Here is a 113,640-nt window from a genome sequence, read left to right as displayed (position 1 = left end):
GCCACTTTTATAGAGATGATCAACCTCAGCAATGATCAGTTAATCAGATGCATTTGATTAGCAGCACCTGGCTGCTAATGACACTCGTAGTTCCCCTGGAAGCAGTGAGGGTGGACTGCATACATCCTGTGAAAACATTATTGTTAACAATGGCTGCGTGTCCTTACAAGAAATTTTATTCGGTGAAGGTTGTCACAGCAAACGCCTGAGACCCCAGGACGCGACGCAGTAGGTCGTTTGTGCAAGTTCCCGTTATGATTTACACTCATGTTTTTAAAGTCAAGAGAGTTTATGATCGTGTGAATACGTTGAGAAAAATGTGCACAAAGCTTTGAGACGTGTTGTAACCAAACAGTGAGTGAAAATCATATGGCGAACGAACCATGAAAAATCCTGGTCGAATACTGGTCAAGCTTTCTGCAGAGTGTTGGGCGCGCTGTCGGGCATGTGGACCGTGTGGATTGGTGACCAGCATTCCTTACAAACAATATATCAACAGTTATGCTTTCACTCAGCGAGCTCATACTCCCTGCAGGAGATTTCCAACCATCCCACAGGCCACTGGTTGGTTTTCCAGCCTGCATCCAATTCCAGCTCATGACTGGCTTCTCAAAAATAATCATAGAAGTAGACATATACACCAATCATACATGACAATATGAGCACTGACAGTGAATAACACCGATCATCATCATGGCACCTGTTAGTGGGTGGAATATATCAGGGAACAGGTAAAGATAGAAGCAGGAAAAATGTGCAGTTTCCGTGTGCATGTGCGTGTTTGTATGTGTGTGTGTGTGTGTGTGTGTGTGTGTGTGTGTGCATACAGCTAAACCTGGGTCTGTGGCTCACTGAGCCTTGGCGCCTGTAGGACCTTGTTCTTGGGGGCGGGGTATGCAGTATGGAAGAAGGCAACCAGTATGAAGGTTTGGACAATGTTCTGTTGGGAACACTTGGGTACTGCCATCCATAAAGATGCTACTTGCATGCATGAGCTGCAGATCAAGTAGCTCCTTACTCCCCGATGGTTCAGGAATGGTTTGAGGAGAACTTCCGGTTTATGTGACTATGGCGTAGGTCGCACCGAGTGCAGCTCCTGCAGAGTCTAGTTATTATCTAGCATGTCCAGGCACATTTTGACGGGTGTTTTTAAACTGTTTTGTATAGTTCCGAGACAAGACTGTTTTTGCTTTTTGCGTTTAGAATGTCGCGTAAGGTTAATAAGAGCGCAAGCACCTCTCAGCCGAACTTGCGGCCTGCTGCTAACACTGCATCCCCGCCTCGTGGTAAAACTTCGCCACTGCCTGGGTCACCCGACACGCTGCTTGTCGATACGGAAAAGTTCACGAAGGCTGACCTCCTCTCTGAACTTCGTGAAGAAATTTCAGCACTGTTTAAAAAGGAACTGACGGCTCCTTTGCGGAGAATCTCACATCAATCAGGTCCGACATACAGCAACTAAAAACGGACCTTTCCTCAGATATATCTACCATGCGGCAGGAATTCGCTGACCTCAGAAGCACAGTTACGGGGATGGAGCAGTCTCTCTCTACATGCACGGATGATATTGTCCACCTCCAAGCCAAAGTGGATGCGATGTCAAAGGAGTTGGCCAAATTGGAGAATAAATGCGAGGATTTGGAGTCCAGGTCTCGCCGCAATAATATAGCCTACGCATTGTTGGTGTGCCAGAGGAGAACATCCTATCTGCTACAGATGTGTCCGTGCTGTTGATGGAGGCATTTCAGCTTGGGAAGGAGCCGCTTGTAGAAGGAGCCCACCGAACTTTGGCCCCCAAACCTAACACCGGTGAACGTCCCCGCGCTATGGTTGTGAAGCTGCACTAATACGCGGACTGTGCTAGGATTCTCCAGAAGGCCAGGGAGCTGCAGAGGGTGCAGATAAATAATATGACCATTTCTGTGTTCCCCGACCACACCGCTAAGACAGCGCGGGCCCGTGCGGCTTTCAATGAGGTCCGTCGCCAGCATCGCGGCATCCAGGGAGTCCCATTTGGGATCCTCTATCCGGCAAGGCTACGGATCACTTATCAAGGAATGCAGCGCGACTTCGTCTCGCCAGAAGAGGCCAAGGAATATATTAAGACAATAACCACGCGATAAAAAATATAGCGGGACAATGTTTGTTTGTTTGAAATAGCGAATGATCCTAATCCAAACATCATTGTGGTGAGTTAAGTTTGTTACTCTGCCAAACACTTGTTTTGTTTTACCTGTCTAATAGTAAAATATAATTGTGTTATTTTTTATTTTATTTGTGCCTTTTAATTTATTCAGAAGTCGGGAGCATTTTTGTTCAGATTGCTCCGGGTGGGAGCGTGCACTGCCATCTCCATCGTTTGGGGATGGGGGCTTTTGCCGCGCAGGGGGGAGGCGGGAGGGTGTGTTTGACGAGTTAGTATTATTATTATTATTATTATTATTTTTATTCTGAAGCTGTACTTCTGTTGTTGTGGGTTTGCTTTGTGTGTTTGCGTGAGTGTGTTTTTCCCACTTGTTCTTTCTTTGGGGGTGAAGAAATAAGTATTTTCTCTTTTGTCTTTCTGCAATGATCAGCACTTCAGGTCAGTCTTTAGGCAATAGTGGTATTAGATTTTTAACTTGGAATGTCAAAGGTATGAATAGCCCAATTAAACGATATTCTCGCATCTTAAATGTCTAAAGAGTGATGTAATGTTTTTACAAGAGACCCATTTGCGAAATAGGGATCATCTTAGGCTCAGGTGCCCATAGGTGGGTCATACTTTCCATTCAATGTTTAATTCAAAAGCCAGGGGGGTGGCGATCTTAATAAACAGAAGGGTACAGTTTACAGCCTCTGAGATTAAAGCTGACAAAAATGGGAGGTATTTGGTTGTTGTAGGCACCATGTACAATGTACCCGTCCTCTTAGTCAATGTGTATGATCTGAATTTTGATAATCCAGGTTTTACAGATGCACTTTTGAGTAGTCTCCCTTCCCTTGATACTCATCTCTTAATATTGGGTGGTGACTTAAACTGTGTTATTGATCCTGCCTTAGATCGCTCGAATCCTCGGACCCTGACCCAATCCTCTATGTCCAAGTCTATTTCAGAGTTTATGTTTCAGAATGGTTTTGTAGATCCCTGGAGGTTTTCTAACCCTACCACCAGAGCGTACTCTTTCTTTTCTCAGGTACATCAGTCCTTTTCGCGGATTGATAATTTTTTTTGTGGACGGTTCCCTTATTCCAAAAGTACTGTCATCTACATATCATCCAATTGTCATTTCCGATCACGCACCACTTAGCGTTGACATCAAGCTCATAGCCCAGTCCTCTTTTTCCTCACCCTGGAGATTTGACTCTCTGTTGCTTTCGGATTTGTTACCTTTATCAAATCCGCAATTGATGAATTTATGGTGTTTAACGACAGCAATACTGTTACGAGGTCATTGCTTTGGGAATCTCTTAAAGCATATGTGCGTGGGCAAATAATTTCTTTCTCTGCCCATTCCACTAAAAGCCACAAAGCCAAACTTCAAACTTTGACTACACAAATTTGTGACATAGATAGACAGGTTGTTGACAGTCCCACTCCTGATTTGCATAAAAGACGACTTGACTTGCAGACCGAATTTGATTTACTTTCTACGGCAGATGCTGAATGTCTTTTACTTCGTGCGCGTGCGACTTATTATGAACATGGTGATAAGCCCAGTAGGCTTTTGGCCCATCAGTTAAAACGTCAGGCCTCGTCTCGATTAATTTCTCAAATTAAAGATGCGGCAGGCAACTTGGTCTCTGATTCAAAGGAAGTAAACGAGGTGTTTAAGACGTATTATTCCTCCCTATATGAATCTGAATCTGCTGCTGACGCCTCTGAGATGGATTCCTTTTTTAACGGTTTTATAATGCCCACTGTCGATCATGTTATAGCTGAATAATTAGATGCCCCTTTTAGGTTGGATGAAATTGTGCATGCAATCAAGACCATGCACAATAGTAAGGCACCAGGACCTGACGGGTTTTCAGTTGAATTTTTAAAAACTTTTATAGACAAGTTAGCCCCACTACTTCTTTCAGTGTATAATGAATCTTTTGAACGTGGTCTATTGCCCCCTACATTGTCTCAAGCACTAATTACTGTTCTCTTAAAGAAGGGTAAGGATCCTACGCCTTGCACCTCGTATAGGCCTATTTCACTGCTGAATGTGGATGTTAAAGTCTTGGTTAAAATTTTAGCAATTTGCCTTGAAAAGGTTCTTCCTACTATTATTTCAGATGAACAGAATGGCTTTATTAAAGGCCGCCAGCTGTTCTTTAATGTCCGCACGCTTTTGAATGTCATTCTTTCCCAACACTCGACCACTAATCCAGAAGTAGTTATCTCACTTGACGCTGAGAAAGCTTTCGATCGTGTAGAGTGGAGCTTTCTCTTTGCAGTCTTACAAAGATTTGGTTTCAAGGACAGATTCATTTCATGGATTCGACTGTTGTACAAGGCACCACAAGCCAGTGTCTATACAAATGGTGTTTCCTCTGGCTACTTCTCATTGTCACACGGCACGAGACAGGGTTGCCCCCTGTCCCACCTACTTTTTGCTATTGTAATTGAACCCCTATCTATAGCTTTGAAGGCCCTTCCTCATTTTCGTGGTATTTCCCGGTCAGGCCTTGACTTAAAATTGTCTTTGTATGCAGATGACCTGCTTCTATATGTTTCTGATCCCTTATCTAGCATACCATCGATTGTGTCTCTATTAAAGAAGTTCGGCTCTCTGTCAGGTTACAAAATAAATCTTCTTAAAAGTGAATGTTTCCCCATAAATTCTTTAAGTCTTACATTTAAACAAACTGACATTCCTTTTAGACTTAGCCCTGCTGGCTTTAAATATTTGGGAGTTAACATGACTCGTACTTTGTCTTCTCTATACTCTTCCAATTTCTCCCCTTTAATGACTCAAATTCAATCAGATTTTCAGAGATGGAAATCGCTACCTTTGTCCCTAATTGGTCGGATCAATGCTGTAAAGATGAACATTTTGCCTCGATTGTTATTTCGGTTTCAGAGTATTCCTATATTTTTACCTAAAGCTTTTTTCAAAAAGTTAGACCAGCTAGTTACATCGTTTTTGTGGGGAGGGAAACACCCCAGGGTGAGGAAATCATTATTACAGAGACTGACATTTGATGGTGGTCTTGCCTTGCCTAACTTTTTATTTTACTATTGGTCCTCTCATATTCACAAATTGACCCATTGGCTTGAATCTCAAGAACTGCTGTGGTGCAAACTGGAGCACCTGTCGTGCACTTCCTCATCCTTAGAAGCTTTATTGTTCTCTCCACTACCACTTAAGCCTTCTCATTTCACCAAAAACCCCGTGGTACAGTCTATTCTAAGGATCTGGTCACAATTCAGGAGTCATTTTAAGTACATCTCTGCGTCAGTACACATGCCCATCACACAGAACCATCTGTTTACTCCTGGCCTCATTGATGGTACCTATGTACAGTGGAAGCGTCATGGTATTAATACGTTTAAGGATCTCTATAAAGATGGCACTTAAGTTTTTTAGACCTGTGTTCAGAAACAAATCTTCCGGCTACCAATCTATTCCGTTATTTTCAGGCACGGCATTGCACTTCTGCTCTCTTCCCCTCCTACCGTCTTCTTCCAAATGTCCAACCGTGGGAGGAATTCTTATCCCTTAAACCCAATAAGAAGTCAATTATATCTTTAATATATAAACAACTTATGGATTTAAATGTCCATTCAGTTGTTAAAATTAGGAGGGCTTGGGAGCAGGAGTTAGGAATAATTTTTTCGGATCAGCAATGGGAGAAAGCAGTATCCAATGTCCGTTATAGTACGTCCTGTGCCAGGTTACAACTTATCCAGTTCAAGGTGTTGTACAGGGTTTACTATTCAAAGTCTCGTCTGTCTGAGATTTACCCACAAGTGATGGATCAGTGTGAGAGATGTCATGCCACCCCATGTGACCTAGGTCATATGTTCTTTCTGTGCCCAAGACTCCATGGCTTCTGGAGTCAGTATTCAGTTATTCTTTCCAAGGCTCTTGGGACCCAAATCTGCATGGACCCTTTTCTAGCTGTTTTTGGGCTTCCAGTCAACACTGGTCTAACCGACCCTACACACTTCAAAATATTAGCCTTTACATCACTTTTGGCTAGACGTTGCATCTTACTCCTTTGGAAATCTTCAAAGCCACCTTCAGTTTCTTTTTGGTTTAGAGATGTGATGTCATTTCTTAAATTGCAAAAGATAGGCCTTGTGGCGAAGGGCAAATACAGAGACTTTTATCGTATCTGGGGCCCCTTCGTAGACTATTGCAAGTCATTAAACGCTCTACCAGCTGATTAATATCATGTCCCCCCCCCCCCCCCCTTTTTTTTGTGTGTGTGTTTTGGGGTTTGTTGTTTGTGTTTGTTTTGGGTTTCCTCTTAGGTTTTGTTTGTTTGTTTTTTCAATTTTATTTAAGTGTGTGTGTGGGTGTATTATTGTATCTGTTCATGTAAGCAAAACTAACAAATATGTGAGGGGCACAGATTGTATTGTCATTGTAAACTAATGTACACTTGTCTCAATAAAAATATGAAAAAAAAGAAAGAAAAAGGAATGGTTTGAGGAACACAACAATGACTCAATTGTATCGACCTCCAAAATCCCAGATCTTAATCCAGAGCATCTGTGGGACCTGCTGGATAAACAAGTGCGATCCATGGAGGCCCCACCTCGCACCTTGGAGGACCAAAAGGATCTGTTGCTGACGTCTCGGTGGCAGGTACAACTGCACAGCTTCAGGCTCTAGTGGCATCCATGGCTGGAAGGGTCGGGGCAGCAAAAGGGGGACCAACACAACATTAGGCAGCAGGAGGTGATGTTCTGGCTGATCGGTGTACTCTAAGCTGAAGAATGCATTTTTTTTTTTCAAGGCATTGTGTTGCTGTTTTTCCACATGGGCACCGAGAGCTATTAAGAGCAGCATGTGGCTTGTTTGGTTTCTGTACATAACTCCTGATGCAGATGTTCTTACAGGATTCAAGTAGCCCAGTAAACTGAGTAAATGGTGTTTTACCCATGGCTTCAAGTGGCTTTCTGTGCATGTTATTTCTCCCTTATGTGAACACGGTATTGTAAATTACATGACGGCTGCATGTAATAGCTCGTATTCTAACAAGCTGGTTGATGAACAAGCTCGACTGTGCGCTCGGTGTCTGCACTGCTACACACTCTCTTTTCCTGCCAGCATTAAATCAAAGTGGCTGATCCCTCTGCTCTGTTTATGAACTTTACTAAGCCCCTGCATCAAAACCTCACCGCCTCAGAGAGTGTCTGCCACAGGGCCACATATAAAACATGTCACAACACCACATCACATGTATGTGCCGGTGTGTTGCCCAGGTGACCGGTGACAGATCGAGATGAAAGCAGGACGTTCCTGCACACTCTTTAAGTGTTATTCTACCTCCACTTGAATTCAAATCCCACCCATGCTGACATGCTGACATCACGCTGACATGCTGAGGCTTCTCGTCGTCTGTTTCAAGCCTATGAAGTCTTTTATGAATAAAGTGATTTTGGTCATTCTCCTTAAAAGAGTCTCTTTATTTGATTATAGAGGCACCCCTCTCATGTTGTCACAAATATGATACTTTTAGTTTCTTTCCCCAAACACCTGCCTGTGGCCATCATGCCTGCATGTTGTCCTGTGGAAGGGACACTGGGTGAACCTACAAAGAACACGTGCATCTGTCACTGCCAGTGAGGCCTTCTCCAAACCACAGCCTCAATTCATGCTCAACCATATATTATCTGCTAGAAACACTGTCAAACCTTAATGAGGATGTGATCCCAGTGAGTGAAAACACTCATTTGAACCACTGAAGTCAGCAGTGAGGGGTGCATCACTTCTGTTATGGTGTTTGTGGTATTTTGCTGCCATAGTTTGAGTCTGAACACAGCAAAGCAAAACATTTATAAAAACAGACCTGCAGTTAAATTAAAACCTACCCACTGCTCTGGCTGTCTGGGGGCTTGTGTGGTGCATTCCACAGATGCTGATCAGGTCACTGTGTGGAGTGTTTTTTAGGCAGGTCAGTAAATTGTGACACAAGTTTCCTGAGCGACATTTTCTGTGGGGCAGCAGAGAGGCTGCCAGTGGGTGTTGTTGCCATGTGTGAGTGTGCTTTGACTGATTAGGTGAATGAATGAGAGTGACACAAGTTTCACGTGTCACAGCAAAGTAGTAATGAGGTCATCAGTGCATTTATAAAGGCATGTTATAAAGCAGAATTCCAGTGTGAAATAGCTCAATAGCAGTTTCCGATTGCTCCATATGAATAAGAGATTATATATTTTTTATTTCCCCGCTCGCCCCTGTGGGCGGTCTATCCACCAAGCTCAGGTCCTCTACCAGAGGCCTGGGAGCTTGAGGGTCCTGTGCAGTATCTTAGCTGTTCCCAGGACTGCGCTCTTCTGGACAGAGATCTCCGATGTTGTTCCTGGGATCTGCTGGAGCCACTCGCCTAGCTTGGGAGTCACTGCACCGAGTGCTCCGATTCATAAAAATGCAAAAGAAGACCCCAAAATGATGCTATCCACTTTGAGAGTTGCTGTCCGTGCTAGGCTGTGAAGTCTGAGTTCTGCTTTGGCATCCTTTGAGAACCAGCCAACATTTCAACAGTTTGGGTTTTTCTGTGCCAACCATGTGTGTAACCCTCGTACAGCCAGTGGTCCTCTGTGCTGGTGGATGCTGTTTCCTCTTTCTTTCTATGTTGAAGAACATGCTTAGAACCGGTTCTAGCTTAGACGCCGGCACCGCGTTGGAGGAACGGGGATATCATTTGTTTGGCCTGCCCCCTGCCCCAGTTCAGCTGTTGATGTCCAGGTATTCACCAGTATTTGTTAATGGTGCTGTATCTGTCACAAATATGGATTTTCTCTAGACAGCAATAAAACTGTTAAAGAAGGCCGACACACCTGAAGAGCTTCCTAGCAGCAGCTGTGCCAAGGCTGCATGTACTGTGTATGATTCCTCACAGCACCATCCACAATCTTTCATCAGCGCTGCTGCGTGAAACCCAGTCCTACCATCAGCTTCTCATCGTGGCCGCCTGCCAAGCTCAGTAAAAACCTGAAAGAGGGGCAGGGCTGGTAGGTGTAAGTGCAGCCCTCCATATCCCCCTCCTAACCCCCAACCCTCCTCCTCACTAATATCTCTGAGGAGCGGGAAAGTGCCTCCTCATCTCAGAAAGCTCTTATTAGAGGGAAGAACATAGTAAGCTGCCAAAAGCACGCACAGAGAAAGAGAGAGCGTGCACGTGTGCGTGAATGTGATGATTACTGTAAACACTCGGCTATCTGCCTCTCGGTAAACACACAGAGTACTAAAGTGTGCTCTGTAATGATGGGGAACTATAGGAGGGCGTAGGAAAATCTCTCTACAAGCCGGGACAAGCATCCAGACCTCGGAGCGCTTAACTAATCATTATATACACGAGTGCTGAGGAGCTGCTTACTGCCCACGGAAACATTTCTATCACATATGACTGATAGGCAGCTTGAAGCTGTTTAGAGCTATTTAAATACTTTTGGAACCAAGATGAAGACGTTAAATATTTATGCTTTTTGTCTAACTGCATGGAGCCCTTTGACTTATTAAACAGAAAGTTTCACTGTAAATGTATCTGAAAGACTGTTTAGTTTAATAACGCCGTGCTGTGAAAAGATTACACTCTGTGATGGTGAAGCTAGATGAAGGAGCAGGAGATCAGAGAACTGTTTAAGGCTCAGCTCCTGATGGTGGTGAATGTACAGATGTGATGTCTGGCTGGATCAGATCCACTTTGGTGGTGCACACAGGCAAAATTACAAAAGGTCATTGTCCAAAAAACTAAGTGCATATTGGTGTTTGCCTAAGGATCCAGTTGTTGTATTTTCAGGGTAGCTGTTATGCACTCAAATGATGTCTGTTGCCCCGTTTTCTACTGTCATGGTTCCAGGGCCCAACTGAGAACCGGTTCCATGCACTGAAACCCAGAAAAGGACCAGTTCAAAGCACTTCATACCAGTACTAGCTTTTTTATGTGAAAATGGCCTGTATTTATATAGCGCTTTACTAGTCCCTAAGGACCCCAAAGCGCTTTACATATCCAGTCATCCACCCATTCACACACACACATTCACACACTGGTGATGGCAGCTACATTGTAGCCACAGCCACCCTGGGGCGCACTGACAGAGGCGAGGCTGCCGGACACTGGCGCCACCGGGCCCTCTGACCACCACCAGTAGGCAACGGGTGAAGTGTCTTGCCCAAGGACACAACGACCGAGACTGTCCAAGCCGGGGCTCGAACCGGCAACCTTCCGATTACAAGGCGAACGCCCAACTCTTAAGCCACGATTGCCCTCCGTACGTTATGTGAACGGAGGGAAGAATCATGTGTAATAATTTGTTCTTGTACTTGTGGTATGAGTTTTCAGGGACTGGCACCAGCACAGCCCTCTTGGAAAAAAGCAGCTGTGAGCAGTGCTTGTATGTAGTTACAGCACGGTCCAGCTTCCAGCATCTGTTTAGCACGCCAACAGCAAAAACTTGCCTTAATGCTTCGCTTCAGGCTAACAAAGTGTGGACTGAGAGGATTGATGATGTCGGCATGGTTTTGACCACGAGTCCGTTTTGTGTTAGCTGAGGTTTAATAGATTCAGACCCACACAAAACTTAATGCTGTGTTGTGGCTTTGGGCTTTTGCCACTTTGTCCCATCCTGCTGTGTACAGATTGGCCGCCTTTTATCTTCTTAAGCCATGCTGTGGTCCACTTGAGTCTGCGATGGTTAAACCAAACATGCCTTATTTAGTCTACTCTCACAGTTTAACGTACACTCTGTTTGGCTGCTGACGGCTTCCACCCCTCTGATGATTTATGACTCATTTTGTCTACAAGTCAACATTTGTAGTTTCTCGTGTTTTTTGGCATCTGTAATGTTTATGGGCATCATGTATGACCCTGTATGGTCAAAAACACGCTCACGGGCAGTAGCAGAGCTGAGAGCGCTGTCCTGTTTCCTCTGTTATGTCTGCATGGCTCCAGATGATAGCTCAAGGTCGCGCGTGGAACCTGAAGCACAGCTTAACTGTAGCTGTCTTGGCTGAGCATAAAGGGAGTGTGCTCCGAGTTCACAGAAAGCCCGTGTGGTTGCTCCACTATCACTAAGTTATGCTAGTTGTACCGCTGGACAAGCGGTGCAGGAAACTGGAGATGACCTGGGTGTTACTGTCTCATTGCAGAAAACATTCCCACTGTAACATCAAACCTGCTAAATACGAGCTTTGGCACGTCAGACATAACGCACAGTGGGAGACAAAAAGAGAAGCCTGAGGGATACAGTTACACACAGGTCCAGAGGAAGAGGGGGTTTTAAATGTGCCTGTAAAATAAAAAGAAGAAACTAAGACTGGTATGATAAACGTGTCCTGACATGTCGATGCAGAGGTCTACTTTTCTTAAGGAGTCACCCTCTGAAACAAGGAGTCACAGAGGATGACGTGATGTGGAGGGATTAATGGAAGATGCAGGCAATGAGAACGGGGCCAGATGAAAGAGGCAGTGATGATAAACGGACTGAGACGAGGATATTCGAGATACTGATTTGTTATTTTTGTGGCTGTGCGGGCTCTGAAACACAGTTTCATTTTTCAAGTTGTTTTAATGACATTTAATTGAACTGAAACAAACACCAATCAATAAACTGGTTTATGAGACATACAAGTTAAATCCAGTTCTTTGCCTCTTTTTGTATTTTAATACCAAATAAACTGTATAAATGTTACATCAATATAACACGATGAAGTCATAAACTCGTTTGTAGGAATACTGTAAAATAGTAGTGTCTGATTATTTTGTACAAGAAGTTAAAGATTTACGCCCTTTTTATTATTCCTAAAATTGCATAAAGGTGGAGGATCCACAACTAATGAGACGTCAAAGTAAAGTCACGTTTCTTCAGCAAATGTATATTTGTTACTTGAGAGTCTTTCCCTTCTGAGCTGGAGCAGGTAATCGTGGATTACCAGGGTAACTAAACAAACAGACAGTCTGCAGACTCACTGTGTTGATTCTTCTTTGTTTTTTTAAAGAAATCTTTGCCTTTGCAGTCGTTGCTATTTTTGTAGGGAAATGTAAGGCAAAAGAAGATTCCCAGACCTAACTGTGGTCCCCATGTTTCATGTGTCGGCCCTCTGAGGTGCACACGATCTTGTGAAAAAGAAAGGTTTTATTAGTTTTATTAGTACTTGAAGTACTTGTTTCTGTGTGCCTTCATTGTGGGGGAATTCTGGACGTTTTTCTACTCAACGTTACTTCAGTTCACAAAATATTTGGGGGCATTTGTTCCTGAACAGCTCACATAAGGCCCCACCACAGCATTTCAACCTGCTCGAAGCCTGGTCTTTAACTGGGACAACACCTTATTCTCCAGCTGGTGTGCTTGCTTTCATTGTCATAACCTAGTTTCAAGCAAACGTGAGATGGACTCGGGTTTGACTTTGGTGCACAGAAGAGCTCATGGTCAGCGCAGTGACTGAAAGGTTCATCTGAGGTGCTCGAGCTTTCTCTTGGCAACCTTTACAAACCTGTTCAGTCTTTTGTTGTAACGTCAGAAGTTTTCACATTTAACATGCTAAATAAGGCCTCCCAAGAATGAGATCGCTTACTCCCCCCCCCCCCCCCCCTTTTTTTTTTAAACATTACACAAGCTGGCCCTGGGGTGAATTTTCTGAGACATCCACACCAAGAAAGGAGTGGCAGCTGTCTTGTTTTCCACCTGTGAATAATCCCCTTCACTGTACATTGATGAACTTCAGACTGTTTGGAAATGACCTTTTAGCTTTTCACAGATAGACGAGCAGCAACAATTACTTCTTTAACATCACCGCTGATGTCTTTCCTCCCTGGCATTGTGGTAACACACGGCTGATCGCTCAGCAAAACTTCTGCTTTAACAGAAGTGCTCACACCTCCCAGTGCTGCATTTTATTAGCTGCATTTATCTCTGGCTGGCTGGAGCAGCATCTATTAAACAACTCGCAAAATAAAACAAAATAAAAACAAACCATCAGACACGAAAACACCAGACATCATGATACAGACTTATAATTTGCACCAATGTTTTTCAAAATTCTGTACGTGAAAAGTGAGCGCGAGAGCCCTCGGTGCGCCTGCGCGCTGCTGAAGTCAAAGTAAACTTTATTGTCATCTCCGCTACATACAGTCCAGTCGTACAGGGAGATGGCCACAGGCAGGAATGATTTCCTGTGTCGGTCAGTGGTGCATTGTGGGTAATCTCAGTCTCTCACTGAGCGCGCTCCTCTGACTAGCCGGCGTGTCATGGAGTGGGTGGGAGGTGTTATCCATGATTGTCTTTATCTTGAACAACATCGCCTCTCAGATACCACCCTAACAGAGTCCAGCTCCATCCCCACAGCATAACTGGCCTTATGGATCAGTTAATTTAGCCTTTTGGCATCTGTGACCCTCAACCTGCTGCCCCAGCATGCAACAGCAGAGAGGATCGCACTGACCACAACAGAAATACAACAAATAACATTAATTAGTAGGGACAGTGAAAACGTCTGTTTACCTTTGTTAGCCACTTGGCTATGATAGTAAACAGTAAACAGACACTGATGTAGCTTACTGACTCTTTGGACTGTGTTCAGCACAATATTAATTAGTCATTGTCAATTCTTGATTTGTCTTGTTTCATTGTATGACCAATTATGATGGCTGTTTGTAATCCATTTGCATACTATGCATACTCTGTGTGTGTGTGTGTGTGTGTGTGTTTCTCTGGTGAAATTCAGTATGGTTTCGACAACAGTTTTATGTTAATGTAAAACTGTATTTGTTTTATGTGTGTGTGTGTGTGTGTGTGTGTGTGTGTGTGTGTGTGTGTGTGTGTGTGTGTGTGTGTGTCTGTGTCAGAGGGAGTGTTCGCCCAGGGCGCCAAACAGGCTAGGACCGCCACTGATGAGGAGGATGACTTGAAGGAAGAAGATATTTTCATCAAATACAGTTAAAAATATTTTAACTTTATAAAAATGTAACAAAAGTGCTTTTGAACTACAATAGTAAAAGCTCTCAGTGTTACATTTGCCCCCAAGCGCTACTTTCTACTTGATTGATATAAATTGTGTTTTTACTGAAGGTATTAAATGGTACTGTTACAGTGCAGACATATATGTTCCTTCAAAGATGTCTGTTGTGAGTTGCTCCATTTCCAAAGTTGAACTGATCGTAGTGAGGTGAAGGGATGGTAAGTTTTACCGCCTCTGAGTTCCGACGCGCTGCTGTGCTGTGACGGGGGAGAGAGGCGTGTTCACGGCAGGAATGCAGCGCTCAGGTGGAGAAAGAGAGAGGGCAGCAAAGAGAGAGAGGGAGACACACGGACACAACAGCAGCAGCCGAGCTGTGGACAAGTGGGATCGGCCCGTGGCCCCCGTGCTCCTGAGAAGTCGTCCCCGCTCCTCTGTGCGCACTTTGGCCGGACTGAGAGGAAGGTCACGAGGAAAATAGAGGGGAAAGTGCCACCGGCGCTACCTGCTGCGACCACAGTCAACCGGGAGTCACCTGCCGGGAGGCAAAAGTGCATTTTAAGCGTAGTTGTAGGAACACGTTGGAGTCGTGGAAGATGGTTTATAAGAAGCTCTTTTTTTAAAGGACAAAGGGCCCTTCGTGTCACTTTTTGCACTTGCGCGTCCAGCAAAGGAGGTCTTACAAAAATTAACGTATTTATTATTTTCAGGCTTTACTTGTAACTGATGTCATGTGTTTTGGGAAGTGGGACGCAGCTGTTTGGATGGACAGGCACTTCAGCTGAGAGAGAGTGAAAGACAGAGACTTCCTTCAGAGTGTCTGCTAAAAAAACAGCGAAGGCAGAAGGAAGAAGCCTCCAGCAGACGCAGGGACATGGATGGTATCGCTGTCTTTGAAATCCGTGTGTCGGCGCAGTCTGCAGATTGGGTGCACAGCGCGTCCGAGCCGTGACAGTTCATCATGACAGAGAATCCAAACTGCACCTGAGCGCGAATGTAACGTTACCGGAGCCCACTCCACTACAGGATCCACGATGTCCTCAGTCCAGACGAGGTAAGAACGAGGGGCTGTAAACGATCTCTCTGATCAAGTTTATCTTCCACCCGCAGGTGGGATTAATATACTGTGATTTCTAATACGAGTCCAGCTTTGATAAGAGGCGACAAATTCCAGAGAAGCAACATGGAGCCGTCTGTCCTCTGGAAGGAGGAAATATTTGGTGGCTTTAAATATTTACCTTGAGTTATTTTTTTTTCTTGCAAGGAGCTGCAAAGCCTTGAACATTTCTTGCACTGCATTGAAGGATGGGAGGTGATAAATTCCAGGGACAGTTGAGTTTTTCTCTTCCCCAGTGGGTTGGACGGTGTTTGTTTTGTGGTTTGATCCATTCCAAGAAGTTCAAGGAAAACTTGTGCTGTGGGGCATCTTTTCTCAGTTGTTTTGGAGCATATTTGAAAAAGCTCGTTGCTCGGGTGCTTCTGTATTTCGCTTTATTTGGTTTGTGCATTTGGTTTGACTTGGAGCAGCTTAGTTGATCCTGCAGTCGCCTGTGAAGCCAGGGGCAGAAGTCATATCCAGTCTGCTGTAGGCTACTTCCTACCAGAGGGTGAGGTAATCCCCCTGCCATATCAGTGATATTACAAGTCCCGACTCCACATTCCACACGCCCTGATACTCTACCTTTATCTCCTAAATGTCACTGCCTATAAATACCCTGGTAATATTTTATCTAATCCTTACCCTGCAACAGAGAACACAAACACAGAGGACTGCAGAGAGACTCAAACTTTGCAAAGCTTTTTTCATATCTGCCTCTCAAATGGACCTGGTGTGCATTTGATGCCGTGCATCAGGGCACATTTGTAGGACCGCTGTCAGCCAGGCTGGTGTGCAGCAGGAGAAAGAGGAGAGAAAGAATTGGCTCAGGGCACATTTTCTGTGTCGGGTAACTCTTCAGAGGAATGTTTGTTTGGGAAGGAGCTGTCAGACTCATGAACAGATTTAATCTTCTTACCATGGAACACTGAGCATATAGCTTCAAAACGAGGACACTAATTTGGTGTAACACGCAACGATGTCACTCTCTCCTCCAGCAAGGAATTTCAATCCTTTTCTCTCGCCTGGGATTTGCGCTTTAAGCACTAGAGAAAGACATTAGTGTTTTTTTTTAAGTGGCTCTTTGTAATTGATGGATTATCCTTGATGTGTAACGAAAGACAAAAAGTTATGCAAGCCTCAGTTTTCTTCTAATAAATACAATGTTCTTAATTTAACAGATACAAAGCTGAGGTACATGATTTTGCACTCCAGTTTTCATTTTTACAGACATTTTCTGCAATGGCCTCTACGTGCATATAAAGCATCTGGTCCATGATGAAGATTGAAGGTAGTTTTTGAAATTATGAAAATATCTCCTGTATTTTGGCTGTAACTGCTATCACACCTGAAAGCCTGAGACTCCATTAGAGAAGCAGGTGATAGTACCATGAAAACCACTGGAACCGAGGGAACAACATTGATCATCAGGCAACAAGTGAACGGGCAGTGCTTGAAATGCTGGAAACAGGAAAAAATGGGGATAATGATCATAGAGACTTTGATGATGGCTATATTAGAAAATCATAGCAGTGCCAAGAGGGCAGGTCTTGTGGAGGGTACCCTGTATGTTGTGGTTACTAGCTTCAGAAAGCTGTGAATAGTAATGGCCATGGGGAGATTCTTGCTCTTCTAAAAGACTTGCTAAAATGTAAAGGCTGCTAAAAGTTTATGGAGCAAGTGCAAACCTCCAGAAAAATGTGGAAGTACCAACAACAAGCAGTTTCTCTAATGGCCATGTGAGGCTGGCTCCAAACTGAATCAGTCCCCAAAGGCTGCCATGTTCAAATCTGGCATTTGAACATGGCAGCCTGGGACAAAAAACATTTCAGTCTCTTTCTATTGATAGTCTCCCTCCATAATAACTGTACAGGAGCTGGATTTTTTTAAACTCACCTGTTCAGATATTTAAAATGCTGAAAGTTGGTTAATGGACACAAATAAATGTAGTCCAGGCCGAGTGCCCAATGAGGCCTGGGTTTGCTAGGCCTTCACTCCATTTTTAATGGAAACATCTCACAAATGAAGTGACCTGTTTTGTAGTACTGACCATCCAAGAAATCTGTGCCTTAAATTTGATGAGTAAAATTCGAGTATAGGGATGGGTACCGGTATCCGGTGCCACGATGGCACCGGTTCTGACATAAACGGTAGTAACCAGACCGAAAAGCAGCGCACATTTCGGTGCTTTATTTCGGTGCTTTTTTTCCTGAGCTGTGATACACTTCTAGCCAATCATTTTACGTTTCCGAGGATAGTAGGCGGGGCCAGGTACGTACGTTCTGTTAGAGCAGAGCTACAGATTAAAATGTCCAAGGCGAAGCGGTCAAAAGTCTGGCTGTACTTCACAGCAAAATATGCAAACTCAGCAGCAACAAGTGCTTTAAGCTGATACTGTGATACTGTCAAAGGAGGTAACACCTCGAATCCGATGAAACACCTGGTGACGCATAGCGTTTTTTTTAAAAGCCGAGGAATGCGCCGTATTTGATAGCTTGCTGCAAGACCTCACACTGTGCACGTCGGGTGGGTTGCCAGTTATCGGACCCGGAGCAACATCCCCCAAAAACCCGAAGAGGAGAGTCCTGGCCCCTAGCCCTGCCAGTGTAGCAGAAATGATGAGGATGATGATGCAGCAGCAGCCGTTCTTCTCTGCGTGAGTAGCTTAATGTTGTTCGTGTGTAATTTACGTTGAGTAGGCTAACCACGTTATTACATTAATGCATGTAAGGTGAACTAGCAAACACCGTCGTAGCTACATGCGGCTGTCTTCTTGTTTGATGGCAGATGCTCCCTTCACCCTGGCCAAAAAGGCTAAAATGACCAAAGAAAAAGTGGAAAACAGCTGAACATGAGAGGTTTTTGGACAAAGTTTGTGTTTTTTCCATTGTTTAAGCATTGCTTCCAGCCAAGAGTGATGCCATATATGCCCCATAGCTGCAGAAAAGGCTAACATTGTTATCTTTTTACAAAAAAACCCAGCTGAACATGAGAGGTTTTTGGACAAAGTTTGTGTTCTCCATTCTTTAAGCACCGGTTCGAGCACCGTTTAAGCACCGTCACCATTTCAAAAATACCGATTTGGCACCGGTATCGGATAAAACCTAAACGATACCCATCCCTATTCGAGTATCTTTTTAGCTTGATACTAATTAGCAGATCTGTGCACCTACACGTTTGCCTATGAATACAGCTTGCTAGCATTAGCTGATAACTGATACCTTCACTTCTGGCTCCAAAGATACATCCAAATCACCAATGGTGAGGCTTGGAAATGCATAGTCCAGGGTGATGTTGCATTACAGTCTTATACAGTCTTTGGTTTGGAACTTTGTTTATGCTGTCCATAATCAAATGTGCCTACATGTGAGAGTTAGGGCCCTTTCATATAGAAACTGCAACATGCTAGCTGCGACAGTATAGCTGTGTGACCAATAGAAGTTCAGAGCCTGTAGTACGAATGAAGATCATGAGTGGAAGCAAGAAAGTGATGTAGTACAGCCAGAGCCCAGCGCAGTGCACGCCGCTTCCTGTGTGAAAAGGGTGGATGTGAACCATGGAGCAATGGAAGAAGGTGGTTCAGGTTGCAAAGACAGGATTATTTGGACCTGTTACAAACTTCTTTGTTGTGGATGCAACAGGACATCTTCTGGGTTGTTGTGGAGTCCACGCCTTAATGGGTCAGAGCTGTTTGATGGGAGACCTACATGAGCGAGCAGATGGTTTTAATGTTGGAGCTGATTGGAGTAATGTTGCCGCAAGGAAAAAAGTACTGCATCACAATTTGCCAGTTACATCTGTGAATTATCCAGTCTTCATTTTAAACTCTGGGGCTGGCTGGTTTAAATCTCAGTGCTCCCTGGGAGCTGTAATTAAGAACACATCAGTCAAACAGTCAGATTCAGATTCTTCAACTTAGGTCCTCATACATTTTTAAGAGTAAAAAGGCCCATACATGGAAGGAAGGCAACTGTACCATTATTATAACTGTATTATTACATTTATTTAAGCTTCTTATTATACAGATAAAGATACTGAATTCTTTATAACATTTTAATTATTTATTAATCGAAGAACCACATTTGTAAAGTAAGTAAAATTGTATTTATATATCACTCTTCAAGTCAAATATCATAAGGTGCTTAGAGTTAAAGTTTAAAGAGATTTAGTGAAAGAGACCAGCGAGTCCACAGATCTCAGGCTCAGAAGAAAAGAGATCAAGAGTCTGGGGGCCACTGTTGCTAAAGCTCCTTTAGTTTTGTATCCATACATCCACAGCAGGTCCTTATCACATGACCTCAGGGACCTGCTGTGGATGTATGGAGCTAAAGCTCTCTGATGTGCACTGCTGCTTGCCCATGCAGAGCTCTAACATTTTAAAACCAAAATCTTCAAGTGGACTCTGATGTTGATGGGGAGTACTTGGACTCTTAGTCTGAACAACCTGCACACGCTCCAGGGAGGACTTGTTAAGACAAGCGAACACAGGCGCCATCATACCGGAAACTCTCGTGATGATTCAACGTGGAGAGTTTGATGTCCGTCCAAGTCATGAAGTACTTCAGTTCTCAGTCACAGCTTCTCCCAGTTTAAAACTCTATGCAAAAAAACCTTTGTTTTTAGATACACCCAAATGACCTAAGACAAGAATAAAGGACAGGGCAAAAATAGTACTTTAATTCACAAAACAGATTATCTGCTCAAATAGGTCAGATCACAGCCACAGCTACAAAAATACCCACATTAAAGATGTTTTCTTGAATGAAATCAAGGCATGAGAGTGATAATCAGGATGGGAGATGGTTCAGATGTGTCCTCGTCAGTGGAAATAACATTTTTGGTTTAGGTAAGGAACAGAGTATGCTGGAGGACGCAGGATGTCAACGTTGCAGTAGGAAGCTGGCAGGATGTCCAATCATTGCACTCTCACTTACTTTGTTGGTCAACGTCCAGAACAGAGCAAACTAAAATGAAACACTTATTGGTCATTTCATCTTTTTCACTGTTGTCACTTTGTGTTCCTCTGTCGGTACAAACAGAACAATCACTGACTTCAGGCAAACAACTGGAATGCTGTTATCGATCCAGCAGCAAAGTAAACTCTCGCTGTCTCTTGTGCCGATTTCTTGGAAAGATTCAGCCAATAATCAAAGACTTTTTAAAGTAAACCTCAGAAACTCCTATAATGTAAAACTAGTCTTTCCACAGGTGAGAGTAACAGAAGGTTAACAAATGGTAGAAGGTGGAATCCACTTTGAATGATTTCCTGTTGTGGATATTCACATTTATACACTTTCCATGTTACTTTGAAGCAGGTACTGGCTTATCTGCAGCGGCCCACGGGCTCTGTCGGAGACAAAGATGAAGCCATGCAGTCATTCCACAGACGGACGCTTTCTAGTGTCATGGACCAGGTAGATAAGGCTTTACTGCTCTTTGTGTCTATCTGAACTCAAGCTTTTACTCTTTAGTCTCTTTGTGTCCAAGGCGGACATGTGACGTTTTTGTCTGTTAGCAGGATGAACCTTTGTGGTACAATGTGAAAACTGATTGGTAACAAGGAATAACTGAACTGGATGTGATCTAAATCATAGCTTCTGCCACTGGATCATTAATGTTTTTAATCCATGATGTAGAAAATCTGACAGAGACTTGAAACTTGACTCCCAACCCTCAGGATACATTTATGTCTACTTAGTGTTTATGTTTTTTTAATCTAAGACAGGCTTCACTCTTTATGTGGATAGAAGACATTTTGAAAAGCCCATTAAAACATGGTGGGTTTAGCCCACATGTCATCACAACATCAGTTGCGTGCATCTCTCCACATTCTCATGTTGTGAGACCGTGACTGTCGGTGACCTGAGAGGCTCTGCTTCAATCAAAGTGGCTGTGAAAAGATAATCTCATAATCCCCGAAGTATGGTGGTGTACCAAGGTTGTTCTCCCTGTGGTGGAAGGAGCAAAGTGAAATCAAGTGAAGCAAAGCAAGCCAAACAAAGGGAAGGCACCATAGTTGAGTCTAGACATTTTGGCAGTGGCCATCTATAATTATTTTACAATTAACCACAATCCTCTCTGAGCGTTTAACCCTTTAAAGCCGGTGGGAGCGGGCACGCTCCGTTTTGCATAGCTATTTTTAAATCCCGGTAGAACTGCAACCACGTAAGCTAGCGCAATAATTTTTTTTTGCATATGAAACTGGAGGAGTTGTACTTACATCTTATGCCATCAACTTGTCCTTGGTCACAGTTTCCTTCCACATATTTGCAAAAATTGCATAAAAACCACTTGCAGCAACAAAAACATAATATTCCAGAAACACGGTTTACCGATCCGATCAGCTGTTCGTAACACTTTGGAATAGATCATCAGCGCAAACGATCGCATGTCTGCCATTACCTGCCCGGAACCGGAAGTGACGTCATTTTCATGGAAATGTAGTTTTTTACCTTCAGGGCCTCATCAGCCTATACTGGTGTTTTTAAAAGTTATGTTTGACTTTATGACTTTCTGTATTGTTTTTGGGATGCTTAGAAGTCAAATTGTACTGCTGGAAATAGTTTATTTTGATGCATATGCTGTTTTTTTGCAAATTTGCATTATAATATTTATTTTCGTTTTTCCTGCAGTATATAAAAATTGGTGTATTTCAAAAATAAAACTATGAAGACACTCAAAATAAATTTCCTGTGGTGGGAAACTATTTTGTGCAACTTTTTTGTATTTACAGTTCTGAGGCATAAGCCTCTTAAATTTCTCTAGCTAGAAATATATGTTAAAAAAACAAAAACGATTGTCAGTTTTTTTTGTAGTTTATTGCACTTTTTTGCAATTTATGTAGTTACTATGCACTTAATGCATACATATTATTAAAATTTGGGCTATAATGGTTGTATTGATGTATAGCAACTTGAAATGCTCCCTAAAATGGCACTACAGCATGTAAAAATATAATATAAGCTCTGGCGGACTTGGTTCTATGGTAGGTCTTAAAGGGTTAACAAACAGTGATACTGGATTTCTTTTTTTCTTTTTTTACTACGTCTTCAAGTGAAACAGCTGCTGAGCCACAGAGACTTTTGCCTCGTCTTCAGAGAGGCTCACAGTCCCGAACCCTAACCCAGACCAAGGCCACTGACTACTTAGTAAGCACAGATCCAGGGATCAGAGCCGGAATCCGGCGCTTCAGACTGAACATCTGGTTCTTTCATTTTATTCAAACGCGTGCTCCACGTAAGCATCAGACCCTCCACCAGTCAGTCTTGGGTCATTAAATCTCAGGGTGGGTCAAAGGTCAAGTCTTGCCTCTGGTTGGAAGACATGTTGCTTTTCCAAACTTGGTGGGTGTGCAGATATTTGTAGGGCGCCATACAGAAACACTTACACCGAGATCCCACACAAAGAATTTAAATGAGCAGAGATCTTGAATTGAGGTGTCTCCGGTGTTGACGTGACTCTCGGCTTCCAGGAGGTCAGAGGTCACATTCTCACCTGCAGCATAATCAAGCCAAAGCGGTATAATAGAATCCGTGTAATTGCATGATAGCTGTGTGGAGCTGTTGTTTATTTGTGCAGGGTGGGAATGTGAGAGCTACCTGTCTGTTAGGGCGTGTTTAAGGCAAGGTTCGTGAGTTCACTCACATTACAATGTAAGGGTGGGGAGAGTGCAGAGAACTTTACCTTTCTTAAGACCTGCTGACGTTAGACACAGGTGAGGTACCTGTCTACATATGGGTTTGTTGCCAAGTCACAGTCACTGCTCATGGCAACCCACTTTGTGAGTCATCATAAGGAGACCAGACCAAACCAGTGTTTCAAGTCAAAATTTTATGATCTGTCGATGGCATATGTGCAATATTCCAGATCTACAGCCCAGTGAAGCCGGTGCATGTGATTCATCTGTGGTTATAGGTGATGTTGCTCCACAGACACTCTTAAAAAGGTCAACAGAGAGATGTGTAGGTGTGCGTACTGTGTAAGAGCTGTTGTTATGCATTGTTAAATATGACACAAAACACAAAAGCATAGATTATAATTATAGACTGTATATAAAAGATGGTGACTGCCTGTCAGAAGGACTGCATGAGGATCAGGTGCTGAACAACCAAAACTGGCACACATGTACACCCTCGCTTACTTAACTATATCAAGGGTCTTACCTGTTGGCATGTGGTTGCTAGGCAACACATGATGCTACCTAGCAACCACCTTCAACCGCCGTTTTAGTTTACTAACAGGTTAAATTAGGCCATCTACATCTTTGCACCTATAATACCTCAGTATCATAACCTCTCATTTATATCCACAAAGCTTGAATTGTGCAGGATATATTATGACACCATCATGTTCTCCAGGCAACAACAGACTAAACTCACAGAACAAATAATACTACAGCATAATAGCAAGTACTGCTAAATAAAACTGAAGCACTTTAACCCTGTATTCTTTCTAATGGTAAGTAGAGGGTGAAGTGTATGAGGAAACTGCCCTAATATTCACTTCATGTATAACCTGTTGGAGGTTCCATTTTTTTAGGGCAGAAATACCGGGGTAACTCGCATATCTCACGGAGGAATAAACCATACACACATTTTTTAGAGTTTTACATCAGAGGGACACACCTTCCTCTGCGCCACCATTTATTACACACACACTTCCGTATTTATACCTTTCAGGTTAAGAGCACATACATATATGACAGGGCAACACCCCCACTTGCTCTTAACACTATACATTACACATTTACATGATATACATATTTACATGATATTCACATATCAACATTTTATGTTCCAACCAAAATATGCGTAAATTCATCTATTTTCACTTTACTTACAGCCTTAGTCATGATGTCTGCTACCATGTCTTCTGTTGCACAATATTTAACTTGTACTTCCTTCTCAGTTATAGCAGACCTAATAAAGTGATACTTGATATCGATGTGTTTACATCTTTGACGGTTTATAGGATTTTTGGACAATGCAATTGCACCTTGATTGTCTGCAAGAATGGTAACTGGTGAATATTGCCTTTTAATGTCCATGCCATTAAGTAGCTGTGAGAGGTATAAGCTTTCTTGTACTGTGGCGGCCATCGCCATGTACTCTGCCTCGCACGTTGACAAAGCTACTGTAGCTTGCTTCCTGGTTTTCCAGCAGATCACTGGCCCATTTTTGGATAGTACAAAACAATAACCCGTTGTACTTCTCCTGTCACTCAAGTCTGTGGCCCAATCTGCATCGCTGTATGCTATAAGATTTAGGTTTCCTTCTATCCTTTTATAGCACAGCTCTTTGTTTAGTGTCCCCTTAAGGTAACGTAATACATGTTTTGCTGCTGTCCAATGATGCTCTTTTGGCTCAGACAGGGATTGTGACAGTTTGCTCACTATCCAACTCAAATCTGGTCTTGTACATGTCATTAAGTAAATCAAACTGCCCACTAATTCTCTATATTTTCCTGAATCAACTGATTCACCATGTGCACCAAAATCATTTTTGAGTTCACAAGGAGTAGAACGTGGCTTACAGTCAGACATTTTGAACTTTTCCAGGATTTTTGTGATGTACCGTGTCTGATTTAGTCTTATCTCATGGTTCTCTTGTATACAGTCAATACCCAAGAAATGTTTGAGCTCACCAAGATCCTTCATTTTAAATTTCTCATCCAACATTTGTTTCACGTTTCTGATAGCGTCCTCACCGTTGGCAGCTATGATTACATCATCAACCCAGATGATAAGAATCACTGTCTCACTCGCTGTCTGTCTGGAATATACACAATGGTCTACAGGATTTTGTTTGTAACCTTTTTCACATAAATGGTCATGTAACATCTTATTCCAGTTCCTGCCAGATTGTTTCAAACCATATAGTGATTTGTTTAGTTTACAGACCAGTTTTTCACCTGTGTCTGATTTTACTTCAAAACCTTCTGGTTGCTGCATATACACCTCACAATCAATTGGGGCATGCAAATAAGCAGTCTTCACGTCCATTTGATGGAGTTTAAAGTTGTGCTGTACTGCTAATTGCATCAGCGTACGCACTGACGTCATATCTGCAGTCGGCGAAAAGGTTTCTTTGTAATCAATGCCTTGGACTTGGCTATAGCCTTTAGCAACATATCTTGCTTTAAATGTTTTAGTCTGATTTGGGTTCTCTTTTATCACATACACCCATCTCCCCCCCACTGCATTTTTACCTTCTGGCAGCGTGGTTAAAGTAAACGTATTATTGTCTTTCAAGGATCTCATTTCATCTTCCATAGCATCTGACCAACACTTAGAGTTCGATGACTGCATAGCTTCTTCAAAAGTCTTTGGTATGTCGTACATCACCCTGTAACAGTAATCTACAGTCAGTGATGTTTGGTCGTCTTCTGCAGTTTGGACATAGTCTTTCAGGTAATCTGGCCTTCTCCTGTTTCGTTTGGGATATCGTTCAGACTCTGTTCTATCACTCTGTTTGTCTGAGTTTTGTGCATCATTTATGCCATTGTCCTGAATGTCACTTTCAGGTTCCAGGATCATACTTTCATCTGATCTCTGGTCATTCCCTGTTTTGTCCTTTCTAGCGGGGTACTTCAAGATGTCCCCTGGAGTCAAATCATCATCTCCATTGTCATCAACCTGAGTGGTCTGGGTTTGGTGCTCAACCACACTTTTAGTGAGGAACTTGACCAACCTATGTCTAAGAACTCGTCCTGTTTTAGGGTAGTAGATTAGATACGACGGACTGTTTTTATCGTAACCCACAAAAACTCCTTCGTCACATCTCGCGTCTAACTTTTTTTTGTTGTGCCCGTAACCGTAGCAAACTGATCCAAAAATCCCCATCCTCGACATGTCTGGCTTCTTTCCTGTCAGCATGTAATAAGGGGTTTGCTTTGTGCGTCTGTTGTAACACCTATTACGAATTACTGCGGCAGTCATAACAGCATAAGTCCATAATCTTTTTGGCAGGTTACTTTCGATCAACATACACCGTGCCATTTCAAAAAGTGTTCGCCATTGTCTCTCGGCAGTCCCATTCTGATGAGGTGAATACGGCGCTGATGTCTCATGCCTTATCGTGTTTTTATTTAACAATGTCTGAAACTCTTTAGATGTAAATTCAGTTCCATTGTCTGATCTGATTCTCTTTACTTGCCCATAGGGGGCGACGTCTGCCAAAAACTTTTCAGTTGCTTTTACGGTGTCACTTTTAGCCTTTAGAAAGTACACAAACATTGTGCCTGAGTAATCATCAGTAAATGCTAACGTGTACCTGAACCCGTCTTTAGCTTCTGGTTCTATCGGTCCAGCTAAGTCAGTGTGCACTAGCTCTAATGCTTCTTCTGCTCTTTCATCAGGCTCTCTATTCCTGGTTTGGATAAATTTGCCTTTTGTACACACTTCACAGTCTTGGTAATGTTTAGCTTTACCTTTTATTTTCATACCCTCGGTAATGTTCTCTAGTTTAACCAAGTCTTCATAGTTGCAATGGCCGAGGATTTTGTGCCAAGTTTCTACATCATGACAGCCATTGCATTCGTCGTTGTCAACATAATGATCAGATGTAACACTGTTTAATTAGTATAGGCGTTCATATTCACTTATCTTAAACCTTGTCCCGTTCTTATGGATAAGCTGGTTGCAGCCCTTCTTGAAGGTTACTGAGGCTCCTTTGGCCGTCGCCGCCTGAACCGAGAAGATATCTTGCGGGTAAGAGGGAATGTAAAGTGCTCCCTCCAGTGTCGCCTTCACCTTTCGTCCCTCGCTGTCTTGTAGATAGACCTCCACATCTCCCCTCTTCAGTGCGACCCCACTCGTCCTGGTCCCGTTAGCTAATTCCATGAAGTGTCTTCCAGGTGTGAATGTCTCATCAAAACTCTTAAATCTCTGAATGTCCGTAATAATGTGAGAAGTGGCCCCTGTATCAACCATTAGGCCTCTCTGTTTCAGCCCTTGATTTCCACAGTCTTTAGCTTTGAACGCGAAACTATGATCTTCTGCATCGGTTACGTGTTTAGCAGTAATCTTCTTTCGTCGGCGACAGTCGCTGTCCTTATGCGTTGAGCTTTTACAGTAACCGCACCACTGCTTCACTTTTTGTTCTTTCCTTTCGGTCTTTGTGTAACACTCACGTGCTATATGACCCTCTTTTCCACAATTGTAACATGTGATTTCTGCATTGTCTCTCTCTTTCTTCCAGTTATTTGCCTTCATCACATTGTCTTCAGAACATGTGGCCTTTTCGGTGCTCTCGTAGCTTCTTAATTTAGCTTTGAATTCACTAAATGTCATTGCTTTGTCACTGTGGGTTACATGTATGGCAAACGGCTTGAAAGATTCAGGCAACCCTTTTAGCACCATTGCAATAAGTAGTCCATCACTTAATGTCTCTTCTGCATTCCTCAGAGCTGTAATGGCAGTCTCAGCCCTTATCATATAGTCTGTGACGCTCTCACTGGGCGTTTTCTGTAGCGACGTTAGCTCCGTGTACAGGCTAATCACGCGTGGTGTCCCCTTACCGGCGTAGTGCTCTCTCAGAATTTCCAACGCTTTCCGTCCGTCATCCTTGGCATCTCTCATCACGAGTGAAAGACTTCTATCATCCAATACTTGGATTAGCTCTGCATAAGCTACTTCATTCTTTTCATCCAAGTCCTTGTCTTCTTCCTCCGACTCGCCGGGCTCGTTCAGAATGGCAGCCTTTAGCCCAAGTAGCCGCAGGTATCCCAGGAACTTTGTTTCCCACAATTCGTAGTTTCTCTCGTCTCCGTCGAAGCATAGACGGTTCCACCGGCTTCCCACATCCCTTCTGGGCCCATAACCTGTTGGAGGTTCCATTTTTTAGGGCAGAAATACCGGGGTAACTCGCATATCTCACGGAGGAATAAACCATACACACGTTGTTTAGAGTTTTACATCAGAGGGACACACCTTCCTCTGCGCCACCATTTATTACACACACACTTCCGTATTTATACCTTTCAGGTTAAGAGCACATACATATATGACAGGGCAACATAACCTCAGTGCGTTCTTATTGGATTTGTGGTTTGTTAGTTTCATGTCCAAGAGCAACATAGATGATAAATAACTGTATTCTTTTGGATGTGGCTTCCTACCAATTAATAAGTCAGTACCATATAAACATGCAGTGTTCCTCAGTTTCTCAGTTTGAGCTGCTCTTCACTCATCATGTCTTGTTTTAAACATCTGTATGGCAACAGCCAAACGCTCCACATGAAGCTTCTCAAAAGGCCTTAAAAACCAGTGGGTAATGTCATGGTGACTAGCATCTTTTATATATGGTTCATGGTTGTAATTGATCGGACTGAGCTGACTGTGACAGGAAGATGGCGCCTTTGCTCGGCTTGCCGTCTACCTGCCTATGCTGTATTGTATTTTATGCTTTTATATCAGCCCTGACGTTTAATATATGGCGCTATGCTGCTGTGATTTACGACCGTTCTTCCTTGCTCCACATCAAAGACTCTATGGAACGTCTTTATGATGACTGGGACAGTTATAGAAAAACTTTCCCCCCACCATTTGTGCACTCTTCCACCTCACCGGATTACTTCTTGCTACCAGCGAAACATGCCCTAAGCAATTCCAAGAAGAAATCGAGGAAAAGAGGCTGTAGGGCCGGCATCCAGGTACACATCAGACGAGCCTACAGATCAGAGATTTCCCGACTCGTCTGGAGGCGTCCCCGGTTTCTGCTGCCAGTTACCCTTCCGGATTTGATTGGAAATACGTACTTGCAGCCACTACAGCGTGGATCCTGCCCATCTGATGCTCTGGATTTTGCCAATTATCTCCCCACCGCTGCGCCTTCACAGCCCGCATCGCACAACCGGTGGTTGGCCCCGCCGGTTCCGTGGCGCTGCTGGAGACCTCGCGCGCGGACACGGTGTTTGCTGTCAATTCCACTCCGACAAGCTGATGGGAAACCTGCACTGCCAGCTTTTAATCGGATCGCGCTCTTGAACGCCCGCTCCATCGCAAACAAATGCCATGGCCTCTCTGTGTGAGGATCTAAACGTATTCTACGCTAGATTCGACACAGCGAACACCATGAGACCGGACAGTGTGCGCACCGCGGATGACGTCAGTGCGCACACTGTGTCTGAGGAGGATGTGCGGAGGTGCTTCAGGAAGGTGAACGCACGCAAAGCTACTGGTCCGGACGGGATTCCCGGCCGCGTCCTCAAGTCATGCGCGGCTCAGCTGGCTGGAGTGTTCACGCACATCTTCAACCTTTCCCTCTCTCTGTCTGTAGTCCCAGCCTGCTTCAAAATGTCCACCATCGTCCCTGAACCCAAATCCTCCACCATCTCCTCATTGAACGACTGGCGACCTGTAGCCCTGACCCCCATCGTAAGCAAATGCTTCGAGAAGCTGGTCAGGGACTTCATCTGCTCTGCACTACCCGACTCACTGGACCCTCTACAGTTCGCATACCGCCACAACAGGTCCACTGATGATGCCATAGCCCTGACACTACACACTGCCCTGTCACACCTAGAGAAGAGAGACACGTATGTGAGGATGCTGTTTGTAGATTACAGCTCAGCATTCAATACCATCGTTCCCTCGAAGCTGGACAGGAAACTGCAGGATCTAGGACTGAGCAGCTCCCTCTGCAGCTGGATCCTTAGCTTCCTGTCTGACAGACGCCAAGTGGTCAGACTGGGCAGCATCACCTCATCCCCCATCACACTGAACACTGGTGCTCCACAGGGGTGTGTACTGAGCCCTCTCCTGTACTCACTCTACACCTACGACTGCACAGCCACTAACAGCTCCAACATCATTGTGAAGTTTGCGGACGACACTACAGTGGTGGGTCTTATCACCAACAGTGATGAGACAGCTTACAGGGAGGAGGTCAGCGCCCTGACCCACTGGTGTCAAGACAACCATCTCACCCTCAACGTCGCAAAGACAAAGGAGTTGATAGTGGACTTCCGGAGGTGCAGAGAAGTACACACCCCCATCACCATCAACGGCGCTGCTGTGGAGAGAGTGAGCAGCTTCCGGTTCCTTGGTGTACATCTGGCTGAGGATCTTACGTGGTCAGTACACACAAACAAAACAGTGAAGAAGGCGCAGCAGCGCCATTGTGCCATTGAGAGCATCCTCACTGGATGCATCACCACCTGGTATGGCAACAGCACCGCCTACAACTGCAAAGCTCTCCAGCGAGTAGTGCGGTGCTCTGAACGGATAATTGGAGGTGAGCTTCCCTCCCTCCAAGACATCTACAGGAAGCGGTGCCTGAGGAAAGCGGGGAGGATCATCAAGGACTCCAGTCACCCCAGCCATAAACTGTTCAGACTACTTCCATCAGGAAGGAGGTTCTGCAGCATCCGGTCCCGTACCAGCAGACTGAGAGACAGCTTCTTCCACCAGGCCATCAGACTGCTGAACACGTCATAGACACCTCAGCTTCACTACTGGAACTTTAACATTATGCACTCCATACTGTACAATAACGCCACTGTTTTGCACGTCTCACTCTGTATATTTTATTTTATATATTTTATTTATTGTTTACTCTATTTAATTTGTAAAATATGTGTACACACACACACACACACACACACACACACACACACACACACACACACACACACACACACACACACACACACGTAGAAAAATATTTAGTATACACATCCAGAAATGCATATACTATTATATATTGTACATATATTTATTAGTTTCAGATGTAGCCATTCTTGTATTTTGCTTGTTTACATTATTGTATTTTGCACAACTCTGTTGCTTGTGAAGCTCGCACACAAGAATTTCACTCAAATGTGCTGTACCAATGTACCTGCACATGTGATGTGACAATAAAAGTGATTTGATTTGATTTGATTTGAAACAAATCCTTCTCTCTGAATGAGCTCTTCACAAGGAAAAGCCTGGACTTTCTGTTTCTCACCGAAACATGGCAGAGGGATGGCGAATTTATTCACCTAAACGAACTGCGTCCTGAGGACTGCTCTTACTTGGGCGCCCCCCGTTTAGGTCGCCGTGGTGGAGGTCTTGCTGTTGTCTTTAAGGACAGTTTCACCTGCAGAGGTATGCAAACTGAAAACTATTCTTTCTTTGAGTCGCAAACAATTAAGGTGGGCTCTACGAACATCTTTCATTGTGTTTTAGTCTATCGCCCTCCTGGCCCTGCTACTGAGTTCTTAAAGGATTTTATGGACTTCTTATCTTCTATTATCAAGCTGGAGAAAGTTTTAATTCTTGGGGATTTTAACATTCATATTGATGATGCCTCATCTAATTCTGCAGCTGAACTTCTATCTATATCCGAGTCTTTTAACTTTGTCCAACATGTCTCCGGTCCAACCCATGTAAAAGGCCATACCTTGGACCTTGTTTTTTCCTTTGGCCTCAACATTGGCAATGTGTTTGCTGAGGATGTACATTTGAGTGATCATAACTGTATCTTTGTTGAACTTAATTTTAGCTCTAAACAGACGCCTGTGAAGTTAAAAACTCATAGACGCATAATAACTGAGACTACTGCTGAGAGGTTCTCCATTATGTTTGACAGGTCTCCACTTTTTACCGGAAACGATGTAAATGTTCTTATTCAGTCTTTTAATAGGGAATGCACATCCATTTTGGATCAACTGGCACCTATTAAAACAAGCTCGGCTTTACAAAAGAAGACATGCCCTTGGATAAATGAGTCTATCTTAAACTTAAGGAGAATATGCCGCAAAATAGAACGACTATGGAAGAAAACCAAACTTGACGTACACAGGCTCCATCTTCGAGATCTCATGCTCTCCTTAAATGACACAGTGAGAACTGTTAGATCAGAATATTTTTCTAGACTCATAACAAAAAACAAGAGAAATCCCAAGTTTCTTTTTGACAAAGTTAGTGCTATTGTCTCCCCAGATGTGGTACCTTTAGATGTACACTCTAAAGTAGATAGTAATAAACTCCTCCGATTTTTTGTTGATAAGATTAATGACATCAATGCTAAAATCTCCCCAAAGCTTTCTTGTTCTCCGAGTCAGGCACTCCCTTTGTACTCCTGGTCGACTTTTACAACAGTAACATATGATGAAATAGCAGCCCTGGTTGACAAAATGAAGCCGTCCGAGAGCCCCTCAGACATTATCCCCACTAAGCTTTTTATTAATGCCTTTGACACCATTGGTCCTTGGGTTGTGAACCTTTTTAATGTTTCTCTTCAGACTGGGGTGTTCCCCAGCTTTTTTTAAACATGCCATTGTGGAACCAAGGCTCAAAAAACCCAACCTGGACCCAACACTACTTCAAAATTTAAGACCTATCTCCAAACTCCCATTTATGTCAAAACTCCTTGAGAAGGCAGTAGCTGTCCACTTTACGGCATACTTGGAGAAATATAACATCCATGACCGTTTTCAATCTGGGTTCCGTAAATTGCATTCCACTGAGACAGCACTACTGAAAGTTACTGATGATATTATGATGTCAGCAGACTCCGGAGAATACACAGTCCTAGTCTTGTTAGACCTCACCTCAGCCTTTGATACAGTCAACCATACCATAAATGGTAAATGGCCTGCATTTGTATAGCGCTTTATTCAGTCCCTAAGGACCCCAAAGCGCTTCACACTACATTCAGTCATTCACCCATTCACATACTGGTGATGGCAAGCTACATTGTAGCCACAGCTGCCCTGGGGCGCACTGACAGAGGCGAGGCTGCCGGACACTGGTGCCACCGGGCCCTCTGACCACCACCAGTAGGCAAACATGGGGTTAGTATCTTGCCCAAGGATATTTGGCATGCAGCCAGGACGCAGCCTGGGATCAAACCACCGACCTTCTGATTAGTGGCTGACCTGCTCTGCCACCTGAGCTACAGCCACCCATCCTGATAAACAGACTGAGAGACCTGGTTGGGATGTCTGGCTCTGTTCTAGACTGGTTTTCATCTTATATATCTGAAAGGAGTTTTAGTGTGTCTGCAGACCAGATCATGTCGGAATCTACAGAGTTGTTGTGTGGAGTTCCTCAGGGCTCTGTGCTGGGACCTATTCTGTTTTTAATATACATTCTTCCTTTAAGTCAGATAATACAGCAGTTTCCTGAAGTATTTTATCATCTTTTTGCTGACGATATTCAGCTACATTATTCGTTTAAGCCTGCTGAAGCTCATAAGCTCTCCAATCTGATTGACTGTTTAACCAACATTAAACAATGGTTGAACAATAACTGCTTACAGCTAAACCCGGCCAAAACAGAAACTCTGATTATTGCACCAGGCAGTGCAATACCTGATATTAAACGGCGACTGGGTGACTTAGGTTCCTCACAGAAACATAACCTTAGAAACTTGGGTGTCATTTTTGATGAAGCTTTTTCTTTGGAGGGGCATTTAAATCAGACAGTAAGAACCTGCTTTTTTCACCTGAGGAACATTTCTAAACTTAGATCCATCGTGTCAACAAGTGAACTCAAGATGATAATACATGCTTTTATCTCTACAAGACTTGACTACTGTAACAGCCTGTTTACTTGTCTAAACATGAAAGGGCTAGCCCACCTACAGGTTGTTCAAAACTCTGCAGTGAGGCTACTGACCCGCTCGAACAAGGGTGCTCATATGACCCCTGTTTTAAAGTCGCTGCACTGGCTACCAATCAGATTCAGGTTCCATTTTAAAATTCTAGTTTTAACTTTTAGAGCATTACAGAGACAGCCCCCCCCCCCCCCCCCCCCCCCCCCCCCACATTGCTGATCTGATTCATACACATACCTCCACTCGTAACCTGAGGTCAGCAAACCAAAACCTTTTAGTGGTCCCCCACACTCGTTTTAAAACCCGAGGGGACCGATCTTTCCAAGCTGTTGCACCCAGATTGCGGAATGCACTTCCCCTATTTCTACGGGGTTTGGACTCAGTGGAGACCTTCAAAAAGCAGCTAAAGACATTTTTATTTCAAAAAGCTTTTAATTAGACCAGGGTTTTCATGGTGTATTTTATGACTGTATTATGTTTTTACCTTGTAAAGCACTTTGTGACATATGTCTGTGAAGGGTGCTATATAAATAAACTTTACTTACTTACTTACTACTTACTGTACCAACTGTAGCAAATGTTCACATTTGACATGGTCAATAAATGGTCGGACATTTAATTGATTGTTGAAATGTTTTTCTTTTTAGTTAATAGTGAAAGTTGGGTTCAATTTCACCAAAACATAGATAGTAATCTGACAAGTAAACTAGTTATAAAGTAAATTACACCATGTGTTATATTGTTGTAATGTTGGAAAATATGATGCTTAAATATATTCAAGCAGCAGCTGATCTAATTTACCCACCGTTTTTAGATTAAATGAGTCGTAACTTCTAATGTAAAGTTCAACGTAATAAATGATATACCGTGTTTATCTCTAGCCTGGTTTATTAGCTTTACTCTTTTTGAATAAAAGCACAGCTGCTTGATGATTTTAGCCATATCCTGTTCGTCATTTGTTTAAAAATTGTTTGTGCTTTTTGGTCTTTTTCTAAAGTCATGAGCTCCACTAATGTCAGTCCAAATAAAAAACTAGTCTCACGTTGATTAGAGCCATTGCCCTCCCCCTGCCCTGCAGCTATTCGCTAATGTGCTGCTATAGTCTTAATAATGAGAGCAGGAGGAGGCGGGCTGACTCCTGCTCACCTCTGTGCAGGCCCCTGCAGTGAGGGGGCCAACCAGTCAGTCGCTGCTGCTGATCTTTTCATGTTCAACAACAGCAGCCAAAGATCAAGTGAAACTTGAGAAATGACTCAGTTTTGTGGGTTCCTTCATCGATCTACATTCACATAATGTTGTTTTTGTGAAACCATGCTCATTCATAAATGAGTAAGTGTTGCTTATCTCTGGAAAACTGATGATTCTTTTTAATGAACATAATAAAAAAGCAGTTCTCTTAACAAATATTGTCACTGAGAAAATGTGTTTATTATTGTAAATTGGCTGTAAGTGTGAATGGGTGTGTCTGTGTGTCAGCCTTCTGATAACGGGCAGCATATTCAGCATATATACTTTGCCTCTCACCCTTGACAGCTGGGAGAAGCTTCAGCCTCCTTGTGAGCCTGGATTTGAAAGGCAGTGAAGAAAGGGGAGGGTTGGATCATAACAAACCATTTAGCAAACAACATTCTGTTTTCTTTCTTGCATGTATATTATACTTCATTCCCCAACAAATGGTTTGCATATAGTGCATGATATGAAGGATTACATTTTTATTCTCTTTTTGTTGTGCAATCCCTCATTTCTCATGCAGCTCCATTCAAACTGGAACTAACTGAGTTAAAAAGAAGAAGATTAATGCAAGCTCAAAGTGGATTACATGTCTAAAACAAGCCTGCTAATTGATTTATTATAGGAAAAACACACCCATAAAAACATCTGTCCCGCCCAGGACACAGCACAGAACTGCAGCACAGGCCTGTTTGTTTTCACTCTCAAATACTCAAAGATATGGGAATGAATTACAAACACGTTTTGGGCTCTCGTGATCCTTGTACAGAGATTCAAATCTTAAAAACAGTGCAGTCGCATTTAGAGCTCCACTTTGATGATGATTACATGTATCTGGTGGAGAATCTGTCCTGTTCTACCAGAATAAAACCTACAGTGCAAAGACATGTACGCATTTTCATGGATGACTGCCATTTTGGAAAGAAATCAATTATATATGCTGTGCGAAATTCTTGAGCCAACCATCCATCTTCTTCCGCTTAGCTGGGATCAGGTCGCAGGGACAGCAGCTGAGGCAGGGTGGAGGGAGACCTCCCTCTCCCCTGCCACCTCCTCCAGCTTGTCCGGGGAAACACCAAGGCGTTCCCAGGCCAGCCGAGAGATATAATCTCTCCAGCGTGTCCTGGCTCTTCCCCGAAGCCTCCTCCCAGTGGGACATGCCCGGAACACCTCACCCAGGAGGCATCCTTGTCCGATGCCCGAACCACCTCAACTGGCTCCATTCGATGTGGAGGAACAACAGCTCTACTCTGAGCCCCTCCCGATGGCTGAACTTCTCACCCCATCTCTAAGGGAGAGGCCAGCAACCATTCCGCTAATTTCCTTTGGCTAATTTCTGCCGCTTTTATTCGCGATCTCGTTCTTTCTGTCACTACCCACAGCTCGTGACCATAGGTGAGGGTAGGGGCGTAGGTTAACTGGTACTTTCACCCTCAGCTCTCTCTTCACCACGACAGTACAGCGTCCACATCACTGCACATCTCTGTCAATCTTCTGCTCCCCTCAGTTGTGAACAAGACCCCGAGATGCTTAAACTCCTCACTTGTCCCTGACCCAGAGTGGGCACTCCACCCTTTTCCGGCTGAGGACCATAGCCTCAGACTGGGAGGTGCTGATTCTCATTCCCGCCACTTCCCACTCGGCTGTGAACTGCTCCATTGTGACCTGGAGCCCACCACCTGATAAAGCCAACAGAACCACATCATCTACGAAAAGCAGAAACGAGATTCTGACACCACCCAAGTTGTTACGCCTAGAAATTCAGACCATAAAACTTACGAGTCCAGCGCTTGTTGAGACCAAGCTCTTCCAGCGGGTGTATAAGGATCAAATGGCCCGTAGTAACCCGCCAACCCTCATTATTTTATACTTAGCTAGGAAAAAGAGAAATATTTACATAATACAAAATTAGGCAAAAACAGAGTTTATACAATTATAACAAGCCTGAAAGTCAATATTTGGTATGACCATCTTTATTCAACACAGCTTGAACTCTTGTAGGCAAATCTACTTGTAATTTCTTTAAAAGTGGTCTTTAGGAATAGTTCTCCAAGCCACCCGAAGAACACCCAAAATGTATCTTTGGATGTTGGCTGCATTTTTTTGTTTTGCTTTTTTTTGTTGTTGTTCTTTGTCAAGGTGATCCCACTTTACAATAAAGTTGAGTTCCAGGCTCTGGGGAGGCCAATCCATGATTGATATTGTTTACTGGCACATCTTCTTTTGTCCCTGAAAGACACACTCACACCATGTTGAGACACGCCAAGTTTCTGGCTAATAGCTCTTTGGGGCTTATCGTGCTGGTGCAAAAGTACTAACTAAAGTACTAAGCATTGAAAAGAGCTTATCAGTTAATGTTAGATAGCTACCTAAAATCAATACATGCTCATTACATGTCACTGGCATAAGCATGCAGGGGTAGTAGTGACAAAACGAATCAAAATTTATTTCCAGTGTCCTCACTGACCACACAGGTTGTTGTGGTAAAGAAGTATTGGTGACTGTGCTTTATTGGCACGGTTAGAGGAAGTGTGTTTCCATGCAGTATCTGGTCTTTAAATCTAAAATCATTAGCCGTTTCCAGGTCCAAACTTTCAGGTCAGGGACAAATGTAAATCATGGCAGGATGCTGTAAACGGACCAAACTTGAGTCAGGAGAACAACTGAGATAATCCATCCACAATTTGGCTTAACAGAGCAGTTAAAAAACAAACAAAAGAAAGCCTTGTTTTGCTTTCCATGTGGATGTTTCTGTGTGATGTGGCGTGTCACATACAAACAATGACTAATTGTGTGGATGCTTTAAGCATCCACACTATTGAGTTCCTCTTGGGACTTCCGTACACTTTTTGGCACTTAACTACTTCCGCAATTTTCAGCCGATTTTCACCGTTCAAATTTTAAACTATTCTGCTATTTCTGCTAATGTGTGCTATGTCTTTTGGTATTTTTCACTATTATACTTTTTAAAATATTAAGCTTAATTTGTCCCATTGAAATGAATGGGAAACTTCTGCAATTCTGCTAAAATTTGCTTGTTTCTGAAACTTAACTACTTCCTCATATTTTCACGTAGAACAAGCATTCAAACTTTAAAATGTTCACAAATTATTGGGCTATTCATGTGTGATTCAGCTTTTTCAAATCTTTTACCGTTTTACTTTTATGCCTCTTAAAGTTTTGAGTTGCACAATTGTGATTTTTCACAAAATACATGCGTTGTTATGGTTGCTATGCTCTTGGCTTCCAGTGTGCCACTGAAGCTTTTGCAGTCTTCTCTTCATGTCCGAACAACTGTTTGCTACTTGCTCAATTTTCACTCAACTTCCACAAATTATACATCAAAACGTAGGTATTTTTGCTGGCTTTCAGGAAATGTCACTATCATTGTTGTGGGATTTATAGAATTTTGGCAAATCTCCTCAGACCAACACAAACTCTCAAAACTCTGCATAGAAAGTCAATGGAGAGCTTGTTCAAAATCATCGCTGGATTTCTGTAATGAGAGGCATATTTGAATCGTCATATCTCCTTAACGAAGCGACTTTAAGACATGAGGCTTGTCCCGGTATATCTTCAGACACTCCTGACGCTCACAATTCAAGAATTTCTTTCTCACCTATTACCGTTCTGAAATGAGTTGGACTTGTTTGAGGGTAGGAAATTCGTCCGTCGCACAGATTTCTTCAGATTTCAAACTCTGGAAATGAACCACTTTTTTCTCTCGTCATAACTTTTTGTTGGATTTCCACAGAGACCTGAAAATTTCCATGACTGTTCACCAAAGCCTGCTGTCTCTTACGGTGAAAGAATGATATCAATGCTCCAAATAGATTTCGAGTTACAAAGCGTTGTTTGAGGGCAAGTCAAGGCAGTTTTTGCTTCACTCTACTCAGTTATGGTGCATTACAAGTCAAATATCTTTAATAATTCATATTTTAATGATAAATTGTTAACACTGGAAGATTCCCCCATCTCTTCTGAACAAAACGGTGTAAGAATGACCGCTCTAGCCCCTACGGTTAGGAAATTATGGTCATTTGTTTGAGGGGAGTCGTCACTATGAGAAATAGACTGCAATAATCCTGTGCCTCTCTGTGCTGCCTGTGTAAACAGATGCACCTGTTTTGGCGGGAAAACGTAAACAGCCACTCTGATTGGTGGATTCAAATTCAGCAGCTCCCAGGCTGACCTAGAAACTTACTTACTTACTCTCTCCGTGTGTGTGTGTGTGTGTGTGTGTGTGTGTGTGTGTGTGTGTGTGCGCGCGCGCGTGTGAAAGAGAGAGAGAGAAAGGCTTTTAATGGGATGATCTCATTCTAAGATTCAAATTCAATATATTTAGACTGGTTGACTGAATTGGATCTTGTGTGTGTGTCTCTCTGTGCATATGTGTTTCCTTCTGTGTACATATTTCTGATTGTGTGGCTGTTATATATTTTTTTTGCTGATTTTTTTCATTTAACAAGTATATTTGAGGGACTCTCAGCATGTTCAGCATTTTTTCAGCTGTCCATTTTGCTTTTCCAATTTTTCTGTTTAACTTATTACTATTGTGCTAAATCAAACTATTTCTGCTATTTTATAAGATTTGTGCTTAATATACTATTTCTGCTTTTAATAGGATTTGTGCTTAATATAGTATTTCTGCTTTTTATAGGATTTGTGCTTAATATACTATTTCTGCTAAATGTAGTATTTATGCTTAATCATACTATTTCTATATATTTCTGCCAGGCAGCCAATCCTCTGTGCGAACTCAGACACATATCACATATCAGGGCCTGCACGGCTTCCCAGCCAGCCAATCATGTCTGAGGTCTTCCGTTTCCTCTCTCGTCATATCTCAGCGACGGTTGTACAAAGAGCAATGAAAATCGCAGTCAAAGTACACCAAAGTCCGCTGATTCACCCAGCACAAGAAATATGCCTCTAGTCCACCTAGTTTTTGAGTTACACAACGTTTTGTAACTCCAAAAAACGGTGTTTTTCGCCTCTCACCGCGATCTAATTCTGACTCCTCATCACCCTGTTTTTCAAGACGGCTCCTCTCTTTCCCAGTGGCGCAGTTGGTAATGACATGGGTCTGCAAGCCAAAGATCGTGGGTTCGATTCCACCTTGGTCAACATAAGATAAGATAACCTTTATTAGTCCCACACGTGGGAAATTTGTTTTGTCACAGCAGGAAGTGGACAGTGCAAAAGTTATGAGGCAAAAATTAGAATACAATAAGAATAAATACAGTACACAGCTGTACAGAATAGAATAAAATAATATACTATATACAGTAGAATAAAATAGAATAAAAATATACAATAAGATAAAAATAGAATACGAATGCTATATACAACTGAGTAAAAATACAACGATGCCAGAAAAGATTATTGCACTTAGTGTTATTGCACATGTGTGGATGTGTGTGTTTGTTCAGTTAAAGTCTTTATTATGGAGTCTGACAGCAGTGGGGAGGAAAGACCTGCGAAATCTCTCCGTCCCACACCGTGGGTGCCGCAGTCTCCCACTGAAGGAGCTGCTCAGTGCTGTCACAGTCTGTTTTTTTCCCTACAAATTAATACACTGTCACAGACCAGTAATTCATATTCATCATTTATTACAATTCTGCAAACTGTTATGATTTTACCAGCTTTTCTAATATGGACCTCACATTCTTAACACTCCATGGCACAAATACTCTTCCCTTTAGGCTCTGTGTATGTGTGTGTGTATCAATATTTCTCCCATTTTAAAGTATTACTCCTCTATAATTGTATTTCTGTTAAATCAAAGTACTTTTACTACATCTTAGTACTTCTGCTCAATCATAGTATTTCTGCTAAATCATAGTATTTCTGCTACTTTTTGGTACTTGTGCTAAATACAGTATTTCTGCTAAATCATACTATTTCTACTATATTATATTTTTCTTTCTAAATATAGCATTTCTGCTATATAATTGTATTTATGCTATGTTATAATATTTGTGCTAAACCAGAGTATTTGTGCTGAAACATAGTATTTCTGCCAAATGATAGTATTTCTGTCAAATTATAGTATTTGTGCTAAAACATAGTATTAATTTAAAATTACAATATTCATAGTTCATCACAGTGTCTCTGGTAAATCACAATATTTCTGCTAAGTTCTGCTATGCTATTGTATTTCTGCCAAGTATTATGTTTCCTCTAAGATATTGCAGTTCTGCTAAGTTATTACATTTTAGCAAACTTCTTTTGCTTCTGCAAAGTTTTTACAATTTCTGCAACTTTTCAGCTTTTTCAGCTAGTTTTTGCAGACAGATAAGATAAGATAAGATAAGATAGAACTTTATTAATCCCTCGGGTGGGTTCCTCTGGGAAATTCGACTTCCAAAAAAAGCACAGCAACGACCAAAGTTACAGTTACAGAACTGTTATATATATATACACACACACACACACACACACACACACACACACACACACACACACATATAAATACAGAGACAAATATAAATAAAGTATACAAAGGGGATAAATAGAATAAATAGGAATAAAAAATAAAAATACAAGTGAATTGCACATTTCAAGTATTGAGTCTATTGCACTGTTGACTATTTACAAAAAGTATTGCACAAGGTATTGTACAGTGAGGTGCAGAGGCACTACAGCTTAGTTGTTCCCCCCTCCTTTGTCCTCCTGTTTCCCCTCCCTCTCCCCTCCAGAGAGGAGTTAAACAGTCTGATGGCGTGTGGGACAAAGGAGTTTTTAAGTCTGTTAGTTCTTGTCTTGGGGAGAAGCAACCTGTCACTGAACAGACTCTTCTGGTTGTTTATGGCCGTGTGCAGAGGATGCCCAGCATTGTCCATAATGTCCATCAGTTTCTTTAATGTCCTTTTCTCTGCCACTGTCACCAGAGTGTCCAGCTTCATGCCGACCACAGAGCTAGCCCTCCTGATCAGTTTCTCCAGCCTGGATGAGTCCCTCTTTGCTGTGCTGCTCCCCCAGCACACCACAGCATAGAAAAGTACTCCAGCAACCACTGACTGGTAAAACATCCTCAGGAGCTTCCTGCAGATGTTAAAAGACCTCAGCCTCCTGAGGAAGTACAGTCGGCTTTGGGCTTTTTTATACAGGTGCTCTGTGTTGCATGACCAGTCCAGTTTATTGTCCACCCACAGCCTGAGGTACTTGTACTTGTTGACCACCTCCACCTCCTCCCCCTCTATCTGAACTGCTTCAGCTTAAAGCATCCACACTGCATTTTCGCAGGAAATGCAAATTTTTCTAGTATGGATTTAATATTGTTCAGTACCAGTGTACAAGGCAGCACGGTGGCACGGTGGTTAGCACTGTTGCCGCACAGCAAGAAGGTCCTGAGTTCAATTCCACCATCAGGCCGGGGTCTTTCTGTGTGGAGTTTGCATGTTCTCCCCGTGTTTGCGTGGGTTCTCTCCAGGTACTCCGGCTTCCTCCCACCGTCCAAAGACATGCAGCTTGTGGGGATAGGTTAATTGGATAATCCAAATTGCCACTAGGTGTGAATGTGCGAGTGAGTGTGAATGGTTGTCTGTCCTTGTGTGTTGGCCCTGCGACAGACTGGCGACCTGTCTAGGGTGTACCCTGCCTCTCGCCCTATGACAGCTGGGATAGGCTCCAGCGCCCCCCGCGACCCTGAAAAGGATAAGCGGAAGCGAATAGATGGACGAATGGATAGTACAAGTGTATGATTTGATGTTAAAAACACCAAACTTGCAAATCTAGTGGCTCTTAAGCTGTGCACACAGTGGAAATGTATATAAAATTGTGACGGCCTCTTCCTTTAATTGTGATTAATGTTCTCCTCTTTCGGTCACTGCGACCTTCTCTTTTCCTCTGATAAGAATTCTCCCATGTAAGGCCAGGACAGCAGCCGAGTCTCCGAAGGGAAGGGCTGCCCAGCCAAGTGTGAGGGAGATGTAGCGAGATGTGTATCGTTTAATTGGACAGGGCAACCTACTGACCTGGGACTGAGCCAACAGCCAACTCCAAAAGCTTTAGAGCAGCTCAGTGTTTATGATCAGGGGAGAGAGCTAGATGAGCTGAGATGTGGGGGGAGAGGGCACAAGTAAAGAAATGGAGGATATTGAGTTGCCGTTCACAAATGAAATCTGTCTGGCATTTTTATTTTGTCGACTTGTCTTAATGAAAATAAAAATGTTCCATCACAAAACACTCAAAAGTATGACACACTGTGACTGTCTACAAAGCAGCGCAAGGAAGCAATCAAAGAGCTTTTCCCAGAATCACTGAGACTTCTCAGAAGAAAGCAGTCATCCTTTGGTGAATCAGAGGATGGATGTGTCATTGTTGAGTTTAACCTGGAGGTAAGGAAAGAGATGAGGCAGAAAACACAGTCACCGTGAAGCTCAACAGAGACTTTATCTGGTAGAATCTCACCGCCTCACAGTGGTGTTACTGCAGTTACCTAGAATTGCTTTTGAATTAAAAATATATTCATTTATTCAGTGGTTAAACCTGTCATTTTCAGATTTGTAAGGTCAGCGTCATTTACTAAATGTAAGTCTGATCAAGCTTTGCACATCTGGTCACTACATTTCACATCTGTGGGTTGTTCATTACAAAATCATTCAGAAGATTAAAATAATCTCTAGTGGAAATCAAATATTACATTTCACGTTAATATTACATTACAATTTAGAAACAATCTGAAATAAATTCCAATTTACTTATTTTCACCCTAAAAGGATGTCACTGTTGCTCTTGTTTATGTCGAATTAAGTTCAAGATGTAATTCTTAGAAGTCCTAAAAGTGCTTAAAGTGGATGAAGACAGGCTGGGGGATATGGTTGAATAATCCAGAAAAGTACATAAGTCGACTTTGAGTCAGTACAGTTTTGTCAAACAGTGTACCTTCATGCTTGAGCAGGTTGCTGTACTGACGACTGAGTCAGACAAAGTCAGACAGTGTGAGATAAAAGGGTTTAAAAAACAAAATGTTTGTATCTGTGCCAAATAAAATGATCAAAGACTGCAAAAAAAGAAACTACAAAAAACAAGCATCAATGTCAGTTCTGTCACCATCTTTGTCTGAATTCTAACTTGGTCAGCTCCAATTCTTGAATTACGACTTGCCACCTTCAGAAAGACTTGATCTATTCAAGCAAACAGGTCATCTGAACATATTTAGTTCAGCCTTATTAGTACCTGATATATTCAAGAAATCCATCATCAACAAAATTATCTGTTAAGGCTAAAATTGAATGTACAGTGAGTTGATGCCAGCAGAGAAAAGAAAAGGTTTCATGTGGATTATTTGATGCTAAAGGTCAGCAGCTGAGTGGGAGGTAAGGCGAGGGGAGTGGTGGGACAGCAAGGCGGGCAGTCACCACCTCTCAGAATCTGTGGGAGTTAATATGATACTGTGGGGGTGAGTTGGGGGAGTAGGGTGGGGGGAACGAATGATACTTACTGAATCGGGGGACATTCCTGACCTTGGCTGCTGCCCTCAGGGGTTCAGGGTAGTATGGCAGCTTATTTGTGTATATTATCACTGACCTAAAGACCTCGTCTGTTTGAAGTGTCAGCAGTGCCTTTTCTTCCTCTATCCTCTTTTGTCTTCTCTGTCTCCTGCTCAAACATGTTTGCAACAACATGTACATCTTTACTTCTGCAGCTCTTCATTCATGTGTATCTGATGTGTGAAACAGCAAAGGGCGACGTCACCAAGCGACTGACGGGGTTTGTTTCTCTCTTTGTCTCTAGGAAGCTGACTCTTTGCCAGGCCCTGACCTTTGTCCTGCTGCTGGTCCTTCCCGTGTCCCTGTCCTCCCCGCAGAGTGTAAGCCCAACCCACCCACATCAGCACAAGCTCGTCAGCCAAGGCTCCTTTTTAAATGACGTGACTCTGTGGAAGCTTCCTAAGCTGTACTGAGTTGTCATGAGTTTGGTTCTTAAGCTTAACCAAACTGAGGCTGGGATTAACCATCGTTTTCATTTTCATACTTTTATGATGTAGTGGCAAACAGCAGATACACTGAAACATTAGCTTTTCAGTCAAATCATCAGTCTTAAGGGCAGAGGCGGAGGCAGACATTTGATACACCTGGGGCTTAGCCCTAAAGGGTAGTATGCATGTGGGATGGGGGGGGGGATTAATAGGCTCTGTTTTGAGTTTTGTTCAAAAGAAAGAATGACTTCATATAAGAAAAAATATATATATTTCACATATGCAGGACACCTTAAACTATTTTTATAATTAAGCAGCGAGGCAGAACAAAGTCGGGGCTGTATCAAGACACACAGACTAAACCCCAATTCAACCAGACCCAGAACTGATCCGGAATTAAAACAGGACTACAACAGTTCAAAATCAGGACTACTTAGGATTTAACCAAAACAGAATCGTAATCAGAACTAGATGATAGTAGCACTAAAAATCATCATAGACCTGCACTACACTTATTTTTTAATTCTACCAAAGTCCACTATTTAGATTCAGAAACGTTTATATAATTATTTAGCCGTGTTGTGCAAACAAGCCTGCAAAACTCAATAAATATAGAATCTGAAAAATAACAAACCTAACGGTGATACTTTTGGTAAACAACCATTTGACTAACATGTGTGTCTCACCTGCTCTTGTTCTCTCTCTCTCTCTCTCTCTCTCTCTCTCTCTCTCTCTCTCTCTCTCTCTCTCTCTCTCTCTCCCTCTCTGTTCCTCTCTCTCTCTCCCTCCCTCTCTGTTCCTCTCTCTCTCTCTCTCTCTCTCTCTCTCTCTCTCTCTCTCAAACACCAACACCATCAAATATACAGTTGAAACCAGATGTTTAAATACTCTTCGGATAAAAACACTTTTTTAATTGTAACATCAAATCAGACTAAATGTTTATTTTTTTTAGATTGATAAATATAAAAACATATTTGTTAAATTTAAGAGTAAAGAGAGAAACTGTCTGTATTTCTTAATTGTAAACGGCACCAAATTGTATTCAAACTGAGCCACACTTATGGAGCTCCACAGTTCTGTTCCTGGTGTTTTGGTTGACATCTCTTGATTTTCCCATGTCACAGAAACAGGCTCTGTGTTTTGCCTTATATGCATCCACAGCTGTGCCACCAGTTTACTCACATGGACTCTACTAACCAATCAGAAGCTTCTTCAGCTCAGAATGGAATCGTCTGCAGTTTTCTTATTAATGAACAATAAACTTAGTGTACATGTACTCCTAAATTTGACGAAAGTGATAAAAAATAGAAGCTCTGTCTCTCTTTATTCTGACATTTAACTAATTCAAAAGATATTTCAATATTTATTTATCCAAAACAAAACAAGTTTACTCTAAATTGATATTGTACAGTAAAAACATGTTCTTGTGTTTTCCATAAAGTGTATGTAAATATCTGGTTTCAACTGTGAATGTACTGCTGTGTGTTGAAATTCCTCTTGTTTTGCATAGAAATATACTGAACAACATACAAAGCATAATATATAAAATAACATCTACCTGAGTTTTTTCTTTGAAAGAAGCTCCTTATGTCCATTCTTGTATATCAGTGCATTACTGAAACCGATTTATTTAGCCGTGGAGGGAAACAACTGAAAATATGAAATAAACACACATGTAAGCTAAGACTCTCTAAAGAAACAGCATTGTTGTTGTTCCGCTTTTCATTTCGCCGTTTGTTGATTCACGTGAAGAGAAAGTAACGTAATATGGGTCAAGTGATCAGTTTGATATCAATCTTTTGTGATTCACCGTCATATTTACATTATTTGTACAGTACGAATGATTTGCTTTGGTACCTGGTCAAACGTCAGTTCTCCTCTGTCTGCCTCCCTGCGCTTCTCCAACAGCGCACTCGCAGGCAGCAGCTCCCCCCGCCCCCTCGCTCAGTGCCTGAGCTCGGATCATACCAATATTAGGGGGGATTTACGCACAGTCATAAATTCCCAAAGTGTGCACTATGTGCTTCGAATACTGTGTGTAGTTTTTGTTTTATACAGTTGTCAGCCAGGCATCTAACTATAAAAAAATTACACTCCAAAAGACCCCGGGCTTCTGAAAAAACCACCCGGGCTTAAGCCCAGCAAGCCACCCCACCCCACCGCTCCGCCACTGCTTAAGGGGTGTTCAAATTCATAGGCTGTATCCTCCTGAGGACCCGGCCTTAGCGGTCCACGTGGGCCGGGTAGGCCAGAAGTGAGCGGCTGTGAAATTGGACGGTCCAGCCTTCAGATTTGCGTCACCAGCTGTCTCGGTGGAGTTTAGCTGTCTGCTCCTTTCTATCTAAAATATAACAGGACACAGGAGTAAACTCTCGACCATCTCACACTTCTGTTTAATCAGTTTTCTGTTTGATGTTTATTTAGCTGTGTGAAAACTAGAACTTTAATCTCAGCCAAACCGATTTACTCAGGAACAAATAAAACATTGAAATAAAAACAAACAATAACATTTTTAAGTTATTAAGTGACTTATATATCACGTTTAACCTGAGTAGCGAAAGACTGTGGGGGTCTGAAAACCATGTGTCGGGAGTTTGCCATTCTCAGCGGCTCTAGTGACCCTCGAGCTCCCGGCGAGCTATCGAGCTGGTGGGTAACAGACGTCTCCTAAAATGTCGGAGCACTTTTGCAAATATGTGACATTGTGATAAACCGAGCAGATATTTGAACTTTACACAGCTACATTCTCGCCTGAAAATATCTTAAAAGTGAAAGAGTAATAAGAGTAACAACTAAGTAGCGTCCGCCATTATTGGAAACTGGAATTGGCTGGGCCGTACAATGAATTCTGGGATATTCTGGGGAAAATGAGGACGCATTTGTCGACCATATTTGGCGGAGTCTACGAATTTGGACACCTCCATAGTTTAGCTAAGAATTCACTTTTTTTGTATAGCTGCTAACAGCTAACAAAAATCGCTCGCTCTCAAGCCAACAAATGTTCTGGTGCTAATTATAGACTGTATATAAAAGATAAACATAGCGGCCTTGATGAAAAGGTCACACATTAGTTTTAAACTCTTCATAGCTTTGGACAGATTGTGTTTTGGAGTGGCCAGAGGCTGGAGGGCTAACATATTAGCTCAGCTCAAGGTAGCAAGCTTGGTTAGTACGCTAACCAACAACTCTACCTTGCAGCAGGATGGATTATTTGTAATAATATCTTCCAGAAAGCACCAACACCGATCAGCTGTAGCTGCCTAGTTTGAGACACCTGTCATTAAAAGCAGCTACAACCCCGACTTCAGTTTCAAGATGGCTGTTAAAAAAATAACAACTCGCTCATGCTCTAGTAGAAACTGAAGGAGTTTTTGTACCAATTCTACATTGACCTAATGTTTAAGCCCCAGAGGAGACAGCTTGATGGTAATGAGACACATGAATCAAGAATGGAGACATTGATCAGTAAATCAATGGTTAATAAGTGTGCTGTAAAAAATGAAAGAGTGACCTAGGAGAGGCTAAAAGTTAAACAAAATGGCACTACTGGTGATTTATTTTCTCTGTTACTTGTTATTGAATCACCCACATTTAAATATAAACTTATTTTACCAGAAACACCAGAATCTCAGGTTAAAGCTCATAAAACTATTTCAACAACCACCAAACAGTAAATGAGAGCAGGTACACGACCAAAATTCACTGAACCAGCAGCAAACCACGCTTCACATTTGATAAACATCACCATTAATTCCCTCTTACTTTTGCTGTTTTGCTTCCACCACGATAAAAATCACACTTCATGCACAGCTCTCTCTCTCTTTCTCTCTCTGTGTGTACTTCAAGAACAGTTTCCCATCTCAAATCTGTTTTCTGCATTATTCATTCGCTTATTACCCATCAGTCTACCGTTGTTTACGGCGCTGTCGACCGCTGTTTTTTTTTTTTTGTTTTGTTTACTTAACCACGTCGGACAAGAAAGACTGATTTCTGCTGTTCAATACTGAAGACATTTAAACTTTTTAAAATTATGCAAAATGCAGAATATTTTTAAGTTTATCTGCTATAAAAAGCCAGGCCAGGAAAATCTGCTTCATGTTTTTCTGAGTTTTATCCTCCGTTACTTTGACACAAAGGCCTCTGCTATGATGTTCACATCTCTGATAAAGTCTCACAAGTGTCAGTGCTGATCAATGATCAGAATTATAATATTTCTGACTCTCTGAGGCAAAATTGAATCGAATTGGGACTTTGTGAATCGAATCGAATGGATTATAGAAATCAGTGATGATACCCAGCCCTGGTGAGCAGCCTAGGCCTGAGAGGTGGATGTAGCTGTGGGTAATGAGAAAAGATGAAAAGAACGATTGATAACTTTTTTGTTAAGGCCTGATCCGTCTGACATTCATAGCCAGCTCTGACATGAACCCATTAACCTCTGAGCACTGAAAAAGCACAGTGTGTCCAGAGAACACATTATATGTCGTCATAAATGCACTGCCCAAGTGTCCCCACTGCCTTTCAGCGGCAGGCAGCAGCAAACAGGTCGTCAGAGGAGACCGATGTGATGATTACGTTTAACATTGGCACTCTTTGGCAATATTGTAGACAAAGCACTTTGTACAAGCACAAGATTGTTAGTTAATCATTTACAAATCAATATTGTCTGTATAGACAGAAATTTCCCCCCCCAAAAAGTGCACAGGTAAAACTACAGTGTTAAGCGATGCGGTTGAAAAATTTGGGTGCGCCTAACTTTTGTGCTGGTGCGCCTAAGAAAAAAAATTTAGGTGCACCAGTGCAACTGTGGCAAAAAGTCAGTCTAGAGCCCTGTATTCCCACAGATTTTAAGGAATTCACTGAAAGTTGGATGACGTATGTGTTGAGTTTTGCAAGAATGGAAGAGAGTGTTTTAACAAATGGCATCGTGTTTTATTTGCATGTGAAACCTGCCAGCGCCTAAAGCCATATCCCAAAGCCGCCCCCACGTTATCCTGTCTTCACGCCTTCTTTTTCTTACAGTTCAGAGTTAAATATTGTGATTAAGGCCATTTGTGAGGAAGAAAAATCCCAACTTTCAGGTCCCAAAGAGGAAAATCCAGCTCATTTAGATAATAAACCAATCACAGACCATAGACTAGTCACAGCGATTGAGCCGATTGGCTTTTTCTTGCAGGGTGTTTGTCCTCTGATGGGATTTTGTCTTGAGCAGAGGAGCGCTGCTCCAAGCCAGCATCCTCATTGTCTCCTATTCTGTTGTGTTTGTCGCTGCTATGCCACCTTTTCCCATCTTACCGCATCTTTCATCGCTATTTGTCTTGAGGTCAAGCAGACAACCATCCAACCTTCCCCGAGGGCTGACTGGAATAACCACACTCAGACACTGCCCCCCCCTCCCAGCTGCTGTGACACCTCAAACAGACCAATGGATCCATTCTTCATTCTTCATTTTCGTGTTACAGTTGTGTCATTTCAAAAAGACTAGTAACACATTATTTTCAATCCTTGTTTCAGAGTTGTTTACACTGCTGAAACATCTTTTGCTCTCGGTCATTGTTGCAGCTGTGCTGGCAGCGTCTCGGGTGGCCACGGCAAAAACAGAACATGAAATACACCAGACTTGGACATGGTGTAACCCCGCCACAGGCTTGGTGTATTTCCCCTTGGATTCAGAGAACAGCATGTACAGATGTTATTGCTTCACTTTTATAGGGCTGTGATGCTTCTGCGTTTCTTTGTTCTCACTGGGAACTTTGGTTTATGGCTGCAAAGAAACAGCCATTTCAGTTACTGTGTAAGCCTTACTGCAGCGCCCCCAGCTGTGTGGACGCCAGTATCTGCAGGTTGTTTACGTGTCTTTAAGTGTTTCTAGATACTGCAGCTCTCATAATTATCAAAAACATCTATGCTACGTGAAATCATATGCTTACAACTGCTACCGATATTTAGTGATTAATAAAAAAAAAAATTGCATTCATCACCACAAAAAACAATCATTCGTCTCTTAACACCGAAACTGTTAAATGAATTCATGACTGATAAAAAAAATTACAAAGTGCAAATGAAATAAAAGGAGGAAAACTGTGAGGAGGGGGAGTTGGCCGTCCGACTGCGGTCTGGAGTGTGGGGCCTTCCTGCTGCTGCGGAGTCGGGGCGGTCTGCCTCCCCCCACCGCAGGGAAAAGGGTAACACCACCTGGGTCTGGGTGCAGTTCCCCCCTCCAGGGGCAAGGGTACCTAGACCCGGTTCGTAGAGTACGCTTGGGGAGTGTGATCGTGTGTACAGCGTCTCTTTATGTCTGTCTCCACGTTGGTTGAGTGTGGAGTAAGTGCATATGAGAGCATGAGGGTGGGAATGGATGTTTGTATCTGTGTGTGCCTGTATTTCTGTGTCTATATGCCAGGTTGGGTGTCAGGCGCCACCTCTCTGGGGACATCTCAGGCCCTCCAAGGTTTGGAGGCCTATCTCCCCCTACCACCACTTCCCCTGCCAGTGGCGGACTCCCTCAGACATCGGTGCGTTGGTGGTTCTTTGTGTCCGGGGATGGGCGTCCAGGTACACACCGGCTCACTCCTTGGCGGCCGCTTATCGGGGCCTGGAGCCTGGGGCTCGCTCGGGCCACTTCGGAGGTGGGGTGCCCCCGGCCTCTCGGCCTGGGGCTCGGTCACTCAGGCACAGCTGGCTGCCGGCGGAGCTCACGGGCGCGTCACTGCAACTCCCCCTGGCTTCTGCTCCGCGGCTGCTGAGTGAGCCCTCATCTGGGACTCTCCTCAGCTCTTTCTGGGACAGTGGCGCGGCTGCCCCTCTGTTGGTCTTCCTTGGTCTCTTGTGTTCTGGGGGCCTCTGGATGTCTGGAGTTTTGATCTCCTCCATACCTGCTTCATGCCCTGGAGGACGGGGCTGTGGCCCCCCCACACCCTCTAGCAGATTATTACATGAAGGAACCTTTTAAAAAACAAAAAACAAGCGCGTCCATGCTCACAGGTGTACACACGGGTGATCACACACACAAACTACACCCTTTTTGGCTCCTACCTCAAAGCACACTGTGTGCTGTTGATCTTATGTGCTGCACAATAATGTTTAACATTTAGTATTTACTGTCATATTCCCATATATCATTGTGATGTTGTTTATTCTATTACTCTTGTTCTCTTCTGCTTGCTTTCTTTTTTCTTTCTCAGCAGGTGACCCAGGTGATCCATATATGCATTTTTTTTTCTCTGCCCGTTCTGTTGGTTTGTTTTTTGCCCTTCTCCCCCGTCCCTCTTCTCAGCTGTTTCTCTTTCCCTCTTTCTTTCTCCCCTTCTTTCCCCCAGTCAAGTCTGTCCCGTATTCAGTAAGTGAAAATAAAATAAACAATAAAAGGTGAATCAAATGGACCATTATGGCAAGGCTGGGATGGTCAATTTGGTAAAGTAAATCCGTTGGGCATCTTTCTTTGCCTTTAGACAACAATTCTGATGGCAAAAGAGCCAAACGGGACAGGCAAAAAAAAAACAAAAAAAAGAAAAGGAGGAAAACTGTGGACAAATATACTAACATAACAACATCAACTCTATAATCACACAGATCAGATGCTTGAAATATTTACCTGAGACTTGAACAACAGAATAGTTCAAATCTTCACCCCTGACTCCCAAAGCTGCATGTTAAATTTGCAGATTAGGATTTGTTTCTCGGGCACAAAACTCACATTTTTAACTAGAGAGCTTCAACTTTTACACAACTTTACACAGATTAAAACACTGAATCAGGAATAATGTCTTCCTTTTGATCTGACCACAAACTACAGTAATTATCTTAATTACATTAATGCTTTCCTGCTTTATTTGGAGCACAAGTGTCATTCTTTGCAGGTATATTTTATACAAATGACACATCAGACTCCCCTCTATATGAGTGTGTATCGACCCTGGAGAAAAGACCCTTTGTCCATCCAGCTTACAGAATGGAAACAGTTATGCCAGGTCAGACAGGCGAACAGTCGAACAACGTTACACTGTGGCAGTTTACCTGCACGCTGGCTAGAGAGACGTAGACTCTTTACTCCGTCTCTCTTTCTTTATGCAGTTTGCTTTGTGCAAAGAAGACACTTTTTTCTCTGTTTGGTGTGAATGGTGGAGGAGAGATGGGGACATTGTAAAGGTCATAGGTCAACTTAGTTAATTAGAAAGCTAGTCCGACCCATTGACAGCTGTTATCAAGGCTAATTTGGCTGGCGCTGATGCTAATGACAGTGACCTCAGGTGACCCTGCCATAGTAATGCTGGACAGTTATAGCAAAGGTCACTCTCAGCTTTGTGTGTAACGTTGTATGAGGGTGTGTTTGCATCTAACCATTTTTTTTTTTTTTATTATGAGACACTTTGTCGCTTTTTCTCCACACACGTAAATGCCAGACGTTCAAAGTACAGAGGATTTGTTTTGAAGTTTTAGATGTGGGAGTTTTAACATGTTGATTTATGGATACCAAAAGCCATTTAATGTTGAGCTCGGGGGATTCAGACGGCTTTTAATAACAGTTCTTACATGATGAATTTTATCTTTTGTAAAGTGGCTGTCACACTTTGAAAAACAGGATTGATGTAACCCCAAGGTGAAACTGTTTGTCATGTACTGCAGTCAGGAAACATGAAATGGCTAAATCACAGTTTATCTCCTGACTGTGCAGCTACATGAAGCAGTTTTCACAGTCACTGCTGATCTGTTGTTCATTTTGAAGGGTTGCATTGTTTTCAGCTCATTATATCCTCTAACTTTGTTTTTATATTTCTGTCAACATATTTACAGTGCAGACCTAACCTGCTACTGGCTCCCTGTTAAACCCAGAATTAAGTTTAAAATCCTCTCATACAAGGTCCTGAATAATCCGTCCCTATCGAGTCTTAAAGACCTCACAGTACCGTATCACCCCAACAGAGCACTTTGCTCTCATAATGCAGGCCATCCTGCGTCATTTAAAGGTAGAATGGGAGTTCGGATAAACCTTTTTGATAGAGGTGGATCAGGTGACCCTGAATCCACCTTTTGACATGCTGAAATAGGCTTAGGCTGCTTCCCATGATTCACTGACTGCTTCTTATTTTATTTTTATCTATTTTATTTAGAAAGCGGGGCAACATATTAATGAACATTTAAACAGATGTAAATATGCCAGATTATAGCCTTTGGCTAATTTCCATCTGTAGACCCTCTGGCAGGTTGGTGTTACACACATGTTAGTAAAAACATACAGAGACACTATTTACAGATCATGTGACAAGGACAAAAACAGTGATCACATTATATTAGAACAGACAATGACAAGAAGAGTGGACACAGAGGACAATATAGAGAACAATAACGGAAACACATCAATTATATTGCACAAACCCCAGTATTGCACATGCCCTGACTGTCCTGATATTGCACTGACCCATTACACTAATAGTTGTTTCCCTTTTTGTAATACACTAACTCTTTTTCACGTCCAATATAAAGCATGATTATTAAACATGGTCACATGTTTGTGTCCCTCAGCTGCCCTTTTAAGTGACTCTTAAACATGGGGAGACTTTCCCTCACCGACAGTGGAAGACTATTCCAGAAGCTCACTCCCTGATATGACAGAGCATCTGTGAACAGGTGCTCCGTCTAAATGTCAGTTCACAATCACCTCTCACAGTGGCTCGAGTCAGTCGAGACCCGGCAACACTGCTAGACTTTTGTTTAATAAAAATCACTCATTGGTGGAGGCGTCAGACCATGTACAACTTTGTATACTAGACAGGCAGATTTGAATAATTTGAAATTAGTAAAATTTAGAAACTTGTATTTATCTAAAATTTAACAATGGTGATATGAAAAAGGTTTTTTTTATCTAATATTTTCAATGCTCTTTTGTAGCACACTTCGATTGGCCCAATAGCAGCAAAGCTCATATAGTAATACAGTATTCAATATGAGCCAGTATCATAGAGTGCAGGAATGTAATCGCTGCCGTGTCTGTAAATGATGTGTGGATATGTCTAAAGTTCTGTATATTAACATTTACAGTTTTCACTATTTTTTTAACGTGTTTTTAAAGGATAATTTAAAAGTCTAGTAGCACTCCCAAATACTTAAATTCCTCAACATTAATTAGTTCTTGTGCACCCAGGCAAACTTTTACTGCAGCCACGGTTGTTATAGGTTTACTAAAAAACATCGATATGGTCTTTTTAACATTAAGGCACAGGCATGAGTCATTCTGCCATTTTTGTAGATCATGTAATGCCAATGAAAGCATCATCAGCAGTTTTGGCTTGTGTAAAAATTACCGTATCATCAACATACATAATCATTTTTGCACACATTGGGCAGGTCATTTACATAAAGTGAAAATAACAGGGGGCCTAGAATTGAACACTGAGGGACGCCTTCCGTACAGTAAAGCTAGGGTGACTTGTAAATTGAATTGTAAGCCCAGGGAGCTGCTGTAGCCAAGGAAGCAGTGATGGTGTTAGCCCAGGGAGCTACTGTAGTCAAGGAAGCAGTGATGGTGTAAGCCCAGGAAGCTACTGTAGTCAAGGAAGCAGTGATGGTGTTAGCCCAGAGAGCTGGGGTTTTTCTCTGTATGTATTATTGTAGGGTTGACCTTACAGTATAAAGCACCTTGAGGCGACTGTTGTTGTGATTTGGCGCTATATAAATAAAATTGGATCGAATTGAACCTTTCTTGCTAATATTAATTACAACTCAGCTTGTAGATGTTATGATCCTGAGTCTGACAACTCAGTGTTTTGTGTTTCCTTATATTGTTCTATGTTCTTGTTTATTCTGGTTATGTCTTTCGGTAAGGTTTGTCATTTGTTAGGTTTCTGTTCTGAGCCTACTTGCTCCCACTTCTCTGTGTTCCTTCTGTCTGTCCATGGTGTCACACTGTCTGCTCGTGAATCTGTCTGTTAAGTTCAATGCCTTGTCTGGTTCTGTGTCTGTGAGTTTCCTGTTTTATTCTGAAGGTCTCTGTCACATGTGAGTGTTCTCAGCTTTATGTCTGTGTCTCGTTAGCCCTGATTTCTCCCAGGTGTGTTCCCCTCCTCTCTCCCATCCCATAATTAGTCCTGTGAGTATTAAAGCCCTGTGTGTTCTCCTGCCTGTTGCTGGTTCCTCTTTGTTGCTTCCCCGAGTCTCCCTGCGGTTGTTCTGGTTTCAGGTTAGTTGTGTTAGTTTTCCCAGTTTAGGTTTCTCTTAGGTTTTGTTTTGTGCCTGCTACATTCCGGTTTGTGTGTCCATCCTTATTAATAAAGCTCACTTGCATCTGAAGCTGCTTGCATCTTGGGTCCTCTATTAAAACTCACACGGCTTGCCCTGCTAGCCGTGACAGTAGATGATTTATTTTTTCATTTAGTTACATAACTAAAACTAGGAAATAATGTCAGTATTATTTTAAACAAACATTATAGACTATAATTGAATTAACATCAGTGATCTTGGTTTACACACGTATCAGCCTTTGTTTAGTAGCCTGGCTCCTTTTTCCACTAAAGTTTATCTTAATAACAGCCAAACCAGAGTTTGACATTTTCTCATGAGCAGGAAAGCTTTGTTCTTCAACACAGCCTGCACTGGTGTAGGCAGGCTTTCTTCTTGTTTCTTCACCAGGCTTCTTGAAGGACAGTCGAAAGATCTTCTTTGCTTGAGGTTCAAGCTCTGGGGAGGTCAATCCATTATTGTTTTCTTTTTGTCACGTAAACCAAATGTCCGCAGTATTTAAAACCTAGTTCAGATTAATCATGAGCCTCATCACATTGCCACTCTTTGGTTTTAGAAGTGAAGAAGACTCCCTTTTGGATGAGAGGTGAAACGTCTTCACGGAACCTAAAGAAGTCTGTTGGATTTCTTGCTCCTTAAACTTAAACCAGGACCTGGATGAACCGACACAGACGTGGTGCAACATCAGCTGCATACAAAGAGTTTTCTGTTTCATTTGTGAACATCCATTTTTGTTGTTGTTGCAGTAAAACTCAGTAAATGTGTTGTTTTGTTGCAATACTGACACCATTTAAAATGTTATGACAGTGAAGAGTAGCACGCTGAGGTTGTAATAATCATCTTGTTTGCCACATAACCTGGTGCAACTGTTAAATTAGAGCCAGATCATTAAATTAATATTTGATTTAAATCTATATGATGCTTTTACTAAGAAACATACTCATGCATAAGCAACACGTTCTCACTCCAAACGCGTAACATCTGATGCCATGTGACAAATCGTCGGTATGTTACGCTTTCAGCCCCCCAACACGTTCCTATGTTATGCGTTTGAAACAGAAGGAAACATGAGAACCATTTGGACTGAATCTACAATGTACATTTATTTTACTTTCTCATCATGAATTGCTTTGGAAAACACACAAGGTTAGGCATGAGGTTAGGGTTAGGGCTGGAATACATGGCTGGAACGTGAGCTACTGCCGGCAGCATCCTTCTATTGGATTCCATCCACAATCGGGCACGTGTCATGGGGACGCGGAAGGTTACCTTTAGCTTTCCCATGGAACGCCTCAGGACGTGACAAATCGTCGGCATGCTGGCATAAAGTCTTTATTAGATAACTGTTTGAAATCATTTTTCTTCAGCTTGTCTCTCTCAGTGCACATGCTGCCTCTTTTGGATTTATTTCAAATGTAATCTTCAGTGTTGTTTAAATATTGTAGATATGAATCAGTTTAAATACATGTAACCAACTTTCCGTCTGACATGTTTTGTGTACTTGCTGTCTGTGGCTTCAGCCATCCATGACAGCGAGTCTGCTGCAGCTGTTGCATGTGTGTAAAGAGTTAAACGTGTGTGTGCAGTATGAGCAACCAGTGGGAATGCTGCCAGTTTCAGTCGTCCTCCAGGGCAGAAACTGTGGAATGTGTTTGAGGAGCAGCACTGAGGTTTCTCTAATCACTTTTATTGTTCCGCTGATCCTGATCCACCAGGCTCACAAGGTTGACTGTTGTTCTTCATACGTCTGCTCTTTAAATAGATTTATCTGGCTCCAGGATTTTCCCTCCCACAAACGATATTTCATCATTCTCTGCTTTCTCCCTTATGCATGACACAAATGACTCGGAGTTGCTGACAGTGGCCAGTTGCCACCTAACAGCTTTGAACATGCAGGACATGAGTGCAGAGTGATTGCAGAGCAGAGCACAGTAACAACAGAGCAGGGAGTCGTGTTGTTTCTGCACTTTCAATCTCTCAGTAAGAACTTAAACATTGTTCAAAGAAAGATCATATTAAAAAAACATAACACAGTAGCACATGGATCAAGATGATTGTGAGCCAGTCACAGAGGAATAAAAATAGGATGGAAACGTGTTTGTGGCTAGGAAAGTCAGTGTTCAACCTCTGGGCACCAACAGTTTCTGATAATAAATATTCATTGACATTGACGTTTGCATAAACGCTCAGACTAAGACTACATGTGTAAATGGAGCATTTTTAGAATGAAAGAAGCATGTCATGGAAGAAAATAGCACACAAAGCTCTAAACAGCCAATGCATAGATAAAGAATGCCTGTGCCTGTAGATTAGTGCCACAACTATAGTTAAACTTCTTTGCAGATACTGTGAACTAAAGAAAAATCTCTGGTTATAACCACAGAATAGGGCTGTGCGATATGACCAAAATCTCATATCCCTATATAAGATTTCTATCGTCCCGATAACGATATAAATCACAAAAATGTAACATTTTCTGTAAATTCTGTGAATCTCGGGCAGCTCGTATTGCGGGAAGTGTTTCCAGCTGGGCGTCGTGTACCTGGAGTAGAGTGTTTTAACCAATGCATGAAACGATACATTTTTAGACATAAGTTGTAACGGCCGCTGTTTTCTTTGTGAATATTTATTACACGGCGTGCTGCGGGGAAAAGCCTGTTCTAACGTTTGAGTCTAAGGACTATTTTTTAGCACCTGGCGGCTCCTTTTTACTTCTCATCCGTAAATAATCTGCTCTTTCACGTGATTCAGTTTATTTTGAAAAGTCTCAACAGGATCTTGAGCTTTATTGTGAAAGGTTTATGTGGAACATAAACAAGCGGACACGCGATGCTGTTACCATGGTTGTTGTTAACCACGACGCATAAAAACAGGCGCCTGTAGTGTGGTTATATTAAATATAAGAGAAAGAGAGAACTTTAATACACCACGAAACAAACAATAGCGTAAAATGAAACGATAGATGTTTTTATATCATCATCCGATATATATCGTTATATCGAACAGCCCTACCACAGAATATATACATAGGTTGCAACATGTGTTACTGCAACACTAGCATCTGTTACTGTGACTCTTGTGACCTAAATAACTGCAGAGAGATATGATAGAAACCTAATGCTTCCAATACAAATACTCCATCTACATTTGATAAAAGGTTTCAGCGTGTACACTCATTTGGTGTCTACCTGATCTTCTCCCAGTGTCCTGCTCTCATGCTCCCATGTTTGTGTTACCTGTTCTTAAAGTTGTCTTTGTAATTGTCTCTCTGTTTTATGCTTTTTTTCCAGCCCTCTTGGATTTCGGCGTGGGGTCCTAACAGCAACGATTTGTCGGTGCGTCCAGCTCGCACACGGAGGCAGCTGCACTTCAGAAATGAGTGGGCAACATGGAGCGGCTGGTCTGTGTGCTCACGCACCTGTGGGGGCGGAGCATCTGTGAGGTCACGCACCTGCATCACAAGGTTAGCACGGGAGAAAATACGGACAGTTTTCAAAATTTTATGCGACGTTTCAGTCAGACTTTTTTTTTCAGAAAAACCTTCATAGATATTTTTGAAGGGATATGAAATTTATATTTTAACATTTTTAAGCCACAGTGTTTCCTACTGTTCTCTTACCTAATCCTATACATCTCTTTTATTTCTGTGTCCCAGGAATCCAGTGGGTGGACCATGTGCAGGAGATCCCAGACAGTACAAGATCTGCAACACCAAGGTCCTTTCAACAAAAAGGCTTTTGGTCTTTATTTAAAAAAAATACGCACACATTTTATGCAAACACTGTAGAGCAATGGCTAATGTTTGCTCGTGAAGGAATGTCCAGGGTATAACGATCAGCGACTTTCAGGGTGTGATCTGGAATTTCACTGACAGTTTAACCTGCGTCTGCACCGCGGCGGCGGTCCTGCCACTGTTTGCGCTTCATGATAAAGCAATAATGTGTCTCTGTATGCAGAGTAATTGTTACAGTGTAGCAATCAAAACGGTTTCACTGAGAGAGTTCAAAATCAGGTAGACGGTTCCTTCGATGTGAAGCCTATATTGTATGGCATGGTCGTAACAAAGGTTCATCCTCCAGGACGTCAGGGTGTTGATGCTGTGTGTCTGTGTGTGTGCAGGACTGTCCCCCTGGCTCGGAGGATTTCCGAGAGATGCAGTGTGCTGCCTTTAATGACAGGCCGCTGGTGGCTGGCAACTCCTTCAGATGGACCACCTTTCATGGAGGTCAGTGAGATGATTCACCCTCTTTCTACTTAAGACTTCTTCAGTATATGTTGTTGTTTTTGTTGTGCAGTGAAGAGATCAGTTTTGGATGTAACTAGTCCCACGTGGCTTGTTATAGAGTCACCATATGAATGCTGAGACAGATGGCTCATTTATGCAATGTGTGGTTTTTATATATGTATGAAAATTTTCTAAGCCCACAGTTTACTCTCTGCAGGCATCATTTAATCACCAGATCGAAGGAAAAATGGTTTTCTTTCAAAAGATGCTTCCTTGAAAGCCAGCGAACGTTCCTATTCGATCTACAGGCCTCTGAGGAGAAGAGTGATATCTAACATGGATTGAAAGAGAGACTTTTTTCTATGTTGTCTTCAGAAGCACGTTTTAAAACTAGAAAACACAAAAAACCCTGCACACCAATAAAGCAATTCCTGGGCACTCGTGGCTTTTAGACCAGATATATTTGAAATACAGTTTTTCTACTACTTGTGGGCATCGTGATGGGACAGATGGCACCACACTAACACCATAAGCAGCCTGCTCGGTCCTAACACTGAATTTAAACCACGACTGTAAAATGTGTCTTTTGGGCTTAATCTGTGTAGAATATAACAAACTACAGCAAAATGTCTGGAGATGAATTTAAAAAGTGTTCCCCAATAACATTCAGAGCCTCGATGAGCATATAAAACAGCGCTTTTTTCTGTTTTCCAGGGACTCAGATGTATAGCTCGTGGATGTGCAGAGACTGTGTTTTTTAAGGCCCATACAGACTGTAGCTAAACAATAAAAAAGCTCAGCAGCTGTACGCAGGTGTAGTTTGTGTGTTTGTGGCAGCCGTGTAGCTCGCACATCCTGCTGTGGCCTACTGGAAGTTAAATCCCAGGACTTTGTTGCTGTTCGTTCAGTTTGCTCTCTTTCTCCATGTTCTGGTTGTTTTTGCTGTTCAGTCACCTCCCCCGCTGCCTCTTTGCTTCACCTATTTTCCCATAATATTATAATGAGCCACTGACTGAATATCTTCTCTGCCAGGCTCTAACCCCTGTGAACTCAGCTGCTTGGCCTTGGGTCACAACTTCTACTTCAACTTTGGCCGAGTGCTTGATGGCACAGCCTGCGACAAGGACTCAGGAGCAGTGTGTGTGAACGGACGCTGCCTGGTGAGTGGTACCCGGTCTGTGTGTGTGTCAGTGTTTCCTATGTTTACCGCATAGAAGATTTAAAGCAGACCTATTATGGATTTCCTTGTTTTCTGTCATAAGCAATGCCAGATGCTTATGTTGAACATGGCCGAGGATTCAGATACGAAGGTCAGTCTGTTTCAGGTATTTTTTCCTGCTCTTGGGTCAGTATGATGTCACGGAGAGGGGATATTCCTAATATGGGCACTTGATTTTCACACCTGTGACTGGACTGCAGATGTCACGTCCGGTCTATAGCAGGAATGCAAAAATCAGGATATTTTCTCACCACACTATAGTCTAAAAGTTAAACTATTTACATGTTTTAAAGTCATTATACAGTAATTTGATTTTATATGTGGATGCTTTGTGCCAAATTGAGAGTTACGGTTAATTTTTGTTCCTTTTCTACTAAAAAACAAATAATTTCACTTTTCTATCAAATAAATATTATTTGAAGAGAGTTACGTGTCCATTCAGTCATCTGAGGTGCTCCGGCACTCAGTCACATGTCTATGGAAAAAATGAACAGGAGCTGTACTTCTGGAAACAGAAATCCTTAAAAACTCATCCAAGCTTTCAAATGACGGCGATGTCAAAAGAAAACTGGCCCGAGTCTCTTGTGCCTTCAGCTCCACTCTGTTGAGGCATAAGTGATGTTGACCAGTCTCACTGGAGCTCTCTGGAGAAGTGAACTCCATGCTGTGCGTTTGGACCACAGTTCTCTCATCAGTGTAGACTGCAGCCTTCAGTTAGCATTATGGCTCTGCTGAGCTCTCCACAATCCCACATCTAGCCTGTCCCCTTCTCACCTCTCCTACCCTCACACGGATGGGGACTGGGTAGGAAACAAACGTGTGTCTCATGGGTCCTGGAGCCCGTGTGCTGTTGGGACATGCATACATAACACTCAGCAGACACATCTGCTGCAAGGGAGGACGCTCACTGCTGAAGCTATTTTTACACAGCCCACAAAGGATTAATTTGTGTCTGTGTTTACATATGCTGCATGTGCATACGTGTGTATTTGTGTGTGAGCATGCTCACATGTTGTGTGTGGCGCATATAAGAGGATTTATGGGCCACAGACTTGTGCTGGCCCAGGTCAGAGCTGCCCTGGGCCTGAAACAAGAAGCAGATGCAGCCTGCAGCTCGTGGAGTCCTGCAGGTAACAAACTGAGTTCAGGCAGGTGAACACATGAACACAGGACCGTATGTGTGCAGTGTAAGTGTAGATACTCCTTCACAGCTAAAACTGCGGTGTTTCTTTAATGTACACCACACAAAATTATCTAAACTCTTTTCAGTTTAAGAAATTATTTCATTCTGCAATTACTAGCTATGTTTTAGCTGCTCCCTAGCCACAGCAGGCAGCACCACATGTTTGATTTTACCCTGGATGCCCTCCTGATCCAACCCCAAAGTGGGTTTATTGTCTTTGGCTGGAATGGAGAGTCCATCGGGATTGGCTGGTTTGTTTTCGCCTGCCTCAAGTGGCCACTTGAGAAACTGCAGATTTTGATACTTGATTAGTTTTGACTTTAAGAAAAAGAATAGTTTTCTCTTCAGCTGTGGAGGTTACCAGTGGGAAAGCTGTCATCCTTTGGATGACATAAATGATTAAATTACTGATTCTGATTGTTCATTTCCTGTTGAACGACCAAACAGTGAACTGACCGTATCAGTTCTAGACTTTAGAAGAGCTGCTCAGCAACAACTTCAACCATTCAATTTGTCAATCTGCTTTCATGCCTAAATGTCACAGCATCCATGTCTTCTTCTGTGCAAACAGATCATGTGTTTTTAATTAAATAGGTTCTCCAGATTATTGATCTCTAGTGTGGGAACCTCTTTGATTGGGTTGTACAGCAGAAATGGAGACCACAGAAGAGCGCAGCCACTGTCGTCTTTCTAGCAACAGATTCTTCACACACCATAAAACATCCTGCTCGTCTTCGCTGCTCTTTACTCTGGCATTTACAGAGACGACTCCAACCCACTCTGCCCTGTTGAGGCCCTGGGGTACAGTTTTTCCACAAAGTAAATGTTTGTAAGAGCAAGCAAATGACAGAGAGAAGCAAATACGAGAAAGAAAGGAAGAGTGAAGAGAGCTGAGGCCCGGCAGTAGCTGGAGGTGACTACATGGCAAAGAAAAGGCCAAAAGAAAGGTTACTTCTCAGCAGAAAATGCACGCTGTTAGGAAAAACAGGAGCGACATTAAGTCAAAGCAAACTGTCCTTCTCAAAGCGTTTGTCTGTGTTTATCACAGAAACCTGGCTGTGACTTCATCTTAGGCTCAAAGCAGCAGGTGGATGCCTGCATGGTGTGTGGCGGACACAACGCCACCTGCCTACACCACAAGAGTGTGTACCAGAGCAACAGTCTGGAGGCAGGTAGGAAACACACACACACACACACACACACACACACACACACACACACACACACACACACACACACACACACAGAGTAATAAGGACTGAAATGCCAACACAGCGTGGGGATATTTCCAGTCCCCCCTTTGTGTTTTCCTACCCAAATGCTATTAGTCATTCAAGCTCAGGGAACTGTTCCCTGATGAAGTGAACATTAACCATGGCAACACGTTTACCAAATAAAAGCAGTTGGCTGCCTTCCAGGAGGAATCGAGCTAACAACAGCTACAAAATTACAGTTGATTCAGGAAAGAGGAGGAAGAACACAAAGTTCTTTGGGCCATTCTGGCTCGGTGCCACCACATCATGTTCTACCTTCATCAGCACTTGTACTCGAGAGGATAATGTGGGCTATGACTGCATGCTGGGAGGAGGTTTTCAGAAGCTTGTCTGCCTGTATGCTCTATCTGAAAAGAGAAATAACAGGTTAGAAAACACAAGTATTCACTACTTAAACCCGGCCAGCGAACAAACTGTTTCTAACTCAGTTTACTTTGAAATTTAATCACATCAAAATGTATTTCAATTATTAAACAGAGCAAAAACAAAGCAGCAGGCAGAGCTTGGACTTGGACACATGTTCTTCAAGTTCATCTCCAGCCTCTTGACTTCATCCTGCATCTGTGTGCTATGTTCCCCCGTATACTGCAGACAAACCCCACACACTGGGTTGCAGTATTATACTGCATTGTTTGCCCTGTTTAATTGAATTAAGAATTCAAATGTCAATGTAAGTCATCAGCTGGTGAGCAAACCATGGAATAGTCTGTGTATACAGAGGTCAAGACTTCATAGACTTCATAGTATTGGTATTTAACCAAAATTCTTTTTGCAAAAACACCAGTTGCCATCTAGTGGCCTTGCACGTTTAAGGCACTTTGGCTACATTTTGATGTGATTTTTGGCAGCTTTTGGAATTTGTTGGCTGCTTTATCTTCAGAATAGTTACTTTTTAACTCATGTGAGTTTGGAGGTTTGTTTAGGGGGCATTCCTATTCAGCTGGGAGCATTCATCTAATGAATGGAAACCTCAACATAATACAGAGCTTTCATGTTATTCTCAAACATTAATGGTCTGAGAATAATAGATGGAAATAAACAAATAATAAGCACCAGATTCTGGGGAATTAAACCTAGTTACAAAGTGCCTAACACCTCAAGTGTGTCACTTTGGCTCTGTAACAGTGGTTCTCTCTCACAGCTCATTGTGTAGGGAGACCAGAGGTGATAGATGAAGTCCTGGCCCATAATGGCTCAGACTGAGAAAGAAGAACACGGCTGATAAAGGCTGCTTTGTTTGGGTGACTCAGCAGCCTCCAAGGGCTCTTTTTCCTTTCCTTCACCAGTGGAGGGAGGGCCAATGGGGCAGCACGAAACGGTTCTTTCCAAGCTCCAAATGCACATGGCCCCGAGCTCATCGCTGATCACATGCCTGCCACTTTGACATTTCAAAACACTATATCATCATAAAGCCCTGCAGATTCACCTCGAGAATAGTTTTTCTCCGAAACTGGTGAAAAGAAAAACCAGAGTGAGACACTCTTTATACGTCATGATAAATGAGCTTCATGCTGTTGATGCTTTGCGCTCGGGGACACACCTGAGACTTTTTCTATTTCTTGAAGTATCAGTCTGTAAGGAATGGTTGGGAGTTTAGAGTCCATATTTCTTTTTCTTTGTGCTTAATTAGGTTTAATATTACTGACATTACAGATCCCGTTTGTCTTATAATGACACGTTACAAACCATCGCCTGCAAGTGTACAGCAAGCTCTTTTAAAAGCTATAATCATGTGATTAATAATCCAGGTTTTCTGTGAGTCACTGATCACAGAGCACTTACTGACTGCTCAGTTACACAAAGGTAGACCCTGAGTATCAGGTGCACAGTACAGTCTGAATGCTTCTAAATATCTATTATGTTTGAAAAATGACAGAATGTATCAAACTAGGATAATAGTACAGTCAATTGTCTGGAGATGTGCAAGTTTATAGCCTTTCAAATAAAATTCAGTAATGCATAGCAGGTTTTTGGTATCCACCATGTGACCATTTAGAGTTAAGGGTGGGGTTAGGATAGCATCCACAGCATTTTGTGGAATTTTCACATACATAAATGAGAAAAAAGTTCTAAATGACAGAAAAACATTAAGATGTTTAAAAAATGTTTAAACTTTGTGACTGCTTGTTTAGCATGGCACTAAAATGGTAAATGGACTGGTTCTAATAAAGTGGTAGTCTAGTAATCTGATGTTGGTGATTTAGTTTTTAATAAAAGAGTTTAAACAAGTAACTGAGGGGTTGATTTCTGTCAGGAGGCTGGTCTGGTCTTGTAAGATGACTTGAACGTGAAGATGCTTTAACATTACAGACACATCCTTTTTTTGGACACTTCAACCTGCAGACTGAGCCATAACTCTCTCTGCAATCCCAGAGGCAGATGTGGGATTATTGTTTAACCAACAAGCTTCTTTTAGATGATTTCTAGGATTTTCTTGTTTCCTGGCTTCCTGGTACTTTGTATCCAAGCTTGCTGTTGGTGTTGTATTTGTGTAGTTGATTGGAAAAAAAATGGCCTTTTCTGAATGTGGTGCAAGAAATCCAATTAAAACCAAGCTTTTACTCTCTCTGTCAGGCGGGCCTTTTGGATACAATGAAGTGGCCATGATCCCTGCTGGAGCAACTCACATCCGAGTCACTGATAACAGCAGGAATTATCTTGGTAAGAATCAGTCTACAGAGCCGCTTTTTCTCCCTGTCTCTCTTTTACACACACCAGGCCTGCTGTGCGTTTGACTTTCAGCTTAATTCCATGGCAGTCTCTTTGCATCACTGTTTCATAGCTGCAGTGTAAATCAGTTTTATAATTCAGGTCTACACATGCTGTGGCTTCCTCTCCCTGGAGACAGTGGGCTTGACGGTCCCATTTGGTTTCTGGACCCTCTGAACGTTTCCCAGGCAGCAAAATAACCAAGGGCATCTATTCTCATCACAGTTTATGAGACCAAAATAAAACACGCCCTGAAACAGAATGCGCTGTTGTCTTTAAAGAGACCCTCATAAAGGCTTTATTTGACCACTTGGTTAAGACAGGTGAAGGTACTTGTTTCCATCCATGTCATGGAAAATCTCTCCCCTCCAGGAGTCACTGCTGCCATATATAGTCAGGCGCCATATTTCTGCTTCTGGCATCCGGCCTTTGCCTCAACTTCACCCACTGATAAGGAAACATAACTGTTTCCTTTGATGTCGAAAGACATGCCAGTCTTTCCTTCATTCTCATGACCTGTTCTTCCCTTGCACAGCCCTGCAGAATGGACGCTCCCAGTTTTTGATTAATGGAAACTGGAAGATCAGCGTTCCAGGCGAGTACAGTGTAGCAGGGACTAAGCTGGTTTATCGGCGCTCAGCAGATACCTGGGAAAGCTTTGAGGTGCCAGGACCCACCCAGGAAGACCTTCATCTAATGGTAAGAATATCTGAAGATGCTGGAACAGAACAAATATATATAATTCATTGTGGTAATGTACAGAACCAAAATGAGAAAAAAGTTGTCTCTGTCCAAATATTTATATATATTTTATAAATCAATTACATGTCTGTTTTGACACTGAAGACTTTAAAGCAGTGGCGTGTCTAGAAAACTTTTGTTGGGGGGGCCAGGTAGGGGCACAGATTTGGAGAAGGGTGGCAGATGTAATTGGCAGATAATGTTAAAAAAGAATTCTGCCAACCGTTAACCATAATTCAATAACCCTATAAACCTAATAACCGAATGCGCTTTTAACTCTTATTAGAATGAGATTTTAACCACTACAGAGCAAAGTCTTTAGATACTGTGTTGATAAAGTAAAAGAGATACAATCAGTGCTTTGTCAGTGTTTATTCAGCATTCAAGGACAGCAATATTTGCATAGTATTTTTACTGACATATAGTGCACATATGTTTTGAGCAAAAGCATTTTTGTAATATTAAAATATGAACATTTTTAACATTCAATTGGCAAATTAGCCAATGCAAAACTTTATCTGCCTATTAAAAAAAGAAGATAATCTTCTCACAAACTGGTGTTTGATTTTGAAACGGGAAAAAAGTGGGGAAACAAATGAAAAGACTAACATTTGAATGAAACCTGAAAGCAAGTAAATACTTTCTATGCCTTCTTTTGATAATGTTTTCAGTATAAATTGTGCAAAAATAAACTTCTTGAACTTTTAATATGAGTCTGTTACGTGTTAGGAAGACAAGAAGTACAAAAACATTTGTAAACAGCAGCACTTGGAGTTGCAAAATATTTATGTTTTGAAAGTGAACATTTACTCAAGTACCTTGACAATATAAACATCCCTTCCTTGCATTTTCCTTCTCACACATACCTTCATTTGTAGAACTCACAGGTGACAGTGATGACTGCTGCTCAGTCCACCTTTCCCTGACATTGCTCTCTGCTTCTGGGTGTATTTTAGCCTTCTTAAGAAAGAAATTCTCAATATTTTGAGATCTTTTCATTCTTTCTCTTCTTTTATCTCTACTGGTTGGCCCTGAAGTAATAAAGCAAAAACTTATGTCACAAACAACAACTTTCCTGATGTATGACCTTGACTAGAAGTCAGGGATGTCAAATTCTGGCCCTCATGGACCCCTATCATGCACGTTTTAGATGTTACCTATACCAACAGAGCCAATTCAAATCAAATAATCCCCAAACACCTAGTTGTGCAGAAGTCTGTAAATGATTCTTTAAATCAGCTGTGTTGAAGTATGGAAACATCTGAAACCGGGAGACCAGGAGCCTTGAGATCCAGAACTGCACATCCCTGCACTGAACATGGCACAGGGGTGATTTACACTCTATTCATAACATGGAGCTGGCAGATAGGATAAGTAATGAGAGAAATTAGATAGACTGCACAGTGTAGTGTAAGTGCTGCGTTATGGTAAACTTTGGTAATATTGATGTATAAAGAACAACACTGGCTGATGACGAAGTACAGTCAGCTGGCATGGTGACACTGCCAGTATTAACATGCAACCAAATCTGCAGCTCCACACAGCAATGTTACGACTTGGATTATATCTTATAACTCATAACTCTTATGCTAGCTCCCCCCAGCAGCCTACTGTCTGAAATATGCGATGGCTGCAATAATTCTTTAACTGTTATTTTTTCCTTGGTATTCTAATTTCACCGAAGTTTACTAAACTCAACAAACTTAATATTACTTACTGGGACATTTATTCTCTCATTTTCTTTTCACCTCATTTTCTCATTTTCTGTGGTGCCGTCTTTCGTGCTTGGCTCTCCTTCCTTTGCTAACGTGATGCTCATTAGTGATGTTCGATTCAATACTCAAGAATCACTTTACTGACTCGTGAATCATGATTCACAAGCCCAACTGACTCACTGACTCATCCCTGTTGCTGTTAGCAAACTAATTTCATTAGTAGAAATATATCTAGCTTATAATTAAAATTGTGGGGAAAAAAACAACAGCCAGTTTCTTAAAAAAATTTCTGCTCTGAACTGGAAGAAAAAACCCTGAGTAGAAGCTCACATCAAGACAATAGCTCCTCTGTTCACAGTAGCAGCGCTCTGCTAACATGCTAACAGCACATTTGAGTTACTCACCCCCTCCCTTCACGTGCTGAATCGTAGCGTAAGCCAGTGGTTCCCAAACTTGTTTTGCTGGGCCCCCCTTTGTTTTACATGAAAAATGTTCACGCCCCCCCTGGCGCGCACACGCACAAACACATCTTCCAACCACACACCCCCATATTTTGCACCATTGCGGTTTATTTCACACCTCAAACATTTAGTAAACAATTAAGCAAATACAAGCAATCTGCAATAAATTACAGGTAGTAATAAAATAAACTACTGACTCTTTTACGCTACGTCCACACCTACACGGGTATTTTTGAAAACGCAGCTGTTTCGTCCACACGTAAACGGCGTTTCGAATCACCGAAAACTGAGATTTTTTTAAAACTCCTTTTTTGCGTTTACGTGTGGACGAGGAATACAGAGTTCGACACGCAACGTCAAAGGTATGTGCCTTTTTTTCACGTCAGCTGTGCGCCACGTTATTGTTTACATGAGAGGAATTGCAGAGTGGCAGATAGTCAGATTAACAGTATTTTGTCTCTATCTGCAGTTTTTACAGGCTTACATACACACACGCAGTTACTGTCCCTCTATTTACAAAGGCAGAGGCGTCACGGTGTAATTATTTTACATGTAGTTGTTATTTTCCTGTGTAATAATATTCAAAATTGCTATCAATACATTTTTCCAAAAATGTCTCTGTGCAAAATGGGTTCAAAAACATAAACAGCTGTGGGATGCTGTTTGTCCGGGATTTGAACCGAGGGAACGAATCGTGGCAGGATCAGCCTGATATTATTTGTATCCCACTGTAACTTTACTGTATAAAGAGCTAACATCTCCAACATGTCAGGAGTAGTTAGTTATTACAACAAGTGTTTGTGAACTAAAAATCAAGAATGTGGGATACTGTTTGTCCGTGATTTGAACAGCCCAGCGCTGCTCTCGACACAGGGAAACCAATCCTGCAGGGAGACCTACCTCGGCACTTGTGCAGGTGAAACCATGCTTCACCATATTTTCTAGTCTTTGGCTTAGAATAGAGTTGGTTTGGAAACATATTCAGCTATGCTTCATCTCCTGCTTTGCGTTCCTGTGGGCGCCCCGTGCTAGCAGTGTCCAAGCGTTGTTGTTTTTTTTCCCTTTTCATACCGTACCCCCCCCCCGCAATGGGTTTTTTTGTGCAACACATGCACAATGCAACATTTGCAAGGCAGTTTTGTCTTTTCGAGGGGGAAGCACGTCCAATATGAGAAGACATCTCCGTAGCAAGCACCCCACAACAACAACAGCACAGTCAAAACCCAGCTACTACCATTGGACAACCTAGCAGCCAGCAGCAGGAGCAACAATCTTCAACAGCAGCATTATCAACAGCGGTCACATCACCTGTTTATTCCAGCAGCACATCAACAAGTACTCAGCAAGAGAATACAAGCACACACACAGCAGGGCAAGGACAACAATCAGCAAAAAGAAGACAGAGGCAGTCTTACATGGGAGCATTTGTGTCAAGGCCCATGATGCCACTTCAGCAGAGCAAGGTTGACCAGGTTAAAATGATTGCCCAAGATTTTCAGCCCTTTTCAATCGTTGATGACAGAGGATTTAGGGAATTCACCAAGGCACTTGATCCTTCATATGTTCTTCCCAGTAGAAGTACAGTATCCAGACAGCTGATGCCCGATTTGTTTCAGAAGATAAGAGCTGATGTTCAGGAAAAAATCAAGACAGCACCTGCTGTGTGCTTAACAACTGACTGCTGGACCTCCAGCACATCAACAAGTTACATGTCTGTTACAAGCCACTATGTGACCAAGTTTAAGCTGCAGTCAAACTTGTTGGACTGTTTTGAATTAACAGACAACCATACATCTGAAAACCTGGCTAGAGAGCTGGAAAGGATTGCAACTGAATGGGCCATTATGGAAAAGATAGTTGCATGTGTAAGTGATTGTGCAGCCAATGTCAAGAAGGCTGTGGGTGACATTCTGCACTGGAACCATCTAAATTGTTTTGCACACATTTTGAATTTAATAGTCAGAAAGGGAATCCAGCAGTCTCAAATTCAAGAAATTATCAGAAAGGTAAAAGCAATAATTGAATATACACGCCGCAGCAGAGTGGCTTCTGCTAAACTGAGAGAGACACAGCAGCAGATGGGACAGCCCCAACTACGACTGAAGAAAGATGTTCCAACCAGGTGGAATTCCACTTATTACATGCTGAAGCGGATTGCAGAAGTGAAGGATCCCCTCATTTCCACCCTGGCCTTGGTGAATCCACAGCTGCAAACCCTGTCACTTGAAGAGTGGGAGATGGTCAAGGAAACCTGTGAGGTCCTGCAGCCTTTTGAGGAAGTGACTGTGGAACTGAGTGCCGAAAGGTATGTTAAAATAGTTTCATAATACATGTATATATTTGATGCTGTGTCATTACATTTGCCTAAACACATTTTTCAATTCTTTCCCAGATAATAGCATTTAAGATGTTTCTTACAACAGCTTACAATTAAATGTAAACTGTGAAATGGTTTTCTATGACAATGTATGCTTAATGCACTGCACTGCAGGGGCTATAACTGCATTAAAACGCATGGAACTACAGTCTTTCCTTTATTTCTCCTCAACAGGTTTGTTACTGGATCAAAAGCCATTTTAATGGCAAGAGGGCTGCAGAGGGTTACTGCACACAGACAGAGAAGTCCTTCCATCTATCAGCCAATCTGCAACATGGTAGATATCCTCATGGCAGAAACTGTCAAATGGCTGGGGGGGATCGAACAAGTGAGCCTGCTTACAGATGCTACACTTTTGGATCCCAGGTTCAAGAAGCATGCATTTTTGCATGATAGACATGCAGAAGATGCTGTAACAAGAGTTGTGGAAGCTGCATCGAGGTCCTTAAGACCACTGCCACTGGCAACACCCAGCACAGAGGAAGGAGAGGGTGTCCCACAGGCCAATCCTTCCACTGAGACAGTGCCTGTGATTTGGGCCGATTTTGAAAAGCGGTTTGCATCACTGAGGCCAGGAGTCCAAAACCCCTTCACAGAGGCAATGCTGGACCCCCAATGCTGGACCCCCTGGAGTGGTGGAAGTCCCGTGCCACTGTCTTCAAAAAAACCTGCGATATTATGAAGACGAGACTCTGCATAGTGGCAACTTCCGTTCCATCAGAGCAGATCTTTTCAAAGGCAGGACAAATAATTACAGACAAGAGGAACCGTCTCAGCCCTGGAAAAGTTCGGGAGCTTATTTTCCTCAATGCCAATCTGTAAGGGACAATTAATTTTGAAGTGGACTAGTACTTTTGAACGCTTTAATCTGTGAATTTTATTTATTTTTATTTCGATTTTTGATTTTGATGATTCACATTTCATTTCTATCTGTCAGAAATTTCATTGATATTCTATTGAAATAAAAATAAATGTTCCCTTTACAACTCTTTATTTTTTTGCTCTTTTTTGCTCTATAAAAAAGTTGTTTTTCTTTTTCAATCACTCATCTTAGCAATTGGGTTTACATGAAAAGACAAATTAAGTTTGAGTGAAAATGTACATTTTTTGCACTCTCCTAGCAACTGACTCAGTGACTCAAATGACTCAAAACACCCGATTTATTTTGGTGAGTGACTCATTCAAACTCGATTCACTTATTGTTTTAGCTTCGGGGTGGCACCTGGGGTGGCCAGTCTGGTTGGGCTGGACACGCCACAGCTTTAAAGGTAAAGGTACCAGTACCATAATGGCTGATGTAGCTCAGAGCCAACTGGTCATCTGTCCCAGTTTGTAACTGTTGAGGATTAAACCACATAAAGCATCTGGGCAGCAGTTTGACCAGACTGTTTCAGTTTTTGTTAAATGCATGCGCATTCCCAAATATATGGAAGACTTCTATAATTAAAGCACTTCCCAAAAGCCCTTGGTGACTTTCATCTAGGTGCTTTAACTTTTGACTTGTCCTGGCTAAATATGTGGCACAAGTGGTTAGTGAACATCTTACCTCAGCTGTAGTGGATCAGTCGGATCCTTGCAGTTTGTATATAAACCTCAAAGGGGCACAGAAGATGCAACATGATTTTATTTAATACAGCTGCATGTCACTTACAGTAAAAAGATGCTATTTGTCAATCTGACTTTAATACAACAACAACAACAAGACGGATTCGATGGATTAGAATTTGAACATATTTCCAGGTGAGGACTGAGGAAGGAGATTGGAATTCTAACTGATAATCCATTATTAGTTGATGTTTAAGGTTCACAAAATGTGAATTACACAGTCTCCAAAGGTTGATTCTGTTCATCTGGACGTAGCGTTTTCAGCTGGTTTCAGTCATTATGCAAATGTACTGTTTATAAGATTGGAAACCTGCAGTCAGCTGAGACTGAAGAAGTCACTTGGATGAGTGACGAAACGTTTCTCCCACTGAAAACGTCCAGATGAACAGAATCAACCTTTGGAGATTTACTTACCTGGATGATTGAGCATCAAGACGGTGAATTACACAGGCCTGATGACAGGTCCTTCAATTTCTGGTCAGTCTGTGGCAGTAGCTTCAAGTATCTGGGCACATGTACTGATAACAAGATGACTAACAACAAAATAGAAATGAGAACGAGGAAGCTAGTCAAAGACTTTTTCTTGGAGTTAGCCCAAACATTTTGGAAAGAGTATATGTCAGCTCGGTGAAAGAATCCGGTTACTGCAGATAGAAATAGAAATCTTCCTTTGGCTCTAATGGTCCTGACTGATAGCTTGCTATTTTTCTTTTTCTCCATGCCACTCTGAACTGTTCACTTGTGTGCAGGTTCTGGCAACAGACAGAAACCTGGGGATTGAGTACGAGTATTGGCTCCCACCAGACCAGTATGCTCTCTTCCACGGGAGGAGGAGCCCACTGCGACAGGCTCACCATACTGCCAGCTACCTACCCTGGAGTCAGCCCACTGCTTCAGCCACAACCACCACTACCAGGGTTCCACAAAACACCCCCCGACCTCACTGGTGTAAGGCCCATATACTCTCTTTAATTCTCGTGAAACAGATTCATACATTAAACCATTAGTTTAGTAAGTCAGTAAACTGTAAGTCAGTCAACCTCTCAAACAACCTCATGTTACTTAAAGCTCAGTTCAGGTTGAGAAGAAATTTTAGGCTGCCTTTAAAAACACACAAGTACCACATTAAAGAAATTTCTGCCAGTCATTCCTGTAAGGGGAGAAACTCATGAAAGAGTGTGCCGTCAGCAACATTCAGACCATCTGCCCTATACTGAGCAGATACTTACATGAATACAGTGTTTTTATTGTTTCTTTAATGATAACAGCTAAAATGGACTTTGTGCTATCTTTCCAACGTCATAAATGCTGCCTTCTGTGGTGTTGTGCTGTGGATCTGTTACCAGAACCAGACAGATTCATTGTGTCATTCCACAAATACCTACAACACCATTGGTCTTTGGTTGTCACTTTTCAGTAACTGAATGCTAGCTATGATGCAAAGCAGTGTTTTCTCATCACCAAGTATTGTACATACATGTACAGCACTCACTTACAAGTGTTCTCTGTTCACTTTATATTACTGGGCAACGAGCAGTCATCAGGGAAATCCAGGTTACAAAAAGAAAAAGAAGAAAACTAAGGCTTTGGTCCTGTGCAGTCTCTGCAGTAATAGCACTAAACATTTACAGTAGTTTATACTCAGTTTACATGGATCACCATCAGACTCTTTGTGATCTGTGTGACGGATGGATTTATTCCAGAAACAGAGGCTGTTTCAGCCACATGCAGAAACAAAAATAACCCCACACGGTTATGCTTTGAAAGTAAAAATGCAGCCGAATTATTCAGTGGTTAGTAAAGCTCATCTACAAAAAAAATGTCAGTTCAATTGCATTTATATAGCGCCAAATCACAACAACAGTCGCCTCAAGACACTTTACACTGTAAGGTCGACCCTACAGTAATAGATACAGAGGAAAAACCCAACAATCATATGACCCCCTATGAGCAAGCACTTTGGTGACAGTGGGAAGGAAAAACTCCCTTTTAACAAGAAGTAACCTCCGGCAGAACCAGGCTCAGGGAGGGGCGGGGCCATCTGCTGTGATTGGTTGGGGTGAGAGAAGGAAGACAGGATAAAGACATGCTGTGGAGGAGAGAGAGATTAATAACAAGTGTGCCATTAACAGCCATTTAAGAGCTGTATCTGTACAGATGCAAGTGCTCACTTTAAACCGCAGATACAGAATGTGTGTAAAAATACAGAAAGAAATTATAATTTCTTCTAATCACCAGCAGGGGATGAAAAACAAGTTTGATTCTGCACAAATCTGAGGCTGAAAATGCCTGTTTTGCTACATTCCTCTGTTTTTTCAGGAATTATGATGTGTTTATGCTCTCAGGTGCTCGTTTGAAGTCAGACTATAACATGTTATTCATGTTCTATGTCCTTCTGAGACACAGCCTATTCATTCATGCCCTCTGCAGTAGACACGCAAGTCACAAAAAAACACAACTGAAACAATAGATGCTCCTCACTGACTTTATAAATTGATAAAGCAACGCTAATGATGCTAAATTAACAAACAAACTTGTGGTAATGCTGAAAATAGCAGATTGCTGACCACTCTGCAAAGTACTTGAAAATGCAGAAAGTACACATTTCTGAGTAACCTAATGAATATGTAATTAATTACTTTGGACATATTTATGCATCTTTAATCAGCAGCATGGGATGAAACTAACTCAGAAATATTGGCTGAGTGACTCCTTTCAGAGATAAATATAAAGCCAAGATTAGCTCATGAGTGCATTTTATTGTCTGACAGAGGAAGTTGTCAGACGAGTGGCAGCAAACCTAAAGGCGTGCACACAGCACCCTTACAGAAGTTCTAATTCAGCTGAATAAGTGAAAACACTCACAGTGGATGAAGGGCTGAAAAGAATCCATGTTCAGGTCCCATTTGATTTTAAAATAGTTTATCTGCAGGCTGGCCTGGTTGCTGCTGAGAAACACAGCTGGTGTAAGTTTCAGGATTACAGTACACAGTACACATGTGTTCAATCTCTCCTTAAATATTCACATGGGAATCTGCACTGAGCCCGAGGAGCCATGCCTTCTTGTCAGACTCCATCCGACCCTGCAATAAATCTAAGTAGCCTCTCTGGAAAACATTTTCCAGCAGGGGAATTTCTGCCAAAAGCAGAACTCATATCATTGACAGAAATAGTATTTTGATTGTTTATTAGATAAAAACGGGACTCTTCAGGTCGCAATGATACATAATAAAGTCAGAATGAATTTTTTTTTGCCGAAGCAAAACAGACTGTATGATGCAGGTTTTTTATATATTTTATCTTTTACAATGCCAGGTTTAGTTTTAGATATGTAATGTGAAGTTGAATAACGGAGACACATCGTGGATTTTTAAGCTGCTCTGTCATTTCTTTTTTTTTTTTCAATCATGATCTCTTTTATTGAGAAAGCAATTGAACATAACAGTAGTATGGCATTGCTTTCACATTTTTTAACTTATAATTGAAAGGGGAAAAAAAGAGAGAGAAAAAGTTGCTGCTCTCTCATTTCATTAATATATTCAAATAATGTTTCCTGTTGTGTTATATAATGAAAAACACTGTTAACTGATAGGCTGTAATATCAGTGCATGCCTGTTGATCATTATCCAAAATGAAATGAACAACAGCAAACATTTAAGCCACAACACGACATAAAATATGTTTTTATAGCCAATGGAAATGGAGTTCCAGAGGAAGAGTTTGCCTTTCTAGTACACAGCTATAGGTTTTTCATTAGTGCTGGATAAAATGGAATGAAGGCACAACTTCCCACTCTTAAATCCAGAGGTTTGTTGCCTAAACTTAATAAAATAAAATAAACTTAATAAAATAAAAAACTAAAGCAACGAAATATAAGTAATAATCAAAAATAGGTTAAAAAAAAGTGGATCAACCTTGACTATAGACTGTATATAAAAGATGAAAATAGCCACCGTGACATCACTGACCAGTTTTAGACTCAGACCAGTTTTTGGTCTCTTCCATGTTTTTGCTTTGGAGCCCAAAGTGATTGTGGTTGCAATACATAGAGAAACAGCCAATTGTAAGATGCCCAAGGATTTGAAAAATCATGTTGATATTAGTGTGTTGATTTTGTCTCTTCTAGTTTTACAGCCAGTGAAGCCACCACACCACCAGCGTCCCCACCAGCCCATCCTGCCTCGTCTGGAGCGGGACGAGAACCGTAGAAATTTCCTCCCTCAGCCCTCACCTGAAAGTATGTTCAAGCAACCCATCACATCACTCAACAAGCTAAAACTGGTATTTTTTAAAACTTCATGTACCCTATAAATTAGATCAGTCCCAAATATGTGCCAAGGCCAAATGCCACATTAACTCCAAGCTAGAGTAATAAAAAACAGCTTGAAGCACAAGAATAACAAGAGGTCTTGTGTATTTTGCTAATCAGAATCAGAATCAGAATGGGTTTATTGCCAGATGTTGAGGTTTACAACATTAGGAAATTGCTGCGGTGCTTCAGTGCAGACAATAAGAATTAAAGTGCTATGTAGAAAGAAAGATATGTGCATGAGATATACATGAGATATATACATGAGAATAAGAATTATGAGTGACCCCACATAGCCGTGATCTCAACAATCAGTCTGACATTAAGAGAAAAAAGAACTTGATACCTTTGACATTTCAGTATATGCAACACTTGATAACTGCACAGCAGAAGTGTGGCTAACGTCCTTGAGAATAATATCATCGCAGAGAGAATCTGTAGACTGCAGCTGTCTTTGGTTATGGCTCCATCTTTGGGGTCAAAGTTTTTGGCATCAGTCATTGTGACCAGTCCTAGTTTTGGCACTGGGACCACATTCACAGAGGAACTGTGGCAAGTTATCTGAGTTACTGAGAACAACCTACTAGCCAAGTACCTTTAAAAAGAAACATTTGATAGTACCACCTTTAGTGTTGACGTACCTTCAGTGTGGCTCTCATCCAAGCCTGTGTGTGATGACCCACTCCATCCTTCCCTCCTTTTGGCTTTGAGTGGCAGGTTACATCTGTTGGCATGGGGCTCCTGTGCCTGTGCACTATCAACGTCCTCAGAGCTCAGTTGTTTCTTACCCCTGAGAAAACTGCACACACCTTATTCACCCATTTACACAAATGATTGTACTAACCACACACGATGGTTAGTTTAGCGTCTCTTCTTGTGTCTTTCATTTAAAATAAATAGTCTATTAATAAGTATTTGTGTATGTCTCCCTTTTTGTCTTGTGGCCCGTTTTTGGCAAGTGGGGGTTCATCCGGGATGAATTTATTACAATGGCCATTTTTGGCTGTCACAAAAGGATCACTATCTTCTAAATGGCAGAAACACGAATTAAAGACTAATTAATGTTTTTCATCTAATTCCATGGGGTGTATTTCTATGAGACATATTTTTATTTATGTCTGCAATTGTCTGAACTAATTTGCGGTTGCCATATCCTTCAGGGCATTGTGGCAAATGCCAGCGTGTTAAAGGTCGACGAGAACGCCAGAGACAGTATTGCCAGAAGGACTTTGGTAAGACTACATATTCTATTTTTGCTGTTTTTAGTGGCTTGTTACCACATACAGCTGTATTAGTATCGCTATTTTATTTTAGTTTTCCGGGCAAGAGTCCTTTTGAAGCTGCAACGAGGTGAGGAAACTCGTTACGACGTCCAGATCATCCACACCTACCGGAACCGGTTCCGCCTGGAGCACCGGGAGTTCCTGTGGGTCCCTAATGTGTGCGACTGCCCTAACCTGGAAGTAGGGAAACAGTATATCTTTATGGCGCGACGTCACATTAATTATGAGCGCACATTAAACCGAATTCTGCTTGAAGAGGAGAGCTATGTGGTGCCATACAGACCCAGAGAGGATGAACTGTTATGGCCGCTTGAAAGGCTCTGCAGCAACAGAGGACCCAAACAGAACTGAGGGGATGAGTGTTGTCGCACGCTTTACTCAGATATAACATTTCTGGACCTTTAAACCAACATCAGATTCCTTGTGATGCATGTATTCCAGAAATACTGAGAGTCCACGATTATTTAAAAGCCTGATCAGCTTACTGTACAATTTAGAGCACTTTAGGTGACACTTGTGCCACCTTTAAAAACACCAAAGAGAAAAACTGACTGAAATGGCCTTTTTATTGTGGCTATTTCCCACAGCCATCATATATTTTTATATTATATTTGTTTTTGTGTAAAAGAAGAATCCACTTTGAATAATTTTCTCCTTTTTCTCTTTAGTATTTCTGAAAAAATGCCTAAAAACCAGAATTTTGTATGACAGGAAGCACATGGCGATAGCTGTGGTTTCAAAATAACTTCTGATCCTATCAAAGTCTGTGGGAGAATGGCTCAGTCACCTATTTTGGGTTGTTCTGAATATATGTTTTGATCTGTTTTGTAAATCTTGGTCATACTATTTTCAAATAGCATATGTGATATGAAACCTCCAGCTCATTGGCTAGCGAGATGTCATCAAGGGTTGATCGACAGCACCAAAACAATAAGTCAAATTCAACTTATAGGTTCATTACAGCATCGAGACAGCAACTTAGATTACAGATATCCGAAGATATTAGTGGTGACGAGGTTTTAAAAAATTAGAGCTGTCATTAAATATTACACTACATGATCAAATAAAGACACTTCATTATGAGAAAGGGGACAGAATGCAAAGCTGGGTTTCCAACAATCACGTTTTCAGATGCTAATCCTGGGATGTTGATGAAAACAATCTCACCTGGAATAAGGTATGCTGTGTGCCAAACTCAGCTCTGTGGAGCAGCTGCTGCTCACCTGCTTTAGACTAGTCATAGTGCGAGAGGCGGGGCACACCCGGACAGGTCGCCAGTCTGTAAGTGGGCTGAGAAGCGGGGTACCATAATAACAAGCCATAATTAGTGAACATGAGTGGACCGATATCAGATGAACAACTGAAGGTTGTTCACCAGTGCATTATTGAGGCACTGTAAAATATTTAATCCCAACAATGGGGCTGTTTCATTGTCTTTTTTTCTTTTTTGAAATAATTTATCTGAATTTCAGGAGTGGGACCACACCTCATACACTTCCCCTCTGGTCCCATGGTTGTATGGTTTTCTTGCACATTTCCTTTCATTTTCACGCTTGCCAACCCACACAATGCTTGGCCCAAAAGCTCCTGCCAGTTCTCCCTGAGGCCTTCCCCAGTCCACAGACTCAGGTCTAGCTCTGAGGCCTTCCCCAGTCCACAGACTCAGGTCTAGAGCTATCTTTATTCCATCTGCCACTCTCTTTAAATAAACACTGTCAATCTAATCAAGGATGTGGTTCTTGCAGCATTAATTTGATGTGATAGTTTGTGATTCACAAGTTAATCAGAGTGTTGAACGTCCACAGCGTAATTCATTTCAGATTTTTCCAACATGGAGGTTTGGAAGTCTTTAAGAAGATCGACAGACTGGCTACCTGTCCAGAGTAAAAGTAATTCCAGTTCTTCTCACTGCGTAGTCCTTTCTCAGACAATAGACCAGAATATAATGCAGACACTAACTTCACTACTCAAACTGTGGTGTGACCTGTCCTTACACTACAGACAATGGGAAAAACCTGAAACAGCAGTCACGACAGACTGAATTAGATGCTTTATCTTTGACTGGTGATATCTAATAACAGATTGTTTCACAGTGTTCATGTATGAAAAATAAGCTTTAATCATAACACAATAATTTTGTGTCAGCTGTGTAATGTCTTTCATAACGTTGCTTATTTGCTGTATTCATTTGTTAGAGTATGTTAAATCAGGTCTGGCCTTTGATACTTACAGAAAATAAATATACAGTATTTTATTGTGTGGCGCTGATTAGCTACAAATGTACTACAATATAACTGATTATAACTGTTTTAAGAAACCTTGTAATGAGTTAAATGGTTGAACTCTGCTTATTGTGTTGTGGATTAAAAATATCATATTTGCTTTTGAACCTAATATACTGTATGTATATGTGCCAAAGAGACTCTCTTTGTCTTTATAATGTGCGTGTGTATTCAAAGACCAACCAATGTAAAATAACAAATGAGAAAAAATTAACATCCGTAAGACAACTGTATTTACAAAAACCCTTTACATCTACACCAAAGGAAGCACTAAACAGTGGCTAATACAACTTTATACACACACACATACACATATATACATATACAGACATATATATACACATATACATATATATATACACACACACACACACACACACACACACACACACACACACACACACACACACACACACACACACATATATATATATATATACACATATATATACATATATATATACACATATTATATACACATATTATATACACACATATATATATATATATACATACATATATATATATATATATATACATACATACATATATATACATACATATATATACATACACATATATATATATATACATATATATATATATATATATACACATATATATATATAATTGTTTTTTACTAAGCCTGGTTCCTGCTCATTAACTGTATGTGAGTCATCACAGACACTTGGCTCAGTTTCCCTTCATTTGAACAGGGACTATTGGAAACCAGTCCTAGGCTTCATATACTTACATCAACGAGACCTTTTGTGGGATGGAGCGGGGCTATGTTAGATGCACAACATATTTCAAACTCGCTCTTGCAGACATGATTACTTCATTTGAAGGCATGAGACAGGAAGCTTCTATCCCTTCTGCATTTTTAATACTTTTTAAGCACTCCTGGATTTATTTTTTTAAGTTTTTAAAATTGCTTCACAATTTGCAAAAATAAATGTAAACAATAAATAAACGTATCTGGATAATTATTGTGAAATACAGAAGTGAATTATGTCATTTTAACACGTCTTCAGTTAATCGTTAAAAAAAAATCATGTAATTCTACTTAGCTGCCTCTCAATTGTTTTAGTAAACTTTGTCTCAGAGTATTTAAAGATCAAATTCTGATGAAACAATGCATTCATGATCTTTTTCAGAATTTAATTTAACACATGAACAAATCTTTCTTTGGGTTTGTGTGGAAAACGAATCAAGAGCTGCCGCATCAAACAGAAGTGGGAAGCTATGAATGAATTAAAAGAATAAACTGATGTTGTTTGTACATTTTCTGGTTTCGTTAGCGCTACATGAAATAAAGCTCACATTCTGTGCTGGATGGATTTGTTTATCGTTTATTGAGAAATAGGGATGGGTATCGAAAACCGGTTCTTGTTGAGAACCGGTTCCCACTGTTTGAATTCCTTGGAATTGTTTGCCATTTTTGCAAACGATTCCCTTATCGATTCCAGTCGCCCCGAATGACGTCACCACATTGCGGAGCATCATTTACCTGGCAGGAAACATGGCGGCTCAAACGCTCAAAAGTTTGATTATACTTTACGAGAACGGATGACAACAGGGCCACTTGCAATACTTGCAAAGTAGATATTTCATTTAAGGGAGGAAACACTACGAATATGCAAAAGCATTTGCTCACAAAACACGCGATGACCTTAAATGAATGTCGTGAATCTCAACCCAGCAGCAGCGGTAACGTTTGCACGCCCTCTCCCGTTACTGCGGCAGGTAAATAATCAACTAACAGTGCATATTATGTTAGCGCGATCTGCCTTATTACTAAACCTGCCATTACTGTGCGTTTAGGTGACCATGATGAGAGAGACAGACAGAGTCTGGCTCAGTCGCTGGCAGTTCTCGCTGCAGTCTACCGGTAGCGTCTCCTTTCAGGCCAGGATAGACGAATGTCACGAGCAGTGACTAAGTTTGTGGTAAAAGGCTTGAACCCATTTGCCACAGCAGATGCCCCCGATTTTCGGTAAGTGAATGTGTTTAATTGTAGGCAGGGATATTACTGGATATTCTTGTGTAATTGCTACAGAATAATTTATGTTATACTTTGTTATTGCTACAGAAGAATATTTATTTTATTATTTTACATTTACAATTTCTTTTCCAGGGGACCCTGTGACACCCCATTGAAAAGCCGTAGGCTGTGGATCTCTTAAGATCTCACTGTTGGGTTTGTTAGGCCATGTTACTCCTAAATTTCTATCTTGTTCAAAGAGAAGATATAAAACAAAGTTCTAAGCTAATCGACCTTAGTGTTCTCCTTTTTTAAAAAGAATCGATAAGAGAATCGATAAAGAATCGAATCGTTAAACAGAATCGAAAATGGAATCGGAATCGTGAAAATCTTATCAATACCCATCCCTATTGAGAAGATCACCAACACTTTTGTGTCTGTGCATTAACAAACTAAAGCCAGACGTTTACTGGCTTTAGCTTACCTTTACAACTGGCAGCATGGGGAAAAGCTAGGCTGGAAAAGCTAGGCTAATGTGTTAGCGATTTCTAATCAAGATGTTAAGCTAAAAAGAACGAGTTTTTTAGGGTGTGTTTGCAGCTACCATCTGGTTAATCTAGACTGGAGAATCCCTCATGTTGGACTGGCAACCACACACATCAGGCAGTTGTAACTGTCCTCACAATGAAGGAGCTGATTACTGCTATGCTACTGCTATAGCAGTTACGCCCTGCACCGACCACTACAGACATCAAGGCAGCGTCTACATCATCTTCAAATTGGATAAAGTTAACTAATAAAAGATAAAAGGTTAGTTATTACTGATGTAAACTTGAAGATTTTCACATGGGTCTGTCGGGAATGCCTTGTTTTATATGGAGCCAGTCTCATGTGCATTTTTCTTTCTTTCAAGATGACTGGATTATGCTTGTTTGTATGTATGCATGACGTTATTTTAGATGAAAGATGAGTGGGTCAAGTGTAGTTATGTGTAATGTGACCTTTTTTTCAGGTTTGCAGTTGTATGCGAAGGAGAGAGATTAGATGTACAAAAAGATTCAAAGTTACTGCACAGATTGAACTGTAAATGTGTCGGTAGGAAAACGTGTTGCTTTATAGGTAGTTCTTAAACTGTTTGTGTTTTTGCAGAATTTGAAAGATTTGTTCATGCTCCATAACCCTCAATTATTTGTCATAGGGCTAAAAAGGCTCTGTGCTTTAGGGCAAATTCTTTATTTGATATACATGAAACAGTTTTAAATGTTAGGGACATGCGCCTCTGAAATAGTAATCTAGCAAATACATAAACAGTGTTCTCTCTTACAATTTTAAGTGTCTACATACTGCAAAAATAATAAAAATACTAAAATGAAACATTCAAAATCTTTACACCTACCCTCTTACTGCGATACCCAGTATACTGAGTGAGAGTTCATTTCTGATCCCTTTGGCAATTCATATTGTAATGTGCTTCTAAACCACAGTTACATCCTTGTTAGTGGTTTAGGGTATCAAGCCTGTGACATCAGGCCTGTGCCCAGTTCTTCACATGTCAGCAGGGGCACCACCCGTGGGTTTCTCTCACAACACCGTGAGTCTTTGACCCCTCACCCCAGTGACCTCCACGCCTGAAAATTTCCTCCTGCTGGGCAACACGGGGAGGCCCTCCGACACCTGACCTCTTGTCCACTCTTCTCCTGCCAGGCTACTTCCTGAGTGTCAGACACTGACAGTGACATGGCGGGACGATGTTGAGCGGCGTTTGATGCGTGATCGGCGAGGTCTGGATTCGTTCTGACAGCTGCACAAAGGGCCCAGCAGGAGCCAGAGGTAGAGGATCACACAGGCCCAGCAGGACGACATCTTCACCCAGAAGGTAGACCAGCTGCCGTGGGTGAAAGTGGTCTCCAGCACTGCTGACTCGTAACTGGGGAGAAGACGGCACAGATTACAAAAGAAACATCTCAGAAATGTAAAATATATATGTATGAGAACAATGTCTAGAACTGTCACTTACTAACCTGAACCAGTTAGTGAGGGTCATCATGACGTACAGCGAGGCCAGGAAGAAGACAAAATGAAAGAAGAAGTAGCTGTAAGCCACCCTCTGTGTCTCGTTGTGAATAACCTTCTGACAGCCTTTGTTCTCGTCATCAATCGCAAAATCTTCTTCAGCTGGAAGATTACAAGTGATATGCTGGTTACTGCAGAACCATCAGTCCACTGTAGCATCAACTGTGAGGCATAGTTAGGATTACACAACAGCAAAGGTGTTTTTTTCTTCTGCACACACAATCATTTATGAGAGAGAGCACTGAGTCACAGTGAGCATGGTTGAAACATGACAAAGAACCACCTGGCCTACCATAATCTGCATTTAGTAAACAAGTGGAAAACATTATTCTGCTGTAACATTTGTATCATCAAGTGTAAGGATTGGCTAACAATGGTTGCAGCTTTTGTATTTAAACTCAATCAATAAATCTCCAGTGCCCATCAGCGGGACAACGTTAGCTCCTGATGTCAGGTGTCAGTTTCAAAAGTCTGCCGGTGCTGTTGGTGATCCTGGATCGAGCTGGTCTTTAGAAGAACTGCAAGTGCTTCAACATAGAGTTTACATTTGCACACTTCTTGTTAAAGACTGACACAAGTTGATACCAACCTCTTACCTTTACATCCTCAGTTTTAAGGGAGTTAATTTAGTTGCAAGAAGAGTTTTTAAATGGTCAAATGTAGCATAAGGACCAAATGAAACCAGGTTAAGTGTTTTAGTACACACCTTCTTCTTCTTCAGGGCAGCAGAAACAGCATGTAGCTTTCTGGAACTCATAGCGGTAAACTTTGATCATCCAAAATGGCCCGAACACCTCTGCCAGGTAGGAAGCTTCATTACTGGAGGGAAATTAGACATCAACACATTTGTTGCCCCAGCAGAGATATGTGGCTGTGATGTAAAATGTAATGCACGCTTACAGGACATTTTCAGTCACTTCTTTGTATCATGCAGATACTCTGTCTAAAGATGAAGTGTTTACTCACCATGCAAAGAGCACACAGCAGTACATGATGGCGGCTCCAATTATGGCCACAGCGTTGCCTTCTTTCTGGATGCCATCTTGTCCCACACTGGGGTAACAGACGGTCATGTTCATGCCCTGGTACACAACTGACACAAAGATAACACAGCATGCTAAGTTTTACCATCGCATCACACCAGGAAACTCAAACGCTGGTTTATATAATGTATGAATGGCTGAAAACTGACAGTACAGGTTCAGAAGATGAAACAATATCACAATTTATATTAAAAAAAAAGAGAGAAATCTTTATTATCAGAATACTTTATTAATCCCTGAGGAAATGATACGGTCACAGTTCCTCCAACACAGTAACTGACTCAATATTAAAATATGACATCTTTTCAAAGGACTCTCGATCTACTGTGTACTGATTTTAAATAAACACAATAATAACATGGACTGAACCACCACCCACAACCACTAGCACTTTATATAGCCTCTGTAGAAATTATCCACATATTTCACTTAGCTTAACTGCACTACTGTAAATGCTGTAAAATACAATAATTATAATTCTACAACTGTTTGCAACTGTATATAACTGTTTATTAATATGTATAAGCTAACATAGCCTGTACACTCACTACAGCTGTAGCCTGTACATACTTATAGTATATTCATAACATACCTTCATACCGTGTACATTGTACCATACCTATAATAGTTCCATATTCTGTAATATATCTATATTATTGCTAAAGCAGTTTGTGGATGGATGCAAACTGCATTTCGTTGCCTTGTACTTGTGACGTGTGCAATGACAATAGACATGAATTCTATTCTAATTCTAATCCTTAGCTATGGTGGCCGCTGTAGGACCAAGAGCCCTGGCCAGCGTTGATCTGCAGTGAGTGTAGCCTGTCAGGCTGCTGTTTACCTCAGCTGTGCACATCTGCTCAGTCTTGCTCACAACAATGATACAAGTCGAGGAGTCGGTGACGCTCATTTGCTGAACATCTTCAGCTTTTCTGTTGTTAGCTGCTGTTAGCCGGCCTTCACAAAACTTTTTATTCTCTAAACTCTCATTTGTCCAGAGGATCACATGACCAATCTGGTGACAATAAGTAACTGCAGCAATATCAAGAATAAATAAGCATATTTATGCACAGGAATTAAAACACCGTGCCATTTGGTGATGTAATTTTGTGTATTTAAAATAATTTTGTTATAAATTGTTCCACAAATTATGTGGCCAGACGTTTGATCTGTTAGGAGAATTATTTACGCAAAGAAAATGTTCTGTTTTGTTATTGTTGAACAGTAAAAAGGACGGTTTGCAGTTATTACAGTTCTTGTTGTCTAAGGTGTTGTTGATGTATCCAAATCAGAGTAACTAAGAAATGAAGCAGAAACTGTTGGCACCTGTCCCAGCTTGTTTTCATAACCTGTGGTTACTGCTCTCGCTCTCTACAGTGTGCACACACTTTGATGTTTAAACTGCGCTTTAAATAAAACTGTAAAAAACTGACTTCTGCCAACCTGCACTGTGTGTTCTAAGGGGGGGGGGGGTAGTGCACCAAGTGCACCAACGAAAGAAGGACTATACCCCCACTGCTGGGGTAGAGGGCTGGCACGTTGTAGTAGCAGTTCAGCAGTGTTCTCACAGGCCCGCTAAATGCAGAATATTTCCTGTGGTTTTAGCAGAAAGCAAAGCTGCAAGAAAGAATTTGATGAAACTGCTTTGAGAGTTTTGTGCTGTAATATTTTTCAGCTGTCATGGCACACCACGTGGAAATTTTAGTTCACTCTTATCAAAAGCTGTGAGCATCATCCTCATAACCTTCTTCCTCGTTGTGCAATACGTATTTGACATGGCTTATTTTTGCTCATGCAGCCCGGGTTTACATGTAAATGATGCAGTCTTCATGGCTGGGCCTCCTTTTATCCTCAGCATGTTAGTCGTGCGAATGGAGTCTCTCTAAGTTTATCAAACTTAGAAACAACGAATAGGAAGGGTAGGCAGTTAATAGAAATCCCTGTCTCTGGATTCAGCAGAGACACATAGACTAGCTGCCATGTGCTTTCATACCAGACCCAATGGTTCAAATTTGCAGAGGCAGTGATGAAAAGTATTTTTGGGTTTAAATTATTTTACTAAATATTGAGATGAAACTATCTGCATTCTGTGTAAAACGTAGAATATATTGTGTTTTCATAGACTACAGATATCAAAATGGAAAGTATAAAAGTGCAGGTTGTAACCCACCCACCTAAAAACACAGCAGACACAATAAAATCCCTCTGTTATCGTATGAAAAACACTCTCACATTAGCAGTGCACAAAGCTGGATGAAATCGAGTCTCAAAGCTGAACTGTTCTTCTACTACATCAAGAGTTTTTGACATTTTTCAGCAAGCATGACTCACCATGTCGAGCTGCTTCAAAAACTTTTTTCATCCTTAACTAAAGCTGTGAGCATCATCCTGCTTCAGTACTTATTGGACAAGGACTATGTTTGTTCCTGCGATCCACATTCACATATAACTGGTGCAGTCTTCATGGCTCTCCCACCTTTAATCCTCAGTTGTTTAGTCACCTTAATTGAGTCTTTCTACAAAAAGACGATTTATTATCAGCGCTATTGTAGTTGTGGTAATTACATGCAGCTTTTTGGCTTTTTTTTGGCCAAATATCTCTTTCTGACTGGCATTTGGGCAGGCGCTGTTCTGCTTGAGGGTGACTGGTACATCTGTCTGATAACAAACATTGGTAGAAACCACAGAGGAATTGTTTGTAAGGAGAATCTGACAAATGAGGAAAAGCACACCAAAGCTACATATAAGAATGAGTCAGTGGTAAGTAAATAAAATAAGATAAAATGCGTTTCTCTAACAGCTCTACCATACAGATGTATTTATATAGATTTAGATATATATTCATAGATATCTTTGGCAGTTGTGCATTTCATGTAACATACAGATAAATAAGTTTTAACATTTTCCTGCCTTCCCTTGTAGGACATTGGCTTTGGTGTTTTGAGTGTGGTTTTCATTATTTGGAATATCTACGAATTTTGGAAACCCATTTGTATTATGAGACGGTTCAACAACATCAAGTCCTCAGGGTGCCCCTCATACTACAGATGGGTGTACGAAGAACTTCTTTCAGAGGAGGTGAGCAACCACTTGAATGAGCTCAAAAATATAGTAGAAGAAAAGGCAAAGAAACTCTGTGAAGGATACTTGAATCGCATTCGAAAAGCTGAGCTGCAGACACAAACAGAAAATCACCATAGCAACAGTTCCATTTATAACAGTAATGACGAGCCTAATCCCAATAACAGTGAAACTGACGCCGTCAGTACCGACACCCTCTTTCCCAGGAGTGATGCCGCTAATCCTAACAGCAATGCTGAGCAAAATTCAGAAACTGACACCTTGGTTGCCTGGCATGTAATTTCTGAACCATATTTCTACCTGAACGATTACACTCAGGTGGGGCAGAGCTGAAAACAATGTTACTGTGACCAAAATAAGCTTCACAGAGACTGTTGTTGGTTCTTGCATTAGTTTCCATTTAGTTTCAAAAGTTTTTTAAACTTTAATGCCGGGCCCCACAAAGACAGACAAACAAGTACACTCAGATCAGGAGTTGCCAAAGCAGCAAGAGCATGTCTCCCTCTTTGAGTTGTGTCTTTTCAGTCACTAATTCTTTCTCTCAGAAACATACAGATTACTCTGTGTGCGTCACGGTGAGCTCATAGAGCAGAATAAGCCTTCCAGGAACACACAACTCAAACAAAGGCCGAAGAAGAGAGTAACGAGACCCCCCCACACGCACACACACACACACACACACACACACATAGCTGGACTGGCCATCGGCCCACCGGGCATGGTGATTTTTCGTTCTTATGGGCCAATGGGTTTTGGGGGGGGGGGTTCGTTTTTTTTCCCGTAACGGCATAAACACTGAAAGGTGGTGGATTGGCCAGATGCTGGGAGATGTGTAAAAATAACTCAATTGTTTGGTGGTGGCTATTGCGGAGCTTCCACAAATTCAGTAACATTAGCAAGTGGTGGAGGCCAGCAGATGCAACACACTGGCAGGTGGATGACGGAAAGGCAGGAGGAGCAGAGACCCGAGGCAGTGAACTGAACTTCAGGTAAGAAGTTATGACCTGCAGTCTATCTGGTCAGATATAAACCAAGTTTAGGTGGAGTTTATTTTCGTTATGCTGACTTTTTACAGTCAGTTACAATAACTCGTACTGCATACTAGCTAGCATGATGGAGTTTATATACTGCTGGGCGGGTGCTATGATGTTACTGATGTTGAATTTGTTTTATCTTATTTTATTTATAAGGTTAGTTATTAGAGTTTCCAACTGTCCTGTAAAAAACGGAATAGTCTGGTATTCAGAGAAAATATTGCGCGTTTCGTATTGAGGTGAGAAGGAACACAGTTTGTCCTGGACTTCAGCTACAATGAAAAAATACACAAAGCTGGATTTATTCTGTGTCTTTGCTGTCAGCTGCCTCTTCTTCTCTCATTCTCTCCCCTCTCTCTCCTGTTTCTACTTCAATCATGAAACTGATCAATGATCAGCTGATCGGCTTTTCTCTCTTGTTTGTTTATCGCCCACTTTGCGCCAGAAAGAGGAAACCAGCGGATGTCGCGCTAAACAACAGCAGCATATTTAAGCTTGATCAGCTGTTGTTAGAATTTATTTAATATTAATTTCTAGTATCAGCTGATGTTTGCTGGAGCCACAGCTGTAAAAGCTGCTGGTCATGATACCGGTTTGGATTGTGGTGAGAAGGAAACATGAAGATGAAACCAGGAGATGTCCTTACTGAATCATCAGAGCTGAACAGGTGATGGAGAAACAGGTTTACCTTTTAGGTCAGCGGTCTCCAACCTTTTTTGTACCACGGACCGGTTTATGCCCGACAATATTTTCACGGACCGGCCTTTAATGTGTCGCGGATAAATACAACAAAATAAAACTAGTACCGGTACCGAAAAAAAGAAGATTTATTCATAACCAGTGTTGGGAAGGTTACTTTTAAAATGTATTCCATTACAGATTACAGAATACAGAATACATGCCCCAAAATGTATTTTGTAACGTATTCTGTTACGTTACTCAATAAGAGTAACGTATTCTGAATACTTTGGATTATTTAATATATTATCATGCTGTTTACAACTACATGAATGTGATTTATTACTATTACTGAAGGTCCGCGGCTCCGAACCGTAGTAAAGGGACCTCTGGCTAATACGTGGGTTCCGTGTTGGGCTCGTAGCTGAAAAATAGCTTTACTTTGTTGTCTGGGTCAACTTTTCTTGCGAGAGACAGAGAGAGGCGTTGAAAGACTGCTCCAACGGAACTTATTGTTTCGGAGGAAAACACGAACACAGCGTACAGTCGAGTCTTAATAGCTTACTTACAACTGGGCTCGTCAGGAACTCTTCTTGGCTGCAGTGGTTATTATTATATTTACATGCTTCCAGCTCCCGTTTCTGCTCGATGACAGCTCGTACTTTCCCTTTTTCTCCCTCCCTCGCTCACAGACACATAACGTGTATGGCAGTCCATTCTCCCTGCAGCACGGACTACACTGCCCATGAGGCTGCATGTAACCATGGCAACCGTAGTGCTGCCGCCTAGAACAACAGAACGTAGCTGTCAAACAAAACCCAAACAGTCCTGACCCGCGACAAAATGAAACAGGAAAGTACCGCAGTGTAATCCATTTATTTCAACAAAGTAACTGTATTCTGAATACCACCTTTTTAAACAGTAACTGTAACGGAATACAGTTACTCATATTTTGTATTTTAAATACGTAACGGCGGTACATGTATTCCGTTACTCCCCAACACTGTTCATAACACACGTGAAAAGACCCAGGAAAACCGAGTTAACGATCAAAACGATAACAAAATAACGCTGAAAACGATAAAAACCCTGAAAATCATACATTTCACACCTGAGCCTCAACTCTCGCAGCCCGTTACCAAACGACTCACGGACCGGTCCTAGGCCCGGGGGTTGGGGACCGCTGCTTTAGGTGACATAAACGAGTTGAAGGGAAGTTATGAACTGTTTCTGAGAGACTAATAACACCAGGATCCTTTTCTAAGTAGCTGACAGCTGGTAACTGCAGGGGCGGCTCTAGCAAAGTTTTGCCAGGGGGGCAGGTAGGCATTAACAGGGAGAGGGGGGCACAAAGAAATACTTTTCTTTTTTATTCTCATTTAAAATGTTTCGCTTTTAAAAAATAATTATCTGAATCTTACAACAAATGTTTTCATCTGATGTCAAATGTATAGAAATCCATTATTGTACATAGTAATTTTTTTTAGGATCCCATCATAATTTCTTCAGAAGTAGCTAAGTACTGCATATGATGCCAGTATTTTCCCACATTTTCTAGATACTGTACCAGTACTGTGTGCAAAATGCCATCAAAAAGTCAATTAAGTTTTATTCTTTCTCACCTGTCTTTCTGTCTCCTTTCACTTTTTAAAGGTTGCCATGTTAGAAAAAATATTTTGCCCTGCCATGCTGTTTATTGATGTGGCAAATGAATGGTTTATGAAAATATATCTAAATCTGTCATCAGTAATCAGTAATGATCATGTCTCCCCTCTAGTCTTCTCTGTCTTAATTTCAGGTTTTCACCATGTGTTGTAGATAGTTCAGGAGGTTAAGTTGACCAAGCAGTTTAGAATACCAGAATAGGGAGGATGGTGTAGGTTTAAGTTTATTAGACTGATACATATATACCAACAAGACAGTGTACATCACTGTGACAACAGCGTTTGTTTTCATTCAAAGGCTTTATGGTTTTTCCTATAATACCTGGTGGGCCGGTCTCTAGTCAAAATGCCCGGGCCGATTTTTTGTCCCAGTCCAGCCCTGCACACACACACACACCCACACACACACGTGCACGCACACGCACACACACACAGACACACACACACTTCCCTTCTGGAGACGTTTCCATGACAGGTCAATCCATGAATTAAAGGAAACTCAGCCACAGTAAGTGGGAATTAACTATTACAGTGTGTAAGTATGTGTGTGTGTCTGTGTGTGGTTCCCAGTCTGTGTTGAAAAGTTGTTTTTATAACAAACTCAGAGTGCATATTTTCTCAACATGTTGCTGCAGTGTCCCGAGCTGCCCGAGTGCCTCTGAGCTCTCACACACCTCTCCTACACACACAAACACACCTATAGTTTGTCCTTGTGGATAACAGCCGATTACCGAGAACATTTTCAAACATGACACAGCTCACAGTCTGCTGAGTGACCTTAAAGAAAGCGACAATCTTCATTTAGAAAACAGATGTAGAACTTTTCTGCTGGGCCTTCAGTGAGGGTTTCAAATGTTTTATTGAGTTCTGACATTTACCCATAATGTGTTTAAACAGCAACAGAAAGTAGCGAGAGTCCGTCCAGGACTGCAAGTGTATGCCAGATTATGCCAAAGCACCAACAATGGCAGACGATGACTCAAAGGTAGCTGCAACAGAGCCTCAGCATGAAAACATGCCTTTGCCTTTATACTTTGTGATAATTGTACAGAGAGTAAAGTTTTACATAACTCACTGGTTTCACAGCTATAGGCAGCTATAGCCCCTATGTGTTTGCGAGGCATCACTGCAGCTAATATGGACTGTAGACAATCATGCTGCTAGCATTACCTGTCAGGATTGAACTACACCCTCTTGTTGAATAAATTCTCATTTCTGTCACCTAAAAACAAGGTGGTGATGAAATTAACGCTAAAATTTAGACTTCAAAGACTGGAGTTCTTAAACCGTGGGTGACATCATGCAGTCTGTCGAAGTTATGATACAATTTATGGCTTTTCTGGAATAAGAGCATAAAATAGCAACACAAACAAATTTAGATTTCTCCAACATTTGTGTAAAATAACAGCTATTTAGATTCAAATCGTGAACCCATGTTGACTTTATTGATGTTTTACCTTTGACTAAAAACGCACTGTATTTAACCAAACGAGTCCAGAAGTAGCAAAAATGGACTAAAAACATCGAACTGCTACACTTAATGAGGGATGCATTGGTACTTTGGTTCCTCCTGGACGCCTGCTTTACATCACCCTGCACTTTGCTGTTCATCGGGACAGCTGTGTTTGGAAGTGTAACGACTCTACCAGCCAGTATTGTCAAAGCATCCATGTATGATTCAGACACATTTAGATGTAAAGCCTGGATAAGACTTGGGTTGTGTGATAAGCTGCTGCTCTAATGTCTCTGTTATGTGAAGGGTCTTTGTTTTACCTGGAGCCAACAGGTGAGTCACTGGGAAAACGGAAAGGCAAATTATAGAGGAGTATGTGTATGTGTTAGGGTTACATCCTGGTATAGCGCAAGCTGTCAGGCCTCGTCTGCCTCCATGTCTCTGTGCATTACTCTGTCTTAGTTACTTCCTTTTTTATTTTGAAGATGGATTATTTGTACTGAATCTTGTACTTCCCGTCTTTGTCCTGCATTTGGGTTATCTTCCTCTGTGAGTGTTACACTTTCAGTTTTTAAATTTGTGCATTGTTTCAATCCCTACATCGCAGTTATGCAGAGAAACGCTGCAGGAAGACAACCCTTATAACCCTCATCAGGTTACGCAGGTGTCATTTAATCCAACAACATTGATCGATCGCAGCTCTGAAGAAAAAAGCATGAAGAGATCCGGGTGCATGTGTGGGAACTTGTTGCACATGTTTCTCTTTTAATCAGCATGTAAGGGGAAAGTCCACGTTTCTGTGTCAGTGTCTCAGCCGAGCGATCTCTGTGTTTCTGCTCTGCGTTTGATTATTTACCGTACCTTTCTCTGGTGGACGGCTGGACAGTGCAGAGAACGTGAGGTACATGACATAACAGCTGATGATGGAGGCCTGAAGGAGCCCAGACCGAGGCTGTTCTGTAGACAGAGAGAAAGACAGAGGATGGTACAAAAGTTCTCAAAGGGGAGTCCTGAAAAGTCTGGCCATGATTATTTTTCATCTCGAGGAAGAAACCTTCAGCTCAGCACTTCAAACTGCTATAAAGAACCATCAAACCTGGCAACGCTACTGTTGTCCCAGCACAATGACCAGGATGTAACTGTCCTCCATTCCATATAGGGTCTATTTTTCTTTTTTTATAAATATTTTTATAAATATAGAATATAAAGATTTTTTACCAAACTACAGATTTGCACAGTACAAATGCACACTACACTACCTCATGCTGTGTGATAAATGCAGTGGAGTTAAAAGTCTTGATGTGTATTCCTAGAGTCCATAAACTCTCACAAAATGTAAATACTCATGTAAAGTACCAATACCATTACCTGTACTTGTCTGAAAGTACAGGCCTGTGTTTAATCCTGAAGCCCAGACATGTGTAGGCAAAGCACGTCTGGTTTAATGGGAGAAGCAGATAATGTTAGCTTACATCAGCTCTCCGTTCAACAGGTGTATGTTTGCACAGCTGGATGTGGACTAAGTGTTATTTGCAGATTTGTTGCCGTGAGCGTGTTTCATCGACTCACTCTGTTTCACACACGGTGTGACGGCAATGAAGGACATGAGACCACAGAGTCCCAGGTTGACCCACAGCAGGACTTTGTTGAAGTGGCAGGCAATGGGGTGGGTGTAGTACTTGTACATGAAGGTGAAGGCCATAGTGGCGATGGTGTAGAAGAACAGGGTGGCGCACATTACCGCCAGGTACCAGCGCTTGTTTTCTGCTGCTCCAGTCAACCTGAGAGGACAGATGATCGTCAGAGCTTGACTGAGTTCATATTCAAGTGTCATGGTGTTCCACTGCACGAGTGATTATTCCACTTTGAATTTGGCGAGACAAGGAAGCTGGTGGGAAAGTGGCATCCAATTATTACATCAGGCTTCATTTTTAACTGAGAGTTTATTCCAGCCCTGTTGTTTTACCTGTTAACACTAAAAACAACAGATCTGTATTGTTTTGACTGAACACATCACACCTGAACCGTATGCTTACCAAAGCAGAGCTGGGCTTTGAGCCATTAATAACACCAACTGGGACTGTAAGAACATTTCCTCTGCTAAGGTCCATAAACATTAAAGATGAATCTCTTAGTCTGCACATCTGCATCATATACATGAACTGTGGATAAATGACATGTACAGTAACATTTGCTCTCCTTGCCATCCTCATGGGTAGAACTCGGTGGTTAGTGGTTCAAACCTCTTGTTATGGAGATTTAAACTCACACAACTGGAAAACAACTGGAAGACAGAATGCATGTATACAGCCTACTTTGACGTGAACATGTTTAGCATCTTTAGCATGTAGCTGAAAGTAAACCTAAAGTTATGTTTAGAAGTGAATGTGATTTTCTATGGAAAAGGTTTCAGAGCCTTCATTATAACACGGTCTCAGTCTGTAGTTACTTTCATTAGTTTGTATAGTTTTATGTGTGTATTTGATTTTCGTTTAATTGTGTACATGTTTTTAATTTGCTGTACCAACAGGCACCTATAAATCAAATGTGTGACTGTTATTGTTATTAAGATGGAATTCGGAATATCTCACACAGTCACTGAGTCAGTCGGGTATTTAGGACTCACAGTGGTGAGGCCAAGGATTGAGAAGACAGTAAGAATAACACTGGAGTCAGCTTGATAATGCAAAGAGAAATCTGCCAGGTGCTGCAGCTGTGAACCAAAGAATATTTGGTAACATTTCTGACCTGTAAACCAAGACTGGAGAGACAGTGGTGAATGAAAACTCCACGTCATTGTAAAGAGAGAAAGAGGCTTTTCTGCCTGTCTGCAGTGGCCTCAGAAAAGGCCTGAATGAATAAATCCTCTTAGCTGTCGTGGCTACAACTCATCAGAGTTCAGAGGTGGCTGAGCCTGACGACAAAGGCAGCCGCAACAGCTGGATACAGTAAATAACATCTGGGATACGTCTGGACGGATAAATGAGGACATGACAGAAAGGATGCAGAGAGGATAGAAGTGCCAACAGAATTATTATTTCTTAGTCCGTCGGTTCTCCGGTCACTCGGAAACTATTCAAAATTCATGAACACGTCCTTCTTTTCCTGAATATTTGAGGTCTGGATGATTTTCTTTGATCACAGCAAACTGAATACTTTTGGTTTCAACTACTCCAGACGTCTGAAGACAGACGTGTGGTTGCTGTTTGTCGCATGTTTCACCCACAGAAAAAGCAAATAAAAAAAGAAGCAGCGCTCTGTTTTACTTAGCTGGTGCTGAATGAGTCTGATTTGAGTTATTCTGCAGGACAGAAATGAATCATCAGCACTGGCTTCACACGAGGCTGGAAGAAGCTGCAAAGGACCCAGAAACCGTACATAACAAGAGATGGATGCTACAGGTCTGACAAGTCCAGCTGTATATAAATGTATGAGCGCAGTGGCTTTTCTTAAATAACACAACACTATGTTCAGTTTGGAAATGATGCACATTAGTGTCCAGAAGGATGATAAAGCAGTATATGCTGCACATCCCCAATTTATAAGCTTTATCCAAAATGTTTCCATTTCTCTTGTAAATATGCAGATTACAGAAATAAATAGATGTGATTGTGTGTATTGTTTCATTGGTATTTTGTGAAGGACTTGTGTTATGCTGAAAACCAAAAATATGTGTTCACTGCGAAACAAAGAAAACATGTCATTCCAACACCATGTGGCGCTCCTCCTCTGGATTCAGTCTTTCCAGATGTTTAATCTGACTGCAGGGATTCGCTCTCATCCAGCACTGCACCGAGGCATCCCAGAGCTGCTGGATGTGCTCATGGTCATGAATTGTTTTTTCATAAAGTTTCATCGTGCAAAGACACATTATGATGTCAGCAAAACACAAGCAACACAGCAAACACAAAGTTAATGACACACTTTTTAACAACGTCAAGATCCCCACAGACGGGGTAAGTGTGTCCTTGTTTTGGATGATTGTCAAATGAGTGATTCCACACAGCTACGAGTTCGTCTTCTTCATTTCACAACATAAAATCACACATTAGGTGATTCTGTAGGACAGTCTTAGTCTTACCAGTTCTTGTTCCAGGTATGTGCAAACGCTGTGATGAGGATGAGCTGAATCAAGATGAAGGCGAATCCTCCCACCACACCAACATAATGCCAAGCTGAGGCAGGTAAAAGAGAGAGAGAAGCGCCATCATTCAGTGATTTATTTCAAGATGACAGAGGAAGCAGTTAACAGGAAAGGAAAAACAAGAGCAACCTGTATATAATAAACTGGCTGTGATCTCAAACTTGTTTCAGCATATTTATTGTCCCCAAACAAAGTGAAACCGAGCTGCAGAGATTTATGGCCCGTTGATGAATGCCCTGCAGGGTTTCGATAGTGCTCAGGAGCAGATCTCTGCTGCCCCCTAGAAGGGTTTAGAAGGAAGGTCATATCTGCTCTCAGGATGGATTTGCTTCCAATGAAAAGCCTGATAGAAAAGTTTCTCACCATGCAGGAAGGACTCTGTTGGGATGAAGAAGGCAGCAGTGCACATTCCCAGCAGTGTGATGAACTTAAGGAACCAGAAGCTGAAAAAAGAAAGAAAAAAGGAACTGTTAGTTTTTGGGGGGTTTTAAACCTTCAATATAAAAGCTTTTTTCCAACGATTTTGTAATTTTTACTAATTTACAAGTGCTGTATTACTTCTCTATTGAACCTACAAACCCACTCATTTCTGATACCAAGAACAGAAACAGCAGAATCTGAAAAACGTACCTTTTGCAGACTTCTGAGCTCCAAATCGGCTTGTTTGCTCAAACTTACTTTATTCATCTGATGTGGAATGAAAATATATTCACTGTGGTGTGTTTTTGAACTAATAATTAGAATCAGCATAAACTCAAGCTGCTGTTGTAAAGATTTACAGCATCTGCTACCAACATGAACATTACATGTTTTATGTTATTGGATTTTCTTCCAGCTACAGACTGAATGTCTCTGTGCAGAATTTTAAAATGCTTGTGTGCTGCTCATGTTTCCTCAGAAATGAAATTCATTGTACTGACTTTAGTGGCCTCATACATTCAGATAAATACTTTATTTAACAAGAAAAACAATTGAAACACAAATAATAAACTCCCAAAGAGGGAGGTGCACGTTGATGAGCACAGTAAGTTTTTCCTCCGTGCAAACACTGTTTATGTGTCTGCGTCTGGTCTTTAAGAACGAGGGTACTCGGTGCTCTGCAGGCCACTGTTAGAGCTGTAACCTTTCACTGTGCTACTACTAAGACTCCTGTGAGTTTATTTATACCAGACAGAAGCAGCAATCCAGTCTGTCAAATCCTAATCCGAGTTACGTCACAGCTATAATCGACTGCACTGCAATGGAAAGTGCAACAACAAAGAGCTTTAATTAGAGCAGCAGCTTTCAGTAGGTACAGGCTGGAGTATTTAAAGGCGTGTGTGAGGACACACTCCTAAAGTCTAATTTAAATATTCAAGGAAATCACATAAAAGCAGGCGGTGCACATTTAGGTCAGATCTGCTGCACTTGCATAACAGTGTTACAATAATATCCTGCGTTATGCTTTTGATTGTTAATGTGAATAAGAAAACATTACAAAATGTAAAAACTGAATATTTTCTTGAGTATTTTTAACTGAAACATGATTGACTCCAATCTGCCTTCTTTACAAGACCTGCACAGGTCACATGACACATCATCTTCTGTCCCTGCTCATAACCTTCACACAATGCTTCATTTCTCTTTTATATCCTGCTGTCTGTATGTAGTTAGGACATATTCCTATAGTGTGTATTTATATTAATATCTATACAGAGATGTATGTATTATGTATAGTGTAAATAGATAGAATAATATGTATAAAATACACAAACACTACCATTGAAAAGTTTGGACACGCCTTCTCATTTACTGTTTTTTCTTTGTGGTCACGACTGTTTACATCATAGATTCTCACTTTTGTAAAGTGTAGAGTTGTTTGGACAAACATACGGTATTTTACTTTTAGGCCCAGATTGGGAAGACTCCTACAAATAGCTATTGATTGATTGATTGATTGATTGATTGGTGAACTACATTATTAACCTCTAACAGTCTGTACGTGTATCTTCTTGTCACTCATTGTAACATGTTGGTGCTGAAATGTGGAAAAAGGCTCATGTGTAACACTTCACACTGACCCGTTGTGTATGAGTGCTCTGAAGTCCTGACTGGACTTCACGTCAATGAGGAACATCGCCATCATCAGGTAGAAAGAGGAAGTGCCGAAGCAGACTCGATAGACCGCAGAGTAGCCCACCAACATCTCACAGTGGCCCCCGCCGTGCGCCTGGTCACACACCACGTTGAAGAAAGGCACCTGAAGTGACACGTCACATTCATGATGACGTCAGAGATGGTGCTTCTCCACACTGACTGACTATTCAGTGTATTTTCGTCTACACATTAAATTCACACAGCTAAGACAAATAATTTGGTTTATTTATTCTTTTGTTCTTGAAACTCTTACCTGCAGCAGTTATTTGCAGAACTACGTACAGAATAATAATGTTTAGTAGTTATTATTCTGTATGACTTTATTTAATGTTTCTCACATTGTTCATTGGGGTTTGAATTCACTCATGACTGTGGACTTTGTGTATGGAGTCAGAATAGCTGCACTGTATAAAGCGCACTGGTAACATATTGAACAACTGAGCAAACACTCACATTTTCCCTGACGAGCTCGGAGACCGTGCGGGACAGCATGAGGCAGGAGACCGCACAACTCATTATGTGAAAGAGCGTGTACATGACCCGCGTGCTGGTGGAGGATTTGACCGGAGGGCAGAAGGCACAGCAGAGCGAGCAGGGAGCCGGCCCACAGCAGCAGCATATCTGAGGAGGAGAAGAGGCAGCTCAGCATCCAAACAGCACACAGGCCACGGACATATTTCTGTCTGCTGTTACAACTGTCACACATAGCAGCTGAGAAGATGTGAACTGTATTTCACCAAAATCCCACTTGATCTGAAACGTGTAATATGTTAGTAAATACACTGCATGCTGCAACAAGTGGAGATAAAGTTAGAAAAATAAAATCTTTGGCATGTGGTCACTTCCGGCACACAGCATCTCCTGAGTCAAAAGAGCATCTGACGGCCGTGGGTGATACATGAGGTCAGACAGCAGAGTAGAAATGATGTGCACTGATATTCAGTCCAGAGTGCTGAAAAATGAAAACCATGAACTACTATGAGCTCCATAAATTTGTTGCCTTTCAACAACAGGAGAACTCTTGATCCTTAAGCTCTAATTTACTTTACGGGTATTTGGAGTAGTTTCAAACTGCTTTAGTACTCATTGAAAGTTGAAGACTTTCTGTAGTGGGCACTGCAGTGTTGAATCGTGCTGTATGGTTAAGTTTACGTTAAGCAGAGTTTACTATCGATGCATGGATTGAACTCCCAGTGCTGTTCCACATCTCTGCAGACCTTTTGGTGAGCAGCAGACCTCTACAGGACAATGTGTCCTGCTGGTACAGGGACCCGGAGGATTGAAAATCCTAAACACTGCATCTGCACAATCCAAGTATTAAAAGCAAAACTGTCTGAAGACATTTAAAAGTCCCAGTCTCACACTGCCAATGATGGCAGATTAATGAGTCCACTGGCATCTGGCTGGTTCTGATTCTCATCAATCAGAGCTGTGGATGACTGAATGTAAGCCCGTGTCCACTGATCCTGAACTAAACCTAGAGAAGAAACCTGCACGCTCATCTGCTCATGTGCTTCAGCAGCCTCTGCAGTCTGTCTGTAGTAACTGTGTAGTTTTATATTGTAGATTGTATTTCTCTGCTTTGCTTTGTGAACTGTGTGCATATTTGCAGGCACTGGAACTGCACTAAATACTAAAGGAGTAAATCCAGATGTATTATCACTCATCATGTGCACGTCTTAATCTGATAGATAATGCAGAGAGGATTATCCAACATCTTCTCATTGAGGGGAAGACTGCATCAAAATAGATCTTTAATCTTGGTCAGTGGCTGAAAAATGATTTGATGAAAGACGATTAAATGGAGCGTATATCTCCTGATATCCCTTCCAGCTGAAGAATGGGTTTCCATTATGCACTGACTGCTCACATGGCTGCAAATCAGTCAGTCAGTGATGTTGCTCTGGTCATTTTTGTGGGGAACAGTTTCCGTTTGTTGGTGCTACCTTTTCTATTTTTGTAGATTACTTTAAATTTTGAAGAAGAAATATGTGCTTTATTAGAATTCTATAATTCTAAGATATATTTTGGTCTATATTACAATATATGTATATATTAACACGTACATATGTGTGTTTGCTGCAGATTTTGGGATTCACACCCATGACTTGAATCTCCCATTCCACCACATCATAAAGGCTTTAACTGTGGAGCCCAGTGAGCTCATTGATGAGACTATTGTGATGTGGTGTGATGTCCTGCTCTGAGCAGCCGTCACAGAATGGTAAATGGACTGGTTCGTATATAGAGCTCTTCTACTCTGAGCATTCAAAGCACTTTATACGACTTGCTTCATTCACACACCCGCAAGCACCTTTATCTCTCTTTTCTTTGTCGTTTCTAACCTTCACACTGCGATGGATGAATCAGGAAGCAACGAGGTGAGTATCTTCTCCAGCAGCCAGGGATTGAACCCCCAACCTTCTGATTAGTAGATGACCAGCTCTACTGCTGTGGCTCCTCCTGAGCTACAGAATGGGTACACTGTGGTAGTAAAGGTCAGCAACACTACCCAGGTAGGCCGTGGTGTTTTAACAATGCCGCTGCTAATGGACTCGAATGGTGCCGAGACAATATCCCCTGCACTATTGAAGCCAGTGATGCCACACAACATGGATCTATGCTGTCCTGTTGTCTCTGACCCGGACATCTGAATGTTACAGCAGAAATTCACGCTATCAGAGCGGGCAGCATACTTCCAGTCTTCTGTGTGAACTGTAGCTGCAGTTTTCTGTTCAAAGCTGACAGGAGAGCCACATAATGTGAACTTCTGCTGCTGCAGCCCACTTGCTTCAAAGTTTAACATCGTACATTCAAAGACGTTCTTCTACATGCCGCGGTTCTAACAGGTGGTTACTGCTGCCTCAATGTCTGCTCAAAGCAGTCTGACCATTTCCCTCTGACACCAGCAACACACTTTCACCCAGAGAACTGTCACTCAGGTTTTCTTCTTCAGACCAACCTCCCAGAGATGATTATGTGGGAAAATACAGTAGATCTGCAACAGACCCGCCCATCAGACACCAGCAACCACATGCACAGTCACTTAAACCAGCTTTGTTTACCATCTCTGTTTACTTTCTTACATACTGTACACATTTACATGCTTATTGTTTATTTGTCTATTAGTCAAGTTGTAGATTTGTTAATAAAAGTGCTTTTATCTGCACTCTGACTGATGGTCTGACGGCCCAAAGAGAAGCATGGAGATACTGTAATAACTCCAAGTCACTTGATAATCACAAAATAAACTACTTTGTAAACTGAACACCTAAAACCATCTCTCAGCATGCAGAGCATGAGAAACCATAAATGCATCAGATGTAAATTGTCCTTTTTTGCATTCTGAACAAACCAGAACTGTTCATAATAAAGAAGTGCAGATGTTTCTGATGGAATAAAGAAAACTACACATAAACAAAAGGGAAACTTTATAGAATTTATAAAAAAGGTTTATAAGTTGAGCCACCTTACAGACAGCCAGGTGTCTGCCCTGTGGCCTAGTTTAAGGTTCATAATGCAGGATTACTGGTCACAGAGCAAAGTTGGGCCATGGAGATTAAACCAAAAACACGAATAATCACTTTCATTTAAAAACAGCCAAATAAAAGAGTGGGTCACACAGCATATTCAGGGCAGACCACAGACTGTTAGGTACAGAGTGAAGACTAAACGTGGAGGAGTTTGTGAGATAGAGACGGAGTCTTCATTCAGGCATTCATGGACGTTTGCATAAATGAGCCAGGTTGTCCTGTCAAATCACAAATGTAAGAATATAATTTCAGAAACACAGGAGTCACTCAACGTGTTACTTCTACATGATGACGATCTCATCTGCACCTTTCCAAGTATTAAGTGCTAATCCTGACCCACATCTGCCTTTCACTTTGTATCGCAAAAGGACCTCTGTCAAGTTTATGTATTTTAATCTATGTATATTTCTTATAATATGTCCTTTGCATTTTATTTTCATCCACTGAGGTTTGAGGGCTTCACCTTAATGGAAGAGCAACATGGTGGTGGGAAGGGTTTCGCTGCTTTGTGAAAAGGCAAGTTGTTCAACAACAGAACATTTCTCAGTGTGATAAAGTAAAGAACTACATGAACTATCCTGCAGAACATTAAAGCTTTACAGAATCCACAGAAACCCGTGTGCACAGTTTGAAATCTAATGCTGAGCGCCTTTAAGCCTCCATGCACTTATAAAGCTCCAACTGTACAACATGGATCTGACAGGACCTTATATTTTACAGAAAAGAAAGAACCCCAATGATAAGACAGTCCCCTATGGGGAAGAAGAACTCCCCTTTCAAATACTCACTGAATCATGGGAAACGTCCCTGCATACACAGCAGCAAAGCTAGTGAATGGTTCAGGGTCACCTGACCCGTCCCTAACTATATGCTTTATCAAAAGCAGAGCGGGTCTCTGTCTCCTGAACACAAACTGGGACAACTTGACTTTACTGGGACTCCCTGAAATATATCTTATATAAGAGTAATATGAACTCTTTTCCTTTCAGTATTCTTGCTGCACAGGTTCAGGAGTGCTGTCATGAACACAGTTCGTTGTTGCACAAATCCAGGTTAAAATTCTACCACACATGCAAACCAAGAAATAAGACAACCTACATAAAAACAATCTAGAAATACAGCTGATCCTGGCCTAAAGGTAATTCATGAAGTGTAGCAAAGGAGGAAAGTGACCTGAAAATCAAGCAGGCTTTCTTCTCTGAGCTAAAGAGGAGCGGGACCTTCCGGGTTTCTACCAGTGCACAATCCGTCATGGTGTGGGTGCACAGGTCCACATAACATCGATAAATGCATATTCATGAAAGCCCCATAAGCTAACATAAGCTGCTATTAATGTGATGTGTTCTTAGCAAAGGTCTTGCTTATTTCAGACAGATAATGCCAAAACCTCATTCTGCACATACTCTAACCTGCACCTCAGACCTGTCCCCCACTGGGAGCGTTTGGAAGTAACATTAAGTAAAGTATGGATGTATGGAAACAGGACTGCTTTCAACAGGTCTGTGGTTCTATGATAAACAGGCCAAATACAGCTTCAAATCCAAAATCCAAAAGTAAATCACCTTTTACTAATGGAGAGCAACATAAAGGCGAATGATGCAGAATGTTCAGAGTATCATGTTGCACATTACTAAACCGAAGACAACGCCGCTGCTACCGAAGAAAAAAACTGTTCTTTAGTTCTATACTGCTGAGCAAATGAACAAATCTGGATCTCGGGCTACGTCTCAACACTGCAATGAGGCATTGAGTCCCATTGTCACTGGTGAGAAAAATCAAACATGTAGCCATGCAGTCTGCAGTGAAAGAGTGCACTGCTGCAGTAGGATGCCAGCACTGCAAACAGTCAGTAAAAAAGCTTGTAGTTCACTCACGTACATTTATTGTTTAACAGCACTGGCTCAAAGTTATTGTCCAGAGTAATATTTGGGTCATTCCTACTATTCGGTGCCATTTCAGTGTGATCACTCTTCATCAAAAAATACAAAATTTTGAATTATTTTAACATTTCATCTAAAAGAGGGATTTTCAACCTATAAGAAAAATGTATTGGTCCAGCTAAGGATATTATATTATAATATTTTTTAAAATCAAAGTCTTTACCCATGACATGCCAAATGTCCACCCTGTTACAGGACATTCAATTTTCTATTAATAACTGTTTTGAATACACAGTTATAGTAATATTTACATTTTCTAAAAGCTACAATGTCCCTTTTTAAAATCTGCAAGGAAATTTCAAGGAAGTATTTTAAACAAGCATTATATTGAAAGAAGACAGGTTCAGTTTTAAGACACAGTGTAATTTCAAAAGATTGTTTTTAGATTCAAAGGGAATATAAAAAAAAAAATTGGCTCCATTTTTAAGTAACTTAATTTTGCTGATTCATTCCCTCCCAATAACCAAAGAGACATGCATTATGTTTGTTGATTTGATTTAATTAACAAAAGAAACACACAGGTAACAGGGTGGACATAACATCAGTGACAAAAAATACCACCTTAAAGAAACTTTGAACACCTTCACCATGCCCGTCCAACCAACACAGGTAGATACATGTCCACATTAAACAAGCAAATTTTCACTGTACACCCAACATAATGAACATTTTTCTCACACATTTTACCTATGCAACAGACCAGCAACTCCAGTTTTTTTCAAGGAAATCCCACACTTTCCTCTCCAGCTGAACTGACCTCTTATTCAAAGGTGTTGGTTCTTTCATCAGACACACAACCTGGTCATCCCTATACCAGGTTATGTCCTCACGTGGACTTGGCCAGTGGAACTTGTTGGTCCCGTTCTTGTGCATGCATTTCACTTTAACATCCTCTTCAACCTCCAGAATGATTCCTGGGTAGGGTTCACCATCGTAGTTGATAATGCACCACTGACCAATATGATCTTTTGTGATGTTCTCAGGCCGGGTTGGTCCCTCAGTGCAATGTGGACTTGCCTCTTGACTAAGGCTTATCTCCTTCAGGCCATAGCATTCACAGTCTTTGTGCCAATCACAAAGACAAGGGCTAGTGCCTTTGGCACTAGCCCTCTGCTTTCTTTTCCTTTCTCGCCACTGCTTTCTCTGTGCTCTCTTCTGTCGTTCACTGAGATCTGCCACTTTCTTTTTTTTCCCTTCCTCTCTGTCCTTTCTCCACTTCTCTTTCTCTTTATTGAGATATATCTGTCTTCTCTCAGGGTCAGCATCACGACGTGCTCGGTAGCGCCGCTGCTTCTCCGCAGCAGACATTGGTGCCATTCCCTGAAAAATGTATACTATTCAAAATCTTCTAAAAGTGTATATATATATACAGGTTAATAATAATTACTAATACACACTTGTATAAATAACCCTAAACACTAAACTTCTATCATCTTACGTCACCCCTGTTACCATGTGTCCCCCCTGTTACAGTACATAGCAATAACAGGGGTGACGGTAACAGGGGGGAGATTTTATGCTAAACTTAGCCATTACTACTAGTATGATGAACAACAAGCTAGTACATGGTGACCACTAAGAACCATTTTTAACATGTTTATTAGCCATATTATAAAAATTACAAAAAAAAATTTGTTTCCACTATTAATAAGCGTAACAGGTTGGACGTGTTATGCTTTGCCACATTACAAAATCTTGCTAAAACATTGAAAAAAGGGTTGATTAAAGAGTGGTACTTACTCGTCTTCTTCTTGAAAGTTTTCCCTCCAAAATATGTTACATCTGGGAGTGTCATGTGACTAAAAGAATAATCAGGTGATGTGTTCTATGGAATTCTTATCAGAGTAACAGGGGTGACAGTTGATTCAGGGACACAACATTTTTTAAAGATTTTAAGTATTAAACATGCATTAATAATAAAAAAGAACATTTGATGAGGAACATTAGAAATAAGCCAATCCAGAAATGATGAAAAATCTAGATTTTTTTTTTTTTTTTAAGTTATATTTGTAACTGAAGTCGAGCAAGCATGACTGGGGACATAGTACTTTAGTGACTTGTGCTAAAATAAAAGTAATTTACTTTTAATGTATTTATCCTGTGTATATATCAATGTGTTCTATGGTAGAGGGGGGTTAAACATACGAGAAAATGGTTTAGAAATAAGCATTAGACAAGTTTTACACTAAATATACCATATTATGTCATTAGGACTCAAATGGCACCGAATAGTAAGAATGACCCATTTACACATTTCTATAGCATCTGTACAATATATGTCCAATGCTGACCTGGGACCAGCAACAACATTAAAAAGCTCCTTACACATTAATATGTTTCTGCGTCCTGTAACTGATTATTTCTACATTACTGTCCTTCTACTTTTTAATAAAAACAAATACAGCTACAGAAAACTCTTAATAGCTACAGTGAATCTAACTGACTGGATAAAAGCACTTCAGTGAGTATGCACAATCATCTCATGAGTAAATTCCTTTAGTTTAATGCATTACAAACTAAACTGACACTGAAAAAGGCTCAAACAGACTCCAGCTGTGCTGCTGCTCACCAGCTCTCACCTGATAGGCCACCATGTTGAGGAAGTAGTTGTAGACCCCGCTGCGGTTCATCCCCTGAGTGGCCGACATCGTGAACTGCTTTTCCTCGGCCGCCAGCACCCTACATTTGGCCATGAACGTCCAGCACAAGCGGCTTCTTTTTCTAAGTGCCTACAAAGATGGCATCCTCACATCCTCAAAGAGGCCAGAACGCAGCGTCTAATGGGTTTTTCAGCAAAATGAAATAAAAGGAAAGATGCACAGTCCGGCAGCTTGTTTCTGCGCGCTCTCTTATGCTGGATTAGCGGTAAATCTAGTCCAACTAGGCTCTCTGCAGATGAGACATGAGAGCTGTGTTGCTCTCAGTCCAGCCTCACAGAGGAATCAGTTGTTTTTTCGCCCATATCCTGCGTGCTTTGGCTCTGCTGCCGAGTTAGGCGCTGCCAGAAAATAGGGAGAGGTGGTGGCGAATGCCCGGTGCCCTCCCTCTCTCCCCCAGTCAGATTAGGCAGAGAGTGTGTGAGGGGAGGAGGGAGTGGGAGAGAAATGACGAAGAGGAGGAGGGGGAGGGAGAGAAGGAGGAGGTCAACAGGGATCATGTGCCAGTCCCATCTGTCCCTTTCCATTCCATATTCCCAGCATTGCACAAAATCCACAGCACAATGAGATTGGGCACGTTTAATCCAGATTTGGAAAATTAAACAATTATCCTGTGTGACTTCTGGAAGCTTGACTCGCAGTTTTCTCCGAGACCTGGGCCAAGTCTGAGAGAGAGAGGCCCACATCCGTAATCCCAACGAGTTTTCGTGATTGCACTACGACCCAGAAATGTTAAAGCAGGACGCGCTGGACGGCTTTCTGCCGTTGATGGGTCAACAACGGTATCGGTACATGTGCTTAATGATAAACAGGCCAATGGATTTGGAAGGCCTCTAATGGGAGAGTAATAAGGTATTAGGCAAAAATGAACAAAAGACAATATATTTATTATTAAGTTACCCAGACAGTGTGTGTGTGATGTTGGGATGGACTGCTCAGCAATCATTTAAAGGACTTACAGCTCCACAATCCAAGCTGCTGCACTCTGCAGCTCCATGAACTGTTAGTATTTTTCTTTGTGCTTTTATTTGATGAGTTTCTGTGTAAAATGATATCAAATATCGAATATCGCATGATAAAAGCCGATTATGCTCGTGGGGGGAAACCATACCCTGCAAGTTCAGCTTTCCCATTGCAAAGCTGCTACACTCCTCGTCGCCAGCTCTGTTCTACAATCTGACATTTGTGAAAACAGTCCATGAATTCCTCAAAGGGACAAAGCTGGTCAGTACTGAGGTGTAAAAGCTACTTGGAGCTGGATATGTGCTAAAACACTCTTCTGTGTTGCACAGCGGCAGGGAAACGAGACGACGGCAGCGGCTGAAAAGCGCTGAGTGCATGAGGAGAGAGTCAGATTAGATCTGGGTTAGTGTGCAGGGTGGCGCACTGGGATAATCCCATCGCTGTTCCAGCCCTCCTCTCAGACAGGATGACCTTCACCAGCGCAGGCACAGCATTATTGCAGCCTGTTACTCTATCTGAGTGAAACCTTCTACTGAAGCTGCAGAGATTCTCCAATGTGCAGCATGTTTAGGAAATAATACACAGCAGTCTGTGCTCCCGTATGGAGACAAAAACCCAACATGTTTAGCTACAAGTTTACTTAGTTACTGCTGTGTCTGATAGATTACATGATGAAGGCCAAGTGTCCTCAGGACCCGTGGGATTTAGAGCCCCTGCTTCAGTAAACAGCCATCTGAGTACAATGCATTACAAAAACATCCAACTGTAAAAGATCACTTTGTTATTTGCAGATATATTAAACTGTCTGTTCACTGTTATGCTGATGCAAAGCAAAAGCAGAGAGTCACAATGCTGTCGTGTTCAGCTGCTTTAATGAGTTGTTCTTGGTACTGAACCTCTGTGAATGTACGCTGGAAAAAAGCAGCTTGTGCCAGGATCGTGTAGCCTCTGGAGAGGAGACACAGTCCTACCAGATTTACCTTCATGGGACTGAGCAATAAAGAAGAAGTTGAGTAAGAGGGAACATCAGGCTTGGATTTACAAAGCCAGTCAATGAAGACTCTTCCAGAATCTTCCAGCAAGTCAGTTGTAGGATTATCAGTGTGAGGCTCATGGAGACACACGGAGCTCTGTGAACATGGTGAACATGCTGACCACAGCCAGCATTACCAAGAACAAGCTCACTGCCACATATTCATTCACAGCGATTTCACAGAAAAGTACTTTTTTAACAATATACTTGAAAAAACTAGCTGACCTAAGATGCTTTGATAATGTCTATCCCTGTATATAATACATTGTAAATAAATACAGATACACAAGACGATCAAAGAAATGTAAGATGACCAAAACGAGAAGAATAAACACTAAAGGACTGAAAGGTGATGCACGCTAGCTGTGAATGTACACAAAGACCAGGGGAGGAAACTGTGGAGGACTCAGGACACGACTGTGTTCTGCTGTCTCCCTGAGTGTGGGTGTCCCGCTCCCAGGATTCATAACCTTTCACCTGCATGCATGTTACAACTCAAAGTACTTTTATTCAAATCTATTTAGTAAAAAATCCAATAAAAATGACAGAAATGAACCAGATGATGTAACTTTGCATGTGTTTGATAACTCTCTCTTGAACCAGTAACCCACTTAGGAAAGGGATGCCAAATGCTGTCATTTTTCTGTAAAGCAAATTGACCCTGCCTTTGGGTATAAATAAAGTTACCTTGACCTTGACCTTGAGGAAGGCTTCTCCAGGCCACAAACGTCCACACTAACTTTAAGAACAAACATTGTTTGATGTCATTTCCTTAATTTCACTTTAGATTATCCCCTCCAACAAGTGTGGGTGTAAACCAGTTAGTCACTGTGACAAACACGTGTTGCTCTCAGCGCTCCGGTCGGCTGCGCAGGGTCCGGCATTCCTTGGGGCCCCTTTCACTCTTGGATAATTACTGCTGCCTTGTGGGAGAGGAGGAAGTGCCAGCGAGAACAAACAAAAGCAAATTAGAGGATGCAAATCCGTGCTTGAGTGAATGTGCTCGATCTATGGTTTCAATAGGCCTGTGCAATGACTGTTGGCTGAAATCCAAGCCTTGTTTTCATTTATCACAAAAAATTCAAAATTGATCCCTTTGTTATTATTTAGGAATCTTACAGACAAACCTGAGCGCTCTAAGCAGCGCTGGTCCTGGTGGGTAAATAAAAGCTGTGACTTTTTACCAGATTTTACAAACAATAGGAATGTTTCTTCCCATAGAGACACAATGTACCCATTCATAGCTCTGACAGAACGGCGTGTTCATACTCTGAAGGATTACACAGACGACAGATTATTACACACAGCATTTTTTCTACTGACAGCTTAACTTTGGGGAAAGTGCTGCTTTCATTGGTCTAACATCAAAATCTGATGCCATCCTTTTTATTCTAGCACAGGAACATTGTGTACATACACAGTGCTCAATAATTATGTTCCTGAAAGGTGGTTTCCAATATTTACATCAATTGCCCAGTACAATTGTTTGGCTCTGTAAGGGGGGGTCTCCTAAATAGAAGTACTTCTCACTGCCATCGCTTGGACTGACAACATGAACGTATACAGGCAAAGATGTATGAGGATCTAAATATGACATTACGTTGGACCTCTGACATCTTCTTCAAGGCCAAATAAGGTCACACTTTCATAACTATGATCTACTTTTACATTTCACATCTGCTTTTCTTTCAAGTTCACACAGAAATGATTTGATCTTTAAAGGAAGTTTCGTTAAGAGAAAGAGAATGAGCTGCTTAGTTAGCTAGAAATGTACTGTAGTACATAATAGACTTAAGTTATTCATGTCCAGTTATTAACAAACTAAACTAACCAATAACTTCATTGCTAATGTATTATACAAAATAAAATGGGAAATGACAAAAGCCTCCACTTTGCACTTGTTTTTACTGGAATACAAACTTCTTAAAGTACGTTTAAAAAGATCAAAGAAAACTAAACATATAAATATACAATAATATTTCCTGAAAAATAAATACTCAGAGAGTGAGCTGCCTCAGCGGCGGTCTGCACTCTCTGAGTATTTCTTGTTATATATATAAAAAATATATAATTACATAGAATCTGTTAGTCCCACTGGTTCTCAGCGCTGACTGACTGACAGTTAAGGGCAGCAGAGGTTGTATGCAACATTTTAATCCTTTTGGGAATCAGAGGAATTTCATTTCATTAGATGATTTCTATTCTTGTGTGTTTGTCAGGCTGTTTGCTTTCTGCAGAGTCTCACCTGTGGCCGAAGCCAGCGTCCTGTCATCACGTTCCTGAGGCCCTGGGTGATGAGATCTCCAAAACTGTCAAGCAGGCATCAGTCATAAAGCAGGATGAAGGGGTTGGTATGACGGGAACAATGTGTCTCCGGCCCCGGTGGCATCCCTCCAGCTGCTCGCGACCCGACGCACCTCCTGAAGGAGGAAACCACAGAGCACTGAGGTGGCTTTTCAGTCCCACTCGAGGCTGAAAGCACCAACAGGTTTCTCTTTCTTTTAATCTGATTACAGTGGTGGGTGGATTGGAAAAGCTCAAATACACAGAAGGGCTGGAAAAGTCTGGACACACAGGAAATCTGTTGCAGTGGTGGAAGAACAGGTAAACCTCTTAGAACAGACAGGAATAGAACAAAGAGGAGTACAGAGATTTAGTTATCCGGAGACAGACGGCACGTAATCCGGTTATTTGTTTTTGTCTCAAAAATAACA

The 113,640-nt window shown here is 41.7% G+C and overlaps 2 protein-coding genes across 4 annotated transcripts; one reads left to right on the top strand and one right to left on the bottom strand.

The window, feature by feature from the left end:
• Positions 1-14,410: 14,410 nt before the first annotated feature.
• adamtsl5 (ADAMTS like 5) lies at positions 14,411-81,622 on the top strand. Of its 3 annotated transcripts, XR_014921145.1 has the most exons (15): positions 14,411-15,153; positions 20,508-20,609; positions 44,709-44,784; positions 59,418-59,590; positions 59,783-59,843; positions 60,247-60,352; positions 61,385-61,512; positions 63,803-63,926; positions 66,603-66,689; positions 67,273-67,436; positions 74,386-74,584; positions 77,763-77,873; positions 79,106-79,177; positions 79,260-80,857; positions 80,895-81,622. XR_014921145.1 is itself a non-coding variant. In XM_085461228.1 (14 exons), the coding sequence occupies exons 1-14, from the start codon at positions 15,134-15,136 to the stop codon at positions 79,577-79,579; spliced, it is 1,743 nt and encodes a 580-aa protein (XP_085317354.1). In that variant the 5' UTR covers positions 14,411-15,133; the 3' UTR covers positions 79,580-81,622. The 3 variants fall into 3 exon arrangements, 2 of the variants coding, with proteins under 2 accessions (XP_085317354.1, XP_085317367.1); XM_085461228.1 differs by having other exon boundaries at positions 79,260-81,622; XM_085461241.1 differs by lacking the exon at positions 20,508-20,609 and having other exon boundaries at positions 14,412-15,153; positions 79,260-81,622.
• Positions 81,623-82,144: 522 nt separating this feature from the next.
• On the bottom strand, positions 82,145-109,301 carry serinc4 (serine incorporator 4). Its single transcript, XM_085461215.1, has 11 exons — positions 108,853-109,301; positions 101,254-101,421; positions 100,725-100,903; positions 99,028-99,107; positions 98,602-98,695; positions 96,090-96,301; positions 95,382-95,477; positions 86,534-86,660; positions 86,274-86,386; positions 85,516-85,669; positions 82,145-85,421 (listed from the first exon to the last, which is right to left on the bottom strand). The coding sequence occupies exons 1-11, from the start codon at positions 108,964-108,966 to the stop codon at positions 85,214-85,216; spliced, it is 1,545 nt and encodes a 514-aa protein (XP_085317341.1). The 5' UTR covers positions 108,967-109,301; the 3' UTR covers positions 82,145-85,213.
• Positions 109,302-113,640: the final 4,339 nt, after the last annotated feature.

Source organism: Copadichromis virginalis, linkage group LG1 (assembly GCF_057382275.1).
Source record: "Copadichromis virginalis isolate Kocher_CV1m ecotype Utaka linkage group LG1, C_Virginalis_male_GT1.1, whole genome shotgun sequence".
Taxonomy (NCBI): Eukaryota; Metazoa; Chordata; class Actinopteri; order Cichliformes; family Cichlidae; genus Copadichromis; species Copadichromis virginalis.
The sequence above is the reverse complement of the archived record's forward strand: the minus strand, read 5'-3'. Positions and strand labels throughout refer to the sequence as shown.

Coding starts and splice junctions, on each gene's coding strand:
- adamtsl5 (XM_085461228.1), top strand. CDS start 15,134: ATGTCCTCAGTCCAGACGAG. Junction 67,437..74,385: donor AGGAAGACCTTCATCTAATG/GTAAGAATATCT, acceptor ACTTGTGTGCAG/GTTCTGGCAACAGACAGAAA. Junction 79,178..79,259: donor GTATTGCCAGAAGGACTTTG/GTAAGACTACAT, acceptor ATTTTATTTTAG/TTTTCCGGGCAAGAGTCCTT.
- serinc4 (XM_085461215.1), bottom strand. CDS start 108,966: ATGGCCAAATGTAGGGTGCTGGCGGCCGAGGAAAAGCAGTTCACGATG. Junction 101,422..108,852: donor TCAACATGGTGGCCTATCAG/GTGAGAGCTGGT, acceptor TCTCCTCCTCAG/ATATGCTGCTGCTGTGGGCC. Junction 100,904..101,253: donor CCGAGCTCGTCAGGGAAAAT/GTGAGTGTTTGC, acceptor GTGTCACTTCAG/GTGCCTTTCTTCAACGTGGT.